General features: G+C 38.4%; 1 protein-coding gene and 3 long non-coding RNA genes across 9 annotated transcripts; 1 reads left to right on the top strand and 3 right to left on the bottom strand.

Annotated features, from left to right (window-relative positions):
• Positions 1 to 90,995: 90,995 nt before the first annotated feature.
• LOC135298089 (uncharacterized) lies at positions 90,996 to 93,508 on the bottom strand. The gene is made up of 3 exons (XR_010360063.1): positions 93,279 to 93,508; positions 92,909 to 93,026; positions 90,996 to 91,007 (listed from the first exon to the last, which is right to left on the bottom strand). It is a non-coding gene; the product is annotated as an uncharacterized LOC135298089 (long non-coding RNA).
• Positions 93,422 to 100,721, top strand: LOC135298088 (uncharacterized). 4 transcript variants are annotated; one of them, XR_010360060.1, is made up of 4 exons: positions 93,422 to 93,640; positions 96,488 to 96,566; positions 96,643 to 96,696; positions 98,909 to 99,158. It is a non-coding gene; the product is annotated as an uncharacterized LOC135298088 (long non-coding RNA). The 4 variants fall into 4 exon arrangements; XR_010360061.1 differs by lacking the exon at positions 98,909 to 99,158 and adding an exon at positions 100,571 to 100,721 and having other exon boundaries at positions 96,488 to 96,696; XR_010360059.1 differs by having other exon boundaries at positions 96,488 to 96,696.
• Positions 100,722 to 109,481: 8,760 nt separating this feature from the next.
• Positions 109,482 to 118,788, bottom strand: GJA1 (gap junction protein alpha 1). Of its 3 annotated transcripts, none has more exons than XM_064413038.1 (2): positions 118,672 to 118,788; positions 109,482 to 112,563 (listed from the first exon to the last, which is right to left on the bottom strand). In XM_064413038.1, the coding sequence occupies exon 2, from the start codon at positions 112,545 to 112,547 to the stop codon at positions 111,402 to 111,404; it is 1,146 nt and encodes a 381-aa protein (XP_064269108.1). In that variant the 5' UTR covers positions 112,548 to 112,563; positions 118,672 to 118,788; the 3' UTR covers positions 109,482 to 111,401. The 3 variants fall into 3 exon arrangements, with proteins under 3 accessions (XP_064269108.1, XP_064269110.1, XP_064269109.1); XM_064413040.1 differs by having other exon boundaries at positions 109,482 to 112,559; positions 118,503 to 118,787; XM_064413039.1 differs by having other exon boundaries at positions 118,503 to 118,786.
• Positions 118,789 to 138,784: 19,996 nt separating this feature from the next.
• On the bottom strand, positions 138,785 to 141,279 carry LOC135298087 (uncharacterized). The gene is made up of 3 exons (XR_010360058.1): positions 141,103 to 141,279; positions 140,926 to 141,012; positions 138,785 to 139,038 (listed from the first exon to the last, which is right to left on the bottom strand). It is a non-coding gene; the product is annotated as an uncharacterized LOC135298087 (long non-coding RNA).
• Between the last annotated feature and the right edge of the window lie 2,900 nt (positions 141,280 to 144,179).

Here is a 144,179-nt window from a genome sequence, read left to right as displayed (position 1 = left end):
TTGTTGATACAGAAAATAGGACTGGAAATATTGCAAAAACACACTCAGTCTGGTATGGAAGCAACTTCCAAGAAGCTATTTTTGAGCAATTTCCACTTCTTGTCTTGCCCTTAAACAGGAAGCAGTAAAAATCATAACAGTAACTATGTTTAAGTTCTCAAGCTTTCTAAAACATTGCAAGCAAGTTTCTGACAGCATAGGTCCTTATTAAAGTCAAATAAAATTTACCCTCCTCATTTTGTGCTTTCCTGACTGAGAATACCTGTACACTCTCAGGTATTTTTAGCAGAAGGACTTTTAGAAGCCCAAGACATTTTTGTCAGTGGCAATCCTTTGCAGTAAAGAATTTCTATTAGTTCTTCACAGTTGTAGAATTTGGCTAAGAAGTCAGTGTCTAATGGTTATATCAACATACAACTACATGAATCACATTGTTGTTATTGTCCTGAAGCAGCAAATAATTGTAGAGCAAATTAATCTCCTCATTTGCAAGTGCTTAGGATTTTAATTCAGCTTGGATGCTCAGAGCAGTTGAAGGAACTCTGCACTGTCCTTCAAATAAACATTTAGTCCTAACGAATGCCTGTAGCATTGTGGATGTTACATGTTTTTCTTATCTGTCCTTGGCTGATAATAAAGGAACAGACCTCTAGAAAGCATAATTGTTGTTATGGAGAAGGGGAAGAAAAAAAAGCTGCCACTTTCCTTTAGTCAGATAAAAAAAATTAAAAAGCATCTTGCTTCTAAAATTGTTATTAGCAGGAGAAAAAGTAAGAAAAGATACTTTTTCACCTTTTGCATCTCTCCTACCACTCAACATGTTCTGCTTGTTTTACTGGAGAAAGCTAATTGTGTTTAGAACAATAGCTGATGAAGCACATAGGAAGCTGAGCTACATGTTCACTGCCCTTGTGCCTGCTCAGGATGTCCACCACGTGCAGGCAGCCTCACAAGCCTTCCCAATAGAGGGCATTTCTGTCCCTGACCTTTGCAGATGTTATGCTGGGCTATTTTTGTTGGTGATGTTAATTTAGGATATAAATCGGAAAGGAACTTGTTACCCTGAACTTGTTACAGTGATGGTACTTGTTACAGTACAATCTTTGTGGAAGTCTTATCTGTGGTCCATATCTCAAAGCCATAAAAAAGAATGTGACTGATATGCATGGGAATTAAATTAGACCCTTAAAAAATTAAAATTTACAGCAATCTCCTCTTTTTATTTTGCCCTTCATTCTTTTCTCTCTTCTCATGCAAGTGAATTAGGACTCTTTAAATGTTTTTTCCTTATTACCGCTTTACTGAGTTCAAAGATATGTGCTGATTTGTGTTTTATTTAGCATTATTTATATAAAAGTTTCTTTATTAAGAAATACTGTACAAAATATGATTATATGCTAGATAAATGAGTTAAAACAGCCAATGCTGGCATAGTTTTACAAACAAAGATACATATGTCTTGTTGAGAAGGATCTCAGAAAGTTTGGCTGAGAAAGGGCCCTAAGAATAGAAGTAATCCCTGACCCTTTCTCTGCTTTTAAATATTTACTCCAAGACATTGTGGGTAGATTACAATGATGAAAATATATCTGTCTCACAGGGTTATTACCTTGGTTGATTGAAGAATATGCAAAGTGTATGAATAGGAAAACATATGAATATGAAAGTAATGTTCATTGTCCTCTCTTTGCTGTGAGGAGTTACTGATACCTGCAAGTTCATGCACACATATATGTTTGTATCCCTCTATACGTATACATACATGCACACAATTGTTTGTTTCATGATGTTAAGATGCTCTAATTGCCCAGGAAAGGAGACAGATGTGCTCACTTTTCATGACAGAAGTCTAGATGGTGGGGCAGAGAGGGGATGGGAGCAGTGCTCTTTGGCATCTGCTTTCTACACAGCTGGACAAGAGGATTGCTCAGTACTGTGGCACTGTAACACATATCAGAAACAGTAAAAATCTATTGTGAGGACCACTGGAATTTGAGAGATCAGCACAGAGAAGTGAGAAAATTTCAGACAGTTCAGATCTGAAGTAAGCCTTTAATTACCAAAGCTTTTTAGAAGTTTAGAACCAGCCTGGAACTAGTCTTATTTTTCTGGAGAAATGAATGCATACAAATGCTAGACTGGAAAATAGTTTCTCCACTTCTGTAAAGGGATATGATCTGTGTCTTTTCCAACATCTCTGTCACACTATCAGCCCTTTCTTAAGGAAAACCAGCCACTGGAAAGCTGCCAAATCTCGAATGAACTAGCCCAAAAGAAGCAGTGGTAAATTAAATGGCAAAAATATTTTGCTGTTACAGATTTTCATTTTGACCTTCACCCACTGTTTAATTTTTCCTCCTTGTTTCTTCCTCAGTAAAGGTAAGGAAGTAATCTTTTAATCATATTCTGGATGAACTCAAAATAAAACCCCTGACTCTTATAGCATGCTATTTGTTACTCAGTAATGTAAACATTGCTAGCTTCTTTTCTTAGGTTTGTTTATCCTTTCTGAAGGAAAGGTAACAGAGCTGGAAACAGCAGTAATGGTCTCAATAATACTCTATAAAGAGATAATATAATCTGCTACATTTTCAAGGCATTAATTTGTATATACATTTAAAACTGATGTTTACTTCCTAAGTGTTTTTGTCTGGTAGGAATTCACATTTAATGTGTTACCTACCAGGAACATGAAATCTATATCAGCATCACTACTGTGCTCGTCATAATCCCTCTTCTTATAAATAAGGTATATATTTAAATGAATGACTGTGCATTTCTCTGTGCTAAACTGCTTATTGTACAACTGAACCTACTCCATCAAGTTAGTTTGATTGCTAAATACCACTGGTAGGAAGAAATGTGAACTCTCTAGTATCATCCAGAGTAACATTCATCTCGTCAAACTTAGCCTAATTAAAAACTATCCATCCACACTGCATTAACCTCCTAGACTCAAGTGGTAGAAACAAGCTTAACAGTAAATCTTGTTTAGGACTGATGGAATAAATTACAATATGTGAATGCCTGGGTTTTTTATCATTATATGAGAAGGCAGATGACGTGATTTGCTTGGACTTCATTTCTGACTTAAAAGGGATAAAATGGATCAGATAACCTGAATTTTAAAAATTCTACCCTTATGCATTACAATTTTTCTGACAGCTTGTCTTCCTGTACTATGCCATGAACTTCTTCTCCTCTCTCTCTCCTCCCCTGCAGGTAATAATACTGATGGAGCAGTAATTTTAGATATTTTAACAAGATCAGTGATACTGCATTGCAATGCCAAGACCAATATTCATGTGGAGATGCTATGTTTTTTCTTCTGGTAACATGCTCTCTCAGTTTCTCTTTGTGGTTTCTTGGAATATATTTTGGGGTTTTTTTCTTCTCTATTTTTACAAAATGTAAAGTGAAGTTTATGTTTATGAACAGAATCTTGGAAACCAGAGATATTTATTTCAGAAGTCCAGTAAGGGCACCAAGAGGACAAACGAACATTTTCCTGAGAGTAACAATGAAGAATCCCACACTCTTGGCAGAGTGAGCAGTTCTGGTTTTTGCTGTGGTCGGCCTTGAGGTGGATCACCAATGAGGTGGATCTTTGAGAGCTTTCTCCAGCCCAAATTCAGCAGGTTCTGTCTGTATTTCTCTCATAAATTTCAACAGCTATCAGAAGACGGAAAAGATGTTTAATCAGAGGTGGTCTGGGACAGATATGAAGATATTACCAAAAGTAAAGAGGCTTGCTTTCCCACATAATTTTTGCATCCTGAAGGTTTCAACCAAAAATCTCAGGTTACACAAAATCTAGGCCAAAATCTTTCCACTCACAGCTAGGCAAACCTCATTGATTTCCTAGCCAAAACCTGATGCTGTACAACCAAAACCATCAGGCTCTAGCAGCAGAGAAAAGAGGAAGACTGTGTATTTATCCACAGACCACTGATTTCCTAGTTTTATACTCCAAGATTATAAGAAACTAACAATACTGTCCAAGCCCCTTTGGTTGTGAATGCATTATCAACTGCAAATCATATATATATTTTAAATATTTTGTATGGAAGCACAACTTAAAACTTTTTAAATGCTACACCCAAATAGCATCTGTAGAAGCAATAATGAATTTGATCAAGGCTTTGGTATTTTTTTCAAGGAAAACTGATGCTTTGCCTAACGTAATTGGTTGGTATCCTCTCACAAAATTCCAAGTTTCTCCTAATGGAACTTTTTTAGTCATTTAATTGCAGAAACAAACTTTTAACAGAGGGAGTTAGGATGCTGTAACAGTATAGTAGGACCTATGAGGCAGCCTCCCAGCTCCAGAAGTAGTACTAATTATGCAGAGCTACCTCACTTTTACAGTCAGTTGTGTGAAATATCTCTTACTGAAAGGAATTAGACTTCTGCACTGGGACACTCAGCAGTCACAGCCAGGAACTGGGATGCTTCAACAAGCCAGTAGGAAGTGCCTAGATTTGAGATTTCCTCTCCAGACTGAGTACATGCTTCAATGCCATAGTTAATCAGGATTAATAAAGATTTGGCCTTCACAGTCTGAGGTTTGTCTGTCTTCAGTTTATCTATCTCAGCTACAGTTTTCCATCAAAATTCTGCACTGTATCACTGTTGGAAAAATCTAATGTATTCTATAGAGCAGAAAGTGTCTTCCCTATCTGCAAACACAGGGACTAGAAATACTGTCTTTCTAATTCCAATTTGTGCTGACTGACCCTGGAGATATGAACAGTGTTTTCACACAGAAAATCTCATAGAATTTACTCTTTTGGTATCTCATACTGGGGATGCAAGCCTCCTAAAGCTAAGAAGCAGGCAGGGACCAGAGATGAAAGTGCTGGAGGTGTTTTCCACTTACCACCTATCATCCCTGCCATCTTCTTGAGTGTAAGTAGCTGTAGAGGTAGTCAGCCTAGAAGAGAGAGAGATGTTCCTGATCCATTCATCCATCATTTTAGGATTACATATATTATGGGTTGAAAGGCACCTTAAAGATCATCTTTTTCCAACCCTCCTGTCATGGGTAGACCAGGTGGCTCAGAGCTCCAACTAAACTGACTTTGAACACTTCTGGGGTGGGGTCTCTACAGCTTCTCTGGGCAACCTGCTCCAGTGCCTCACTACCTTTTATAGGAAAGAATTTCTCTCTAATTTCTAACCTAAATCTACTCTCTTTGAGTTTAAAACCATCAACCCGTGTCCTACCACTACAGTGCCTTGTAAAAAGTCCCTCTCCCTCTCTCTTGTAAGTCCCCTTCAGATAATGGAAGGCTGCCACAAGGTCTTTCCTGAACCTTCTCTTCTCCAAACAACCCCCACGCTGTCATCCTGTCTTTACAGGACAGTGTTCCAGTCCTCTGATCATGTTTGTTTCCCTTCTCTGGACCCCTTCCAGCAGATCCATGTCCTTTTATGTTGGAGGCCCATGAGCTGGATGCAGTATTCCAGGTGGGGTCTTACAAAGCAGAGTAGAGTGGAAGAATCACCTCGACATGCTCTCCATACAGATTTGGATGGCCCCTAGGACGCTGGCTTTCTGTACTGCCAATGCTCCTTGCCAGCTCATGTTGAACTTCCCATCAAGTAATACCCCCAAGTCCTTCTCTCCAGGGCTCATCTCAATCCATTCTCCACTCAGCCTGTTTGATATCTGGGTTTGCCCTCACACAGGTGCAGCACCTTCATTCAGTAGACGGGGCATTAGGTAGAGATTTTTCTTCCCTGGAGAAACATTTCCCTGAAATACTAGACAAGATCATTTTAAATCTCTTTGCTGGATCTTGGGTTTCACACTAAGGGCATTTAGGCACAAAATTCACGTGCTGAACTCTGAAGCAGATGCTGTCTGTGTACACCAAAACATCTTGTTGCCCATGGCTGTGGTGCACTCAGCTTAGTGACTGAGCTGCTCCTTCCCAATCCTATGTTCCTAGAATAGCTTGTCAGCATAGGAGCAGTATTCCTTTTTTTCATACCTTTTTTGTGGTGCTCAAGGGTTTTTCACAGTACACACTCTTTGCATCATCTCTGAGAAGATGCTTAAGTCATTGCTGGTGCCTGGATCATTACCAAAATGTAAATAAAAAGATGATCCTGACATTTCCTGGAAATCTCTTCTCAACGTCTGGGTACACAAGTAACACTCAATCCATTTTATATCACAGCACGGCCTGATTTGTACAAGCCTGGACAAGCCCAGTTGTTGTCATGTCACCTGAATCTTTGAACACACCTGAGGTCTTCACCCCCACACCAGCCCACCCCCAAGAAAAGTGTTGCACATCATTAAAGGCTTAGCGAAAATAATGCTCTGGCGTGTGCCCGGCCTTATCTCGTGGACATCAGAAGATGAAAGCAGAGGAACTCCCCTGACACCAGGCAACCTTCCCTGTGTGGGAGGATGCCAGTGGCCAAGGTGGCTCGGCACACACTCAGCGACAGGAAGAAAACTCAGCAAGTGCAGCTCTCCAGGCCCAGCCAAGCACGGAGAACATGAGCCATGAATTAAGATACCAGCCAGTGCTGCCTCCCTTTGATGTCATGCAAGACCGGAGACATCAGCCTCAGGTATGCAAACATAAAAGTCAAATGCTATCAATCATAAGGGAGCAGCTGCCTCAGCAAACCAGATAAGGTGTGGGTTTCCATTTAACAAAAACAAATAATATCTGAGAGAAAAGAAATAGCTGCAGAAATACCCAAGTCACAGATGATCTCACTACGAAAGATAGGAGAGAAAACACAGAAAAATGTCAGATATGTATTTGATCAAGATTAGTTGTTATAACAAAGGTGTATGTAGAAAAATGAAGGGTATTTGTTTTTTTTTTTTCTTGCCTTTCTCTAAGTTTCTCTCAGACTTTATTCATCACAGTGAGAAACACACTTTCTGAAAAGCTCCACACAATTTCTCTGCACATGTAGATTTCATTTTTATTATCGCTTCAGATGGTGATACAAGACATAACTTGTCTGAATGCCTCTGTTATAAGCATTAAGACCTAGATCATATCAGTACCCAGGGTTGGGGAAATATGGATCCCTCACATTTGGTGACTGTCTTGGGGCCTCCTGGATCTGCAGTGTAGATGTGGAAATTTTCACACATGGTACAAATGGTAAAGTGAGCTAAGGAGCAGAGGCTGGAAGCAGGTTGGAAACCCTGACATTTCCAAATCCATCTGCCTCAGCTGGCAGAACTACTACTCCAGCATTATGGCACACTTTAAACAAGAGATGTCACAGAGCCAGCATTAGTTCAGCTGACTTCTTTTCTTTACCCAGGCAGCACCTGATCCAGGAAAGCTCTTCATTTCAGGCCTACCTATTACAACTAAATGGTCTATGGGAGTACCCATAATTCATCAAGTACTCTAAGTCTGTAAAAATACTTCTGTGAGTGACAGTTCCACTGGACAAATGTTTACACCAGTGTGTTTTTCTGAATGTAGACTGTGATATGTTTGTGGAGGACAGTGACTTCAGTGTGCTGGCAGGTCAAGCCCTGAGAGCAAGTCCATAGGGCTGCTCATCTCAGTGGGGGAGTCAAGATCAGTCAGAATGAAAAAAAAGTATAACCTCTCCTCTGTCTATTTATTGTCTTCTCAGAAGCATGAGATTGTAATTAAGGTTTTACATTAGTGCTGAATTACTCTGAGCAGCTAATGCTTCCAGCCAGGCAATAAGTGAAATAAACATCATGTAGGTGATACACAGCATATGTATATGTGACACTAAAAAGAGCAGCATGTTTTTAGAAAAGAATCTTCACTAGAAGAATTACTCTTTTCTCTGTGTAAATTTTTATAGACTACCTGCATAGAAATCTGAAAACAGGTGACAAGATATTTCATGATATATATAAGAGCTGTCAGCTGAGATTGAATGTTCCTGCATTCAATATTGTTCATTAATTTCTTTCCTGTTTCACACCATCTTGCCTTGTTGTAAGACCACAGAGAAAAGCCAGACAGAGGCTGAAACTGCAACCAGAATTCTGCAGCATTCAGATCACTTTTACGGCTGTTTCAAATCACAGCAGCCCATCTACCCAGTGACACAGACCACAGAGAACATGAGAGTCTGCCTTTTTTCTCTTCACTTGTGCCCCATTGACAACTCAGTTGAATGCAAGGCTTTGTGCTTCCTTTCAAAGCCCTAAGCAGGACTGGCTTCAATTACCAAGTGCATTTCATGCTGTGTGACTCCCACATCACTTACATCCTGTTGGAAGGAGGGACTTGTCATCTTCAAGTAAATATTGCCGGTGCAGGAAACAAAGCTTCCTGAAGGACAACCCATGACCCTGGAGCTCACTCCTAGAAAGGCACAGGAGCAGCTCTACCACAGCAAAAGGCAGCAAGATCATTCCCTTCATCCCACTGCTGTGGCAAGGAATTGAGGAAAGAAGCAACCTCCCAAATAAATAGATAAGAAATGCACAGAAACTTGGGGAGTCGTATGTTTTCCTAATAGGTATATGGAGTAAGTGGTTAATATAGCTTGTTCTTAGTTGGCAGGACACAGTCACACACCAAAAAAATAAAAAGCAGGGTTTTGTTGGGTCTGAGACTTGTTCAGCATTTCATAATACCACACAAATTATGTGTTAACAGTTCCTGGGTGGTCAGGAGCATGGGACTTCAGTTTTTGCCTGCCTAGCTCCTGCACTTTGGATGATAGTTTTTTCTTTTTCCCTTAATCCTTAGTAGTAACATAGACTATATAGTATTCAGATGCTATAAAATACTGATTTTAGTTTTACTGTGTAATCTAGGTGATTTCCTTTTGAATTTTCCTTTGTACTTTATAAAACTGTAATTCTTTAAAAACATTTTTTTCATCTTTTTTTCATTATGGGTGGTCATCTGAATATACTGATGAACTACCCTAATAGATCATTAAGGATATTTATGCTTTTGAAACTGGCTGAAAGCCCTTTATTTAACAAATAAAATAGGACAATATTTATGGTGTTGTACACTGTTTTAATACTCCTCATTATATTTCTTATTCTAAAAAGTAAGGCTATTTGTGTACTTTAAAAAAAGTCTCTTTTAAACTCCACTCTTTTAAGAGAAAAATTTGTTGTGCACATGTATGAAAATACCTCAAAACAGCAGAGATTTTATGCCTGTAGAACAACACAATCCTACAGCTGTTTCCTTTTCAGGATACAGTGGAACAGGTACTTCACACAGATCCCTTAACTGTGAGCAGCAGAGAAGAGCATGGGATACTATAAAAGCTGAATGGAGAGTGATGCCCTCTTCACCCATTAATTGCTGGTGTAAGTGTGATTGTTTTCCCCAATTTATGTGGCACGCATCTAGGAAAACACATCACTTGATTTTTTAATTATTAATGGAAAAATGAACTACTTCTATGTTTTTGTTTGCATTAAATATGCAGTAAATTATGAGCCATACAATTCCATTTTAAGGATTCTCTTTTTCGTGAAAATACAAATAATTCAAAAGAAAAAGCTTACTTTTTTCCTTCCACTCCTCTAAAATTGATAATATCTTCTGGTCCCCTTTACTGAGGACATACTAAACATATATGACACTGAACAGCTTCGGAATGGAATGCAAACTATACAAACTCATAGAATATCTGAAGCTGTAAGGCACCCATAAGCATCACTGAGTGTAACATAGTTGCATTTTGCCCAAGCATAAAGAAAATTTACTACGTAGTTAAACTTGTTTGCATGTTTAAGTACTAGGCATGACTTACATTTTAGTTTAGGAGGGTAGCTGCTGCAACTGGTGACACCAAACAACACAAAATTCTCCTTATCTTTAACCTCTCTTTGGAAAACTGGTCTTTTTTTTGGTTGAAATATCTGGGACTCATTACTAAAGATTGTACAGAAAAGTCTCAATCCAGCTTCCTTTAACCACACACAAAAGCAAATGGTTTTGTTAAATAGCCAATTGTCATTTCAGAATGAATTATTGTTTAAGATGCATTATGCAATTTTTTTTTTAATGTTGTGCCATTTGGTCTCAGATCTGTGAGGAGGCTCTTGTGCTTTCTATGGAATCAATTAACCCTAAAAGCCAACCACAGTTCTAAGCTCGTGCTTTAAGGGAAAACACTAGACTTCTTCTTTAGTCACTTCTAAAGTAATGTGTGGCTTGAAATATGCAACTTTGCAAGCCAGCTGGCCAGGATAGTATGATTTCCTCCATTCCTCCATCTTCATTGCTATATGAGATATCTGGATACCTGGAGCACAGTACATGACAATAAATAATAGATGTAGGTGTGGAATACAGCAAGGAGAGCCTTGACTTTCTGTCTCTTTGCACAATCAGACAGAAAACAAGAGTGTATGCAAAGAACCACACAAAACTGAAACTGAAAAACTCCAGCCCAATGGAAAAAAAATAAAAAAGATAAGTGGCTTAAAAGATTCAGTCTCACAAATATACTCCATCAAGGCCACCAAATGAAATTCTAGCTAAGGGTGGTAGCTAAATAGACAGAAAGACATAAATTACACACCCATACCTGTATATGCATACACACAGACACACACACATCCCTGTATCAGATTATATGTTTGAACTAAACTGTTCCTGATTTTAGAGTTCTCTTTTGTCCTCCCTTAAAACTCTCAAATTTTTTTAGCATGGGTATGTTTTCTCTCCTAGCAAAGGGCATGTAAGAGGAACCTGTGTAATTTTTTTTCTTTTAAATTCAACCACTGAATTTCCACAAGTTCTTATAAAATACAACAACAACAAAAAAGTTAAAAATCATCTTTGCCTCACCACTCATCTCCCATGCTTTTTCCCGTAAACCCAGGAGAAAACTATTAGAGTTTTATTCTTTTCTTAAGAGGGATGATATATGTGGTTGCCTTCAGAACAAAGGTGAAATACATTCCAAACAAGTGTCCATCCTAGCCAATGGCTTGCTAGCAGTCTGATGCTTTCCGTGCTGGGCAGCATATATGGTCTTTCCAGCCTAATTGCCATGATGACAGATTCAAAGTAGAAAAGAAATGTGGTCATTCAAGCAGATGGTTCATGCCACTAAGCCAAAGCCAAAAAACTCCTGCACAAGCCAACAGACCAGTGACTTTTAATCTTGGGGTTCAAGGACACTAAAATTCTATAGCCCTCTTCACATCTGGAGGAAATGAGTCTGGTGTGGAGAGGAAAGCACCCCATTGTCCACACGTCACATCTTGCTCAGCTGATGGGCTGGCAGCTATTGAGGACTGTGGCAATCTCCCTGCAACTCTTCCCTCTGTGTGTTTGCAGAAAGGTTCACCCTCAGAGAGTGTCTACTTTTTGTACTTCACCCACATTGAATAAATGCTCACTGTAGACCATTTGGGATTTGCAGAGTATTTAAATCAAGTTATGGTCTATTTGTTTTAGTCATAGGGAGTTTTTTCCTCTCATTTATTTTGAAAAATTTTAAATATATAACATTTAAATATATGAGAATATTTGTCTTCTAGATCTCTTGTGTGTCTTGCATCCAAGAGTTCATCCTCCTTAAACAGAAGTAAAGATAGCAGAGTGAGAGAAGCATTTCATTTCAGAGGATAAAATTAACTGTAACATCATAAACAAAAAAACAGGGTGAAACATCGCAAGAAAAAGATGCTGAGGATGGATTCACTTGAATCTGACAAAGGTCAGTATAGGTAGGACCGAAATCACTCATGTCCTGGATATGTCAGCTGCAGATCACAATTAAAAATTAATTTGGCTCTGAATTTACAAGGAAATGGAAGCTGGGAGTTAGGAATGCAGCATGTGACTGCTCCAATTACCTGAAAATAAATCCTTTGTGGTTTTTTAGTACTCATCATGCTTTTTCATCTTATCTTAGTGTTTTGGGTTTGCTTTTTGTTGTGTTTTTTTTTTGTTTTCTGTTGTTGGTGATTTTTTTTGTTGTTGGTGGTGATTTTTTTTGTTGTTGTTGTAGATCATGAATATGTGTTTTTTCAGAATATTTTATGGCTCCCATACCACTGCTTTATTGAGTTTTATTTAATTTATGTGAAAATAGTATTTAATTTATAAATGTTCTGGTTGATCAAATCTTTCCATACAGTGTTGTATGCAGTTCAGTGGCAGAACAGATAAGCGAATGGAGGTGTCATGCCTTTGAATCCACTCGTCTGTTCACTACTCTGGTGGAAAGAAAGTGGATGGTAACATCTTATTTGTGGGATCACAAAACTCTTCCCAGTTCTTTCACCTTGTTTTAGGTCTCATCACGGGACAGCATACCCAAATCCATAAACTGTTAATGCAGAGTCAAGCAAGGAAGGAGTTAATATCTGTGATAAGAAGAGTCAGCCCCAACTGTCCCTGGAGCCACCTGGTACCTATTAAGGAGTAGTTATGGGAGACAGGTGAGAGATAATGTAGGAAAGTTTTATAGTGTAGGAGAGAATGAGCTAGAGACAGCATTGGGCTAGTTGTCAGTGCAGTAAGCAGAGCCAGGTGTTTGAAGTCATGGAGAGAGATTTATGAGCTCCTTCAGTAGACAAAAACCTCCTTTCTTCTTCCATCTGTAAGTAATGAGATACTGGTAGGGCCTAAACCAACTAGGAGCTGTTGTGCAGAAAATACTAAAATAGTATGTAGGTGCCTAGATATTTGCTTAAACCTGAAGAAAGGGTCATGGGTTAATATGCACTCTGTGTAGTTCCTGCTGTACCAGGATTTATCTCATGCCCCGTCCCCATTCGTTGTTTGCCTTTTGAGGGTTACACTTTAAAAAAGGATTTCAGGAATACCCTTGAGTTTCAAGAGGTATGACAATTTGTAGGAGACAGATCTGACCAAACAGACTACTCGTAAAGAAACACATTATTTTTGTAAAATATTTCTTGCCTTAAAAAGACAAGATATTTTTCAGTTATTAGAGCAAGCTGTGTGTTATTAATCATTATTCCCATTCCTAAGCTCTCTGCTGCTCTCCTCTCTGCCTCCTATTTCCCAATTCAAAATCTATTGTGAAAAGTATATAAATCATAGTGGATAACTACCTTCCGTATAAAAAAAAATTACAATTTAGTTGTTATTTCCTCTCCCAAATAATGTAAGCTTTTTATTTATAACACAGGTTGAACAAAAGACAGCTGCATTATTTCTTAAAGGTCTTACTGAATGGCAACGAAGCATATGAAATTTAAGTTGTGGGGAAAGGTGCTGGGTGCCAGCTTCTGCCAGGTTTCCCCTGGAGGATCCATGGTAGCTGTAGTTTGAGAGCTGCGGTGTGAGAACAGAGCATTTGTACATACTCAGCTCTAACCTGCAGGATCCTCTTCCCTGAGCCAGCCTTTGTTACTGAAAATTTGGCAGGAAGTGGCCAGCTCAGGATGAAGGTCCTTTTAGACTCCTGAATTTTATCTGCTTGCCTTAGAAGGTAAAAACACAGGGCATTGTGGTGAATGCATTAAACTTAAATTATAAGCCATACCCTTGCAGTTCCTTTCTGCATTCTCCTATCTTGGTCTTAGGGAATTTTCTTTGGGGTAATGATTAATTTGTAAACTCCAAAACTGATGTGTTTTTCTCTACTCGTTAATGCTGCAGTATAACATTGTTGTCAGATGCTGCTTTCTTTAGTGGTCATTTGGCAACAGTGACTGCCCAAACCACAAAACACAATAGTGGACGTGCTGGAACACTTATCTTTTCCCATGATCCTTTGTCAACCCATTAAATTCATACATCTTAGTGCCAGCAAAACTAGAATAATTTGGGGAATGGATTTTGCAACACAATTTTGAGGAAGAGGGAGGGGCAGGGCTCAGAAGGTTAAATCTGTTCTATGCAAGTGCCCTGGCTCTTTTTCACTGCACAGCCAAAATATGAGGTTCTTCTGACAAGTGATTTTGATTTGAATTTTTTTACTGCTGGGTGTTTCAGAGGAGATCTGCTCAAGCACTCTAGGGACCCCATTCCTTCCCCTTCTCTGTGCAGTTTTCCTGCAGCTTGGCAAACCTTTTATGTTGGGGGTTGGCTGAGATGATTTGGACTCTAATTAACTAAACTAGTAGTAAATTAATTCAATGAAATATTGGCAGTAGTTCTGCATAATACTGGTTTAACAACTCGCTGTTAACTTAGGTGTTTTCCGAAGTAGAAAGTCTTAAGGGAGCAGATGTTTACCTTTAGTATGCTTCCAAAATCCTCCGGATACCAGAGCTCAGCTCTTTTTCAGTGGTTTGGAAACACAACAGTGCATAAGCTGGCCTGATGGGCTGACTATCAGTGACAAGGCTGAATGATGTGCTTTCAGGAAATCCGAATACTCTATGCCTTGACAACTCCATGCTGGCTACCACTACCTATTTCAGCAGATTTCTTCCCCTGTCCTGCACAGAGCCCAAGGACTCAGCAAAGCTGAGTGCCCTGCAAAGCTTCCTGTTTACAGCCATGCATCCTCCGAAAACAGAGTGCTCTCTGCTTCCCACATCCCAGAAGCCATAGACGGATCCTGTAACATCCTGTGCCTTTCCATCGTCACAGCACTACTTTTTCTGAGAACTGCCGGGAGAAGTTGCTCACAGGATTGTTAACAATTGGTCATCACCTTTTGGATGTGTCAGACAGCTGAGTACTCCGGACCCACTGGGCTTTGCAGACAAGGAAACAATATCAACAAAGCATTTGCCCTTTGTTCCCTCTTTATATTGAGTTCAGTGTGTATCACAACGGATAACATGCTTCCTATATGGAGAAAAACCAGTGCCTTTTTATTTGAAGCTGAATGTTGTATGGCTTAAAGTGCACAGGCTGAGCTGGAATATAAAGGTAGCTCAGTACTGAATAGTCCTGGCAGCTTCACAGCTTAACTCCTCCATTTGTCTCCTCATGGTTACAGCCAAGGTATGTTCATTGTCTGGCTCCCACCTGCAATGTTGTCTCCTCAAGGAGAAATATGTCCAGTCTCCAGCTCCTTCCAAAGAGGAGCTCAGATTAAGACCTCGTTCGTCTTATTTCTTCCTCTGCCCTACAATGCACCCCTGTTGTCCTCAGTGGTTACTTAATAGCACTCAAGAGAGAATGACCAGGAATGATAAATTGGAACATGAAGAGTGAAATCCTCCCTAGTGCAGAAACATAAATTGAGTTCATGGATGCATTTGTTTGCTGAGGACTGCCTACACAGGCATATTTTGGGCCATTGAAAAAAGAAAAAAAAAATCATTAATTAAGCCTGATCTCTTTTTTTCTTTTTAAGAAGTAGGTTATCTTCAGACTGTGGAGCTCAGACCTAACCTCAGCCTCGCACCCAGTTTTAGTAAGAAGAAACCTGGTGCCATGAGCCTGTGCCACCTCCTGCAGCATTCCATTCATGGGGATGATTGGGAACTGCTGTGGTCCAGCCTATAGAAGAATGCTGGGGTGCCAATGCCTCTGTGTGTGTGTCATACAAATCTCACGAATAAAGGTCAGAATTTTTCCTCAGTGTGCAAATCTAGATTTGCCATGTAGTATTAAGATGGCATGAAGTTTGGAATATGTACTGCTTCTGTTTAAAGACTTCCTCTAATTAAGCCTTTCCAAACATATTTGGGATTATGGATCACTCACAACCTTTCTATTGTTCTCAAAGTCAAAACAGCAGTAGCCACAACCATGCACAACACATTATTAAAAGAAAAGGACTACTTTAAACTAAGTTCTATAATTGCATGCTAGTGAGTAAAAGGTATACTTTAAAAATTCTTTCCAACATGTGAAATGATACAATAGAGGGAAGAACTTTACATCAAAAAAGTTGCCATAAGCCTCAAAGACTATCCCTACTGGAGAAAAAAAATATTCCTTTATATATATATATATATATATATAAAATATATATATATATTATATATATATATATTATATATATATATATATTTTATATATATATATAAAGAGGTTGAATGACCTCTAAAATTAGAGCTGAAAACAAATTCTTCAATATGGAGTTTAATGGAACTGCAAGTTAGCTGAAAACCTGGTTTTCTTATTCCTCAAGTAAAGTCAGTAATGAAATCAAATAGTAAACAGATCTTCCTTCATACACTGTCAAAAACAGGCAATGAACACAGAATTTGCATGAAATAGGGCTTTGGGAGAAGCTGTTGCCAAAACTCATTTACTGTACACTTTTCTTATTTTTTTCCCTATCAAACTGGAAAACACATATGATCTCACTGGAGAATTATTTACACACATGCATAATGTCAAACAAAAAGAAACCCAAAGGAGCAATGCAACAAGCTGGCCCATGCCTCAGAATTTTAATGCATCTTTCTTCACTTAGTGTACGTTGTAGTAACTTTGTAGGAACAAAACCAGAAACTTTGCTCTTTAAAACCTCATTTAGTTGATTGTTGAAGTGCAGGCACACTATCACAGAACCATAGCATAGCTGAAGCTGGAAGGGACCTTTGAAGAGCATCTAGTGTAAGCCTCTGCCATATACAGGAGCATCTTCAGCTAGACCAGGTTCCAAGTTGCTCAGGGCCTAAACTGACCATCACTGGGCAACCTTTTCCAGTGTTTTACTACCCTCAATGGAAAAACTTCTTGCTTACATGTAGTCTAAATCTACCTTCCCTTAGTTTAAAACTATTTCCCCCCATCATATCACAACAGACCCTGCTACAAAGTTTTTCCCCCATCTTTCTACTAAGTCTCTTTTAAGTACTGAAAGGCCACAATAAATTCTCCCAGGAGTCTTCTTCAGGCTGAACAACTCTTTCAGCCTGTTTTCATAGCAGAACTGTTCCAACCCTATGATAATCCTCCTCTGGCCTTTCTTCACAACCTGAAGTAGAATGAGTACTCCAAATGGGGTCTCACCAGAGACAAGTAGAGGGGGAGAATCACCTTCGTTTTTGATCACACTTCTTTTGATGCAATCCAGCATAAGGTTGTCCTTCTGGGCTGCAAGAGTTCATTGCTGCTTCATGACTAGCACCAAGTCCTTCTCGGCAGGTTTGCTCTCCATCCATTCACCCCCAGTCTGCATTGATATAATGTGTTGCCCTGACCCAGCTGCAGGACCCTGTACTTGGCCTTGTTGAAATTCATGAGGTTCCCATGGATCCACTGCTCAAACAATCCAGGTCCTTCTGGATGGCATTCCACCCCTTTGACATGTCAGCTGCCCCACTCAGCTTGGTTCATTTGAAAACTTACTGAGGGTGTACTTGATCCTTTCATCTATGTCATTGATGGAAATATTGAACAGCAGTGATCCCAAAACGGATCCCCGAAGGAAACCTCTTGTCACCAGCATGCCTCAGGACATTGAGCCATTGACCATGACACTCTGGGTGAAAGTGTCCAAACTGTCCAACCTATTCCTCATCCACCAATTCCTCATCCACCAGCAGTCCATCCATCAAATACATATCTCTCCAATTTAGAGAATAGGATGTTGTGGGGGACCAGAAATCCATGTATATGACATCCATAACTATCAAGCTGCTATCAAGGAATAGATTTAGTGTCACATTGCTTGGTTGATGTTGGGTCTTTGATATTACCACTGGTGAGGCAGAGCTTATTTTCCAAGAATAATTTTGGATGGGAATGTTTCTTTTTGCTTGGAGTGAACTTTGGATCCCAGGTGAATATTCTGCTTCACAATGGCATATTTGACAAACTGTGTGGCTGAGGTCTATATATATTTATTCCTGTGAGAACTGCTATGTGATTTCCTTTAATTGGGTGGAATTGTCTTGTTGCTAGATCACAGTAACAGCAAAGGTGACTCAAGTTCCCTGTGAATTTTTCTGTGACAGAGTACCCTAGGTAATTCAGGAAAAGTCCAGCCCAACCGCATCCCACAGCTATTGTGTGATTGTCACTGAGTCAACAAAAGGGTTGACCCTGAGTGGAAATTGCACGAGGCCAAGATAAACTTATCAGTCTCAATAACCTTCACACTTTTTTTCTTCCTTCCTTCTATTTCAACTCATGCTAGTTTCACTCTGTGATAGCACAGATGCCTTGAGAGCCACTGTGACCTTCCTTTCCCTTTCTAATCTCATTAGTATATTCCTTCCTCTATCCAAAACTTTATGGACTACATGAAGCTTGCTATAACAAGCCCTCAGAGTGGCATCACTGCATTTTGGCTTTATAAAAGATGACATAGATATTTGCAGGACTACAAGATGGTGCAGAATGGTGCCTTGGTAAGGCTTGTTACCTCTCAAAAACAAAAGCTTGATAGACACCTACAGCCTCACTCATAGTGCCATGGGTCAGACTCTAGGTTAGGGCTGATTACTTCACATTTGTCACTCCAGATCTCAGGTACTCTCCTTTGAATTAAAAAAGATATCTTTGGTGCTTTAACAGCTGCTCTACCCATTTCTGTGATCCTCTCTTGTCTTGTGAGTCCTCAGGCCACTTCAAAGCCTTAACTATTAGACAGCAATTATTTCCAGGCTTCGGTCACTACCTTATTTGCAGTGAGGACAAAAGGCCAAACTAACATTTCATAAGAACCATGGCAATTTTCACAGCTCAACCTGGGGTTAGGGCTCTAAGCAAACTTAGCTGTATTTACTTATGTTCTAGTATGACTACACTGCACCCAGCTGGGTGCTGGTCTTTCTAAGTCACATCAGTACCAATTGCCTGACTCCTTCACTGATGTTATGAACACTTCAATACATAAATTCAACATCAGCCATAAAATTATTTGGGTTTGAATTATCCAAGGACTTCATGGATGGTCTGTTAGCACATACCACTGATTGTTCACTGTATTCATTATGTAAAAAAACCCAAACACCCTGAAATGGAGCAATGAGTTTTGTAGTTTTCAGTAACAAAAATTATGTTCAAGAAGCCCTTTTAACAAACATAAATAAAAGGTATGTAGAAATGAACTCACACATGACTCTACCCACCCTTTTCCCTTTCAGCTGACAGTTCAAGCTCCACACCAGGAAGCAGGCATGTGCCCAGGGCTAACTGGGCAACACTATTTGTGCTCTGCAAGGTTATTTAAGCACTGCCCTTGGAAGAGGTGCTGTCTTTAGGGAATGGCTGTTGGACTAAGGTCATGTCTGCACATCTCTGCTATTTGCCTATGTGTCACTTTTATTTAAAGAATACAGAAATAAAGGCAAACAGATTTACATTTCCTCTATCTCTGCTAAGAAATTTGTTCTGTTTTAGATTCTGTTCATGAACTTTCTGACTGCTACATTCATCATAATTTTATGTTAACCTATAGAAAAACACCATGTTTTGTTGAAATTTCTGCACATCAAATATACAACATTCATGATATTTAGAACCAAGTGATTAAATAGGCAACAATCTCTAGAATGTAGATAACCCCAATATTTCTTAAGAATTTACCTGTTTCTTACAGGGTAATTGTTGGACTCAAAGATCTTAGAAGTCTTTTCTGATGTTCATGATTCTATGGTTCTAATGTAGTCCTTTCTCTCACACCACAATATAGATCATGGAAATTAATTTCCAGAAACTTTTCTTTCTTTCCTGTCTTAGAAACACTGTTACCATCTACATTGATTTTTATTCACTTCTCCATAGATAACAGTGAGATCTACACTTAAATATAAATATCATAAATGTATTTTAAAGTATTTTTGCTCTTCAGTTAAGACTGCTTTACTGCATAGTCACTAGGCAGGACAGGATCTGAACTGTTTTGGGTTTGTTTGGGTTTTGTTTGTTTGTTTTTGATTTTTTGTGATTTCCAGCAGCTTCCTAATTTCTCTCAAGACAAATGCAATATTTATAAGTCTTGTGTTTTACTGGAGTAAGCAACATCATTGACAAGTAGCAGGGCAACCTATTGTCCCTGCTACTTGTCAATGCACTCTGGTAATTTATTATTTCTCTCTATTTCTGTATCTGAGGCAAGTTTAGCTGAGGATTGTGTTAGATGGCTCATAAAAATTCCATTACAGCAGCTCTCAAGGTGAGGGAGTCACTGTGAGACATTTGTCATACAGACTGCCTAAAGACCAGAGACTGTGACTAGGGAGACACAAAAATGTCCTGAGTGTGAAAGCAGGTGAATCAAAAATCTTGCCCTGAACTTCTCCTGCCATGCAAGCAAATATCAGCCAGACTAATGAGATAGGAGCAGTGTGAGCTGCAGGAGGAGTAACTGCAGCTGTGCTGGTGCTCTCCAACAGCCTGGCAGATGGGAGGAATTCATCCAGATTAGTTTACTCATTAATTTCCTCTGTATTTCATTGTAATTCCCATTGTAACAGGAAGTGCTCCATAGCTATCACAAAGAAATCTTGATTTAGCATATTTAAGAACAGGGAATGGAAGTGAAAATCAAGGAGTTGGAATGTCCAGGTAGAACGGATGCACACAATTTGTCTCTGTCATCTGTACTGTGAGCTCGCTCATGCAAAGTATAGCCATCCATGAAGGGCTCAACCCATGAAGAACACCATCCATCAGAGCTCCAGACTCCAGTATAACAAAGTTTGTCTTGGAGAACCTGGTTTCTTTCTTGATTAGAGTGACATGAACAGAAGCTTAACCTTGCTCAAAGAGACATGTACTTTTCAAACTTTTCTTCCCTGTTGCCTGTTCTGAGTAACCAGCAAATGGTGAAAAAAAAAATAAGATAGGTAAATTCAGAAATTAGAGCTGATTATATTACTTTCTCAATCTCTGCTGAAATTCTGGAAATTAAATGCTCCTAGAAGTGCAAAGACTGCATTGAAGTTTTGTTGTTCTCCAGGTTGTTTTTCCCTGAATATGTGAATGGAGATTGTGTAAAAATTGATGGAGTTATATTCATCTAACAGCTAATCCCTCATGCTATTGACAGTATTTATAAAAATAAATAAAATAAATATAATAATAACAAATATATAAAATAAATAAAAATAAAATTAAAAATTTCAATTTTTAATAATTATTGGATTCTATTAATGTCTCATAAATTGTGATAGCTATTGTTTTTGCATGACATGCCCAGATTACTGAGGGAAAATTTCCAGCATATATTTATATTAATCTTTTTTTCCCAATTTGTTATCAAATATATCATACAGAAAAATATTTGAAATCTGACCCAGTTTCTTTAACAATTTAAACCAACCCCAGTGCGAGATGTGAATAAGGGGATGGACAGCTGAGAAGCTGGCAAATCAAACTACATTGATTTCAGGACATTATGATAACCTTGTATGATTCAACATTGAAAAGGCAACATAAACCTACCCAGCAGTGATGTTTTCCCCAAAAAATTATGATGAGCAATTTTATCTGTGTTCTGAATCTCTGCCTTTTAACTTGCTTGTTTTTACAGAGCTACTGTGTTGTGACTTGTTGTGACTTGTCTATGCCTCCAACTCAATCCCTCTGCCCATAACTCCATGGTGTGGATACTGGATACAATGTGGAAAAAAAAAAAAAAATGTACTATTGTGAGATTTTAGAGCCAAGATCTCCTCAGCTGAAAGTTAATTTGCCTCTTTCTTACTTTCTTACTCTGGTTTAATGCTATTGAGACAGGGCGACAAATTCTGCTGTGGAAGAGAGATGTACAACATGAAGTACTAAATCCTGTACTGTTAAATACTTTTAAGATTGATTTCCTCCCCACTGAAGTCACTGGGTGGTTTTCCACTGAATTCAATAGCTTTTGGATTAAGCCAAAATGAAGGAATGAAACAGTAGGACACTACAGCACATACAAAGAGCAGGACAGTACATTAAATGCATGTGTTTTCTCATCACAATTGGTATTTCAGGCTGTTTAATCACTGCCTCTCCCCATGTAATAACAAAAGATTTCTGGGCCTAGAAAAGATAAATTATTTCAGTGTTTTTTCTTCTATTGATTTTTTTTTAGGTGTATCCAAATAGCACATGCCAAAAAAGTGACACAGTTACTATGTTTATGTAAATTCAGAGAAGTTGTAAAAAAAATTTCCTTGGTACTTTAGAAAATAGTTACCTAACTTTTCCAAAATATTTAAGTACTTACAATAGGCATTACATTCTCATAGGAATTTTCATGCCAGCAGGAATGCATATATTCAAACCCAAGCAAACATCAGAAGAATTTGCCTTGATGGTAGTTCATATGTCTTGATATCCACTAACATTAGTTATCTGCACATTTAAGTTTTGTTAAATGTACAAACAATGTGACACTCCACCCTTGTTGCAACATCAACTTGCAATGTCCAGCATTTTTGTACTCCAAGAACTTACTGTCTTTAAGAGAAGGGGTCTGGAGTATCTGCATAGTAGGAGGGAAAAATGGAAAGGGAAAAAAGTAATTACAATATTTTGTAGACAATGAGTTAGCTTTATCAATGCATAGATTTTATTTATTTATTTAAATTTACTGAAACAAAGTCAAGCCCTGAAAAGTTAAAAGCTAATCATGGCATATTTTTCATAAATTCAGCCTTGTTGCATATGTACTACATAAAATATGTTTTACATGGATGATCAAATACCACTCTTGTTTAATAAGACTTCCTTCCACTGGAGAGGATGGATGGTGCTCCAGGGATGAGTGAGCTGTGAAGTGACAAACTGAAGTGATGCCTTCTGTCAACTCCCAATATCCAATGATTTAACCATTCATTCAAAGGAAAGGAACTAAATCTTCTTGGGTGCATGTGAAATGAGAAAGAACTTCTTGGATATGATAGCATAAAAATGTGCTCCAGAGCAGAGGACATTGAAAGAAATTAACATAACTGAAAAAGTTTGGAGAGAAAAGAGAGGAAAGATAAGATGCATCTCTGCAGAGTTAGTGCTGGGCTCCTGAGGCCTTTAGTTTGTTGTGAGTAGATGTGATATATTCTGCCTCATTTCACTCCTAGAGGAAATTACAAATCCTTAAAAACCTCAAAACAGTTATGAAGCATCAAATATTGAAAATCTGAGAAAACTTGATGCTTTCTGGGATATTTCCAGATCCCACTTAATGCGTGACTCATGATAGCAATTATCCTCTCCATGCTAGGGGTACAGTAACTAATTAAGTAGGCTCATGAAAGCACCTTCAGAATCTGGAAGGAAAGCATAACTGATGTGATTATATTCCTGACAGGTTCCTCTGTCCAAAGCAAGCTTAAAAGCTTAAAACTGCTCAAGTCCAGAGTTCAAATGAATAGAAATCAAGTGTCTGGGACTGGAAGTAGTTTAATGCAGTTTAATGTACCATTCACTTTAAAAGATATTGTTCTTTGGAGGAGTCATTCTTTATATTTTATGATGTTTGGAGGCAGAACTGCCTAATGACTATAACTAAAAGCTGTCTGGGTTATAAGTACAATTGAACTATTTAAATATGATTTATTATGGGGGAAGACTGATGGCTACCTTGATTCACAGCCTGCCAAGTAAGTTCGAGGTACTGAACCTCCTGGAAACCAAATAAACTGCACAGCCTGAGTGAACCCGAAGGACAACACTAACAAGAGCCTTGCTGGCACCCTCTCTTGAACTCTGAGTTCCTGACACAGGATGATCAAAGCTCCCATGCACCTGATAGTAATTCAGCTGCTTTGGTATCACACATTTACATCCTTCCTATGTTGTATTTTTTGTGTGTGTGTGTTTTTGGTTTGGTTTGGTTTTGTTGTTTTCTTGTTTCTTTTTTTTCTTACAGTCTAGTAAACAAGATTTTTAAAAATGACAAAAGAAAGAATAAAAAAGATGAAAAGAAGAAAAACAGAAGTCAGAAAAGCATCTAAGCTTTCCCAGAGAAAAGATTGCTAAAATTAATTTATTTGACATTGAATCAGTTATGGACTAGAATTTGCCGAGTAAGGAGCTTGCATGTATGTCTGAAAGAGCTGCTCAGTCACACCTTTCCCTGTTGAGCTTCTCTGGATGTGGTGCTGCAAGGAATGTATTTTTCACATTGTGAGAAGACAGAAACTCACTACTCCATTCTGGATGGATCTAGTGATTAAAGTCCTCCTTCTTCCCAAAGACATTTGCTGACATTTCATTTGCTGACGTATAAATGGGTAAGGGCAAGAAGCTCTCTTGCTTAGAAAGCACAGATGATGTCCAAACACTTCCTAAAAAAATGTGTGATTCAATGTTTTTCTTAGTTGAAAATCCAGTTAATATTTAAATAAAATTGTGTACATCTATGTTTGAGTGCAAATGTATAAACCTCATGTTACATATGTATATGTGTGTGTGAGCAAACACAAAATGTTTAATTGTTTAGAGTTTTTCAATATTTTTTTCTTCTACTGCACAACTTTTTTTGTCATTTAAATTTAAGCACTTAAAGGAGGAAGACTATTTTTCATGTTCTCAACACAAAACACAGACTAGGTTGTCAGTAGTATTAGAGAAGGTAATATTCATTCCCAACTTCCACACACACTAACACTCACAATGTAATTACTTACTTTTAAAAAATGGAAGAGCACTACAACTCATCTGAGCCCTTTCAGAAGCAGAAAACAACATTCCTTCTCAGTGTTCAGATCACAGGATCACACTGTCACGTGCAGTTTTTGTGGCTGATTATACCCGGATGACTTCACAGACTTCTGCCAAAGACATTAAGCTTTTTTAATGCTACTATTAAAGTTTTCCCTCTACAGCTAGGTTTCAAAGACTTAAGATTTTGAAATAATTCCATTACAGGTCTCTGACATGACACCTTCCACTCTGATGCACACTTCTGAGAATTAATTATAGAAATAAATGAATCTTGCATGAGACAACATGTCTCAAGAGACTCAATACTATAAAAATATGTTTTAGCTATTTATGTTAATTGATTTTTAGCCAATCCTTAAACATGTCTGCAATTGCTACTGTCTTCTGCTGAAAATTATAGCCCTCCTTCTGGCTCAACTATTTAGACTTTCAGAAGTCTGACACTAATTTCTCTGTCCAATTATTTTGTTCTATGGCAGTTTGCTGTAAATTACTGACATTCTAAAGCACGAAGGCATGTTCACCTGCTCAAAATGCTACATCAGCTGAAAATATGCAGTGTTTTTCTTTTCAGTAAAATTATCACCTTTAGGGTAACAGCTAAGCATTCCTTTTATGTCTTGTTTAAAGTTATAATTCTTCTTTTATTCATTTTTTACTGCATGCTATTGTCCTTCATTTTAACAAAGAATTTTAAATATAATTAACTGCACCATAAGAAAATTATATAGCATAGCTGCACTCGGAAACAGACGAGTTTGTCTCTTGTAGCAGAGCAAAAGTGTATTTCAAATTAAAGGAGGAGTTGCCTACTATTATGGTCTTAAGTGCACACTTCATTTATTTTATGGAAAAGAAAATATCAGCCATCTGAAGTAAAGGGGCAATGATTTTAATGTGTGAGTTTTGGTAATGGAGGCTGAGCTACTTAATGCTATTGAGCGTATTTAGCTACAAAATTGCAATTAAATTAATAGGAACTGTGCAGCTAAGACTTGTGCTTTGTCATAGTATCAACTGTAGGATCCTAAAAAACTGGAAAAGCTACTGTTGGCTTTAAAACTGGATTAGCTTGTCCACTTACCTCAAGCCTTGTTAGACAAAGGGCAAACCTTGATGTAATTATTGTGTTTTCCATTTGGTAACAAAATATGTAAATAATTTTGTATTAGTAAAAAGGTTTTGTTCTTACAAATCTTTCCTGTCACTACAGCTGTGGTATTGATGAATTAACATGGCGGGTGAGGGGACAATCATTGTTTTACTGCCCTTAGAATCAGAAGCAATATTCCAACAGGAATATGAAAATAAAACTATCAGAACAGAAAAAAAGACAATGGAGAGTTTGTTGAAGAGAGCTTTGACTCACAGTACAGTGGGTTCTAACAATGATAATTAAGACTGATAGCTACAGAGCAGTAATATCTCCAAAAGCTCTGTTCTGTCTTCTGTCCTTGTTATCTTAGTTTTGAACATTTTGTCTTTATTCTTCTATTGCAAGCAGAAAATCCATTGCAGGCAGGGGAGACATTACCCTAATAACTCCAGTTATTTTTTGTGAGCCTCAAAGTGAGACCAGAAGAAAAACATCCAGACAAAATAATAGGAATTTATCAAATTTGTCTCGATATTTTCAGCCTTCCCCACATTGCTTCTGGAACATGCTCACACAAAATAGGCACTTATGAAATGGGGCCAGGACTTCTCTCAGACTCACAAAGGTTCTACTTATTTTTTATGTGAGTCAGTTCCCAGCAGATGTACCATAAACACTTCCACCCCACAGAAAGCAGGGGGAGGTGAACAAGGGCCACCAAGCAAGAAGTTGTAGGGAAGAATTCATATGAATTCTTTTGTTTCCCTATGGCTTGGTGCAAGCAAACTGTGCTCTGAGGAGTAATGCTGCAATTTATTCACTGAGTCACTCAATGCCAGAAATTTTGCCTTTGTTATTTGTAAGGTAGGCAATGTAAATGCAATTTTCCTTGTGATGAAAATGAAATATTTGAGGAAAGTATATTTGACATTTCAGAGCACTTTAGCTTACAAAAGGAAACTGAGATCTGAAGTGCTATTATTATGAAACATCTTTAAAATATTGTGAATAACATAATTTAAAACCTGATTCCAGTAAACTTAAGAAAATGGATACCACTACTTTTCTGTAGATAAATGTTTATTGGGAGCTATATAGCTCCCTATGCACTATGCTGCTGTGTATAATCTTACCACACCAGAAGGGCAAGAGGGAACTGCTGGGGCTCCCCTGGCTGCAGAGAGACTCTGGAATTCCATGAAGCACAGGGACCTAGCCAAGGCACCTCGCTAATGCTGTGGTTCCTCGGCTCAGCTGAGAAAAAAAAGAGAGACTGAGGTGCACTCTGGAGGGAAAGAACTAGAACATAAACTAATTGTTAAATTTTATTTAATAAAGGGAACAAAAAGAGGTGCTACCAGGACCAACAGAGCTGCTAAACCTATTCTATATAACTGCCTTCACAGAGCAAAAAACTTCCTTAACTGGCATCATGTCAACTACTGCCATTTCCAAACTTCAGTTTCAAGAATTTGGAAACACATATCTTTTAAGTGGTCAAACAATTCATACAGTGTCCAAAATAAAAATTTTAAATGTCACAATGAATAAAATTAGTAAGGAGTTAAATCAGTTAAATCACCACCAACAAAATGAAATTACTGGTGATGAGATGTTCTCTATGACTTATTGCCCTTCTTTGTCTAGAATATGTGCAGAAGCAAGTCATTCATGGACAGAGTTGTTCGATACAAACATTCCCTTTCATGGCTCCATATTTTGTAGATAAATGATTTTTTTTAAAACAACTGTAAGCCTTTAATATCACAGAGACTCATGCTTTGGAAAGGGCCTTTCATTTAAAAAATATTAGAAAACAGAAAATAAAATGTTCTTAATTTCTACCTCCTTGCCAAGTTATCATTCCCTCCTGAGTAGGAAAGTTCATTTATCTAGAGATCATGAAATATAAAAAAAATGTTTTCTTTTAAGTCTTCAGGATTTTATCTGCCTCTCTAAACCACACACCCTGCTGTCTTTGTCAAAGGGTCCAAACAAAGAGATTTTCAAATTGCTGGAGCAGGTACCAAGGGAAAATTAAAATATTTTATAATCCAAAAATGTCTATTTTTGTTAACATATTGTGGACCAGATACATCATGTCAATTTTTAAAATAAATTCTCAGACCACCCACCAGTACCAGTAAATATATAGCTATACACGTACATGTATGTACATGAAGGTACAGAGTATAAACCAGAACTGTCTGGAGAAATATTCGTGTTATTTCTACAAAAAGAACAATCAGTCAATTAAAAGATTTGTATAAAACAAAGAAGAATCAAATCTGAATTTCTTTATAACAATCCAACAATTGGGCAATTATTTTTAAATTGTACACAATTAATTCTCTTTGCTACAACTCAGGTGCGCAGATTACAGACAAACAAAACTTGAAAGTAGAAACTCATTTTGACTGTAAACACACAGAGTTTTCCTGAATCCTTTCATGTCTTCTTTTCCTAATTTTTTTCCCCACATTTCATTTACCTGTTTTGAGATCTTTCTGTGAACAGTTCTGAACATCTTCCCAGAAAGAGCTGCCATATTAGTCTTCCAAGGCAAAGTTCTCCCTTTCAGTTTCTTTAGGAAGCAATTTGCCATCTCTTGGGCTGTCACCATAAAGGCAAATAGGTATGTTCTATTTCATAATATGAAAATACGGAGAGGTAAATTTATTCTGTCCTTTGAACAAAAAAATCTCCAGTTTCTAACCTGTAGTTGACGGATCTTCATCTCCTGCCTTCAGCTCTCTCTTTGGTGAGCACATATTAGATCCTAGGATCTTGAAGAAATTGATCACTGAGATTTATGAGGATTATGTCAGGTAACTCACACCTATCTCTACTCTTTAGAAAGTCATAACTTTCCTTTATAAAAAGTTATAGATGGTATAAGGTATAAAGGCATAAAAAGCTAGAAATGGACTGGATTTTTACAAGGAACAATGCATAACAGGATGCTAAGAAATAAATATGAATAGTTTTCTCTATAAAGCTGCTGTCACATAGACTTGTGACAGCAAGTCTATACATGGACTTGTGTATTTGTCTTCCATCACTCCCTGAACAAGCTTTGCACTGATACTTCAGCAAGTGGTTGAAGTGGGGGGAGTAAAAAATTTCCATAAGGAGTAGTAGGGGAAACTCTCAGCTGTGAACTTCACTTGGTGCACAGTTTTGAATCTTCCTGATTTTTTTTTCTCCTAGTGTGAATCTAAAAAATCTTTTCGTGTACTCTTAAGATATTTCTTCATGGAAAGTAAGATTCCTCTCACCTAGCTGTAGTCATCTGAAACACAGGTCTCCAGTCTGAGAGAATCCTTGAGGGTTGTATTACAGACTGCAAGAAAGAAGTCCCAATTTGCAAGTCAGGTATGATAATGTCTGAAGCAGTTCTCCAGACATGCTCATCTTCCTGCACTGACTCCAGAGGGAGCTTACATCATTTATTCAGACCAGATGTATAACCTTCATGTGGCTGACATCAGGCCAGCCCCAGCCTGCAAGGTGGTATCCCAGATGAGGAATGACAGGGCAGAAATCACCTTAAACCATTCCTCCCACACTAGCCTGCTTTCACTGTACTCCTTTTGAGAGACACGTCCCTCCTGCATGTTTTAGGAATCAGGGTGTATTTCAGTGAGGAGGACAGAAGCACTCTCCCTCCTTTGTTCAGTCAAAGTGCCATAAAGTTCCAGCACTAACTTTCCACAGTTAAGTTTTAAGGAACAAGCTGCAGAATGATCATCAGACAGTTCTGCAGGACAGACCAGTTTGGCATCAAACAGAAGATGGTGAAATTGTATGAGGAAAATTTTTCTTTCAAATTAAATAGATACTTGTAAACTCACATGCCACTTTTGCAGTCTAGACTGTTGTGCCTGCCATGCACAAATGAAATAAAAGTTATAAAAATATTTATCCTTATTCTGTTAACAACTTTTAAGGAAAAAAAATTAAGATGGTCTATAGAATAGTGTGCAAAGACTGTGCTTGCTATAGGCTCTTAACACCATCCAAATAAATTTATGAAACATCACACAAAAGCCAATGAAAATAATGTTTGGAGCACTCAAACGCTCCTAAATTTAGATGTCTGTTATTTTATGTCTCTACTAGTTATCCTATCCTTATTTTAATCCTCCACCCATATCAGTTCTATTTTCATCTAAGCTAACCATGTTGCTATTCTTATAACTCTATCATTCTCCCCAATAAAATTGCTGTTTTTCTACTAGACAGTCTGTTGAATATTGATATAGAATTAAGAGCTTACAAGTTTTAAAATACATTACAATTACTTGGAGTTTTCTATGATTACACATGTTTCAAAGTGCTAGGCAGATGTACACATTAAGCAATTGTGAAATATTTGCAATTATTTCAGGTATCCCAGATTCATGTCAATTAAAGTAGTTGAGAACTACATATTATTAGCTCTTCACTGATGTGATGGAGTATATTTATTCTACTATTTAAGCTGCATGAGTTCATTAAAAGGTGCAGAACCAAAACAGAGGAAAAAATTCTTATCTTTTTAAACTAGCTTTGATTCTGAGTGGTTGCATCAACATAAGTGTCTTTTTTCTTTCACTGCATGTTTAGAGACACCTCTCCTATGATGATAAAAGACAAACATCAGGACTTTGCTTTATGCTGAGCTACCTATTTCAACATCACATTAGTGGGATAATTTGCAGTAGACATGTTGACTAATATACAGGTTTATGCCTGCTAGACGTGACAAACTGCAGGTAGGAAAACTGGGATGTGTCTTTAAAGGACACAGAACTGTTTTGCCCTCCTTTTGTGCATTTTGAATGCAAGTCCTAGAATACTTAAAGAATTAAAAAACACCTATTATATCTGTGCAATGATTGTTCAAATAACTAGTACACTGATTATAGTTGGTTTATTGAACTATTCATCCAAGTCATTTGCTGGAGGGCAGTGTAGGAAGGGCTGAAAAAAAAGAAGTTCATGAAGGATTTTCTCCTGTGCATGGTGTGAGCCCTCCTTGCAGCATCTCCAACTCTGCTCTGAAAATGTACAAATACTCTTCTGTTGGTCATGCTGCTAGAGGAAGCCCATTAAGATAAAGCTGTACTCCTGTAGTACAACATGTAACACAGGATTGTGCAGCTTATCTTTCTGGTTGCAGCTATGCGTTCTAGTAAAATAAAACCTAGGTTTCCAAAAGTATCTAAAATCCCACACACTTATTTAAAGAATTTATTGGACTGTTGCAGAAGAAATAAAGGTGATGTAAAGTATCTACGTCTGATCTCAGGAATCTTTTATAGAAAACTGCTTTGTTTTACTCACTTGGCACTGGTCTGAAGAAAGTTGATACAACAGTCAATGAACAGACCCCAAGAAACTAAATCACATTCAAATTTTTTCTTTACATTTTTACCAATCAAGTCTCCGTTTTCAGTATTTAGACAATTCTAATAAAATTGTGTGGTTGAATATTATTAGAAGGGAAACCTGTACCTTTATATACCTACTAGCTGCAGGAAAATCTGTTGCATTGCAGTTTCTGTTCCACTTTCCTTACCAGAAGGAGAACCTGCTGAGCAACTTCCATTTCTCCCATTCCTCTGCAATAGAAGGCAATAGTGACATCAAAAAGTCCGGTCCCTCTTGCCCATGACTGTCCATGACTGCAGGACATCATACTGTGCAGAATCCTAGCACTTCACTAAGAGTAATGGTTAACTTCTAATATTGACAATGGAGAAAATTTCTCTAAAAACCAGTAAGAATCCATCACAGACACATGAAGGATATACATGGTACAGCACAATGAAAGAAGAATTTGACAGAATACTGTACTATGGTATGAAGTTTTTGTTGAGCTGGTCAGAAAGTCTTTTCAGAACAGAGAATTAAATTCCCAGATGTCTGTATTTTCATGGAAATGGTTTAATTTTAAAGGATAAAGCAAAGTTTCTGAAAACTGAAACAAGATAATTTAACTTAAGTGAATTCAGGTAGTTAATATAACATCAAAATGCTTCTTCTTAGTTAAAAATGGCAAAATTAATTTGTTCAGTATTTCTGAATCAAAATGTTTTATAATTTCTGTCAAGCACAGTGTGCTTTGACCTTTTGTTCCAATTTGGAAAGTAAACAGGTGCTGAAATGAATAAATGTGACAGAAACTCCACTTGCGTTCAGCTACATTTAGTTGCATGTGCAGCACAGTTAAATTCTGGAGGGTCTTCTGCAGCATCCTGAATTACAGAAAAAGAACCAGAAGAAAATTTGGGAGCATTCTGTATTTTCAGTTATTGCTGTCTATTATATTACTAATAGAAATGGCCTTTTTGTATATCAGAACCAAACATATACTAAATTCACAGCTATATATTGACATACATTTCAGCTGAACTGTTTAAGTCTTTATTTGAAAATGACAATAAAAATAACAAAAGAGAAAGTATTTTAAAACTGCAGCACATTTACTTTAAAATTTCCTAACCCATTTTTTTTCTCCATTCTTCATGTCTCTTCCATTTCCTGGTATGTGAAGGGTTTTATTTAATTGTTTTAAAGAGAATGTAGCACATAATATCTGTCTCCAAAGCAATTATCATAAAGCAGAGAGATATGGGGGCATTTTTTTGTTTGTTTGTTTTCTGTTTTTGTTTTTTGGTTTGGTTTTTTATTGTTGTTTCTTTGAGAGTCCAGTGCAGAGATGGGCTTAAGCCACAGACTTGTCACTGGGTTTGACATAAACTTGAAGGAAAAGGTGCTGCTGACAGAAAAAAATGCAGTTTATGAAAGCTCCATAGCACTTTGCTCCCATCTCTGCCACCAGAACTACAGCAGAAATACTGCATGGCACAAAGTGAGTCCAGAGGCTGGTAAAAGGAGTTTCTGGCACTCAGCAGAACAGGTTTTGTCTGTGGGAAGCCAATATTGGTTTTGAAAACAATATTTGGAGGTGGTGTACATTTCTCAGAAAGCTCTGCAGGTGGCCCTAGCGCTGAGCTTTCAAAAGTACAAAGCTTTCAGGCTTCATCACACAGATCTTCTGCATACTTGAAACTTTTCTTAGAGTGGATGCAAAGTGCCTAAATACAAAATCATAGTAGTAGTATTAGTAATAATAATAGTAATAATAAATCATAATAGCACTATTAACAAAGGCGGTGAACACTCTACCTTATGTGATCCCTAAAAGGGAAGCTCAAAACCTAAAGAGTAGAAATAGTTTTTTATTGGTTTCTCCTTTCTGCAGCATTCATGAGTCACAGGTCTGTCAAGAGGGAAAAAAAAAGCCTTAGACCTGCCTTCTTTTAATAGTTTAGCTGAAGAAGAAAGATGATGCAAGCTGTCTCATTCCCTGCTGACCGAGCTTCTTACTCCGGACACGACAGAACTTGACTGCAAAGACAAGAATCCTTGTAAGTGGCAGAATAGGAAAGGGGTATCCCTGGAGGCTGCTCTGTCTTTCATTGCCAGCCTCTATAATTATACACTGCCTTTCAAAGCAACTTGTGAAAGCTGCCTTTGCAGCCTGCTTCTCTTTCCCAGGCCCTGGGGAAAGTGCATCATAGCCATTCCCTGCCAAATCCAAACACCTTACGATCAAGCATTTCTAAATATGGCACTGCAGTGAAGCTGCTGGGGGAAAGAAAAAAAAAAAGGTGAAACTTTTTTCCATGCATGTCCCACCTGGAAAGCTTCTAAGGTTCAGAATAGTACTGCAGAGTGAGAAGCTAAAAGTCTTCATAGTAAACGATAGTCCTAATTGTCGATATTTTTCTTACTCATATTTTTCTTATTTATCACCAGTCAAAACCAACTGTGTTTGCTTGTATTTCTTAAAATCTTTCAAAATCTTAAACCTCTTCAAAAAATGGAAATCCTCTCCATCTAGCCCATGTCCAAGATGCTGTCAAAACCATGAGGAAAAAAAAATTTTTGTGCTATTACTAATACATGCACATTACAGCATGGATAAAAAAGGATAGATGCTTGTCCTCCTGCATGCTTATGGGAAGGGAAAAATAGCTCTTTTTCTCTCCACAGCCTCATGTGGTAAGAAGCCAGGTCATTCCATCTCATGATATTACATTCCTTGGGAACATTCTCGTACAATACTGCATCGCTTCCCTGATGCTAAGTGATAAAGATTGCAACTCCTTGCCTTGGTCTGGTGAACATTTGGGTGAAAAGATTCAGTTTCTTAAGAGAGTAAAAGCACACTGGCCTAGATATGGACTGCAGGGGCTGCCTCTGGACAGGGAAAAGCAAACACAGATGTGTCCTTCAGCTGCTCTTTTCTCAGCTGATTCAGGTTCCTGAGGCCAAACTTGTTGTGTTATCCTTTCCAGTGACTGTGCACTTTGGAAGGATAAAGAACTATTTTAAGTTCTCATTTATATGGTATGCTATAAAATAAGGCCCAAGATGGATGAACAGGGTCTCTGTTTTTTAACAACAGTGACTTAGAGATCTGCACATCAGCCATCTCTCCTGTAAAGTCAGACAGATTTACAGTGCTTGGAAATGTTTGCCAACAAAGATGTTATTGTAACTCCAGTGCCTGTTCAGGGAAGTTTATGAGGTAGAGTTAGAAACTGTTCATATTGTCTTCCTGCACTTGATGTATAGGAGAGACAAGATGCCAGATACATTGCTGAGTTAAAAACAAAGCTACTGCAATGTTAGGATTATATCTAACATCAAGTACCTCATGTTCTGGTCTGCTGCCTCCACCCTTCACCTAGAAAGTTTGCCTTGTTTAACTCTCCTTGCACGGCTGTGGACAATTCAGTTACCTCTTCTGTGCTTTTACTTGCACAGCTGATAAATAGGGGCAGTGTTCATTATCTGGCACAAATTATTGCATCTGTTCAGTTCTCTGTGAGAGAGTTGCCTGGTCTTTCATAGGATTGGTTGTAGTTTACAATGCTGGTAGCCAACTATTCTCCCTCAGAAGCAATCAAAGGATGACCCATCACTGTATTATGGGCCAGTTCTGTAAGCAGGCCTAACTCCACTGGGAACTAACAGAAACTAAAATTTTGTTGGTGTGTTGTTGTCCTTTCCAAAATATTTAAGTGCTGTTTAGTTTGGGTTTTTCTTCATATTGATTGCTCGGATTGTCATTTTGTTTTTCTAAACACCTGTCAACTATTAACACAGTTACTTAAGACAGGCCATAAATCTTTATCCAAAGGCAGTTCCATTTACACAAGATAGTTCTGCTTCTTCTGCTTGTAATTCTTGGACCATATAAGAATTTTATGTGTGTTTATGTGTCTAAAATGCCTCTTAACAAAATCTCTCTCATATGACTATCAAACTGAATATTAGCTGTATTTTAAATTAGTGAAATTTTAAAGAAATTTTTGCAACAATTTATTTTTTCTCTTGGAGGAAATTAAGTAAGCCCCATAATAAATAGCCTGCTCAAGGAAGAATACCCTGCCTCTTGGCTTCTACACTTTGCAGTGATTGTGTTGAGCCTATGCTCCAGAACCAATGCTTTCCTGTGAATACATCACTGACATTAGCTGCACATTCCTTGGATAGCAGCAAAGTATTTGGCTGTCTAGACACAGCCAAATAAGAGCACAAAGCTTACTTTCAGCAAATCACTAACAACTTCTGTTGGCCAACAATGGGCAGAAAGGTTTTCTGATCCATTTAGTTGTGGTGCATGGGAGTAAGTCCAGGCTCTACGCAAACTAAACCACTGCAACACATGCTACTCCATCATTTCCATTCTAGGAAGAAAAAATACAATCCACAGAGGCTATGAAGAAATGTGAGAACATGGCCAGAGTGGTTGCTGCTGAACCTTTCCTGTTGGCAAGGTCGGTTTTTAAGCAGCTAGGTGTAACTTGATGTTGGAGGGATATAGCCCAAGCAGGTGGTACCTGGCCAATCACTCAGATGTTGGAATGGTTCTGTTTCTCTCACATTTCTGTCGAGCTCCATGTTTGGAATGTTACTTTGTCAAGGCTGAAAATTTAGCATTGAATATTTTTTCTGCTTGTGTGAAAGAAGATTTTGTCTCTGTGATCCATTTGGATTTAGAAGTGGTTCTGAGAGGAGTTGGGTTTTTTCTTAATTCCTTAGTTATATGGAATATCTTCCCCAAAAATTGACTTATTTTGAAATATTTTCCCAGAAAACTGACTTTTTAAAAGTACCCAAGAGTCAGATTTAACCATATACTCTATTAGAAACAATGAGAAAACTATACATTTCAAGATAGCAGAGAAAAAATTGGCACTCATTCAATGTTTGGAGAGATTTTTCAGGCATGAATAAAAAGTGGATTTACTGGAGTATTTCTTCCTGTAAGTCTATTTTGGTTTCATTTGTTCATTAAAACAATGAGAGTTTTGCTTAATCAAAGATTCAAAATCATGTGAGTAATTTTTCAGTGCTATGAACAAATATTGTTAGACCAACTAGACATAACAATCTTGGTATAACAGAAACTGATAATTTAATCCATTCTGAATAACACAATAATATAGATTACAATAGTACATGACATTACTGTCAGCTAGAGAAGCTGATCTTGTGAAATGTCTGATCTTTCCAGCTGTTCTGCAATTTTTTTTTTTTATTTTAATGATCTTCATACCAAGAAAATTGAGATTACCAGTAGTGATATTGCAAACAACACCCATCTCATTAATTCTCTATTGGCATTAAACTCACTGTATCATTCCGATTATATTACAACCCATGACAAAGGCCTAAGAGCTTGGATCCTTGCAGTTATATCAAAAAATGGATGCAAGATTCTTTGTGAGTTTGGTACCAGCAGGACATATAATGCTTCAGCCCACTCAAAGATTTTAAGCCTTTGAAGGTTTGTGAGGAAATGACAGACAAAAAATTAGTTATATGAAAGTATATCAAACAAGCAAGAACCAGAGGCAGCATTATGCACTGAATGACTGCATCCGTTCTGTCTCATGGACCTTCTCCTGCTTCTTCTTCTGGGAATAACCAAAAACTGGTGTTGCTTTGTTGCTGCTTTGCTTTTGCAATGTGCCATGCTGCAGAGTGTCCTAGAGTGGGGGGAAAAAAGAGGTGGCAAAATGGGTTGGAAATATTTTCTTCACCCAAACCTTTTAGAACTTTTCTTAGTTCTATAAATTATTTAACAGAAGGTCCTCTGGGTTTACACATGCTGCAGATGTCAGCTGTCTCCAGACAATATAAATCAGCCAGGGAAAAGCTTTTCTTTCAAATATTGTATGACCATTTCAGGATACTGATAAAGGATCTTTGATGCAGCCACAAGTATTCAAATGACCTTTCCTATCCTTCAAAATCGAGGATTGGATCAGACACAGCTAAATATTTCCTGTATGTAAATAAAAATTGATATGACAGTTAGCTTTCAGAAAACTGATTTTGCAAAGTGTTCTAAGCACATTCAAGGCCTTTCCTCCCATTTTTAAAAGCAAATATTTATGTAGAAGTAGGGGGTTATCCAGAAGTAATAATGCCAATGTCACCACTAAGGACATGCTCGTTACACTACTGCAGCCTCAACTGGCCTTGCAAGGAGCAAAGTTCACGGTCATCAACAAGGAATGTTCCAGAAAGTTGTCATATTTAGCACAAAATAGCACACTCATCAATCATCCCTGTGAAGCAAATAAGATTTTGACAAATGGTATGTTTGTATTAAGTGCCTGAAACTATTGCTATTTTAGGAGGTCTTGCTCTATTGTCAAAGCGGAAGAGCTAAAGTTCTTTCACTTCATCATGTAGTGAAACCACCTATTGAATCAGGACACTGCAGTCTTGCTGAAAACCAGCCTAAATACTTCAGATGTGTCTAGCCTCCTTGTTCTGCTGTAGGGCTTTGCACACAATAACCTCACTAGCAAAGCACTGAGTAGGGTCCCTCAGTACACTTCAGCTGAACTGAAGGCACAGTCCTGTCCTTCAAAGCCTGTGCAGAGCGTGATGGCTGGCAGCATGATGAGACCTTTTCCCTCAAACCCCCAAATTTGCACAGCCACATCCCTCAGCTGTTTGTCTTGCCATCATGCTTTCTTTTTTTCCACTCTCTTTACTCTTTGGTATGCTAGGCAGACATTTTATTTTCCCAAACAGTCTTATGTTGTTTCATTACAAAGTCTTTATTTTAGTCTGTGCTGGCACAATGTCCTTCAGCAGCGCTTGTGGATAGATACCTTGAGAGGCAGAAGATCTGAGGAGGAGGATGACAGCAGTGAATATTTTGTCTCCAGATAGCCTCCGTCTCTCAGCTGTCAGAGACAGAGATGTAAATGAAAGGCAGCCTGAGTGTGATAAAACAGTGTACAGTCAGTGGGCTTTGTCTTCTTAATATGCTTTCTCTTGTGAAATTAGGCAGTATATTTTAGTCTTTTATATTTCCCCCTTCAGAGATTGTTAGTGTGTCAAAACCAACAAATACAGATTGAATGCTAATAGTAGGTAAGACACATATCTGTTTCCTGTGCTTTGTAATTGTTGTGTCATTTTGAAATTTGTTGCAAACACTGTTTAATCTTGGATGGTACTATTATTCAAATTTTATGGTTCTTTCATCAAACTCCTATGACTGTACTCTGACTAAATATGATGATTCTTATCCCAGATCTCCAGTAGTATCAGTGTGATGATCTTCAGCACTCCATGATCTAAGCAGCAAATGTTATCTTTGAGCTCCTTATCAGACAGTTTTCCCTATCTCTTACTCATCACTCATCATGCAAATTAAATCATAGGTTACCCTCAGCCAAGTACCACCCACTAGTCCCACATCCTGACTGTCCTTATTCAGGACAGTACTGACTGGATCTTATTCCACAGCACCAGTCTTTTTGTCTTGTCATGTTTCACATTCACTCTGCAAGTCCATGGAATATTTGAAGATATGTACACTTAGAGAAATCCCAAGAACTCCTCTATTTCAATTAGCATGGGAAGTACATCGGTCCAAGTGAAATTACTCATATTTTGTTGTCTTGAGTTTCTTACATTTTTTTGAGCAGCTGGAGGATATCCTTCCTCTTCCACACTGCTTTATTCTTTCTTCATTATAGATGTCCAAATACCTGCTTCCTTCTCTGCTTCTTCAGTCACAAATTTGATTGAAGCATTTCACTGCTGGTAGAGCAGCTTTTTCCTTTCCTACCTTATGTCCATCTTTCACATCCTCATGTGTATCCTTGCATTCACCTCTTTGGCCTTTCTGTTTTCAAAGGGCTGTAACAGACCTTTTTTCTTTGGCTTTGTCACTGAAGAAATGCTAATGCTGTAGACCCCAATGCGTCACAGAGGAGCTTTCCCCTAAGCTTCAGCTATCCTATTGTTTTGTCTGACCAAGTCTATTCAGAAGATAATAACATTTAATGAGTTCCTCTCTCTCTCTCCTTCCCACAGGCAGACTTGTAGACGCCGCTTTAGCTTTTTAGTGTTAAGAGTAGAAAGCAGTCACTACAAAGGCATGCCTACATTGCAGGCAGAGCTGGATTGCACCACATCTGCAGACACACTTGGGTTACCTATTCTGCCAGCCCCAGGACTCTGCGTGCTCACCAGTGCCCTTACCCTGCGCTAAGCTGCAGCCACCCGCAACTCCATTTCCTTTCCCAGCTGGGTTCCCACAAGTGTATTTCCACAGGTGTATATCCAGCAGACCTCCCATTGAATTGTAAGTAGTTTGAAAGGCAGGTACCCAAATCACACAAATAAATCATAAAACCCATCTGGAAACCGTGTAGGATTTGAGGAAGTGTCTATTCAGACTCCTGACAATGTAGGCTTATGCAGTGTGTGGTAAGAGATACTATGTTACAGGAAAGAATTTTCTGAAAAAAAGAAGCTTTTAACTATCTTATTCTAGTAGTATCATCCCAACAAAAGCATTAAAATGGCCTTAGCAGGCTTATAGCTATATTCCTTCAAGAACTATCGATATCAAAGCAGTATAAACAGGTTTATACTGAGCAGCAAAAGGGGATTCCTTCTGGGATGCTCCTGTCACACACAAACACCCCTGGGCTCCTCTGTACTTACAGCCTTGTTTTAAAGTGCTCTCATGTCACAATTAACACCTGTAAAATGTAATGAGCTATCTATTTTCAGTAAGATCTGTCTGAGTCTTCCATGTTACACCATCTGCTTCTTTGCACCATGGACATAAATATTCTGGCAAAGAGGCAAATGTCCTGGCTGGACTCTTGACTCTCCTCTCTCAGGAGAAACCCCATTTTCAGCTCATGTCATAAGTTTCTCACCTCAGCTGCTGAATGGTGAGCAGCTGCCTTCCCCTGTTTTTGCTTTCCTCTGCTTCTACACCTGGACAAGATTCCCGAAGGAGCACTTCCTCCCTGGTTGCAGAGACAAGAGGGTTTTTCCAAACAGCTGTTCCCCCTGCATGAGTCTTCCCCATCCTGAAACCTTGCTCTGCAGGGGTGAGGGGGATGCGCTACAGCGTGCCATTCTGCTTACTATATTTCCTAATGGACTTTCAATTATGCAGAGGTTTTCAAAATCCCTTTGCTTTCTATGTGAGTAGTCACTGTTGCATTTCATACTGCAACTATCTGCTTTGTCTGAAGCAGTATTTGTGGATTAGTAAGATTCATAATTTGAAAATTATATGTATGAAGAATATGAGAACATGAAAGCAGTGGTGTTTTCTGGCAACTGTGAGGATGTTCTGCAGCTGCAAGTTGCACTTTGGGAAAATCTGTCCTGAATTTTGAAGGCTGGATGTTAACTTAGCCAAATCTTCCTTCTGCAGCCTGGATCCAACTGCACTGAGTGCCAATTGGTTATTTCTTTCATGTCAACCAAATACATTTTATATATATTTTCTTACATATCAGACTTGCATGGCAATTTTAACAAAAATTTTTAAAGTATCAGAGATTATTTTAGTTCAAAGTCTTGGCTGATGAATTATCCAAAGTAAAAACTATTATGTGTTTATTGTTGACACTGTTCATAATATTAATATCGAGCTGCTAAAGTTGCTGTCTTGCTGAACACCAGCTCTTCTGTTGCATTTTATGATCCCAAATTTCCTTGCTAATAAACTATGACTCCTTAATGTATTAAGCACATTAGCTGCAATCTTGGCAAACACTACTCCATCTGTCCTTTGAGTAGGGTGCAAAATAGGCTGACAATGCACAGAGAGTGCCTAAAGCAACTTGTTCTGCAATGAACTCAGATGTATGAGCGTGACTCAGTGCCTGTTGCTGCCTTTAAAAATAATTGTCCAAAACAGCTGACTCAAGCAGCCCATAAAACTCTGCCCATACAAAGAGCTCACCTACGCCATTTGATGACTTGTTTTGGCTGGTTTGTGCCATTGTCATACTATTCCTGCCCATAGGACACCATCCAATCCCCACTGAGAGCACTGAAACCTTTGCAGTTGGCTTCAGCGGTGTGTGGAGCCTGTGATTATCCCCCTACAGATATTAGTCCCTAAGAACAGTCCTCCTCCCACCATTGTTTTCATTAGTGGCTGGGCACCTCCCACTGCATTTTAGGGGATGGAGTTCCCAACTCTCCACTCACTGGACTACGAGTCTCTGGAGCAATAACTTAATGGATGGGTGGGTTGAAAGCTGCGAGGGATGCTTAAGGGGAGTGTCAAGGGACACTGTCACATGAAAGTGAAACCTTCTTGACTGCATAGCTCTTCAGCCACATTCAGCTTGGACTATCTCTCCTTCTGTTAAACAAAAAGTGATAAGCATAATTTAAAAAACATCTTCTGGGACAATTTAATATCTGAAAAAGGATAAAATCAGGGAACAAGTTTGATGCTGAAACAAGAGACATCTGCTCATGCCAAGCAATGATGAGCTCTGTGCTGCTGTGTGTCAGGTCAGATCCATGAAAAGGACAGATATGATTCTTCATGGGATGTGTGTCACAGCCTCAGGGTGAAATGGCTCACACAACTGACTCCATGTTCCTGTGAACATGTCTCTTCCATGCTGATCAGATAGGAAAGCTCATGAATTTTGTTCATGGAAGGAGAATTAGCAAGCAGGGCAATAAATATCAGAGAAAAAAAAAAAAACTCTTGTATGAAAGAGAAACACAAAAGGAAGGATGTTCTGGTAGGCATTTGGGAGAAAAAGAAAAGACATTGAAACACATGGAAATTATTTGTGGATATGTATATTATCTCACCATAATTTCAGTCACCAGCTGCTGCTCTGGTCTACCCACTGTAACCTCTTCTGCTGTCTTCATTTTCTCTTACTCTAGTTTCTCTCTTCAGTTCACACAAATAAGTTTTTATTGATAACAGGTTTTCTTTTAAATTAAATTATTAACCATATTTTTCAATTTATTAATCTCTCTAATATTTATATCACCATCTCCTTTTCGTGTCTAGGATTTACAAGTTTAAAGTCTTCATCCCTCTGCAAATTTTTCAGCCATTATCTTCATGTACTGTCCTCAGCATTTCCTGACCTTCCATAACTTTCTTATTATTCTATTAAATAGAAGTGTCCTCTCCTGTAAGCCTTATATCAACTTTTCCAAGATTTGCTTATATTACTCCCATTTTAAATGTGTCCAGAGATAGTGTAAAGGAGAGCAGAAATGTTGCATGAAAGGAACATCTAGGAAAATAACTGAAAAATATACATTGTATTAATTAAAATTGAGGAGCTGATAAATACAAATTTTCTTTTCAAAATATTCTTTCATATTAATCTTAATGCTGTAATTTAAAAATACATTCTTACAGTACAAAAATATTAATGTTTGAAACGGTCTCATTTCTGAAAAGATAGCATGTATTGGATGTTTCAAAAGGTGCTATATTTTCTTTAGAATTTCTCTTCATTAATGGTACAAAAATTGAAAAGGGCTAATTTGGATTACAGGGAACAAAAGCTTTGAAATCATAGTACAAACTACAAAAGTCCTTCCTCTGTACAGCTTTAAATAAAATAATTTACAATTTATGGTACATGTGAAAATGCTTTCAAAACTCCAGGAGAAAAGAATTATATGGGCATGTTGGAGACAATTATGTTTCACAACCCATTGGGATGGATGGCTAATGTATTACAAGAATAATCTGATTTTCTTACAGGTACAAGCAGGTTAGATGTGCAACTCAAAAGTTTTCTGAAGAATTCCAGCCAATTTCCAATTGCAAATGTAGAAAAATCTCATTATTCGAATTTTTTTTCCAACTCAAAGCAATCATATTCTAAATCTTTCTTAGGATGCCAAGTCTATTCACTCTCAAAAATTCTTTAGCACTGTGTACTAACATCAAAGGATAATACAAAATTATATGTAACATCTGCCTTGAAAAACATGTCAGTATTGCATTTTAAATACAAAAATATAACTTGATTCTACTGTGGGTGTTACTAAAATCTTCTACATAAGGACAAAATTGTACCTTATTTTAAGCTGTATTCCCCACCCATTTCAGTAACCACTGAAAATAGGCTTGTGTGAATTCTTTAACAAACCATTTTTTCCCTAAGTAAAGCTAGAGTTACAGAATCAGGTCATATTTCAGTAAAAGAAATGTTCTGACATTACTCATGGGCCACATTTTTAAGGCAAACAGAGAGGGTATTATCTCTTCCATGATACATTTGAGTAGCCACTTCTAAAAGTTTCCAGCTTTGAAATCTGAGGAATTTCCAGCCAAGGAGAGCAAATACATTGTCCTCCTGCTCCTTCTGTCATCTATAGCTGTGCAGTAGTAAGAATAAAATCTTCTCACAGGAACTACTGAATACTTGAAATTGAACTTCCTGAAATAATTGCATGGGTTTCAATGTGATAGGTGCAAGAAATAAAGAATCAGAATTTACCAAATACAGACTGAATCCTGCTACAATTTACGGAAATGTTTTAAGTTCAATTTTTTCCTACTAAATTTCTCTCTATCAGATGTGCCAAGGAGTTCACTTACCCCAGATATGCTTTTATCTGATTCAATGACAATATTGTGAGCTAGTATATTTAGCCCAGGCAAAAGCATATATTCCTACTTTAAAAAAACCCACACAAAACGCAAAACAAAAATCCCCCCACCAGATTCACCAAAAGCAACTCATGCGTTTGAAATAAGTGGTTGCACATTCTATGAGCTTAATATACGGACAGCAGAGAAAAAAAATCTAAATCCAACAGCAACAATAAATTAAACAGATGAGAAAGTCACATATTAATCTCATTACTGGAAAAGAATAATGAAACAGCGAAGCATCAGATATAAGGCTTTCCTTTATCCTGTAAAAAGTGATACCAGATAAAAGGTGGGGTAATGCAGGCAGTTTTGAACAAACTGCATCCAGATGTGCACATGGGCCTGATCCAAGCTGCCCTAGACTGACAGGAAGACACTCGCTGATTTCAGGGCTGCTCAGAGCTGGCTTTCAGAAGATTGGTTTCTCAGCCAAGTGCCACATCACCAGGTCATTCCTGCACAGCTGCTCTTCTGACAAACTGTCCTCAGATTCTGATGTGGTGCTTCTGGTCAGTGGTGTCACAGCACTCCTGGGAAGGGACAGAAAAGGAGACAGAACACAAATAAATACCCATTCAGATGAAGCTTCCTTAGAGACAGAGAATGAGAAAGAGAGGGAGAGAGAGCACAACTGGGAGAGATCAGATGGAGGTTTTTGCCAGGTTCTGTGAGAAAATTATATCAGGCATTTATGCAGTCTAAAACAGTAACAGCCAAATTTCTCTCAACCTTGAAAGAACCCACTAAGGGCTCTGAAGTGGAGTACAAGGAAGGGCAGTCTGTCTGGTTTGCCTGCTGCATGTTCTGAACCAAAACCACAGCACTTCAGTACTGCTACAGAATCAACATAAGCATCTCTTGCATTACCTTGGAAGGGACCATGAGCTGTCTTTCCAAATATTTCTTAAAAAGATGTATACCTTCACTGATCTGGAGAGAAAATATCTGTGCCAACAAATGGAACACATGGGTTTCTGCTCAGGCTTTCAGCTTCTGTTGAAATCTAAATATGAAGCTAACCACAAAGTTTTGGCCAACTCTGTTTTGGTGTTAAATAGCGAAACGCTATCAAAATTTACAGAGCTGAACCCCAAAATACAGTATATAATTTTTCACAGTGGTTCTATACTTTATATTCTTGCAGTCACCCTGAAATTTCTACACTAATGTGTCATTTTCTGATTTTCCAGCACAAATAATTATGCAGGCATTTTACTTAAGGATAGACATTTTATTCTCAGTGGCAGAAGACCAATATGCCCAGAAGAAAGTCTACTGCCCAGTAGAGGGTGCTACTTGATTTTTAGGAATAAAACCTATCAATAAACTTTAAGAATAATATTTCCATGTGATTATGCAAATCATGGGGCGCATAAAGTCCTTCTGACAGCAGCACTAGAGAAACAGAAAGGTGGCATATCTTTTGGTAATGTGCTTGTTTCAGATGGTAGCATAAAGTGCTGAGGAGTGATCTAAATAAAACTTTGGTTTAATGCTCTGACATCAGTCTAAATGGCACTACTGCTCAGAAATAAGCATTGTGTACACAACCCATGCTCTTGGTTCACTGGAGTGGATTTCTCATTTTATATTCTCTCAATACTAAAGTTGGCAGCAAGTTTTTACTCCTGGACCGACTTTTTTAGCTCGTTGCCTTTTACCAGACCAAACCAACTGGAATTTCAGAAGTTTGTTATTCTGGCAAAGTAGAAATTTAATAGAAACTTTGAGGTAAATTCAACAAGATGTTTGGGAGACAGGAGGGCTCAAAAAAGGAAATGGTTTCACGTCTTGAAAGTTTTCCTAACTTTTTTTTGGCTCATAGAAGCTACAAAATGTCTTGGCCAAGGGACTTGAAATTTTGTTTTAATCTTTTGTAGATGGTGATTTGTCTTTCCTTTGGCTTCTTTTGGGGTGCTTCAGGGGGCAATTATTTAATCATTAAAAGACATTTATGCAAACATTTAGGGTTCCTAAATCCACATGACAGCTTGTATAGGGCTTATGAGATCTACAGTAGGGAAACAGAGCTTTCCCAGACTGCGCAGACTGCTCCACAGGTAATTCTTGTGATCAGGGCAGGGCAAACTTCCTTTCAGAACAGGCTTTATTAGGTTTCTGCTCCCCTGTGAGAAGACCTGAAGGGTTCCACCCAGAGCACCATCAGGTCTCCTGAGATGTGCTGGAGGCAAAAGCCATTCGCATAAAGGTGTTTTGCTTCCTTTTTGTCTCTCCATCTGCTTAGAGCTCTCCTTCTTGCCTCTGTTATCTGACCATACATCTCTTGGCAGAATTTGAGGGGGAAGATATTCTCCACCACAAATCTAAACTGGTTCTCTAAGTTCTGCCCCTCCCAGTGTATGGCCAGAGGCAGACCTGTATGTAAAGCTTTACCCCAATGACATCCAGGAAAAAATCCATTTTTGTGTTCTCACTGAGTGGTAAAATGTCCTGTACCAGCCCTGAAGATCATGTCTTTAGGTGTAGTTCACAGTTTTTCAATAATGAGCAAAACTTTCCATGATGAGGATTAAAGGAGATTTGAACATTCACAGTTTGTGATTTGTTACTCTGAATTGGCCCAAAGTCTAAGGACTGAAGCAATTTACTGGCATCATTTTTCATACAATACTATTAAGTAAAATATGAGGTTCCCTAATGATTTATGAACAGAATATGGTCAGAATTAACACCGTGGTGAAGATTCTGTTCCATTTTTTGAGATATTTGTGCTGCTCCCAGCTTCTTGGTTTTACCATAAATTATATAATTTTCAATCCAAAAAATACAGACATAAGGAGGTAGGATCAAAAAACGTAAGTCAGAAAGAATCTGTGGAAGTTTGGGAAACATGAAACCAAGCTGTCAGAAAGGAATGAGGGAGGTATGCAAAAAGTATAAATGAATTAATATTACACCTGCAGGCAGAATTATCCTCCAAAGTATAGAATATTTTCTGAAAGTAACTTAGTGTTATTAAAATGTTGACTAGAATGTGTAAAGCTAGTCCTGAGACAGCCACTGCATTACGTGTGAGATGTCCTCCTGTCACCAAACTCTCTTTTTCCCCATTCCATCTTTTCTCCTGTCTCCCTATCCCAAAGTAACCCAAATTTTAATGTAGAATTTATTTTATAAAGGGAAAATAAATTAAGGAAGTCTGGTATATTTGCAGGTACTGGTCCTGAGTTTTATGTATCAATTAGAGACCTAGTAGTGCCACAGAACTAAAACATTGCAACCTTAAAGATGATATAATGAATTTGCATTGGCTGAAATAATGACGTCCTGGTGAGTTCAAAGAGATATGGGCTTGGGTGGGAGCAATGACAGAGAACTGGCATCTATCTCAAAAGCATAGGAGAAATGAAATAAAGAAATAATATCTAAAAACTATAGAGAAAAGGCCTTACAAAAAGGTTGTGTCTGGAGGGCAAAGGGCAAATGAGAACAAAATTATTTTCAATGAAAATCCTCATTACATTTAACAAAATGAATATGATTTATAAGTATGCAGCCTATTTACAAAGACTTTATAAGCTTCACTTTGCTAACCTCTTCCATAGAAGGAAAGTCTGCACTGGATGATTTTCAACTTATCTATTTCTTCCCTTTCACCAAGCAAAAGGATTGAGAAAACGCCGATAAACAGAAGACCAGAAATGGAAAAGAGAACAGAAAAGATCTGTGCTAGGACACCTCAGGGACAATCCTGAACATTGTCGCTCTTTAAACGCTTTCTAAGAAAGACATTTTTCATCCTGCAAATAATTATGAGGAGCAGTCATCCATCACCTAAAGGAAATTTCTTCATTAAAATCCATTTGTCTTGTAATTTCTCTGTTCGCAAATATGCCTTGGCTTTTTTTTTTTTTTTTTCATGAAACAAGTCCATCACCTTTCACATACTTGAAAGAGAAAATCCAACAAGGACTGCTTCAGGTTCATTATTTGGCTCAGTTATTTGCCAGATGTTAAGTGAGGCTGTGTTTTGGCTAGCCTGTATGCTCTAATGTAATATTAAACCAACTAAAACATTAAATGGGGTCCAAGTGCAGACCTGCAGTTAAGAGAAGCATTTAATGAAAAAGGAGAATGCCTGAAATTTAATCTTCAGTCTTGAGATAATCTGAATTATTGAGGCTAACAACATAAATTAAAATCAATATACTGTTAAAAATATGACAAAAATCTGCTGGTTTTCAATCCAAATAATCTCCGCCAACACTCACCCTATTTTACCTTCAGGATAACATTGTAATGTCTACAAGGGCTAGTTGTAAGGGACACTGACCTCTGCTTCCAATTCTCCTCCTGAGAATTGCAGGCTATCTATCTGTAGACCTGGTTTCTATGTGTCTCATTGTATAATCATATCAAGAAATTTATTCCACGAAACATCCTTAAGTGGCAACCTTCTTGTTTCTGGCTGGCAGTTCACGACGGTATCTGGACTATTAATTTATCTACAAAGGCCAATTGGCAGGTTAGCTGCTGGTATGGTTACAGAGTGATTGAAAACTGCATAAAATGAAAAGTATTTGGTAATTGATTTTTTTTTCTCTATACGCCAGAAGATTATTTTTGAGGGTTGTTAACGTTTATCATTTTAACCCCAAAGTCTGCTTGCAAGATTAATTGTTCTCTTCCATTGTTATCATTGCTATAACAATTAAAATGTAAATTACAAGCTTTTATTACTTTATTTATTCACCTGGTATATAAAATAGACATCACAAAACACTAGGCATGACATATGTATTAAAACATTATAACACCCATGAGAAAGCTAAATTTAAAAATCTAATTGATAGTGTTACCTGGTGAGAGATATCTCTGACATAAATTCTGCTCTTTTTGGATGATGTGCTTTTAGTATCATCCCCCAGCTAACATTAAAGCAGTAAGATAATTTTGTGGGAATTTTTTTTCTTTTACTGTTTGCAACACTGGGTCCCTATAGTTCCACAAAAGACCTGTTTTGATCTGGTGTTTTTTTGGAAGGCCTTTCTTGACTTGAATGAGTTTCATATCAGGCCTCAGTTCTGTACCAGATAAAACTGTCCAAGCAGGATTTTTCTGCCATCCATCATAGGCCAATCAGCAGGATCCAGGAGGTTATCTGAATCTTGAGATGCGCAAGTAATTGTGAAAATTACTTCTGGCGTGTATAGGAAGGATAAAATATTATGCATTTAGGTGTTTGGGAACTCTAACTCTCTCAACTATGCCTCAAATAGTAATTTTTTAGTTTCTTGGAGTCACTCTGGGATTATATACATTCTCCACTTGCAATCCATCATTCATGACCAGTCACCCACTTTTAAATAGCACAGCTATATTCTACTAATTCTGGTATAAAATTGAAATCACATCACAGCAGGACGACATAAATTTCTATCTTCATTTCTATCTTACTCTACATAGGTATTGACAATAATAAATAGACATATGAATAGGGTGGTAACCAGGAGTTCATACACATGCATAAATAGCTATGAAAGAAACACAAAATAAAGATCCATGAATGAGAAAGTAGATAAAGAAATACTTCTTGGTATATATGAAAAAATAGGTAGAACTTATATAAGCTTAATTTCACCTGCCTGTATTTTTCTTCAACCATATATTTATGAATGATTGTACTGATTGTCAGGACTTACGGAGAGGAATAAAACAGTGTAAGCTAATATCTATTTGAAACAATACTGAAACTCTTCTTAATGCTTTGAAACAATACTGAACCTCTTCTTAGTGCAAAGTAACAGGAATGTAATGATGTTGAGACAGGCATTTCATTTAAAATGTGCTTTCAGCAGTTTGAAATTCAGGAAAGGAAAAGCTTCGACCTGTCTGGGTTTGTACCATTTTGCCTGAGCACCTCCACAGCTAATGAGTGAAGCAAAGCCTTGTGAAAGTTGTGGTTGATATAGATGTTCACAGCAGAAATAAAATACACAAAAGTTATTACTTACATTTCAAAGCAGACATAACAAACAAGCTTATTAATTATCACAAACATGTATATCATAATATACCTTTAAATGTAATCATATTCAGTCTTTTGATACAAACTTTTCTAATTTGGCAGCTAACTGCTTGGAAATCAAGCAATAGTAGCTAGAAATTACTCTAGGTTTAAGCAAACATTGTTCACAGTTTAATCCTCCATTTGCTGTGGTTATCTCTTATTTGCCTTCCACAGGAAAATGCAGATTGCTCTGTCATTAGTAGCTGTTCTCCCGCTGCCTCCTCTCCCCTTCCCTCCAGTTACTTCCACTTCAGTGGTGCCAGGCTTGGGGAAACAGACCATCCTAAACTTCCTTGAAGCAGCAATGTGAGAAGCCTTTCAAAACTTATGCTCTAAATGGGAAATTTTTATCTTAATATAAAAATTATTCAGCAAAGAAGGATTTGATTTCCATTTATGCTTTTTCTTGACTTAAATGTAGAGATGTATGCAGAAGACATTAAAAGACTTTTCCTATATCCCCAAGGCCACAGAGATACAAGAGTTTGCTGTCTAGACTCCTCATTACTTTTCCTCTCTCGGTTTTCAATGGAGTCCCTGCCAGCAATGGGCTGGGAGCAAATCACACCCCTGAATTTTGCCAGGGTACACTTCCTTGCCTCTCAAGAGAGCCTCACTCCTGCTAAATCTCCCTCCCTGTTTGAATCTGTACTCCTAGGATCTCGGCTTTCAACTCAGACAAAACCAAAACAAAACCACACAAAAAAACCCCAAAAAACCAAAAACCCAAACCAAAACAAAAAACCCAAAAAAAAAAAAAGAAAAGAAAAACCAAAAAAACACCCTGTCCTTCTGAATTCCCTACAAAATGGGAACCTCCTACTCTAGACTAGTAAGCTCTTTGTGGGAGCAGTAACTGTGTTTAACCTTGTGGGGCTTGACCAAAATTCAGGTGTCACAGTCCCTGGATATACTCTAATCATTAGGCCATTGTTCAAGAGGTATCAAACAGTTTCTTCAGGGAAGGTACCTACAGCTAGTAGGCATCAGAAGAGCCAAATCCAACCCAGAAAAGCTACATGAAAATTAAGTATGCTTTGTTGATAATTCTCAGATGTTGCTAAGTGGGAAATAGTCATTTAGCCATCTCAGGCGGGCAGCCTTTCTACTAAACATACACACTTTCAGTAAGCTGCTTGTGTTGGGGAGCTTTCCTCAGAAAGTAACGTGCTATCTCAACTATTTTGATGCATAAGATCATGAGAGTGGTCTGACTGGGTCACACCTCAGTCCTGTTATCAGAAAAGTCGAGTAGTGGATGCCTGGGGAAGTTTGGAAGTGATGCCACTGAAGAATATTCATCCATCATTCAATCATTTGTGCCTTATTGACTTCTCTGGTTATTGGATATACAGTAATTCTCACTGTATTTTTCTTACATGAATTTGTCTAATTGCCTTCTGAAATCATGTAAACCTTCAGCATCTGAAACAAGCTGTAATAAGGAGATTCAGAGCTCAACTATATATTGACACAGATGGTTTAGGGAAAGCTTATTTGAACCTCTCTGGAACTGAATTACACTCTGGGAACTTAAATACTGTTTACCCTCTTGGTCCCTTAAGCTGGTAGTTTTATTCAACCACCTGGGTGAATAGAACCTGAAAGTAAATAACTGCCAGTACCACTGAAAAATTTGCCATCATTATATTCAAGGTGTTTTTCTGGGGTGACATTGTGGTGCTCTGTTAGGACTGAACTGTTAATATGGGGCTTCTTATTAGGCCTGTTCACCTCTGCCTTTCACAGATTATTTGTTCCTTCATAGCATTTTCCTCTGCTACCACTTGCACTGTTTTCTTTCTTTTTTTTCATGAAGAGAAATATCATGCATTAATAAAAAGCACAACAGGAAGAATGGTAAATTTGCATATTAAAAAATCCAATCAGACTAAGGTAAGGTTTTAGGACATGAAAATCAAGTTTCCCTTCCTATGGAGAAATAAAAATTCAGATCTTGGAGAAGAAACAGTGAGGAAAGATACGAAATATCACGATATCTTTTGATAGAGGAATAGATGCAGAATTATTGCTGGTAGCAGTTTATATCTTTAATTCATAGTGAACAACGTGAAAACAAAATATGGGGAAGAAAATCTGATTTATGTTGCAAATATTTTGGTTTTGCTTTTTTTATCTGTGTGCAAACCATCTATTTGTTTGACACAGGTCATTTTCTTGTCATTGTACATGCCATTCCCACTGTGGTATTACAGATACGCAAAACAGATAAACAGAAGAAGCAAATAAATAGTCTTCAGTATGATTAATGCAATTTATAATTAACATGGACAGGGGAAAGATTCTAAGACGAGACTTAGAAAAATTACAAGTCCTGATGTTCAACTTGTTTCTAAATTTGTCTGTGAACCACTGATAAAATAGAATGAGAAAAGTCTTTATAAAGTAAATGATATATTATTACACAAAATAATAGGAACATGCAGTGCTGTAAGTATGAATTAGGTATCCTGTGGTTGACTTCTGCATCATATAAACATACTAGTCAGTCCAAAACTGAAAACAGAGCCAGGAATTCAGTAATCAGTGCCCCTGTCCAGCTATTAGTGACTTCCAAAATTCCTTGGAATAAAGGACCCATACGGAACTACTCTTGTAAGTAAAGCAAACTGGCAGAGCAGCATATGTATGATGAGTAATAATATATTTGCCAGAAATAGAGAGTATAACTGCAAAAAGTACCATTAATTGTCACTGAATTAAATTAGATTTTTCTATTGTATTTGCTGGCATTGAATCCTGATGGAAAAGGAAGATTTCTTAATATAACATATAAAATAATACATACAAGTACCTGATTGTTAATCATGCTACCAGTACACTGCACCTGTTGAGTGAAGGCCTAAAAGAGAATTTCTAGGATTGTATTTGGAAATGTTTGGGATGGGAAATTTGCTTCTAGAACATTATGGAATTTCAAAGATGCTTCAGTGCTGACAATTCCCCTTACATAGTGTAGACACATGCTTAGGGAGATGATTGTCCTGCTTACTAATTTCGTGCGGTTTTCAAGAGCAGATTTTTGCATTCTTCACTACAACATTAATCCATAAGGATTAATATCATCAATATAATTTATTTCCAAATTGATGTTGATCCAGAAATAACTTCATTCTGATTAAGTACCACTCTCTTCATTTACTCAGCTGGTCCCTTTCTGTATTAAGTTCTGTAACTTTAAGTTAAAGTCATGAATATATTTTCCAACTTTATTAATACCATCTAAGTCAAATCAAGCCCATAAAATGAGAAGTTCTCAGTTCTCTTGTTTATTACTTTGGATCATAGCACTGGCAGATAATTTCAGACGTTTCTCTTTTTTGTGCTCCTTAGTGCCTTGGTTAAGACTCCTCTCAAGACTGACATTTCATTAAAAGTATGTCTCATTCTTACCCATTTTTGCTGTAAATTTAACAATCTTTTGATCAATGCAAAGGGCCAGTGAGACAGAGACCATTCACCTGTGTATTTACTTCTCTGCTTAGGAGGTGGAACATATTGCCTTCCACAAATGATGGCTTCTGCAAAACAAACATTTCTCTTTACCATACTTGTCTTACTGGTGCATCTGCCTTTTCCCTCCTCTTACTACCAGGGAAAGGCAGCAATGGGAGGTGCACACCAGCCACAAGGAGACATGATGAAGTTTATTACTAGGATTTCTAGTAGTGCTACCGACCAAGGACAACCCAAAGAATCTGTGGCTGTCTAGAGAGTTCCTTCATCGTTTGAGTCAGCTCATGGATCTTTCCTGCTCCTGGAGAATCCAATTGTTAGGCTGCCCAACCTTCAACTCCCAGGCAAAAAATTGTTTTTAGAAGTTTAGAAGAGACCATGACCCTCTCTGAGTACTAATGCATTATGATACTTGGGGTCAGTGTCAAGCATTTCACACTTTTGTAGTACTGATATGTTATTAAAAGATAATATGTAGCTCCAAAGCTTCCACTTAATGTATGTTGCTATTTTGTATATATTTTAAAGACTATTCCAAAAACCAGTCATATGAATATAATGACTAGTTGACCTCCCAATAAATTTGGGTTGCTGTGAGGCAAAAAGTGGAGCATAATTTTAGAATAGAGATTTTTTTTTCATTTGTAAATGCTTAGAAAATTATGGAAATTTGCAAATTAATTAAATTTGTGAAACATACAGAGCTCTGAGTTTACAGTCATTACTCACGGGTACAGCATCCAGACCTTTGGAAAAAAGCATGTTTGGTGTTTAATAACTCATTTTTTAAGTGTTATTAGGAAATGTAGTAGGCACAAACAGAAATTAATCTACTTATTGATATATATTACATAGACAAAGTTTTTGGTCACAATAATATAACTTATTTTATGACAGAAGTAAAAATAACACTTATTCACTTTCAATATTTTGCTAAATTATCTAAATCTGCATTTGATGAATATGGCTAACCAGACTGACATACATTTAGTAACCCTGACCTAAAAAAAAAAGAAAAAAAGAAAAAAATTAAATACTGTTTTGCTGCTATCATAAAATTCTAGTGAAATACTTCTGCTCACCAGTAGGCATGTAATGAAAAAATGTACTCCTGAAATGCTAAACCTAACATTTTCTTGTTAGCAAGCATAAATATTTTTAATGTAAAATCGGATCCCTTAATAAATTTGAATTTATGTAAAATCTGCAAAATGCTTTTGTAAGTAAGAACTAGTCCTGACAAAAAGCTTCTGTGGCTAGGCTTACTTGGATGTCCATTGTTTCCTTGATCAGGAGGAAGATCAGTCCAGGAAAGAGCCCCTGGCACCTTCAATGTAAAGTAGAAAGTAAGGGAACCGATAAATTCAAGAAATATTTGTTTTTAAAATTATGGTTTATTTGTGTGTCTCAGCCAGTCACAGGTTGTTTCAGGATGATTAGTAACAGTATTTTCCCGTGTGTTGGAGTAGACAATGATTTTGCATTTTTTATTCAATGCACAGTCAACCTTGTCAAAGCAAGGAGATTAACCTCAGAAAAACACAGGCACAACTTCTGGGAAAACTTATTGTAGGGGTCTCTTAAGACTTTTGTTTCTTGCATTAGATATTGAAGGAAAAGAATTCAGCTGTAGCATGTCAGTCTTACACTGTAATGGGGACATGATTTAGTGGCAGAGTTGTTAGTGTTAGGTTAGTGGATGTACTCAGAGATCTCAGAGGTCTTTTCCAACTTAAAAAAATTATGTGACCCTAATATCTTCTAGGATGTCTTTATCTCAGCAGCAGCACTATTTCCTTGAATAAAGTCTTCTCCAGTTTCTGATGGATGAAGATTCAGGTGCGTGTTTCAATTGCTTTCAAATCCGGCTCTTAAGAAAAAATTGGGACAAAATAATTGAATTATGCACTGTCTTTTAGCATCAAAAATCTACAGGCAGAAGTGAGTTTTGTCTGCCTCTACTTCAAGAATACCACCACTTAGTCCATTATATGCTGGTAAGCAATTGTGTGAACTCAAGTAAAAGTCAGGCTGAACCTGAGTGGATAAACCTCACTGAGCAGAAAATACATTGTCTGAGAACTAAGGCTGCCCTACATATGTTTGCATAGCTTCTGTACATGTATAGTTATCTTCGGCCTATTGGGAATATCACTTTCCCAATGCCTTTCTGAGGAAAGGCAAACTAGAGGATATGGAGAGCTGTACCATCCGATGGGGAATGTGGTATAAATAACACTGGAGCAGCCAATCTGCTCAGCAAAGTCACTTGGTGCCTGAGTGCTGCAAAGCCAGCTCTCCTCTTTCAGGGTGCCAGTGGCTCCTGCTCAAGAACTCTGGGGCTTTTGAAGCAGGTTCCCCACTCTGGGACTGGCATGAATGTGAGTGGAGTCTACTCATGTCTGTCCTTTTGTAGTGACATAAAACCCCCCCAGAGTCAAAGTCCCTAAGAGCCACAGTCCACTCCCAAAGAGACACTAGAGTAGCTTCAGGTTTTCTTTACACTGTCTCAGCCATGCAGCACACCTAAAGCCTACACAGCAAGACATGCAGTTGAGGGTGATGAGTGGGAAACCAGAATACCAAATTCTGTGTGATACCCACCAGGCAGATAGAGGATCTGGAAAAACTGGCTTTCATCTAATTGCTTCAAATCTGTTTCTACATCTGCATCTGCATTCACTTCCTTAATATCTTCTCACACTCCATTCCCATCTTAAAGTTCAAGGTGTTTGATCTGGATATTAAACAGTCTGGGAAATCATTGCAAAAAGAATTTGTGAAAGTAATCAGGCAAGTATTTAGAAAAAAATGGCTCTGTTTTTACCCTCTTTTTTACAAGCAAATTATTTTACTGTCAGACATTTTCAAACAGAAAAGTTAAAGCACAAACTAGAAGCAGTCATTAACAGTGTGCAGAATATAAGTTCCAAAACAGAAACTTGGATCTAAGTGTAGACCCCAGCCAGTCAGAATGGAAGTGCTCTGTATGATCTATTTCTTCCACCTTACATAATCAAAACAACTCAATTTTCTCTTTTTAAATACATAAGAATAAGAACACACTAATTGCAGAAATCTGAAGGCCAAGAATTATTCAGGATAATTATATGGTAGAGTTTCTAAAATCTATGTATTTGAGAAAGTGTGCACTTGTACATTTCAAACTGGAAAAGTACAGGTGTTAAAAAAACCCATGGTGCTGCAGAAATAATCTCTTAGGTTTATACATTAGATTATATTCTCTTTTGAAGAAAGGCAAGTAGAAACACTCAATAGAATATGCATTCATTGAGCATTCTGGAAAATTGATTCAAATCCTTGTTGCTCCTCAAGTAGGTTATAGGCTTGATGCCAAGTGCCTTATTTTCTAGGTAAATAAAATATATTAAAGTGTGTATTCATTTTCATTTTGACAATAAATTCCACACCAGCTAAACCCCCACTAGTAAATTTTGGTGGGGTTTTTTTTGGTTGGTTGGTTGGGTTTTTTTGTGGGTTTTTTTTTTGTTTGGTTGGTTGGTTTTGAGTTTTGGGGTTTTTTTAGTTTTTTTTAATTGTTTTTTGTTTTGTTTTGGTTTTTTTTTAATTATTTTTGGTGGAGAAAGACTTTGTTAAAAGTTCCCAGCTAGTTCTAATTGTAAGTTTGTTTCTGGACAGGAAAAATGAAAGAGAGGAAATATAGCCATATTTGTTGGGCGAATCACATGGTATATACATCCTTCTATTGGAAAAAAAAACCAGATGTGGAATGACAGGCAGAGATATCCAAAAAATCTGTCTTTGAGTTGGCAGCAGGGTATTTATGTTATAGTTCTGGCTCTGTCACTGACTGATTCAGGTTATACTTTCCAATTCTTTGCCTTTTTGAATTCCTTATGTGTCTTGTCCATTTAACTTACAAAAGCTTTGGCAAAAGAGCATTCCTTAAGGTCTGTTGCTGTTCTATAGAACCTGGGACACCTCATGCTATCAATACTGACATATTAGCAACAGAAAGCTGAGGGGAGCTCCCAGCCTAGTTCTGAGTAGGCAAAAGTAGGAAGAAATGCTGTAGCAGTGGGAATATGATCTTCTTAGGACATGCTTTGAAGAGCTAATTGTAAGAAAACCAGGCTGAACTTCTTTCAGCACAACTCTCCGCCTCTTATTTTAAGTGCAACCCTCCTATTCATTTCCATTGTTCAGGGAGTTCTCTGTCCCTTTGCAATAGTTTAGAGCCTTGAAAGAAAAAGGATGGGCTTTTCTCATCCTCAGGAACTTTTCTAGTTAGGTACTGATACTGTTACTGTTTACAACCAAAATAAATTCTTTGATGTCACAGAGGAATACCAGCATAAGCTAAGACCACTGAGATAAAATCAGCCTCCAGTGTAAAACATCAAACCTTTGAAACACTAGTAGTTGACAAGACAGTTGTTGCCGGTACATTTTTTCCACTTGGCTGTATGGACTTTGGGCATTAGGTCAAATTTGCCTTTCAAAACACCGAGTCTGGTAGATGTGATGTTAGTATCAAAGAAAGCTGACTCTAGCACTGTGCCCAAAGCATTTATCAATGAACGTGTTGTAAATATTGCTAAGTGCATAATTTAGTATCAAAGTTAAAATTATACATGGCATCTTTATAAAACTAGAAACAATTGTTCTGCAGTCATGTATTAAGAGGTATGCATGCGTTTTATGAAACATTTCATATAGAAAAGGTTTCTACCTTTTCTCAACAACCTTAACAAAGCTGTTGGATTATGACACCTAGTTTTAATTCTTCCTCTTTTTTTCATTTAATTTTTATCCATTTAGGAAGATCTTTTTCTAATTTAAGTTACCTTGACTTATGCTTGATTTTGCTAAATTACTTTTCCCAAATGCTCACAAGGCGAGTCTTTTGAATTAATGGATAAAACCAAACTCACCCCCATTCTGCAGCTACATTAGTATGCTACATGCAATTATTTATGATTCATCCAAAATAGCTTCCCACAGCCCCATAAATCTTATAGAGTCAGAACATTGTGGCATCATCTCTGCTGACAGATTTTACTCTTTTGCCAGGCATAATTCACCTAGCATTTGAGAACTGTTCCTACTCAGCAAGGAGTTACACTGCAAATTCAGAGAACTGTGTCCAGCAAGACAGAAGGAAAGGAGGATTTATTTCTACCAGGATGAAGCACCTACATCCAAAACTGCAGTTGTCTGAATTCCTGCTTGTTTTTTGCCACACCCTGGAAGCGCCTAAGCTCCGGAGGCACCAACTTTTCACATTAAAATTCTTCAGACTCCTGAAATTCTGCTGTGGGCATGTCCAGAAATGCCTCTCATGTCATGGCACCCAGTTAACTCACACTCTGGCACCGTCAGATCCAATGAACTCAGATTTCCTGCACCTGCACCCATCTTGCCCAAGGGGTAGAGCCAATGAACATTCCCAAAGTACAGAGAACTGCTTCTCTGCAAAGCACAGTGGCAGCTGTTTCTGCTCTCCTTTGCCGCATTCAAGAGCTCTGTGGTCAGGGCTTTTACCCTAGATGTGGGAAAGCTGGGGTTTACACCCTCTTGTGCCCGAGGAAATCAAAACCCACACCCTTGCCACAAGGCCGGGGCTGTTCTGGGTGAAAGTGCTCCCCACCCTGCCCTTTGAAGCTCTTCCATCCTATAGGAGCACACTATAGCTTCACAACGGCTGTGGAAAGCATGAGCGAGCATGAACCTTTGAGGAGTTATGGCCCTCGTGGGAGGAGGCAAAGGAGGTTTCGATGCCCTTTCCTTCCCCTAAGGAGTTTCTGTGTGCTGTGTCCTAGGTCAAATGTATAACTGGTCTTCTTGGAGGACATATGGGAAGGGGTTTCTCCAGTGCTTTTCCATGGAATGGTAAGGAGTGTGGCAGCAGTGAGTTTAACCCAGTGCCTATGGTCACCTCTCCTCAGTGGACACTGCCACTGGAGCTTCTGAGCGCCACTGCCACTCCTCCTGGCTGGCTCTCACAAGGGCCTCATGAAAGCTGGAATTCCTCAATAGCTCCTCTCCCAAGAGAAGCAAAAGAGCACCACCAGCAAACAACAATCAGTAGTCCAGTGCAGCATTTCTAGTACATACAACACCCATCATGCTCCAGGTCCCAATTGGCCTGCAGTCCCACACATAGCTGCAGCACACCCTTGGAGACCACCAGGCACTCCATATCCCTGCAGCAGCATGGACACTGCTTGTCCTCATTTCCCATGGCCCAGGATCCCTGCCCTTTGCAGCTTAGTGAAGCTATTGTCTGTTTGACAAATTGCTTGAGGAGAGTCTTGAACTGGATTTCTTCTTTCAGGGGTTTGAAGAACAAGTTGCATATTTCTTTGTAATATGCCTCTGTCTTTGTGACAGCTCTTCCAGCCCAGGGCTGGCCAGTTCTGCTAGCAACCATTGTTTCCCAGGAAAATTTTCATGAAGTGGTAGCAGCCTCTGGGACCCCAGCTCACAATGAGCTTTTTGTTTGGCCTTGACTGATGGAAGTCTCCAGTGACTCTCCAGTTTCTAGCAGTGAAAACATATGTGACACTCAAGTGCCCTTCAGTTTGTGTCTATTTTCACGGGATAACTTGTATTCCTTGGCCCATAAAGCCAAACCACCACCTCACTTCATAACTTGTGAGTTGTTTGGCTCCCCAAGCACATTGTTCAAAGATTAATTCTTGATCTTTAATGTGCTTCTTTGACTTCCTCAGGCATATTTCCAGTGAAAGTAAAACTTGCTATGTCAATGACTGCATATCCATTGCAATCCACAGTGCATTTTGCCTCTTTTTTCTACTGTCAAACCCTTCATGGGGATACAGGTTTAACAAGGGAACTGGGGTCTGAGCACTCACAAGTTGTCTGCCAGTTGATTTCTGTAGAGAAATATGTGACACACAATATACATATAGCATTGCAAACATCCTCTTCAGAAGCACATTTGGGATGTGCCATAGCAATGGAAAATTTCATTAAAATAAGTTAACTGACAGAAACAGGTAGGAAAGAAGTCTTCATACTGTCCCCAGTCAGAAAATTATTTTTTGCAGGGCTAGTGACAGAGCTGGGGTTGGTACTTGAGAGGGCAGGCACTGCACGAACAGGTTTACGAGTGCGTCCTGGGCAGCTAACCAAGTGAGGACAAGGGCTGGATCTGGCTGGAGGCAATCATTCATAGCTACCTCAGGAGCTGTTCTGGGTAATGCTAGAGATCCATACCCACCCCGTAAATAACTATGTAACACAGTTTGTAGAATTCATTTTTATTTGGTCATTTATAAGGGATATGTTAATTTAATTTTAACCCTTTTCATTATGAAGAAGCTGCAATGCTGTCTCTCCAATTTCAGTATTCTCTGAGTACAATAGTCATGCATGTTTTGTTTTTCCTGTGATTTGAAAAATTCATGTTCATGACTTTTTTTTTTCTGTTACAGAAGTTGACTACACTATAACCACTTCCAAATACTTCCCCTGACAAGGATAAATCAGCCTGTGCTGAGCTTAGGGCCGCTATGGCCATGTTGCTGCCAATATCAAAGCCTGTTTAAAAGTAGCTGAGGGACTTTAGTGCTGCTCTACAGACACAGATGATTCACATGTCATGACCAAAGTTTTATGTTAGCCTCCTCCATGTGACTGAACTGAAATTTTTCTATATGCCTAATGCTGCATAATCAACTATTGTTGAATTAAGACTATGTTCTGCATATCTTCTCCTGAGCTGGCAGGTGCTGCTGGCATGGGCTTCTGGCATGTACAGTGAATTGCTGTTTAGTCCTCCTCCAGTAATCCTTTGCACTTCTAGAGCATTTCAGGTCAGATAGGGCTTCTATCAGCCCGAGCAGTCTGCAGCTCTTCTTGCTTTACTCCTAGTGCCCTGTGTAGTTGAGTAACCTCTCAGAGCTGAGGACCATGACCAGCCTGTTTCCAGATGTCCAGCCCTGCAAAGCACTGACCTTGCAGGACCCATTAAGGGGTCCTGAAAAAACCCAGGCCTGTGGCTGGAATGAAGCATAAAGTTTTTGCAACTGTGCTCCTTTATTCACTACTCAGCTGTGCTTTTGTTATTTTTATGCACCAAACACCTGCACACTTCAAGTTAGAGGGCCTTGCTGATACCTAGAGATAATAATAAAAGCAGTAAATGGCTTTTGCAGCTGAAAGAGAAATCCCCCCACAAAGAAAGTGCCGAAGAGCCCATTGTTTTCAACTGTTTCTACTGCCTAGAAAACATTTTTTGACATCATATTCTGGTCTGCTTAGAAAGCAGTGTGCCTAGCAGGTTAAGGGAGGAATTTTCCCTCTCTACTCTGCTTGTGTGATCCTACCTGGAGTACTCCATGCAGTTCTAGGGCTTCCAACATAAAAAGGATATGGAGAAAGGACATGAAGATGATCAGAGGGTTGGAACACCTCTCCAATGGAGACAGGTTGAGAGGGTTGGGGATGTTCAGTCTGCAGAAAAGAAGGCTCTGGAGAAATTTTATTGCAGCCTTTCAATACTTTAGGAGGGCTTATAAGAAACCTGGAGAGAGACATTTTACCAAGGCTATACTTAGAAGACAAAAGTTAGGGTTAAGCAGGAAGAGGGAAATTTACAACGAACATAAGGAAGAAATTCTACACTATAAGGGTGGTGAGACATTGAAGCAGGCAGCCCAGAGAAGCTGTGGATGCCCCATCCCTGAAAGTGCTCAAGATCTGGTTGGACAGGATTTTGAGCAACCTGGTCTGGTGAAAGATGTCCCTGCCCATGGCTGGTTGGAACTAGAAGATCTTTAAAGATCCCTTCCAGTCCAAACTATTACGTGATTCCAAGTTTCTTTTATTCTATGAAGAAAATGAGCCAGCTGCACTGACAGGAAAGTGAGGCTTCATAAGGCTTTAAACTAGGTTTGTTGTTATTCTATTTGTTTGACATTAAGTAGCTCTTATAAAACTGACTCATAATCCATCTTTGGTAGAGACAGATTAAAATCACTGCCCCCTTTCTTCATATGAGATTACAGACCAATTTATTTCTGTAACACCCTTTATAATCTCACACCTTGAGAAATGGAATTTGACGATTAAGGTTGGAAAAGACCTCTCAGATCATCAAGTGCAACATGTGGAAGCTTTGTGTAGAACTAAATAGAAGGGCTGCATGAATGTTAGATCATACAGAGATGAGATATCGTGTGCCTTTAATTTTGGGAAACACTGTATTTGCATGAGAAAGAACACACCAGCAATGACATCTAAAAAAAAAAAAAAACCCAAAAAAAACCCCAAAAACCAAAACCAAAACCAAAACAAAACAAAAAAAACACCCAAAAAACCAAAATAAACCCAAAACTTCAGCCAAGGAATGACCATTTTTCTTGTCAAAATAATTCAATTTTCATGAAATTTCCATCATTACTCTATCTGGTCTTTTCAACAGAGCTGTTTTCCCTTCAGAACACTGTAGAACATGTGTTACCTGAAATGACAGCACATATTTTGGTGCAGGAACTTAAGCAAGGAAAAACCAACAAACCTATTAAGGTGAGATGGCTTAAATCAGTTTAGAATACAGACTACCAGTGGTATAAAAGTACTCTTGGTAATAGATAAAGTGGCAAAAATGTGGCCTTGTTTTACGAATGAATTAATCTGTGATAACTATTAATGAAGGCAGAAGGATCTTCAGACACAGGTAAAAACATACATCAGCTTTAGAGTATGATGTAAGTTTTGCACAACAACCTGTCCTGGTGTGATTGATTTTTGACTTTTTTAGTACAGCAGACTCAGACCTTGTATGCATGCTGCACATAAAAGATGAAGCATTTTGTGCATACTTTCACAAAATATATATTTGCAAGAGAAGACTAAATTTGTGAATTGTCCCTGTTTTACCCTGCAAGAATGCACAAGTGTTTTAAAAAGAAAGTCTATTTAAATGTCGTCTTTAATCCCAGCTTCTTTCCCAGGGCACACATAAAGGTTAGCTCCAGGAAAGCACAGGATGCCAACTTAGGTCCTGGAGGGAAATCTTTACCACCACATATCTTCAGAAGAGAGTCAAGTACTTCCTAATGAAATCCAGAACTATCGACATGCTAAGCTTGGACCTACCTGAGATCAGTAGGCTCAGCAGGCAGCTGCTGAATCCTATTTCATAGGGAGCACCAAGGGCAGGATAAGGGAGCTGCAGGAAGCCATCTCTGTCACTGCTGCTCTCCCAGCCTGGAGAAAGCCAGGAGATGAAACTCCTTCAAAAAAACAAAGAGTTCTTTTTGCAACTATCTTCAAGAAAAAACTTATCACACTGATTTCTTACTTGTTGGGGTTTTTGTGGCTGGGTTTTTGGTTTTTTTTTTTTTTATTTTTTTTTTTTTGGTGGGGGGAGAGGTTGGGGGCTGTTTTGTTTTTTTTTCCCAAGTATACAATCCGAAAGGTAAAAGAAAGTAATTAATTTCCCTTCTTAGCCTGAGGGGCTCAAATCCACGACCCTCAGAAGAGCAGCCTGCATATCAGCCTATGAGATAGGAATAAAACTTTCCACCCACCTTCCCCAATGAAAATGAGCTGCAGCACAGCAAAAAATTCAGGAGGCACTAACTTGGAGCTGCTTGTTCCTGTCAAGACTGGGACAGCTCTGGACATGTATGGAGAAAGTCTGTGCTCTGCTTTGTAGAAGTACAGCCCCAGGGGCTCAAGAGAGGGTGAAATTAAAAGTGGTGTTTAAAGGGGGAAAGTTCATCCAGGATTTTGCTGCTGGAAGGATCACAACTCCATATTTTCATGCTAGTTCTGGATGGTGCTTCCACAGTTCTCTGGCACCTGAGCTCTGAGATGCACAGCCTTGCACTGTGGCACAGTGTAAGCAGAAAGAATCTGCCCACTCTACTCTTTGCCCCTCTGCCCAGTCTTTGCCTTTGTGACCTGTCTTTGAGAAAGGGTTCCCCCTTACTATCTCTCTTCTACCTTTGGACCATGTTGTATTTTCATGGTGATACTATAATGTGAATAATAAAGTAAAATTCAGGCCCTGCTGGTGCTGGTGAGGTCAGTGAAGCTGAATCTATTTGCAGCAGCTGAGAAACTGCACAAATATATTTGTTTTCCCTCTTTGCTTGGGAAAACTGAACCCTTCATTTTCTGTTGCATGAGAAGGCACCACATAATGATTATTTTGGTGGATCATTTCCCATCCATTCTCGGTTGCTCTTTTTTTCTGAGTTTATACTGAAGTCTGGACAAAGTCTTTTTAAGATGCTATATTTTTCTGTGAACGGCATCCTCACAAAAAGAAGGAAAAAAACCCCACGACTTTTTATTTAACAGAAGATTTATCAGGTATATCTTGAAAAGGAAGAGGAAATGGACTCCAGGACCATCAAAGTGGTGTGTCTGCGTAAACTTACATAGGATATTTCATCAGGGATTGATAGATTTTTATTTTTAACCTGATATCTAAATGAAACTACAATAAATACAAGATGATGAACTTTTTTTGGCTGTCTGTCTCTCTGATAAACAGAGGCATATGTATTGAAATAAATTAGTTTCTAGCTTTGGTTTGTGTGTCAGAAAGGCTGTATTACTTCTACTGCACACAGTATATTAGAAGTCTAATTAGTCTTTGCCCAGCACAATGATTCAGAAATCTATCCCTGCTCATAAAGTACTTAAGTGAGTGCTTCTACAAACCTAAATAAATTCTGCCTTAGTTTTCAAGCAAGAGGCTATATTTCCCAGAAAATGATGTGGTAAGATCTCATACCTAGTTTATACTTCTTTAGAACAGCTGTAAATCATGTCACAGTAAAATATCAGATCCAGCAACCCAGAGGCCTGAACAGTCTGCCCTATTTACATAGACTGGGTGATAGTGCTGACATTTTAATCACTCCTAAAATTTGTCTTAGCAGATATCCTAATGCTCATTATTTTTGCAGTCACTTATGGCTACTGTGTATCCTAGAATTCGAAATCCACCTCCTAAACAGCCCAGGCACACAAAATTTCAGTTCTCTACTCCTCTTTCCTTCATCCCCTTTCTTTCATCCCCTGAACATTTAATGCATTTACAAGAATGAAATGTTTGGAGCATACCAGAAGCTTAACAAGAAGCATTAATAATGCAGAAGCTCCTAAAATCTTTCATAAATGGACCTTTCCCTATGAAATTAATTTCAATCAATGTTTGTGATGAAAATTTACATATAGGTAACCTGCATTCTCCAAGCATCCCTTTCAATATTTAAGCTAACACAGGATTTAACAAATATGTTTAAACATTGAAATCTACTGTTGGCTGCCAGACACATAAAGCTCTATTACACTGCAAACACAAAATGCCCTTTTGCACTTTTTTGTGCCTGTCATGCCATCTAAAAAAAAAGGCCACTAACTGAAGGAGGTATTGCAGAACAACAGGAAAATTACCAAGTTTAAACAACTGAGAAAAAGAAATATTACAACAATTTTTTGCCCATAAAATCAGTCTCCCAGGAGATTTACTTGTATTTTAATTGCTAACAGGAATGTTTGAATACAACAAAAGTTTCTGGATTGAACAGGAGTAATTGATGAAGAGTTTGATGTTGGGATATTGAAGTAAACTCTACCTTGATTTTACTATTGACTGGTTCTACAGGGAGAGTTTGACCACAGCTGTGCCCTTCAGAATCATTGTACAGATCAGGGCTGTTATGTGAAATATTGTTCTGAGATGAAAGGTAGGTAATGTGAGTCATATGATGGGAAAAACACCTCAGAAAAAAATAAATTATGTGAAGCTCCCCTGGAATTCTGAATGCACCAAAGTTGTGTCAGATGATCCAGGGAGAGCTTTTTTGGTCAAAATACTACAGAGCATACAAAGTTTTATGACGTATTTTCTCCACTCATATGTTTATCTGATGGGTCCAGTTCTAAACTTAAAAACATGAACTTTCTTCTGGCTTTATTTTTATGTATTTATTTTACACTTAAAACTGATCCCAGTCTCTTCAACTTCTTGTTCTATAGGGGCTCTTGTCAAATCTCCACATCCACATAGCTCCCCTGTTGTGTGCAGGGTAGGATTGTGACATTTGTAAACTATAATCAAATGTGATTTTTTTTAAACTTAAAACAATGTACTGTTTTTAAACAGGACATTTTCATGAAGCTATGAATAACTCTGCCTCACACAGATTTTGAAAGAAAATGTATCATTATCTCCATCAAAGGTCAACCACAGATTATAACCCTCTTTTTGCTTGTTATGAAGAATGCCTTTTCTGTGGGCAATGATAAGATGTAGCAAGATATGTGTGAGAACAGAATCTTAAGCAGAATACATCATTTGTGTCCAAGGTCTTTCCATTGTTTTGTGATGTGTTAGTTAGCCAATACTGAAAAACTACACTTCAAATTTGTTCATTTCTACTCTTTTCTTTTCAGAGGTGTCTAGGGGGGCATTATGCATTAATTAAAGTTGATGGATGCTGATCCTTCATTTCTGTGACTCCCGAGACACTCAGAATCACCAAGAGAAGGCTGTTACAAGAAGTAGTGATTGAAAAACAGTCCAAGACAAGAAAATCTGAGAACCAACCACATCAATTTGGGGTGTGCAGCACCGAGTTTTAGAGCAGGATTGCTGAAACACATGTAGGTTTAGAATCCAAATATAACTTGTAGCATTGATTGAGAAAGAGAACCATTTCTAGGCTGGACACATTCTGCAGAACAGAACCAAAACCACATGGCAAAAATTTGGAACGTGTTGTGATTTGCTCCCATTGTAGCAAAGTACAGTGGAAACCTCCAAGGAACAGTCAGGCCAGACTGGCACAGGGTGAGCTGGAGGAGACATTGTCTGAAGTGCTCTGTGACCAGACCTTAGCTCATTGCACCTAATGGCCAAGTGTTGCCTCAGACAGCCTAACTCCCACTTTCTATTTTGTAACTTCTTCCTGCAGGGCCGTGAGATGAAGTTTACCTCCAGCAGCCATATGGCAGCACAGGCAACTGTGGAGCTATGGAACAAGTGAGTGCAGGAATATCTTGGTTGGATCAGCAGAAGGAGAGGTCCACAAACATGTGCCTTACGTTTCAGACCACACAGGAGAGACTCACTCTCTAGCTGGGATGCAGAGGGGAGTGTACAGTTCTTAGACAGGCAGAGCTCACCAGAACAATACGAGAAATCCCACAAAAAATAAAAAAATAATAATTTTTCACTAGGTTAGCACCAAAAGCTGCATTGTGCAGCAGCCACTTAGCATTTTAGACAAAAGCTAGGGTCTTGCTGAAGAACATGGCTTGGCAGAGACTTTGATTTCCTGGCTTGAAAATACAAGCTTAATTTGCCCTCTTTGCTTCTTTTCTCCTGCTTCATTATATTACGCAATTCCAGTACTATTATTTATTGATTGATTGCCCTGTAAGAAAGGATCCCAGGACAGCGAGGAAAACACCTCTTAGCATTGAGCTTTTCTTTGGGTGTACAGGGATATTTGGAGAGGGAAGGGTGGCACTGTAGAGTGCCTCCACCCACACTGACATTAGTAAGACTGATGGTGCTTCTCCTACTAGGAAGAAATGCATCTGTTAAAAAGGGGGAAAAAAACCATAACTTATAATTGGCTGGAGAGAGGCTGAGCCAGTAACAGTGCCATGCTGTGATTGATTTGTTTGTTCTATTGCAGCCTGTGCAATATCAATGAGTTGAGAACATCCAGATGAAGGGAGGAAGATTAAGTAATAGTGATTGGATTTCCCCACACCTTTTTTTTTTCTCTCTCTTCCCAAAGAAACATTTTCTTTGGAATAAGACGTATTTGTCAAATTATATAAAGGGTATACATCTTCCTAGCGAAGTGGATGTTCTTGTGGTTAAAGCATGACACTGGTAATAGGGGTTTTCTGTTCAGTTCTCAGAGATTTGTCACAACAGGCCACTTTCAGCTCTGTTATCATAGCAACTCCCACTAGCTTCAAGGAGAGTTGTATCTGTTTAAGCCAGGTGTGCTCTTTCTGTTTGGGAATGACACAGATACTAATCAGTGACTTTCACAAGTGTGTCTACTAAGATAATGTTTACTCACATCTCTAAGCATTCTCAGCTGCTGCTGGAACACCTAACATTTTTATCATTTACCATTAAATTATAACCAGCAGCCCAAAAGACCCAGATATTTAATTGTTCTGTTTTATTAGAGGTTCATACTTATGATTCATTACAAGCATGCATTTGTCCCATGTGTCTGGGTTCCTTCTCCACAAAAGCTAGCAGGGCACTAGGGAGATTTTTTCCCTCTAGCCTTGAAAAAAGAAGGATTATATGTGTTCACAGGTAATGAACAATTTTGGGGAATTACAGACAGCTCAACTCATCTTTCTGTCTTCGTGCTGAATTAGGCCTGCCTGGCTGTGGATCACCATCATAAGCAGCAGCTCAGGTTTTTCAATCCATGCATTCATCAAAGCTTAGTTTAAAGAAGTTGAATTTGTGAAATTATTACATTTCATCTTAATCACCTTCAGAGTGCAAAAAAGTCTCAGTCCCTCACATTTCCCTCATAATATTCTTTCTTTTATGACTATAGTGCATTGATCTGTTGGTATGTATTCATGTGAAAGTGAAAGGTGTTCAGTCTGAGGGTAAGAGTGCCAATAAAGCCCTGGATTCCACTTTTTTTGGGCATCAAGATAGCCTGCTACCCCAAGCTATTCCTGAGCTGATGGTATGCAGCTTTTAGGCTTTACTCTCTCAATACTCTGCCACTTTTACAAAAGTTTCAGAGAACTGACTCAAGCTCACTCTGCACCAGGTAATCCATTAATGGGGGACAAAATGGATTGAAGTTAGTGCTCATTTTGAGATGCTTTTATTGTCATTCTCCAGCCTTCACTCAAACTGCTTGATTTTGTGGAGAATACAGATTACCATCTGAAGGCAGCTTTGCTAACATTTTCCATTACATGACGCTGCGGAGAAAATTGCAAACCCCATGAAACAGAAAAAAAAAAAAACAAAGCCATCCTACAAATCTGTGTTCAAGGACTTTGATTTGTTTACTCCAGTCTTCAAAGCATTATCTTGCTAGGAAAGTGAAAATTCAATAATATGGACAAGGTCGTGGGAAATATAAGTCTTATTTTGGAGGCACTCACTCAACACAATCATTTAAGTACTACTCTTATTCAGCAAAACACTTGTGTTTACCTATTCTTATCACCCTTTTAAGCAAGCAGGCTGGCAAAAAACATCCAAGCCACAGAAAATTCCACTGAAGTTAGCAGCCATGCATGAGTATTCTGAACTAAGCTGAACTCAGAAATGGACATTTTAATCCCATAGCAATTTTTTGAACTTACCATTAAAAATTTGTATGTATGCATTCACCTAAAAGAGATTCAGCCATCCTTATACTGCACAGAACAAGAAAACAGACTATATTAACAAGAAATTCTAATTTTCTTAGTGCACTGAGTGCTGAGACCAAGTTCCTGCCTGGAGCAGGTCATATTGTTGGAGTATTTCTGAGTTTCTGGCCAAACACAGGTAATCTTAGAGCTACCAAGCCTTCCCTGAGATGGCAGGTTTGGCTGCTCTCTGGTCAACAGCTCTGATGTCGCCTTAGGAATCATGACAGCTGGGCTATACAACCTATCAGCACATCCTCTATCTATAAGTGCAGGAAGGAGGGTTTTGGAAAAGCAGATGTCAATAACAAATCAGCCTCCCATATCTTACATGTAGCCTAGTCTCCAATTAATCACTCCAGATGAAAACTTCATGAAGCACACATCTGCAAGAAATAATTCAAGAAATAAAATAGAAACAGGTAAAGCACTTCAAATTAATCCCACAAAAAATACATAGATCAATGTTCACAGAAACTGATAACAGCCTCTTCTTTAGACAGATCCCATTAAATCTTTGCAGACTGCTTCCTTAAGAGCACTAAACCCTCTGCAAATAGAACTCATTTGGAAAGCAGTTAACCAGTTTATCTACTGCTTAAAATACATTAAGCAAAGAGTGACAATGACAGCATTGTATACTGATTGAAAATGCAGCCTTGTCTACACACTGCAATCAATTTTCTTTGGCAACAAGGAACCCACCTTTCCCAGTCCTTTCCATGCCCACCCAAGGTGGGGGGAGGCATGGATGGCTGCTTGTGCTGCTCTTAGCTTCTTATTGCATGTGTCAGATTGCCCCTGCAACTCCACAGACTCTTCATTCCAGAAAAAAATCCAGACAGACAATCTACTGAAAAATAGTGAGTTTTGTGCTTTTTAATACTTTTGCCTTATTTTGAATTTAATTTTTAACATCTCTCTCTGAATATAGAACACAACACTAAGTGTATAAATATAAGAATCCTTATTTGTTTTTCCTCATCATGACTGGTGTCAGTGATGAAGTAACACACAACATCATTAGTCCTAAGTCCCAGTGTACTCTAGGTGAAAATCTGCAGTATCATCCTCCTGCTCTTTGCACAAGTCCCACTTGCTACAAGTGCAATGTCACAGCAATGCAGCAGTCTTGCCACTGCAAGTACTTGCATAACAGATGCTCATTAAAAGGAGGCTGAAGGACATCACTATAGAAACAGTTAATTAGGGAACATCAGCCTCAGTTTAGGATAACCATTCTGGCCAGACACTTATAAACACTTAGATACCAAAACCACTGGTGGAGTAGGCAAATTTATCGACTTTGCTTGTCATTTTCATTACTTTTTCACTCTAGAGATTCTTATCCTAATGTAAGCTCAGCAATTTCCAAATATAAAAAAGTACTTAAAACACTGGAAAGACAATACCAGATCCTGGTCCAAGCTAATCTGCCAGTTCAAGAGAAATGGTGCCACACATAACGCAGCATAAAGTAAGTAAAGTTACAAAAAGTCCTGCAGCTGCACAAGTTTGAATTAGATCATCATAAATCCAGTGTGTGACCCCATGAGGCCACCTCACAGTGCTTCCAGCAAAGCAGTCATGTTCAAGTGCTTTGACTAGTTTAATTGCTCTGCCCAAAAGGCTTTATGTAATGCCTTAGACAACAGCATAACAGACTGATCAAAAGCAGAGTAGCTTTCTAGTCCTCACCATGAACTTTCATATCATGGGTGAATTATGTCATTCATAGCACACCAGGAGAGTTCCAGCACATGATAGCAACTCTCCTAACTCCAGATCAAGTACTATGAGGAAACATAAAATTTGAGAAGGTATATTAAACTCCAGGCAGCACACAAACACTTGCAGATACACAAAACAGTTTGTTATCATTTGCATTTGGTTGTTCAGTACAATGCTTTGCTCTGAATTTATGTTATCACTCTGCAACACCATCACAACAGAGCAGCTCAGCTGGTCCATGAAAAATTCATTCCACAGAAAAATTCAGTTCAGCTATCACATTAATTCACTCCAGCTGAAGATCTCTGTGAAACTGAATTGCTTCAGTGGGGCCATTAAGTTTAACCTGTGTCTTTCACAATATCTGTAATCACAATTGTGCCCATTTTACATTTCCATGGTCCAAATAAAGAGTTGGTATTATGCAAAAAGTCTCCCAAACTGGGCTTTGAATTTCATAGCAATAACATGCTCTCCAAAAATGTCTATTTAATTTTCTAGCAAACATTTTCCAGCAATCTGAAAAGATTCATGCCCATCCTCTATGCTGTCTCAATGTATTTTGTCTTTTATCAGATGAAAAGTTTGTTTCCTCCAGTGTTGAAAGGAGGTGAAATAAAACCGATAGTAATGCAAAAATACAAAGGTCATCAATAGAGGATAGATAAGTTTGATAAAATGTACAAACCAGACTATTAGTTTATAACCATAAACAATATTATAAGAAAGGGTTTTTTTAATAAAAAGGCTCTTAGTAATTTTTGCATGAGTTTTTTGTTTTGGTTGAATTATGAAATTAACATTCAAAATAAAATGTTATGTTAAAATATTGTGTATTGTAATCTGTTAGCATTGAGATTTTATTCTTAAGATTTATTGTTGTCATTTAAATATATGCATATTGCTGTAAGAGAGCAGAGCCATAGGAATTCCAAACAAATTATATTTCTGAGTAAAGGGTTCTTTGCTCTAGTTTATATATCTCTAGCTTTTAATGTAAATATACTGCAATAAAAATCATAAGAAAACTTGGCATTCAAACTTTCCTTAAGTAGTTGAAAAATTCTTAGCTTGAAATTGTCATTTATCTGCCATTTCTGAAAGGCTATTATATCCATAATGTAAACCACAACTTTAAAAATAAAGGCTTTAAACATTTATAACAGAATATGCAATCTCTCTTTACATTAATCATAGCATTCATGTGTGTGTTTTATGCCATAGTTCGTTTCAGCTTTGCTTATATTTATTTTATCTTAATTGTTTCCATTATTTGTTAAAATTACTCCACTGTACTTGCTGTTCTTTTTAATATTTCTTCAGTATTGTGTGGCGTGGTTGCTTTGAGGCATTTTAAATGCAGGGTCTTCCTTCTAAAAGAACATTTCCTCTTAAAGGAAACTCCTAAAATCTGCAGTTCTAATAAGCTTTACGTTTTCAGTCCACAGTTTTCTTCTATTCTGATCATTTCAAGAAATAAAAATAGCAGGCAGCAAGCAGATATTTTCTTTTAATGTTTTACCAACTGGTTTTAAGTGACTCCATCGTTCATGCTCACACAAGTCACTGGCCACAGCAGGGGGGAGGAAGTGGAAAAGGTGTTTTTGAAATATATATGCTTTTGTGTGGGAGAGAAGTGAGATAAGGAGCACCAAACACCTTCCATGAGGCAACCGCCCGTCGGTCCAGTTGTGACTTCAGCAGTGCCTGGCCTGGCCGAGTTCAGAGCTATGAAGGTATTCTTGACATATTGACAGTCTCAGCTGCTGTAGTGCAGATAGAGTGCTATTTGCTCCCTAACATTTGTTTGACCTTTCTGGAGGCTCTGAACAAACCAAGTCTTCCACACCTTTTCCTCCCCACCTCTGTAGTCTGCTTTCATTAACTCCTCCACCCCAACCTTCAAGCCCAACATTATCCTTCCCACCAAATTCAGAGGCAAATTATTCAGTTATTTTAAGGGCCAAACCTATGTCCTCTGCCCTGGCTTACTAATAACTGCCACATGTTTAATGAGAAGCCTCTTCTTTCCTAGTTCTTTTTATACCTGAAAAAAAAAAATTGCTATTGTTCTGGTTTTCTTTGCAAATTTGTACTTCACTTAGGATCTAGCAGCATCCACTTTTCCACTACCCAATGTTTGACATTTTTCAGCCTTTAAAGCATCAGATTTTTTTGCTGATAAAACGTGGGGGTTATTTCACCCATCTGAAGATCTATGTTTGAATCAGGTCAGGAACATTATAAGATTTTTCAAGTGGACTAGTGAATTGACATGGTTCTTGTTTCATCTGACATAAAGAAATTTCATACGGCACCCACACTGAAGTCTTTGAACTCTTCAAAATTCTGCTTATACCTTTGAGGAATCCACAGCTTCACAAAATTTGGCTTATTAGAGGCTTCCATACATGAATCAAATGATCAAACATTTTCATGTAAACTGCCACATCACATAAATTGCTACTTGTTTGTCTTATTTCTTACCTTTATTCTTTTAATTTTATGAATTTTTTCCTGTCATGCCACAAATGAAAAGTGTCCAATCAGGCAGTAATGAGTCTTTTCTTGACAATTTTTTGCAGCTCAAATCTTATCTATAGTTCCTTTTAATGAGTAACCTTCTTTAAAAATGGTCTAAAGATGGTTTTTTAATTGCTTTCTGTCATTATAAAAACCCTCATTATCTTCAAGTCCTTTACAATTTTGGGGTTTTTTTACATTAGGTAAAATATAAAACTTTCATGCCCTGTTTAAATCTCTGACTCTTTTGCTGCTGCTTCTTCAAAGCTTTTTCCCCCTTTTTTTTCATTATCCTGAGTATGAAATCTTCTATCTTCCCAGTGCTTCTGCACCAAACCACCATCCCAAGCAGTGCCATTTTTAGCTCACACTCACATCTGAGGATTTCCTGTACAGTTCAAATTGCTGTTTGAAACTTTATCCAGAACTGCAAATATATATTGAAACCACCATCAGTGCATTTGTTTTCCAGTAATTTTATTGGCAGTAAAACTAGATCATTAGAATACTTAGGGAAAATGGTCTGGAAAAGGATAGAAGACAAGTTGCCTCATTTAATGAGCACATTGTGGCTTTCTAAAAAATAATTTATAAAGGGGATTACTAATCTTATTTTCTTAAAGCAGCCTTCTTTCAAACCAAGAGATTGGACCTGGGGCTTTGGAGTTCTCAAAACTAAGTCCAAGAAGCAACAAAATACATAAGTGCCTGACTAATCTTTATAGTTGAGGAAAACATTGAGGATATATTTTGCAGTGCTTTTCCAACAATGAATTATGAATTTTTCCAAGTTTAACAATTCTACCTATATTTGAGAAAAAGCAAAAGCAGAAGAAAAAAAATTTGGTTTATTTTGCTTTATTTTCCTCAAGAAATCGTTCATATGCTTCAAAAATTTTCTACAGGATGGTAAGATGATCAAGAAGATAGAAGAGTCCAAATTCTAACCCAAGTCATTTGAGTTTAGTCTCCTTCATTAATCAAACTGGCCTTCAGACAGTGAAACTTGAATTAGGGATTTTGGGATTGGCGAAACACCAAGAAGTTCTGCAGTTTCTTAACTCCAAAGCAGTCCTTAGGATTTCCCATGAAGTCCAACCTTTTATATGGTAACGATAATTCTCATTTTCTGTCCTAACCACAAACTTTGAGTGTGACTCACCAGTGTGGTCTTTCCTGACTTCTGGTTAGGTTGGGTTTTTTCATCTTTGTGCCATAGTGGTAAAATGCCAACTGCACTTTATGCTTGGTCCTCCTTTTCATTTGCCACTGCCTGTACATGTAGTTATATTTTAATAAATGAAAAGAGTTCTTACTAAGAACCCTTATTAACAGCTTGCATGCTGTGTGGCACATAGCAGGTACACCTTGCCTGAAGATTCTTCATTCCAGATGAAGACCTGGGACTTCAAAGTGGGTTGTCATACAGCAGTCATCTGGCAGAACAAGCAGAGCAATGAGATCTCCAGTCTTGCTGCAGGCACAAATGCTGCTGTGCAGCTCATTCCGGGGTGGATGCAATTTCTTTCCAAGCACAGTAGGCTGCAGTAAATATGCTGAAGGTTGCCAGGAGTCCATCCAACAGGGAAATCACTGTGACACCAAGTTGCCAGATATGTAGCTCTAGCACTTCTGCCACTCACTAAAAAAAGCAACAGGCTTCTGGAAATCCATAAAGATGATAACTACAGCTGGCTATTTGACAGAGCAATGTTCCCCATGGTGAGAAGTGCTATGGCTAGTTCTGCCAAATATTTTCCATTTCCTGAAACTATTGCTTCTGTTTTGTTCTCTGTGAATTTCAACCAGTTGACCTTTATGAATTTGCTAATTTCAGCCAGGTGTTCAGGCCTCTATTATCAGCACTGGGAGTGGAAAAAGATGCATGGCTGAGGGTACCTGCATGCTGCATGACCTTCTAGAGGATTATGGTTTTTTTCTCCGGGCTATTCAAATAGATTGAACAAGATAAGCAACAGTAAGAGATGTATTAGATTCATTCAAGTTACAGAATCATGTGTTTGAGTAAATGTGCTCTCTGTAGATGAAGAAAAATATGGGAAATCCAGAAATCTCTGTGTTCTTGCTCCAGGTACGAGGTTTTTGCAACCATTAGAGGTCACCACAGACTCCACTGAGCTTCTCTGTGAAAGATGTGGACAATTAATCTGAGCATTCATCTGCTCTTCAAATTTGACAGTAGTGACTGGCTATATTATTTACAGGGCTGAAAAATGTTGGTAATATAATTTGGAATGATAAAATGACCAAGCAGGATAAAAACTATGGATCAAGGATCGTCTGTTGAGGAAGACAAATTAATCAGCAAAGAAAAGGAAAAACAGAAAGTCTTATGCAGTTCTTAAAAGGCACAGATTTTGTGCCTTTTTTTTTTCTGATAATGAAATGAGAGCTGGATCTGTCAGTGTTAAAATAAAATGAAGAAATTCCTAATGATCAGTAGTTTGGGAGTAACTCTGTTGATCTTGTTAAAAACCATGTATGTTGCAATGGAAGGCAGAAACTTTGAGAAGTTAATGAAGACTGAATGACTTATCTGTGAGTTCCAACCATTGGCCAAGACCTCATTGTGCTGTACACAAATAAATGATTCCTTACCTGATAAATTTCTATCCTAAAAGGCCATTGGGAGAGGGAAAGGGTGAGTAGGGGAGAGAGGAGATTGATATGGACAGACAGTAGTAAAGAGAGAAGAAGAAACTATTAAAAAGCATTTTCAACAGTGCCAACACACCAGCAGTCAACTTGCTGGGGCAGCAAAATTGGATTTTGCCTACTCTGCTGAGAAACCTTGAGCTGGGAATGAGCAAGTACATGTCTGAAAATCTAGGATGTGGGTGATGAAAGCTGGCCAAGAGAGAGAACAGAACTGGCTGCTTGGAATATGGCAGCAAGCCATTAGACAACCTAAGAAGAGCAAGGGGTAGTTCATTTGATGTGGTGGTTAAGGAGGAGCCAGTGGAAGAGCAGACTGGGCCATAGGAACAGGAAAATAAGCACTGCAAAAGCCTCTTGGAATGATAGGAGAAGGGCAGCATTGCTTTAGCCAAAGGACAGGAAGTTAATATTGTAGTAAAAAGCTTCATGGTGGATTAATAAAGGTCCCAGAGGATAACTCAGAATTGGCAAGTTATAGGTGTTACAATGAAGAGTTTAGACATAGCTTGGATTTGTAGAACTAAAGTAGATAGTGTGAATAAATCTTAGAGTACAATGAGACTGACAGGCAAGAGGGCGATGTGTGAGGCACTGTACAGACATCAGGTAAACTCTGACCTGAAAAGTTTGCAATCTCAAACACAAGGCAGGTGTTTAAGACAAGCAGTAAAAGCATTGGGATGAAATGTGCTTGTAATGCTTAGTGGAGCTGTAGCAACCACCACAAGTCACAATTTACATAAGAAGTTATTGCACAGCAGGTTCCTTTTATGCATTACAGCACTGATGTATTTCAAAGTGACATTTGAAGTAAGATGAGTTGAGACACTGGCATGTCCAGACATGTGGAAAGCAGCTAAGTCTTTGCTTCTGTACTAGTACCTATTTCTGGAGCCAGCAAAGGAGTGAAGGGAACTGAATCTTCTTGTTATACATCTGGTTTTGGGTTTTACAGTATTTCTTGACTACCTAGATACTAAATAGTCAGCTAAATATTTACTCACATTATCACAGCCAGACTAATGTCAATATTTTCCTTTTAAACTGTTATCAGTATATTGCATATTCCTAAATGTGAGAATGTTTTTTCACATTACACAAAATGGGAGTGTGAGCAATAAACTCCAAGTCAAATAGTGATAGCAACACACACGTTGCTATGAATTTTGGAGAGTAGTCTGAGCGAGGAGAGGACATTTAAATAATAGAAACTGGGTAAATAAATATCTCTTAAAGATCAGAGAAATACTAAACCTCTTTGTCACAAATTGAAATGCAGAGGGAATTTATTTTCATGTTAGAAAGCCGAATGACAGAAAACATGAGCACAGTGTCAGACAAATGTTGTCTCTCCTTTCAGGTATCCTCACTCCCTTGGACCATGCTGGAGAGACACCTCACCCCGCACAAATCTGTCCTGTGCACTGGATTCTGCAAGCTTTGTTGGAGACCTACTTACTCTACAATATCACTGCCCTCCAACTTACAGCTTTTCCCCAACAGGGCAGCAAAATGTTTTGCTGCAAATTAAATAATCACCTCTTTGTCTGCCTGTTGTGGACATGGTGAACAGTTAGCTCTGTACACAGAAAAGCTTCTGGCACATTGTTCTCATCTTCTCTTTCTAGACTAAACAGTACCAGTTCTCTTGACCTTTCTTCATGCAGTGTGCTTTCCATACTACTTATTATTCTTCTTCTGCTCTGAACTCTCTCCAGTTTGTTTCTGTATATCTAGCTATAAGTTTAGAGTGTGGTGCCCAAAAGAGGACAAAGCACTCACTCCCCAGCGCCAGCAGAATAAAACAGAACATAAGACGGTCTTACTATGTTGTTCTGCAGTGAGATTCATCTTTCCTCAGCCATACAATGCAGCTTTCTCCTACTTAGCTTAGGGGCTGTATAGTCTTCAGGTTTCTTTATTGTCCTGCATAGCATATAAACATCTCCCATCTTGTATTCATGCAGTTGATATGTGTGGCAAACTACATTTGTTATTTTTTCTGAATTTGTACCACTTGCATCAGATCATCTCTCCAGGCTCCAACACAGTCCTCTGAAGTGCTGGCACTTCCCGTCTGCTGGTGTAACTTGAAGATCCACTTCTTCATATTTCAAGCCATTCATGAAAATAATTATTAGAACTAGACTAACAAGTGACATCTATCCACATGTCATGCTATGGTGAATTCATCTACAGTGCATTTTTCCAGTTTCTTTGTTAGAAAAGTGTGTAAGACTGTGTGGAAAGCTTTCTCAAAATCAAAATCTAACAAGTCTACTCCTCATTCTTATCTCCTTGGACAATTAATCTGTCAAAGAAAAATGAGATGGATTTGTTTCTGATAAATCCATGCAACATTTTTATCACTATAAAAATGTTCAAAATGTCGGCAAAATAATTATACACTGTAGTATTGCAGGATTTATTTGGAACAGCAAAATTATTTTTCTAGGCATTTATAATTTATTAGGCTCCCATTTTTATGGATGGAAATTACAGTATATATTCTCTCACCCTAGTGTCTTCCATGGTATTCCATATTTTGTTTAAACTACTCATTGCTGGTTCAGTGATTGCTTTTGTAGCTGATTAAATATTCCAAGGTGCATATGCCTGTCTGTTCTTGTTAATAAATTGTTTGTGTTCAATGATTATCTGGTTTCATAGACCTTACTGGAAGAAAGGTGTCCACATCACACAGAGAACTGAAATCTCCAAGAAATTGAAGGAATACAGTGACATGAGAAATAATATGTTTTTTCCAGCCGTTGCCATTGGTTCCCTAGAAGAGTGCTAAAGATATTTACTCAGCCATTACATGGAAACTTCCAGCTGCAAGTGGAGTAAGGATTTCTGTTTGAAAGGTTGAGTAGTCATTTTAGTCATGTTAGGACCACTGTTAACAAATATGTAGGGGAATTTTAAGGGGTAAATGATAACCAGTAGTTACTAATTTGACAAGAAAATCTTTCTTTATTTGCTTACCTTCTTTGGATTTTCTTTGATCACTGTTTAACATAAAGTATCATCTAAAGCTGTGATTGAAGTTTATCTTGCTAGTTTGTTTAAGGATTAGCAATATTTCCTCTCTTTATTCGTTATTCCACCTCTATCATTGTAATGTATTACCATTTATCCCATGTAGATCAAAAAGAGCCAAGTCTTTAATAAATGCTATGCATTCACACTGGTCCCTCTTGGAGTAACAGAAAGCATTGCTTTGGGTTGAATGTTCCTGCTCACTTGTCTTAAAGGTTATTTAATTAAAACAAGAGCAAAAGAAGAATGTCCCTGCTCTAGCCAAATGCCATCCTAAAAATAGAACTAAAATCCTCACTTTGATGTGACAATGCTGAGATCCAGCTCACAAGTTAGTGAAAATCTTTGTGTTGAGCACAGAGGGAACCCAGCTATCTCAGTGAAAAGACATTTGTTGCATCATTCCTCAGCACCTCCTGCTGGCTAAGAACATGGAGAGACTTTTATTGGTATGAGGGCTAACTGAGCATAGCTGGCCTATAAAATAATGAGCACGAAAGGGAGTGATACTTTGCCACCATGCAAAAGGCTAGGGGTCTCTGTAGTGTGGTCAATAGTGATGGTAAACAGAAAAAAAACAGGTTTGTACAGGACAAAAGAAAAACCAGGGACTTGAGCAAGGAAAAAAATTATTTTTCTCAGCCTCATTATTCATAATTATATTGAAAGTAATACTGCAGAAAGTAATAGTTTTTTATATTGAAAGTAATACTGTAGAGACAATCAGAATTGCATCAGAGTGAAAGATATTAGAGTGGAATAAGGATCAGCCACAAGATAGCATCAGTAAAAATGGTGTGCTCTAAAACACAGAAGTGTTGCAAGGGAATGATGTGCATGAGAGTTCTTTTGCATTTATATTTTCATTTCAAGCATATGGTGGGGTAAGGGGAATTGCTGTGGAGGACTTAAAAACTAGGTTTACTGTAACCCCAAAGTGTAGCTTAGTATCTGAGCATGTGTACACTGTGTGTATCAAAATAAACTACTGGTGTTAACCTTCTGCATCTATTCAAAATGAAAATTTCAGGGAAATTTGCCAGGTATAAAAAAATAAACATTGCTGGTTAATGTCCATGGACCAGAATGAGCTCAGCATGAATAGATTTTATTTACATAAGTGCAGAAGCAGGTTCCATTTGCTATTAGATCTTCTAAGGTAAACTTTCTTATATAAACTATGGAATATCCCACTAAAATAGTACAGTGAAATAAAGCCAAAATTTGGGATTAAAACACAAAGGCTACATTTATTCTCTGAAATGCACACAAAACCTCATACTTTTGCTGCTCTCTTCATCCAAGGATCACAAAGGCAACCATCAGTTATAATAATGTCTATGCTTTCATTATATACCGTGGCACAATAGGAATGAACCTGCAGAGCAAAACAGTTAATACCAGAGACTTAATATCCCTTATGTTAATATTTTGAAGGTTTCAGTCTGGACTAGCTTATTCCATTCCTATTGATTGAACAGCATCAGATGTGGAGCTGGAGTGTATCCTCCAGCTGAGCACAAGGAAGGACCCAAGAAGCATATGGGGAGACGTGCTCCAAGATGAATCAAAGTGTGGTAATCAGAGCAGATGAAGAAGTCCACTTCAAAAGCTTCATCCAAAATAAAGCAGCTGTAGAGACACACCCAGGGAATTAAGCCCTACCCAGCAGCCCCAACATATGAGGCAGATTTAATTAACCCTGTTCCACAGGTGGCAGATGGAGGTACAGCAGATTTACAAGAAAAGGAAGTGGCAAAACCATGACAAAGCTGAAGAATTTGCTGTCCAGAGACATTGGGCACAGTGGGGCACTATGTCTGCTGCTAATGGACAGGACACAGTACTGGAGCAGTGAATTAATGCAGATAATTCTTATCAAAAACCCCAAAGTGCAAACAGAAATTAGAGGATCTGGCTTGATTTAATGACCAGCAATTAATCTCGTTCATCCATAGGCCAGTGATAAGGATTGGCTGTGATGCCTAGCAACTTAGAAATGGACCGTGAGACACAGATTTAAGTGAGAAACATGAAGGCAAAATAAACCACAGCCCCTGACATGACATTGTCAGATGTAGCACATTCCCTTGCTCACTGGATGAAGAAAATGTCACCCCACTGGCATACCATGCACCTCCATCGTGGTTTCTTCAGGAATTCAACACCAGAGCATCTCAGGGAACTCACAGAAGGCAATTATTAGGACTCCATTGCTATCAGTTAAGTGACTTCACTACCACATAAATGTGAATGTTATTTCAACCATTAGTAATAGCTAATAATGTCTTATTTTGTATGATGCATTCTGAGGTTATCATACAAAGCAGAGCTTGCCACGGCTATTTTTGTATGTTTTTCTGCTATTTAACATCTGATTAAACAGCTATCCAGACTGGCTATGATATCAGCTAGATATTTAATTATTATGTGGCTGTGCTGGAAAGTGATGCCAGAAAATATAGATACCCCAGATGTGCTAGTGTTGGTTTTGGGCTTAGCCCACATATTTCACCGGTGAAGAAGTTTCATAAGTATGTTAAAGATATCATTCTGGAGACCTCTAAACCAACTAGTTACCACAAAATCACAGGGCACAGAAAATGATCCAATTCATTGTTAAACTCGTGAGAAGGAAAGCAATCTAAGTTTAAAAAGGCCTTAGATATTGTTTTGATTTGCAGCAGAAGGCAGCAGTAAGGACTTGTTATGAGATAGGGCCTCAACCATAATGGCTTCAAACAAGTCATTCAGTAGCTGTAAAAATATCTGTAAATTAAGAACCATGCCTTTATCTCCTCTTCAAGAACACGAATGTACAGCAGCTAGAGGATTCCTATAAAGTTTCCATAAAGGACCTTTTTCTTATTTCACCTAAGTGATTTTCTAATAAAGAAGTCTTGGATACTGCAGCTGCTTTTTTTTTTTTTTTTTGTAAGTGTATATTTTAAATTATTTGGTCATTATATTGAAACAGTTGGATATGAGAAGTATTTTTTGGCAAATATTTTGTAACTGCGTTTCAAAATACTGGCATCTAATCCTTGTCAAAAAGTTGAGTCTGTTGCTGAGCTACGCAAAAAAAACTGGTTCAGGTTCCTCTCTCTCCATCTTCATTTATGATTGCTGAACTCTTCAACAGGGACAGGAGATGAAATTGTTTCAAAAGTTGCATCAGCTCTGCTCAAAGGGTCAAGCAGAGTGTCCTGCCACCACAGCTAGATGTGCTGCAATTCTCTTTGGGAATTCTTTTCCTTCCCTTCATCTCTACAGCCAAGCTCCAGAGCATGATGCTGTCAAGTCAGAAGTAGGCAAGGCAAAAAACCATGAAGATGTACCAAGATGCTGCATTTGCAGGAGTGTAAATAAGTCTTTTCCTGTCTGATATTTCTCAAATTTTCATCCATACCTCCTAGCACATTCCTTAGGGAGACACTTCCTTTGAAAGATTTTAGTAGAGCACCTAATGGAACTACAATAAAATCTGATGAAATGGTAGTTCTTACAACTAGAAGAAGGTAAGTTGCTGAAGAGGCAGAATGTTGCCACAAAGACTAAGAACACATCTTACGGTGTTTTAGGGGATGGAAATGAAGTTGTTTTAAGGTTTCCATAGAAAAGCTTCCAACAGTGCTATTTCCCTTTTACTCTGTTCAAAGTTCATGTAAATTGGTAAATATGGCTGAAAGAAGTTGAGATTATGGAAGCCAGAAATGCTTGTCATCTTCAGACTCCCAATTCTCTTTCCTCCTCTGGTAATTGCACAACCTATTCAAGAGTCAACTTGTCATCATAAATAGTGGCAGGCTGCATGCAGTTATACTGTGTCTTTGTGAATAAAATTTCTCATTCCAGCAAAGTTTAAATTCAGAAGGTTTTCGCTAATTAGATAATTTTCCCTCGTTGTAGCTAACAAGATCATAAAGCTGCTCTTTTAGTGCATTTTTTCCTGTTGCTTTAATTTTTTTTTTATCCTGGAGAATTAAACAGCTGATTCATACTTTATTTGCTTATGGAGAGAGTTCTGTTGTTGCTTTTAAGGACTTTAAAATCACTTAAGCTCTAAGCTCTTAAACAACAATCTCAAGCTAAGATTTTGCAAATGCAGCCTACACATGACTAAAAAAAAAAAAAAAAAAAAGGTAGATTTAATTTTTTTGAGTTACAAAACCTTAAGAACAAAATGTTTGCTTCTCCTAATTCCCTGTCTGTTAATACTTCTGGACAGTCAGATTTTCATGAGGTTTGCATCAACCTCAACACAGGAGTTTAGGATATTTCCTTCTATATAGACTTAGTTGTTTTCTGCTTAGAATCAATGTTTGGAATTTGCCTTACCTACAGATTCCCAAAGAATATCACATTGTTTTCTTTAAGGTTTAATATCTCTTAATACCAATTGGCTGTAGTCAGGCTTGCATAGCATCGCTGCCCATTGCTAGGATACAGTAAATGTTTTTAAAAGTGAAAGACCTCCCCTTTTTCCTATTGCTATCTAGAAAATATAACCAGATTTTACCCTCTGATATAGGAGTGCAACTCCCCATGGAATAAATGGAGTCCTGCATGTGTAGAAGGACAGAATTTGGCCTCAAAGATTTATGGAGCTATAAAACTACAAGTAGATAACTTTGATTATGCTTTCTGGGACTAAGGGCTGAATCCACGTCACTAACAGAAGTTTCATCTTAAAATGGCATTAGTGTCTCTTGGACTATGATTTTGGGCTATTATTGCACTCTTTTAAGTCTTTGGATTCATTTGACTTTCAGCCTGACCTGTTCCCTTCCCTCTTCTTTCCTATCATCTGGTTTCATGGGTGGGGTAATATGGGAGAGAAGTCAGGAGTGGAAATGCAGCACCAGGTAACTCACCATCTCCTGGAAGCTGCAATAGACATTCTCCCACTGTCCAGCAGGAGGGAGGTGTTGGGAGTGGAACTGTGTGGTTTAGAACAACACCAGAGATGGTGACCTAGAAACATTACATAGGAGGGAAACAACACAGACTGTGAGCTGCAACAGTAAATTACTCAGGCTTTGCGCAAGTGGGTGAATAATTATTTTTCTGACTTGTCATGGTGTCCCAGAATATTCTTACCTTTTTCTTTCACTACTCAAAATAATTTTCTTGTTTCCTAGGCACCTACTGAAGAGCCCACCATCAGACTTTTGCAAAGTGTGTAGCATAGTGCATGTATTGAGGCCTCCCTTTTATTTACAGTCTGGTTTTTCCACTCTCAAAACAGAATTATCCCAAAATAAACACCAGACAATGAGAATCAAAAGCATGTGTAATAGCCGTGCCATTTCGTAACTACTTGCTACATCTTTGTTTGGCATACTGGACTTTGTTTAGCAGAAACATGGTAGTATCACAAGGTCAGAGTCTCCCACAACTTAATCCATTGCTAAAAAACCTGGAATTTGTATAACACAGACTTCTGTACAAAAGAGTTTCAACCAAAGTTAAAAATAAATCCCCTCAAAATGATGAACAAAGTGTAACTAATTATAAAGAGAGGGAAAAAAACCTGAAAAAAACCCCCTCCTCAATTAGTTCACATTTTTTTCTTTTTTTACCAAATAGCCATATATGCAAGACTTGGTTGCTTTGTTCTCTTGAATAGGTGCAACATCATCACAGCTGTGATCGTGCTGGATCTCATAAACTAAGCAGGACTAATCCTGCTCAGCAAAGTTACTCAATGGGGAGTTTTCCAAGACAAGCACAAGGGCTTGCAGGGCTTGCAAGCAGTGTTTTAATAAGAGCGGAAGTAGTATTCCTCTCAGATTCATGGACTCATGCTGGATCTTAGGAAGAGTTGTGCTACTAGGGAAATTACTTCAGCTAGCATGTAAGACAAGGGGTGGTGAAAGACATTGCTCTGTAATCATAGGTGCAAGCATACAGGTATATATGGATCACCTGGAAAAGTGTTCAGTGCACCCAAAGGGCCTCCAACAATTCTTCCATTTTGGTCATGTGCACTGAATTGAAGTGCATGAAATGACATCTCTCTTTTAAATTTGACTGTGGCCCAGGGCCATCCAGGAGCTTTTGCATCCTCTAGATTTATAAAATTGCTTTTATGCACTTATAGTCCTTTACACATGCATGAAATGGCTTGTGGCCGAAAGTACAGAAAGACGGTATAAGTAGCATGAATATGTTTTCTTAAATAACCCTGTGAAAGCTTTTCTGACCTCTGCTTCTTCTTTACAGAGAGATACTGGCATTGGAAGACCAAGACTTGTTCTAATGGGAATTACAAGTACCATGACAGCGTGACTTTAAATCTAGTCAAGTAAACAAAAGTGTTTGGGGATCATTCTCTATTCTTAAGAATAAATGTGAACTCATGATTTTCACACCGTTTTTTTGGCCTCTTCTGCCTTCCTGCCAACCTCGGGCATGGCAGCTTCAGCCATTCAATAGTCAGTAGCAGGTGGTTGGCCAAACTTCTTCCCAAGCTGTGTCTAGGACACATCTGAGAAGCAAGGCCAAATCCATGCCAGAATGTAGGTTAAAAACTAAACAATATGGATAGTTATGGGAGAGTAAGCAAGCTTGTGTCTTTTATATTACAGTAAGGATGCAACCTCTGGTCCCTGAAAAACATGTAGGTGGCATTGTGACCTGCCATATGTCCTTGGCTATTAAAATACTACTGATAGTCAAATAAGATATATTATTATTAGTGCATTAATAACAATGAGCAAGCTATCTGTCTTTTTAATTAGCTTACTACACACCCAGAACAAAGGTTGAATTTGTAGCAATTGCCATATGCAATAGCAACAGACTCTAACTTGAACTGAAGTGCCCTTCTTATCTCTCAGTGATGTGACTGAATCAGTACCTAGTAAGGAAAAACCTAAGAGTTTGAGCTAATCCGTTTAGGTCTTTTATTCCATCACTACACCATGAAGTGGTTGCAATTAGATTTTCATTTTTTTGGTAGGTGTTTTGTTGGATGGGTGGGGATTTGTTGATTTTCTTTGGGGGGTGGGGGGAAAGGTGTTGCTTTGCTTTCTTTTGTCTTGGCTGCTGTATTCAAAGAGCACTGGGAAGTACCTGAGGTGGGTCTGTATAACACATCTCCCACAGAATAATTCCTTTGGTCTTTTCCCAATGAGAGTTATGCTGAGATCTGTCCCCCTCAGAGAATGAGACACAAGACTTTTCCTCAAAGCCCCAGTCAGAAGGTGTGCACTTCCTGCCTGGGCAAGCAACCAGTTGTGTGTGTGTGTCCACTCCTGGCTGGGCCCAGAAGATGTATGTAGGCTGGCCTGCTGTCTGCAGCTGAAAGCTTTAGACTGCTTTTAAAGACCTCAAGCAAGCTGAACAGGTTATGTATGCTCCCCAGTGAAACTGGTTTGGTGTAAATAATTACTACTGCTGGTGAGGAGGGAGAGAAAGCCAGGCATTTGCAATAGGAAGAGGGTTTGTGTTAGGCAGGAGAAAGACAGGCATGGTTTGATTTTAACAAAATGGAGCCTTTTTGGCTTATCCACTCATTTGTGCTGATGACATTTGATCCAGAAAGAATGAAACTGAGCTAGCACTAAGGTATATCAAATACATGAGCTCAAACTTCTGTTTTCACTACACAAGGCTTTTGCAGCTCCAGTAGTTTTAAGTGTTATATGAAACCATTGCAAGTAGTATCTCCTGGCAATCGAATACCTGAAAGATCTTCTTTTTCATGACACCAACCAGGTCAACTCACACAAAGCGTTAAGTGAACATACTCTACTCAACAGCATAGTTAACTTCATCCTTGTTCAGTCTTGGTCATACAGCAAGGCTTGGTTGCTTTTTAGACCAAATTCACTAGATTTACTTAGAGTTATACTTAGAAAATTGGAAGGTGTATTCCCCTGTACTACAGGATATTTCTCTAACGAGCATACAAAAATCTCTGTCTAACACAGAGGTCCCAGAGTAACAGCCATAATAAAACTCTCTACAAACAGCTCTGAATGGGGAGATGGAAAGTTCAGATTAAGAGAACATGTACATTTGCATTACAATAACACTCCCTATTGAACCATTTTAAAGCATTGATAACTTGATTCTGCTTTCATTGAAGCAAATGGCAAAACTCCCACTGAGGTCAAAGGGAGGCTTGATCTGACCCTAATTCATGAATGGGCAGATTTCGGTACTCTAACTTAGACTGAATAAACTGCTCAGTCTGTACAATTCCACTAAGTACTTTTGAAATAAAGTACTACTTAATCTCAGTCTGTGTTGTGAAGCCCATAACACTCCTTTGAGGTTCATCAGTCAAATTTATGGATCTATTCATAGCAAAGGAAATTTATTAGTAGTGCATACCATCTAGCTACTCTTTAAGTAGCTATGAAACATTTCTGATAATATATTCACAATTTTGATGTTTTTATGACCTTATGGCTTTTATGGCCTTTTTATGACTCTCCACTATTTCATTTGTGAGCTTAGTCAACCAAACCACATGCACAGTTTTCTTTGCTGAGTGGATGCTAACATTTTAAACATAGCTCGCAAGTAACCGTAAGGAAGAAGTTTTTGGTATGACTGTACATAACAGTGGCTAAAATTTGTGTAACTACCTTCCTGAATAGCTGAGAATTGGTCAAATACTCTGAGCAAGCCAAAGAAAAAGACGCTATAAGCAGAATTCAAGGTTGTTTGTTTAGTTTTGTCATCCTCCCCCCCTCCCCCCCCCCCCAGTAAAGTAACAGTACTGCATTATCCTCTTAGGTAGTGTAGAGGAGCATATTTTGAAGAAAAAAAGGCAAATAAATTCACTCTTGAGTATCAGTGAAGACCCCTAGGAATTGAACACAAAACACATTTGCCTGGAGAAAAGAAGGCTCAGGGGAGACCTTATCACTCTCTACAACTACGTACCTGAAAGGAGGTTGTAGTAAAGTGGTGGTTGTACTGAAGTTAGGGTTCTCCCAGGTGATCGGACAAGAGCACAGGGACTCAGTTTGCACCAGTGGAGGTTTAAGTTGAATGTTAGGAAAAATTTCTTTGTGGAAAAGGTTGTTCAGCCCTGGAAGAAGCTGCCAAAAGAAGAGGTGCAGTCACCATCCCTGAAAGTGTATAAAAGATTTGTAGGTGGGGAGTTTGGGACACGCTTTAGTGGTGGCCTTGGCAGTGCTGACTTGATGATCATAAAGGTTTTCTCCAACTTCAATAATTCTGAAATTCTGCTCTCTTCTGATTGTCTGTTAGAAGCTTCTCCATATATTAATTTACATATTTACCTACATTGTGCATGCTGCAAAGAGTGTTAAATAAATTTTCAGTGCTGGGGTAGTTTGTTGTAAGAAAGGTAAGATCTCCTGTCTCTGAACTGTATGTATGTCCCTTTCTGGTACCAAAGAGATTACACAGCAGTGGCCACATCAAAGTTTCAAAAAATCCAAACATTCTTTTAGGATGTCATAACCGTTGGTCACAGAAAGAGTGGAAATGATGATTGACATTGGATGTAATCACTCAGCATGTGTGATGTTACTAAAGGATGCATATTCACTACCACAGCTCCTTGGTACAATCATACATTTCTAAACTAGATTTTCATATAGGCTTCCAACAAGATAACTATTTTTTAAATTTTTATTTTCAATATGAAAATTTTCATAACACCAATGTCCAAAATCACTTAGAAAAAGGTTTGGATTTATTGTCATAAGAAATGACAGGAATGATAGAAATCTCATCCGATAGATCAGTTTTATAATGAAAGAAATAAGGTTGAGATAACCCAAGGAAACCTTAGAGAAAAACAGACTTTCAAATGTCATCTATTACTCATATTAAAAAAAGATTATCAATAATCTTATCATTACAAATGTAGGTCTATAATAAAATTGCAAACTCAAGAGACTAGAATAAACTAGAACTTTTTCCCTAACTGCTGTCAATATTTGGACAGTGAAGTAACTTTCTGGTTACAGCTCAGCAGGACTTAGATTACTTTCTGCAAATATTGATAATAAACAGAATCAGCAGGACCTGGAAAATAATCTGCTTTGACACTTCTTTCACAATCAATTTATTTTAATAAAAACACTGAGATTTGTTCAAACTTGGAAACAAATACAAAATTTGTTCAGGTTTAAACAGTGAATGCCAGGTTTTATTTTTATCATCAGTACTGTAGTCATCAGAACTGCACAAGACAGCATGACAAATACAACAAAATCAATCAAATTTAATGCCAAAATCACTTCAATTTTGCAGTTATGCTAAGAGTCTTTTTTCCCCCATCTGCTTAATTTTTTTAACTGTAATAGTAAAAACCTCCAGTTTTGTCTTCATTGGATAAAGAGCTACTGAGATTAAATTGAAAAATTCTGCTATGTTCATTTGATGGCTATAATCTTTTAAAGCCTGTTCAAAACTCTCAATAGTCTTTTGTCACTATGAGACACGAAATAACACCACATGGACACGCTGTTGTTCTCAAGGTAAAAAATGGGCAGTTTATTTTTTGACTCCAACATTTATAGATTTCCAAAAGTGACAGTGGATTGGAGGGTGAAAGTGCCACCTCTCCAATGACACTGGACAAACCAATAGTCCATCAAATTTCTCCTCTTCTGTAAAAGAATGCAAAACAATAAGTTATTTACAGAAAGTGTGTGAGAAAGTTCATTACAAGAATGTAAACATCAGAAGGCTTAGAAAATCTTAAAAAATCAGGGCGACAGTCTTTGATCTGCTCATGATAATCTTTGGTTGATCATAGTGACTGGGAATGGTCCCTAAAGACTGGAGTAAAGCAAGTGCTCTTCTCACCTTCAAGAAGGAGCCAGGGACCTACAGGCAGGTCAGCCTTGCCTCAGTCCCTGGGAACATGATGGAGCAGCTGGTCCTGGAGACCACTGCTAAGCATGTGAAGGACAAGAAGGTGATGAGGAATTGTCAACTTGGATTAACAAATGGCAAGTCATGCTCAAACCACCTGATAGCCTTTTGTGATGAGATGACTGCCGTGGAAGACCAGGGTAGAGCAGTGGCTATTTTCTGCCTTGACATCAGAAATGCTTTTTCCACTTTCTCCCATAGGATTCTCCTACAGAATCTGATGAAACATGGGCTAACTGAGCAGACAGTGAGAGGAAAATTTCATAAACTGCCAGACCCAGAGGGTGGTGATCACTGGCATGAAGTCCAGTTGGAGGTTGGTAGCTAGTGGCGTACTCCAGGGGCCATGGTTGGTTCTGATCCTATTTGACATCTTTATTAATTCCCTGGATGATGCAGCAGAGTGCAAGCTTTCAGATATCACAAAACTGAGGGAAATGGCTGATGAATAAGAGGGTCATACTGTCACCAAGAGAGACCTCAAAAGACTGGGAAAATAGGCTGATAGGAACTTCCTAGTTATTAAGGGTCTAGAGCATCTCTCCTATAAGGAAAGGCTGGAGGAGCTGGGAATTATGGAGAAGGCTCACAGGGTTCTTAACAACACATACATAAATACCTGAAAGGAAGGTACAGAGAGGATGGAGATGAGTCTTTTCAGTGGTTCCCAGTCACAGGATCAGAGGCAAAGGGCCCACACTGAAACACAGGACATTACCCCTGAACATCAGAAAACAATTTTTTCACTGTGAGGGTGACCAAGCACCAACACAAGTTGCCCAAGAGAGGTTGTGAAGTTGCTATTACAATCTAAACCAGTGACACACGTTAGTTCATCTGTGATAACAATCACAAGGTAAAATCCCAGGCCACATCTCCATGAAATTGAAAATCCAGTTTTAGGGTTTTTCATACTTGCCACATGGTCCAAAGCACTCATTTGATATCAATTCACGGTACCAGATCAACTGTGTTAAAAAAATAATGACCAGTCAACTTCATACCAGTTCATTTACCACGTTGCCCTTCCTGTGGTACTCCACAGCCTTCTTGCCCTGCCTTAATCCTTTGTATCCAAAAGTCATTGTTCCTAGATGGTGCAGTGTCATCACATGTAAAAGTGCAAACTGCCTGTCTCTAATGCATGAGAAAATTACTGAAATTTCCAATTTCAAAGGAAACACCTTTCCTTTTACTATGGACAATGGTTGTAAATACCTTATACCTAAGGAATTCAACTTTTTGAGTAGGAATAGTTATATAGGAATGTACAATTTGTATCAAAACATATTAGATAAACATACTTGACATCAGAAAAAGGGGCAGATATTGATGAAAGGTCACCTGTTACTTGTTTTCCGCTAAGTAATATTTGGCAGATAAACAGTAGACTTTGGGCCTTTCTTCAGGGTTAGAACAATCATATTTTGGAAATCCTGGGCAAGCAGAACAAAACCTTTACAAATAGCAAATGTAGATGGGGAAATCTGGGTGACATTAAATGCAACATGGCATTAAAATGATGAATAAAACTAAACACAGACTATCCCTATACGTGGAAGTCAGACCATCAACCATGTTTAGTTCTGCTGAGAGGACCTCAAACACTATAGCAGAAGAAACCTTTCATTGAAGTATTATCATAAGAAAGATGCTTTCAAGACTGTATGCTTCAGTACATTTCCAATGGATTGTGGAACCACTCCTAGGAAATCTTTGTGAAGGTGGCACCTGCAATTCTTGTTATAAAAAATAACACCTAACAAATATGGTACTTAAAAATAATGTCTTAGTGACCTTAGATCAGGCTCAAAAAGCAGAGAATATATTCTAGCTATTCTGTCCGTGTTCGGGTTCCTCATTTCTAAATGCAAATAAATACAGTTTGTTTCACAGTAGTCTGACAAAGATAAGTACTAATTAGTTTTTTAAACTCTCTAATATCACCACAAATACCACAGCAAAGTCTGTGAGGAAATTTATGATTCTAATTTAAGGAGGGAATGCAGTAAATGAGGCATCCAGCCACCCAGCCACACATTGAACAAGGAGACTGCAGCTGAACATTGTTTAGTATGTCATGTGAGTGCAGCGCATCAGGTACACTGAATCAGGCAAGGATCCTCTTAAAACAGTATATGAACATATAATCAAAGACCAAATGATCGTGTGTAAGATAAGTAATTCAGCCTTATATCCTGGCATTAGTATTGACAATCTTACTCATCTACCTCTTTTAACCTAGGTTTTGTTTTTAACCACTGATGCCACCACTCTTCTCCTCCAGAAAGTTCTTATTCCAAGAGACTACACCGCAGTTCAAGAACTGACAACAAAAGGTAGAATGACTGGTTGAGCCTTAGCCTATACACTGACAGAGCTCAAAAAGGTTTTAACGAAGTTATCGTAGGTGTTTCTAGGAGTAGTAGAAAGGACTAGGCCAAGTTGTTTAACCCCATGTTTTATCCCTATCATACACTCTGTAGGTAACTTGGAAAAAAGTGGGGAGATGGTATGAAAGGTTTCAAACCTTCACCTGAAGGACTCAGGTAGGTGAAAGAGAAGGTTGGGACTGGTTTGGGGACCATTCATTCATCTACCACTCAGACGATAATGAAAGCCTTCTGGTACTCCTCCCCATATATTTTGGGAGAGAATGGCATCTGCTTTATTGGGTCAGGTTTCACTCAGTATATATTGGGAGGAATTAATTCCTACCTGTAACAAGAGGAAAAGTCAAGGGATAATAATTTGCAGTCATTTATCACACATGACCAACAGAAGTTGCAGCAGTCTCCAAACGCCTTGCCCTATGTCCCACCTTTCCCTCCTTGCGCCACTCTGACTCCCCACAGATGGGAATCTTCCAGTTACACCACACCACGCCTTACTCTTGTCATGTTCAATAAGAAGCAGCCTTTGGCCTTCTTAGTTTATAGCAAGGAGAACTCTGCTGTGAAGGATACTTACTAGGCTTCTTCCTATGTGATGATTTTCCATGTTGAAATATAATAGTGTACCATCAATTCACATAATCACAAAACCACGGAATCATGGAATCACAGCATCACAGAATGGCTGGGGCTGGAGCGGACCTTTGGTGAGCATCTAGTTCAATTCCTTGCTAAAGCAGCCTTACCTAGAGCAGGTTTCACAAGATCATGTCCTGGTGGTTTTTTAATATCTCCAGAGAAGGTGACTTCACAATCTTTCTGGACAGCCTGTTCCAGGGCTCTGTCACCCTTGCATTCTGTTCGAAGCTGCTTCATATCTTGCAAATCCAAGCCAAGTCAACAGCAGCCACAAGGAATAGTCTTGGAATGATAAGCAAAGTAAGGAAAACTGGACTTTCCTTTAGAAGAGCAGGACTGTTGGACAAATAGGTATTTCAAAAAATGTTTGCCAGCCTTTAAAAAAAGTTCACCTGAACACACATTTCTATCTTATTCTGTGCCTAAAATTATTGTGCTGTTCTATAACAGCTGTCCCTGCTAAACACCATGATTACGTGTCTCTGTAGAAGGTTTTATTTCAGTGTGAGATTTTCTAGATCATAAACTTTATAACTTAACATACAACTATAAAAAAATCGGAATGGCCACATATATTATCTTCCAAAGACTTGATCCAACAAAGACCTTTAAACACTTTACTAGTCTCATCATCCAAATGCCAACCTAAGTTCAGAACACTTACCAACATTGTGAAAAATGTTCATGTCTTTAACAGACATGAAAATGAAATGAAAAATAGAAGTATACCATTGTTAGTAATACTAAGATGAACAGTCAAAGTCAATTAGCCTGTCTCGTCCTAGAGACTGACACTCCTCCACCTGAGGGGTCTCTGTTGCTCTCTGCCCTTGGGTCAAGTAATGGTATTTTCAAAAAAATCACTGCAGATGCCTTACTATCTCCTTCATCCCTCTCACTATAGCCATCAAACACCCTGCCCTTCTATCAGGTTCAGTGTGAGTGGACTTGATTTATCACAGAATAGACAGTGTAACTTTACATATTGGGGCCAATAACAATGTCTCTACTTATTATAAAATAACTTTGAAGCAAATATGAATATTTTCCTACACTTTATATATTTAATAGGCTGTTTGGTCAAGATGAAAATCAGTCAAAGTCTGATTAATAATGGTACAATATTGAAAAGAGAGGGGAAAAAAAAGGCAAAATCCAAAGTGAAACATTTCACCACCCCTACAGCTTTAAATGTTGATATTCATTCTTACATGGTATTACATGTCCTCTAGAAAATACTGTATTTAATTTCCATGCCACTACAGCTAAAATATAGAGATACAAGTGAAAAATAAAATCTTGTAAAGAACTTTTTTCAATATTAATGTATATAACAAACTTGAGGTACAGAAACAGAGCAATTAGTCACAATTGCTGCCCCAAAAATCTTCAACACCTGCCAGTCACCTGAGAAGCATGGTGTGATCAGGTTTTTTTGTCCTGTGCGTGACAGAGGATTTATTGTTTCTTTGATCTGCTCCAGTCTGCAGGGAAAAGTGTGATTAAGGTATTACCTTTAGTGAACAGCTCTCCAAGCCACACGGCTGACCCTGGAAAAGTGTTCTCAGAGACAGGAAGAAACAGTAGACTGTTGTGAATTTTTGGCTTTGTTATTTCTTTTCTTTTTTTTTTTTTTCAAAAGTAAAGCATTGTAAACAGTTAGTTGGCTGAATGGACTGTCTGCCAAAGGAGACACATGTAATTTATTATGCAACATGGGGACTACAATCTTTTTTCAGTGAACACACTGAATATATCATGTATTATATAAATATCCATATGATAAATAAGAATGTTAAATTTATCTATTCTTTCACTTGCTCCAGCTCATAACCATGGCTGTGTCCTGTGACTTGGGGAGCCAAAATCCATTTCTACTGTTCACCATGGGAGAAAAAAAGAGGAGAGTATTTTTAAGGAGTCCAGGTCACTTAGTTTATAGTAAGCACATGCTGTACTCCAGAACACACACTAAATGCTCTCTATACTATCACCTGGTCCTCTAATAACAGAAGCAGGATTTGAAAACAGAAAAAAGAAAAGAAAACAAAACAAAAAACTATATCCAATACACACATAAATTATATAAAAACCTTCATGCACATGTATACATAGGCATTATAAATAGATGCATTTGCATATTCATGCACACTCTTATGACGCAAAGAATGATCAGATGCAGATTCAGTCAAACACACACTCAGTAACTTTTTTAAATAGACGTATATAACTGATTTACCTCATTAATATGTTAAATTAAATGTTAAATTATATATTTTCCATATGGTCTTCCACAAACTCCCTTACAGGTTATGCTACTGATGCAACATCATCCCTTTCCATCTACTTATCTCTTACAATTTAGAGTTCTATTTGTGGGCATTGCTGATAAAGAGTTGTATGAAAGATGTACCATGAATAATCTGTGGTAATGATTGTTGCTTGACTTAAAATAAAAAGTAGCAGCCTTTTAAGGTCAACATCAGTTTCATGTTTGGATTGTTTCTACTATTTGGAAAGGTTTGACATGTTTTAAATTACTAAGTAACGTGAAAATACATTACCGGCACAAGACTGTTGTCTATGTAAATATTTTATGAGCAGAGTCACCCATCATTGGTTAATAAGGTAACAAAGATTCAAAGCTATTTATGTTGACTCATATTGTTAAATGAGGAATTTGAAAACAAGAAAATGTGACAAAGTTGATGAGGATCTAAGATACTGACTTACAGACAGACTGTTTGTGTCTTGTATGACATGAACAGCTCTTTTAAATTACTTATTGAAAAGACATGTAACATTGTCTATGTGAAATATATTAAATGCGTAACACAATGAGTCACTTAATGAATCTAAGATAAATAGTCATGGTTCTTGGGTTTGCAGAGATGAAAAAAAGACATCCTGATAGGTTTTACTTCCACTGATTCTCCCATGTGTCCTTAACATCAAATAGAGTAGGCAGCCTGTTCATCATAGATGCTCTCACCACAGGGTTACCACTCTAACTGGTGTAGCTCATGAGCTCAGCCTGCAACAGCCATCCCCTTGGTACTCCCCAGTCTGCCTTCATTCATGGGCAGCATAAGGGCTACCATGATGGACTGCTCAGTTTGGACTCATTTGTTGTCTGCTCTGGTGCAGGTGGTCTTCCTCGCTGGTCTCGTCTGATCTTCATTGTGCAAGACCAAGAAAATGCAGCTCACACCATCCCACTGCCACTGCGAGAGAGTCCTACAGTTAATATGGGATAAGTGATGTTGTTCAGGGACTGAAATATGATGACCTCTCTTCCTCAGAGCCCATCAGAGATGCAGCATGACGCCTTCCTCTGCATGTCTGCATCAAGCAAGGTGAATGTTGTACCAGCCTTTCTTCAGGGCCATGCCTCAGAAGTGTGTCACTCTTTTGCAAGGGACTTGGGGATAACAAAACACATACAGGCACCTCAGCTGATTTCACAGGGGTGCCCAACAACAAACTCCTGTGTGTCACTTCTGTGCAGGACAGTCTTTCAAGTTTATTGTAAGGTAAACATTTCCATCAGCTGATCACAAATTTCACCAGACCCATGAAGGCTTCAGTCTTAAGGATCACCTGAGCACTCTGGCCAAACAAATGCATTCTTTTCCTTAAATACTAGACCATATGTCCCAATTAATATGCATTTGAAGTGTTGTAACTCAGCTTCAGTTCTAGGGAGGTCCTCAGGCAGGATTTTTTTTTTTTTTAATTGGTCTCTTGCAGTTTTATTGTGTTTCATGGCTATTTGGACAAAAAAAATCCTACGTTTAACATATATTGTACATACCAAAGTGGGGTGAGAACTGTTCAAGAAGGTTCCTGTTCTTTTACTACTGGTAGCCCATCTCTGAGTGTCCTCACTCCTGTATAGCTGGTACAAAACTGATTTGCCAATACTTGCTTGAACCTCAAGTAATTTATCCAGCATTCCTTACAGCCACAAAAATCAACTTTTCATGTGTGTTGGCATTTTCAAGACGTTATCACACAAATCCAGCAGTTAGAACTTTATCTTTGGGGGCCCCTTCTAGCAAGCTCCATTGTTTATCCACACCTAGATACAGTGCTATTAGAAGAACAGGAACAGGTGAAGGATGTTCATGGTGAATTGGAAAGAAGATGACTGTAAAGTTCTGTTTCCACTCTAGAAGACATATCTAAAAAAGAGCTGTGGAGGGCCAAAAGTTTGACGTAAAAAAAAAAATTGTTGTGAAAGTGTGTGTGAGACTGTAAAAAATGTGTATTTTCCAGAGAGGTTATGGTATGCTCTGTACAGTGTCTCTGTTGACCTGTTCCTAGGAAGATAAATCACACAGGAGTGAGATGTCTGGGTGTGCTAGGTAGTGACTATGTGTCACTGCACAGGCCAGGTCAGAGCTGCCAAAGCAGAGAAACAATTTTTATTAAAGTTTAAGCAGTCAGTCTAAACTAAAGATAGGCAACCTCACACCCTCACTTCACATGTGACTATTGCACCTGGACAAGACTGCAGGAGTAAACACCCCCTGCAGCCATTGAAGATGAAGGCTGAAGATGAAAACATAATAATCCAAACAAAAGCCCCAAGACTTAGTTTCACAGCTTGGTGCTGTTAAACCTCCCATGGGAATGATCTGTTTCTGGGCTGCTAAAAAAAACTCCAAAAAATGAAGTTTATGATGTGTGAAATAATGTACATGGACAACACTCCCTTCCTCCAGCTCCTCAAAATAACCCCCATGTTCCCCATGTAAACCAAACTGATCTTCCTCTCTGAGGCCACAGCCCAGTGAAGCCTCATCCCTCCCACCCCTTGTCCCCCCGCTTTAATTTACGCAATAAATTATATGCAACTCATGATATTTGGAAGCCACATCCTGCTGTAGGCAGGGCTGGCTGTACTTCCTAACACAATATTTGGGGATGACTCTGCTTCCAGAAAGTGGAGTCGATGCGCTGGACGTGGTTTAATTGGTGCCAGCTTTGTCCTATTAACAAGTGTCATCTTTCTTTGCTAGATGCACAAATGGTGATGTTCTGCAGGTTATAGCACCCTTATGCACTAAAGCTTTTTGTATATATTGCTGCCTGATCAGACAGGAAATACTGTATGGTACCAGGGGATAAATCACATGAGCGAAGTTGCTAGCATGCATATGCAAAACTAGGGCTCCAGATGCAAAATACATCTTTTTCTAATCCCTGAGCTATTCTCTGTGCATATGTCCTATATATACATCACGTGCTTACTACTTTTTATTACTTTTAAAACTTAAAAATAAAATGGGCTTAAATTTATTTTGAGGATTGGCACCAACCCAGGACAATTCCTGTTTTAACTGAAACAGTTTGCCCACTGCTAATTTTAACACAAGTGATTTATTTTACTAACATGGATGCAAATGGGAAGCACACTCTCCCTTCCTACCAGGAAGCCTTGGAAGCCTGGCACAAAGACTCAGAAACAGCAATGCCACAGATTTGTAAAGATGATCTCTTTGGTGTGAAAAGGTGTTTTTGAGAGATGCCAAATTTTCATACCTGTTATTGCTATTCGTGCAGGACGGAGGGACCTAAAAACTTCATACTGCCAGAAACTGACAGAGACACTGAGTCTAATTATCCCAAGTTCTTCATTCCCTTTCACTTCAGTGAAAATACAGAGAACCTGCCTTGATTACAGTGGATGGTGAGAGTAAGCAATGCACATTCAACAAGGAGCTTAAGAGGGGAAAAGTGAGGGGAAATTGCTATGTATAGACATCACAGCCATTGAAAGACCTTTAACCTGTTTATCTTCCCTTAATAAAGTTTTTGCAATGTGTGAAAGAATGACTTGGTTATTCATCACCAAGCTTCGGCACATGACCCAGCTTTTTCTACCATTCAAGGAATGTAATTTAAACTAGATTTAGAATCCTCTGCATGGCCAAGAGTGATGCTTGCTGGAATGTTCAGCTTATGTGGAATTGTTTGGTTCAGTTTAAATAAATAAATAGCATTAAAACCTAATCATGGAAAATGTAGCTGTTAAAAATAGACTGAGGTAGCACTAACTCAAAGCGCTGAGAAAAGGTATGTGCAGGAGGGACTCTGAGAGCCGATTCATCAAGTGCAAGAGCAACCAGACGGCCAGCGCTGGCGAGCTTTCAGGCACGTAAGCATCACCACCAACTCTCCCCACCCTGCAGCAGGAGTTCCCAGCAGGAGTTAGACCTGTTTCCTTCTCTTTGCACTTCAGCCACCTGCTTTCCCTCCAATCCGATTCTCCACGGAGATTCAAGATTCTCATCGAGCTACCTGTGGTGAGCCTGGCACCCAACATGAAAACCGCTGTGCGCAATATTTCTCCACCTGTGAAGCAGCTGTTTAAAAATGAAGCAATACTAGAAAGGATTCTATTTTTTAGTTTTGTTTGTAGCTTTTGATGCTGAGTTTTGTTTGTCTCTGCCACAATAAAACCTCAGCAAGCAAAAGACACCATGAATCCAGGTGGCAAAGGCAGTTTCTCTCAAGTTGTTTCACCTTGTGTCATCAGACTTAAACACGAAACTGTTATCATTATTGATTAAGACATGTAAGTTAATCAGAGCTTAATAAAGTTAAATTTAATTTAAAAAATAGCAAGACATTTTATATATTGGGTTCCATGATCGTTTCTGTTTTGAGTATTAGTGAAGTTTTACAAATGGAAAAGAATATTCCATCTGGTACAACTTATTTTGGATTTTCCAAGATGCACCATGAGAGCAGACAAGACCTGGCCATGGTGTATCACGAAGCCTTTAAAGCAGCCTGGAAGCCAACCAGGAGAGCTTATTCCAGACAGCAACTACTGCAAAGGTCTAGTGATGCTTTTCTTAATGACTGCGATGCTTTTTCGCTACAACTGTCATGGCAGCATTCCACTGAATTCCACTTTCATTTTTGCTCCTGAAAAACTAAATGCCTATGGAAACACAAAACTTTCTGACTAGCCGTACTCGAGCATAACAGGGCTTTTTGGTAGTTGAATTTCTGTCTCTATGCTTTGGACAGACAAATGATGGTGTTGTCACTAAGGGTGGCAGGCAAGGTGCTCAGCTGACTACCTCACCTGCACTCCACAGAGAACAGAACAGCTCATGCATCTGCTCCTAATCACTGGGTTACAGTGAGATTTGGTTTATTATTACTGGTTAGAACAGGCTTTATAGTGCTGATACACACATGAAATCTCTGCAGGAACTGACTGATCGGTGGACCACATCTTCCTGCCCTGAGGACCTGCTGGACAGACCAGGGTAATGACTGTATCTGTTCTCCAACGGTGAGCCCTTCCTATGTCTCAGATGAGTCTCTGATGTTCTGTATAACACTAGTAATCTCCTTTTCCCCAAACCTTCCAATTTATCTATACAGGGCAGACAAAGGAAGGGAGTACAATTGACATTTTTCAGAAAGGAAATCTAAGAGTAAAGGTCACTCAGTCATAGACTGGAGACTTCCTGAGTCTTCTTCCACTGAATTGTGGTCACTGCTATTGCCTCAGATAAGTCCCAATTCATATGTTAAATATCATATGTGACATCAGACCACTACAACAGATTTTATAAATTTAATTTAAAAATTTAGAAAATACGTATCAGTTTTAAGTTTTGTTAGAAGTGAATGAAGGAAGTAAAAAAATATTTAAGAAATATGTATGTTCATGATGAATGTTGCCTGCAAAAAGCTAGATACTTCCAGTTCATTCACTTGTAAATTTATTAAAGAGCCCAGGAACACACAGGTGCAAAAACAATCATTTCTGACACTCTGGTTCTAAAAAAACTGCAAAATTAATCCTCCTCCTTTGCCCAAAACATCTAACCATCAGCAGATCAACTACTCAGTTTGCATGCTTCTGCAAATGCTCTATTTGCATTTGATAGGGAATGAATGCCTGAAAAGCTCACTGTTTGAAAAGCTTGCCAGCATATGGCCCAGAGCAATGGAAAATAAGGCAAGATGTGGCAGAAATCCGGTAGGATCCAAAAGCACAATTAAAACTTAAGAGGAGAAACAGTGTGGACGAAAATGCTGGGCAGTTCTGCTGTGCACAGCAACCTGGTGCTCTCCCCTGAGATTCCCTGTCCTTGAGGCAGCACCAGCCTGGGCCAGTGCCTCCTGGTGACTCAGAGCAGCAGGGTGTGACAGCTCCAGAAGCGTGGCAGCCGCACTGCTGTGGCGCTCAGACCAGCTTAGTAACATCACCTTCTCTGATGGACACGCTGAATCAGCCACAGTGTCACTGGGATGTGGAAATATTGCCCCAAGCCCCAGGGCTGGCTGTGCCTCTGAATAGATGTACTGTGCTCAGACATGCAGAGTATACCTGACCACTGAGTAGAGGTAAAAAAAAAAAAGGGAGCAATGTCAGATAAATAATTAAAAAGTAGGCCCACACGAAGCTTCAACAAGGAATGACATGTGAAAGGTGAAAGCACAGCTGTACATATGGCTTTGAAAATGAGAAGTCTGTGTCTGAAAAAAAAAAAAAAAAAAAAAGAGGATGAGTTTCCTTTTCATACCCTTGAAGTGGACATTTTTCCTCAGTGTGGCTGTGTATTGCCCGGCAGCATTGTGAAGCAAACCACATTTCTCTGCTGAGATATGTATTCATCATATGTCTCAAAAGTGCAGTCAGGCCCAGAGAAACTCCATGAATTCCTGGAGACTCTTAAGCTCCGAGTTTCTCACCTCCAACACTTTCCACACTGTAATCTCAAATTCAAAGTTCCACTATTGTTGCATATGGGAAGATCACAGAACATCTACTTTAGTACAACTCTTTCTTTTGAAACATCCGTTTTCCGGCTGTCACCTTTTTCCTACACCACCTCTCATGTAGCTGTGCCTTGTCACTCCCTTTCCTTCCTCCTGCTCAGAGACCTGCAGCTCCACCATTGTAAAAATAGCTGGTGTGGAAGACTAACTTCTCTTGCTGCAGAAATGAAACAGCTGTGATTGCTTGAAATCTGGAAGAACTACCCAAATCATTCATCTCACTGCTTGCTCTTCCCCAGCCCTTTTCCTTGTTTTGCTGCTTTTCCAAAACATTTTTTCTTGTTTGAGCATAGGTGATGTTATAGTTATTATATAGTGGGCAATGTGGATGAAGCTATACTGATGCACCACGGGAAAGAGAAAAGGCAGCTTTAGTAGGTACCTCTCATACTCTTGAGGTCATGTGCTTTCTTTTCCTTAAGAAGTCCAAGAGTAGCTAAAAATAAGCGGAATGTAACATGCACAGAGAATACATTTCAATTAAAACTAATGGAATAAGCAGTAAAAATAAAAGCAAAGAGTCTGAGTCCAAACCATCATTCATCAGTAAAACCCTCATTCTGACATATGGTTATGTTTATGGTTTTGTATTATATTTAAATATAATAGAGAAGAACACCAATTCTTAAAAAAAGAAACAGTGATCTTTAAATGGAGCAAAAATCAAGACATGTGAGAGCACATATTCATTTACTGCATGGGAAGCAGAGCTGCTTCTGCCTGTCTAGTAACTCTGCCTGACCACAACTTTTGAAAACTAGTCTCAAGATTATTCTTCATTTGACCATTAATATATAAAATGATGCAAAATTGTGTCCTTTTGTCCTATGGAATCTTCCATAAGAAAAGTATATTTGGAATGGGCAAATAAAGAACAGTAGGTTTTGTGCTGAAAAAATAAATGCTAGGCAGTGAACAAGTGTGAGGCAAATAAAAATTAGTAATGTTCTGAGATACTCCAAGCGTCCTTTATACAAAAATGTTCTGTTCCTCTGCATTATTTTTCTCACCAGTTTGAATGGACTCTTGCTGCTTTTTTTTTTCTTCTCTTCTCTTAATGGTGTAGTTTTGAAAAGGTTGTTTACAAATTTATGTTGGGATGATAATCTCCAGAAAATGCCAAGTTGATTTAAAGAGCAAACCCCTGGACATTGGCAAGGACCTGTTGTAAGCTCACAGGAAATACTTGAAAAAATACTATGATATTAAAATTGCATTTGTCAATTGCCAATGGCAAACTCTAGATAAATTGTTCCCTTGGAGTCTCATTGAAATTTGTAACATCTATTTAATGTTATATTTATTGTGTCTGCATCCCTTCTGGATTCATCAAGTCAAAACTTTTTAAATTAAAAAAATTGATATATTCTAGTTACATGAATATGAAGAGTCCATGCAATGAGATAATCTACCTGTGATCTTCTGCCAACTTGACTGAGACACAGTTCAAGGTAAAATGTGTTTAGAATATGTTTAGATATCTGAAGTAGTAGATTACCAGCAAAGAAAACATTCCTGTTTCCTTATCATAGGGAGACTGTCTTCCTGCTGGTTGTGGATCCTCCTCCTGTGTGAAGTGTTAAAATATACTTGTTCAGCATTTTCAATTTCTTTTAGTAGTGATATGGAGGTTATGTATGGTCTCTGTGACTGTCCAGATTCTCTCTTTGACTCTCACAATGTGTAGTACTGGGGTTCATGCAGTATTGTCAGTGATGACTCCATAACAAACTAATTATACAGGGTTCTCAAAGTGCTTTGAAGATGAAAGGCACTGTATCAGTGCAACTCCAGGTATGATTATTATTATTGTTTATATAGCATACATAACCATTAGTGGGAGCCTAGATTTGAGTCCCTTTAGGACTAAGGTGGGAGGAAGATTTGGACAAATTCCATGTCCTGACACTTTCACTGCACCTGGTTAAGGTATATAACTAGAATTCTGAGTTGCTCTGACATCTTCCTTAATTGTAAAATAGTATGAAAAACAAAGTGATTGAAGCAAATTTGGGCTCCTATGAGGCCAGATACAAAATTACTTCATAAGCTGTCAGGCAAAACTTGTAGTAGATAGCATTCATTCTAAATAAATGAAATAGGAGATACAACAGCTTGTTAATTAATAGATATTTAATAGACCAGGTCCTTCTAAGGTATTTGAGTGGTTCCCAGCACATGACACAAGGAAAAAGATAATCATATGGAAAGCTTTTTTAGTACAAAACACTAAATACCGGTGGCATAAGTGATGCAGAAAAGAAGTGGGTGGTGGGAGAAGACGGCTGTATGGGAGGACTGAAGAAGACAACAGAGATTAAGAGGATAGTACAGCACACAGTTGAAGCCTCTGTCAGAATGCAGGAATCCTTTCACACCTTTGCAGATTGACTTTTCAGGACAAGGATGATTGACCAGCTTGCCCTGATTCTATAGGAAATCCTTTGGGAAACAATCCAGACCCACTTTCTCCACTCACACACCCTTTGCCATCACCAATTACCCTACCATTGAGAGACTGAGCACTACAGTCCATTCAAAGTCCACAAGCTGGAAAAACCAAAATGGAACCAGAAGAAATTCCTCAGAGATTATCCTAGACCTCAGAAAGTTACACAGGCTCATGGACTCACGGTTGGATCCTCTGTATGCTCCAAAGAAAAAACCCTACAGGAACTTGAATAAAAGAAGGAACTAAGTAAAGCTCAGAGAAGGATTTTCATCTCACATCACTCAACAGAAACTCCTTGTCCTCAACAGAAGTATGCTAGGTCAGGCCAGGTAGGATTCTTGCCTGAGTAATACTTTGCCTCCACACGCAAAACCCAGGTGGCAATCTTACAGCTGGCTATATATTCAGCTTTGAAACAACTATGATGAGTCTCCCAAATATATGGCAGAGCACTCCCAGTGAAACACTTTGAAGTAGTGATGCATAGATAATTTTGAATATTCCCCTTTGAATAGGGAAATTCAAAGTGTAAGCAGAGACTGTGTTTTGAAGAAGCCTTCCTGTGGAGGGTGTCCTATTATATGTAAATACTACTGAGAATAGCATGCAAATATGGTCATTAGGGAAGGTCTGAATTTTTCCAGAGCAACTTCAATTTTGGGCCAAGGTACTTCAGCCTTCAAAGGCAACAAACTCTGTGACTCAGCAGAAGGTGAGACTGAAAAGGCCTGTTTCAGCAAGAACGAGTGGTTTTCAGATGCTAAAGTATCCAGAGGATTTTCTAATGCCTTAAACTATTTCCCATGTTGCTCTCCTATTGAGTTAGTTGCAGACATGCAAAAAAGAAATAGTACCTATTCCCTGATTTCAGTGTTTTGTTATCAACTTGTTTTCCAGTATGGAACTTACACTATGGATGGAAAAAGAAGGAGAGGGAAGAGGATGAAAAGACCCCTACCCAAGCTAAGCTCCCAGAGAAACTGCTCAGTTGCTTGGGATATGAATAAACTTTCTAACAAGGATAAGAAGAGACAAAGTTAAAATTTCACCCCCCAACTGCCTAGCCCAGAAGAGTTAAATGCATATTATATATTACCCCACACTCCCTTATGTAAACCTGCAAAAATTTGACATGGACATCATGTAAATGTATTTCATTACATTAACAGAATTTATGTCTCTTTGTAAAAAAAATGCAAACCTTTAGACTACTTTTCATAAATTTGCCTCTAGACCAAGTTACAGTAAAAAGACAGTGTGAGGAAATAGTATGATTACACATGTTTAAGTAGTCACATCCAAGATTTCATAGCTTATACTCATCAGCTTTCCCCCTGCAGTTATATAAATGAAAATTAAATGTCATTATATATCTTTCTTGGTCCAATCTGTTTATGTTTGATGTTGAAAAGAATTTTAGCATTGATTTAAATGACTGAAATCCTGGAACTCATGTGAGCTTTTTCTGTCAGTTCTAATGGGAAGCATGTCACTGTGGTCTAGGCTTGTTTCAAGGAGCAATTTAAATGTCTGAACATTTTCCCTTTTATACTGGTCTAAGCCCACATGTCTCATTTTGTTGAGCAAATTTCCTCAACACAGCAGCAGAGACCTTTTTAAGTGATGGGAGAGGCCACAATCCCCAAAAAGCCATTACTTCTCACCAGTGACTCCCCTGACAGTGTATCACTAACCCAGTACAGGCTGTCCCAGATTCTCTGCCTCCAGCACTTAGGAGTTAAGGCAAAACAATCTGTGTAAAAACATGTCTGCCTTTGTCCAAGGTGCTTTTGCATTGTGAATGCCAGAAAGCTAGGAAGCTGGATGCAGCATTTTGGCTGCCAGGCAGAAAGAGTGAGCACAGCCATTTCAGAGGAGGCTGGTTTTACCACATTACTGACCAGCTGGATCTATTTAAACTGTTTATATTCATGGTATCCATTGATAATGCTCAACATGTTTACATCCACATCATCTTTATTACTTCACAGGGTCTTTGGTAGAGCTCCAGGTTAGGAAGTATTTAAGATAAGTTTAAGACAAGCATTCTTTTTTTTTTTTTTTTGTGTCTCTCAAAATACCTTTTAAATAGGGACAGGAACAAATAAGCTCTTCCTGTTTCAATCTAGTGATGTGCTAGCATCATGTAATTTACATCTGACACACTTTTCCAGGACTGGCAGAGTCTGGGTGTGAATATATCCTTGGGCACAGTCAAAAGCACATGATTTAAGACAGGGAAAGGCAGTCATCATCTTTGCAGAGCTGATTTTGCAGCCCCATGTTTCTGGAGCAATTATGCTAGAATAAGTTAAAATAAAATGGAGGACACTCAAATAGTTTCATGCATCTGAGGCAGATAATACATCTAGGTAGTGATTTCTCAGACATGACTTATCTTTCTGACCTTATTATCTATGTTGACAGTAGAAATAAAAGTAATGTAATGAGTAGCTCTGTATCATCAAAGGACTGTATTTTTGCCAGAGAAATCCTCTAAGTGCCATCCATTCCACCTCTGTCATCTGAGCTCTATGGCAGATCTAATGCAAATGGCTGGACAATGGCTGGAGAAACATGACTTCTCATGAGCAGCATGAGAAGTCAAGACATCTTCAAGGAGATTGTGTTAAATCTGACTATTTGAATAATACAGCACATTAAATGTTGGGTTCAGTAGAACACTCAATCCAGCTAGATTTGGATTAGGAGTAAATAGAAAGGAAAATTTCTACAGGAGGAAGATAAATCCTATTTTCTGCCCTAGTTTGTTTAAATTCTTGAAAAGAGAGCAGTGGTAATCATGGAGGAATTACAAGAAGGATTAAAAGTAGTGTTCTGTCTCAGCAGAATAAAAATAGACACCATCAAAACTAGAGGAGCTTTTGATCTGAATATATTCAGAACTCTGGATTAACCAGTCAAGATAACTTCAGAACTCCAACATCTGACTTGAAAAACTCTACTCCTTACATCACTATTTTTTTCCCTCTGTTTTAATCAATACCAAGCTGTAGAGAAAGTCTGAGGGAAAGGCGGCATGGTGGTAGTGCACTGTTGAGCCAGAGTTTTGCTGCTGAGTAGCACAGGAGTGCTCCAGACAGATGTGGAGATGTGGTTCTGGACAAATGACACAAGTGCATTCCTTAAAAATGATGGATTTCAGTGGCTGAGGAAGGTACGCTCACATAATTTGTTCCGGTTCTCAAACTCCACTTTAGTTTCCACTTTAAATATGGAAACAGAATTTCTAAATTAGGAAATACAGTGTGTGCTCACAGTATTTAAAACATCTTGAAATTACATGATATACATATAGATTTTAGGCTGTCTGTAACTTTTCCTTCTAACTTTACTCTTTAAAAACATTTCAAATTGCTGGGATAGGGTGGAAGACTTAAGATGATTTGCCTTTTTTGCAAAATACTGCTGCACAAAACACAAACACAATTTAAAAATAATTAACAGGGTGTGAATTTAGGCTTTATGTTTTTAATTACCTTCAGAGATTGTATTTTTGCATATTTTCCAGTTTGAAATCAATATCTAACATGTCCTTCTACAAAGGCTGAGAAGTGTGTGCTAGCATTGTATCACAGCTTATTTTGTGTCACCTGCAGACAAAGCAAATACTGCTGCAGGGATGCACTGGGAGAAAGAGCATAAAGAACTAGATGAATGGCATACAAAATTATGATGACTTTGAAGTGTATAATAAATGCTGTTCCCAGAAATAAATCTAGATGGGAAAAGTAGCCTCTGGGATGTCTTTACGCTACACATGCACACACCTGCACTACCACAAAAAAAATCACTCAGAGAGCCTTGGCATTGAAATTATTTCAGTTGTCCAAGATGCCCCATGGGACATACCTGACATTCAGCCTGTCTAGGAGACACTGCATTTTATCTCAGGGTGAGCCCTTCTCTGAATGTTGTGGTGTCCACCTTTCCAAGGACATGACTGTTACAAAATGCTTGGAATGCCCTTCCATTTGTGCAGACGAACTAGGACAAGCCAGCTTAAATATGACTCATTGTTATAATTTAAGGAAAACTTCAAGGAGTAATTCCTCATGCTGGTACTTCTGTAGTATCTCTCAGAGCTATAAATCCACTACCACTGCCTTGCTCTTTCACCCATCTTTACTAATAAGAAGGGGAAGAATTTGGACTTAAAATAACAAGCAAATTTGAAAGTAAAACCTTTTATGATAATCACATGACCATTATATTTTCATTTTTTAAATAAAAGAAAGAGTTGAACCACCTTACATCTAGAGTCCAATCCTGAAAAGCCAAGCACTGTATGACTTTATTAGTAATGGGGACATAAAAGGTGAAGCAGGAGAAGCAATATGCAAAATCCTAGCCTTATCAAAATCAGTACCTTTCTCCTAATGAGCTTGAAAAAATGAGTTTTTAATTTCAGAAATTGAAACTGCCTGTCACTTGAGCAATCTGATGACATGGGGAAATGTAAACAAGATGCAATGATTTCATAATGTTAAATCTAAGCCATATATAAAAATTGCTTGAGAAATTATGTGACAATCTTTTAGGACTGTAATTTTTATAATAGTTTGCAAATAAATATACATTTTCTGACTCTTAGCAAGATTTGTTCATGCTGAACATTACTTTGTTTCAGGAGTGGCAGAGACAATGCTTGTTTTTGAAGTTGTTGTGAGGGTGTCTGAATGTGGCCCTGTGGAATTTCAGTTCAAAGCAAATCCAGATGGATTAAATAAAGGATGGTTCTGAAATGCAGTGACTGGGGAAAAATGAATAAGGGAGGAATGAGCTTGGATTAAAAGCCTGAAACTAAAGATATCTATGGACATATGAAACAGTAAAAGACAATTAACAAATGTATTTATACTAAATTAAAACTTTATTGACTAATGTTCTCCAGACAACATGATCTGACAAACTATGGTTGCATACATGCAATGAAGTTGAAGACAACAGTAGTTTAACATGGAATGTCAAACAAATTATTATAATGTATTGAATGAAACAATTTATCTGTGTTGCTGCAAAATGAAACCAAGTTATGTATTTCCTTGGTCAATCTGTGTTCAGCTAAGAGTCTATGCATTTGAAGAAACTGGTAGATTTCTTTAGCATATATTTCAAATAAATTAGCTAGAATTGTACTCTTTAAAAATCCTTTCAACTTCACTTGCATTTCAAACATAATCTAACTGTAAACACTAAAGTTGCTAGAGCCATCTAGAAAGACCTAACTGTCAAACTCAGTGAACATTGCAGTTCAGTAAATATGAATATTTAGAACAAGAAAAATACCAGTTACTGCAAAAGCCATTTAGGCATATTTTATTATTAATCCAGCACAAAGCACTTCTAAGTTTCTCACATAAAAGACTAAAGCTTGCTTACAGTACTACATCTTCTATCATTCAAGCATCATTATTACCTATCAGGGAGATTGGCTAGATGACCTAATGGGTCTTTTCCACCCCTAACTTCTACAAAAGAAAATCATTCATGCCAGCAAGAACATGGTTCGCTACATCTTGGGCTTGATCCTGCAGATTTGTTGAGGCAAAACTCCCAACAACTTGAAGGAGAGATTTTCCAGAGCAAGACATCCAGGATTAGGCCCTTTAGATTTTTTTATTTTTATTTTTAAAAGAGCATCCATTTAGGATACATGGAAAATATTTTATAGAATTAAAAAAAATATAACAACGTGTGCTTCACTTACATTGAAGGAACCAGAGAATGTAAACACCATAGTGGCCCAGATCTTCACAACATCCATGAGAAAGTGTCAACTGCAAGTAACCTGTGTGCGTTTATTTCTCAGCCTATGCTTCTGAGGGTGTTTTGTGTATACCTTTACCTCCATATCCACACACATACGTACACCCTTGGTACGTATGAAGGTGTGATAAAATTCACTAAAGGCAGTTGCTTGCTTGTCTTGATGCTTAAATTTGCAAGTGGCAGCAAACTGTGTTTTATATAATACTAAAGAGACTACATAAGTAGCAGGACACAAGTATTGCTGTGGGCAAGACTGTGTCGTTGCCGGTTCCACGTATGTGGAGCCATCCCATTTACGCACATCACAAAATACACCTGCATGAAGGGCTGGAAGAGCAGGTGACCAAAGAATTTCTTGGTGGGCCATGCCTGAAATTTGAATTGAACGACTCAAAGACTGTAAATTGTCCTCACAGGAGGCTTCCAACAACCTGGAGGACCATGTAGGAAATTTTACCTTCAAAGTGCACTTTCTAAGAATGGAATGTTCTTGACAGGGAAATGATCAGAGGCAATCCTGGACTTTTTTGCATGCTGAATAGGAAAAATGTTTTCATCTTCTTCAGGTAGCACTTCACCCTGACAAATGTGAGTTCAGTTATTATTGGGTTTTAGTATTACAGAAGAATCTTTAGAAACAAACATGATAGTACACACATACACATACACTCGGATATTTACAGCCTTTCTAGAAAAACAGCCCTTTATCTTAGTACTACCTATTTTTTTCCTTTTTTTTTTTAGTATTTAAATTCTTTAAACCAGCTACATTAAATACCAATGTGTAGTGTACCACCCCACACCAACCCCACACCCCCCAAAGAACCAGCAAGTATTTTAAAAGTTTGTTTGCTTGTTTGTTTTGCTTTTTTTTTCTTTTATGATTGTTAAAATCTCCTGCTTGAGACTGTTAAGTACCACCTCCACTGGAACAAGATCAGCACTGACGGCATCTTCCAACGCACGTCGTTTCGTAGTTGAGCAAGTACTGCATCAAGAAGCTTAGATCTCCAGGTCGTCAGGTCGAGGCCTGCTGCTGGCTCGGCTGCTGGCTCTGCTGGGAGGCCTCTGGTCCACAATGGTGAGGGGCTGCAGCTCATGTCCTGACGCCAGTTTTTTCGTGTTCTGGTGCTCATCGGAGAAGTCGAAGGGCTGGGCGTGCGAGTTGGAGATGGTGCTGCCAGCCTGCCCCATTCTGTTCTGCTCCGCGCTGTAGTTGGCCCAGTTTTGCTCGCTGGCTTGCTTATTGTAGTTGCGACAGGAGGAGTTGTTCCTGTCTCCAGTGACAAGCTTGTACCCCGGGGGAGACATGGGAGACAAGGGGGCGGTGGGGGACGAGCAGCCATTGTAATAAGCATATTTGGGAGAGCCACAGTCCTTGGAAGGGCTCATGGCACCGCTGTGGGAGTAGGGGTCGGTTTTCCCTTTCACACGATCCTTGACACCCTTGAAGAACACGTAAAAAAGCTCAATGATGTTCAAGGCAAGAGACACCAAGGACACCACCAGCATGAAGAGGATGAAGATGGTTTTCTCAGTTGGACGGGAGAGGAAACAGTCCACTCTGTGTGGGCATGGGTCTCGCTCACAGGTGTAGATGGCATTCAGGCTAAACCCGTAAATGTACCACTGTATGAGCAAGAAAGCCACCTCGAAGACAGATTTAAACAGGATGCTGATGATATAAGTACGGAGCAGTCCCCCACGCATCTTCACTTTGCCATGCTCTTCAATCCCATACTTGAATTTCTTAATTTCTATTTGCTTGAGATGCATATCCACATTAACACCATCATTTGCCACTACTTTAAGCTCTTCTTCTCTTTTGTTCAGTTTCTCTTCTTTCCTCATTACATAGAACACATGTGCCAGGTACAAAAGGGTCGGTACAGACACAAATATGATCTGCAGAACCCAAAAGCGTACATGGGAGATAGGAAAGGACTTGTCATAGCAGACGTTCTCACAACCAGGCTGTTGAGTGTTACACCGGAATGCAGACTGTTCATCTCCCCAAGCAGATTCAACTGCTGTTCCCAATAGCAAGATTCGGAAAATGAAGAGGACAGACAGCCACACTTTCCCTCCTGCAGTAGAGTAGGCTTGAACTTTGTCAAGAAGTTTTCCCAAGGCACTCCAATCACCCATCTTCACAGGATGCTGGCTAAACAAGGACACAAAGGAAAAAAACAGCAAGGGTTAAGTCAGAGCTTTAATACCTTTGACACACTAAATCACTGATCAATGCTAATAGAGCAGTGGTGTCAGTTATGTTGCAATTAATGTATTTTACACAATCTGAAGAGAAACTGGAGTTTTAGTAAGTCTGCAGGTGAAGTGGGAAGTCAGGAAAACTGAAAAGAGAAAGTAACACAATGTCTCAGAACACAGTAGAAAAAGTTCCTAATTTCACTCCAGTTTTCAGGAAGCCCATGATAACCCACAGCGATCAGTGTGGTTGGCTCAGCTTCCTTGATGGCAGCCTCAGTTCTATGACCTACACCTGCCTTAGGTGAAAAACAGATGTGACATACAGCTGAAGCAGGGTGTGGAATAAGTAGTAGCACTACCTAAATAGGATTATATGAAAGATTTCTCAGTTTCAGTGAAGATTGATCATTCAATGTAATTTTTATGTTCACTTTTTCAGGTACTAAAAAAGCAAACCACAGTATAGCCTAAATACGATAGGTTAGCTTAGGTTAATATTGGGGTCACATTCCTAAAATTCTACCTTTGCAAAACACATACTGTTTTTCCTACAAGCAATATTAAACTGAGCTTCTGCCTGTAACTTCATACTATGCAATACATTTAAGGGTATAGTTCCTAATGATGCCAAGTTTATACTCTACTAAACTTCAGAAAAAGCATTTGCTGTCTAAATTAAGCTCATACATTAGTATTTGCATCATGAAGATCAAAGAAAGCATTCTTTACCTATAGTTTTATGAAGGAACAAAAAATTGTAAATACATGAAACACAGCATGTTACCATATTGGAGGAACTGGTTTCCTTTTTATCTGTGATTTGCTTAATTCATTGGAGTTTCAGGTTTGTATTTGCATCTTTGTGTATTTAAATTCCTTCTTTGTTTTGAAAGGAAAAGATTTAGGAAGAAAAAAAAAGGTAAATATGCTCTGTTTGTAAGGCGACTCCTGGCTTGTAATTTGCATTCCAAGTGTTGAACACTGCAAGTTTAAAGTGCCTTTCCTGACTTGAGTTTTAAAGTGCTCGTTTCTGGGACACAGGCAGCTTTTCTGGATATGTGGAAACACACAGAATGGCATAAAAGAAATGAAATCATTTGCTTGATGTTCTAGATTCCTAGGAAAAACAAATTTCACTATAGATTTTTATCAGCTGGAGAATGGTAATCTTATTAAAACATGTTTTAACTTGCCCGACATGAAAAAGCATGAAATCATATGAAATCAGGAACTTAAAACGAAAAATAATCATGAAGTTTCCCTTTTAATGTGAATGCTGCAGGGCACAGATATTTGTTCCATGGATGCTGAGTAATCCCTTCCTGGTATTAACAGTTTTGATAATGTCCAAATTATTTCCTCCCCACTGCATCATGGATATATTCCCTAGTGAAGGTCATTTATAGAATATGGGCTTTTTGGATAATTCATAAAATGGGAAATTTTAGCACCAAGGAGACTTGCTTTCAAGAAGTGGTGAGTCACTGGGAACACAATATCATAAATCTGGCAGACTCAAACATAACAATAGATGCCAAATAAAAACACACCATTCCTGCCACCGAGTCTGAGAGAGAGTAATGGAAGACGAGTGTTTAAAGTACTCGCTCTGATAGCTCTGAGATGTCAATTATCTTTGAACCCCTGAAAAATATCCCAGGGCCATTTCCTCCATCTGCCTTAACAGCTGGCTCTGGAGCAGCCACTGCAGCCTGTTGACCCTTCCTCATGTAATTAGCTCTTCTCATGAATAAAGCCCCATCAAAGGATCAGGCCTGCTTCAAACTTTTAAAACTGGAAGCTTCTGCTGGGAGGAGCAAACAGAGCATGTTTGTCTCTGACACATCCCCTCAGCCATCCTCAGCTTTCATCCTTCCCAGAAAAACTGAGTTTGTCTTTTTGGGCTGGAGCGGCAGAGAAGGAGTGTGGAGGTCCCTGGAAAGTCTGGAATGAAATGTGACCACGTTCCTCCTCAGGCAGAGATTGTTAAAACAGAGAACAGCCTGTAACTATACAACACGTGAAGTTTGTTTTCAAGGCAAGTTATTTGCTCCATGTCCTAGTGCAAGGGGACAGAAGGAGCCTTTTTCAAGAAACAGCTTCTTGATTTAATTAGTCAGCTTTCCAGTGACTAGAAACTATTGGGTTAACAGACTTTCCTCAGACTCGACGTACTTTTTTTACTGTCTAAATGTTATTTCAGATTGAAAGCCTGATTAAGAAAACAGAGGATATGTTATTTCTAGGCAGTTATGTGTTGTTTGTTTTCTAATTACACTCCTCTCTGGTTCATTAATGCAATATGATTTACTTCAGTTTTGACCTACTTAATCCCACACCTGCAGTATTTGGAGAATTTACTCCCTATTTTTTTAATTTGCTTCAGCATGCAAAATTGCTAAGTTTCATTTGTGTCCGCTGGCAATATAAACTCCAGGAGGAAACATTCCATGCTTGAATTACTCATACATAGTTCTGAAAAGCAACTTTTTTAAAAAGAGATCAGTTACATGCTAGCCTTTGCCAGTGATAAAAAAAACCACATCAATTCAAAACATTGTACTGTTAATCAGATAACCTTGTGGTGGCACAAATATATTATTCCTTTTCTTAAGTGGATTCCATTGCTTTATGAAACACAGTACTTTGCTTTGTTGTAGAGAAAATTCATTCATCGGATCTAACTTGTTTACTTTCAGGGCACTGAAAGACCAGTTTTATTAACCGATTACAAATCTGTTTATCAGGTACAAAAAGAGGTTTTGTATCAAACAGGTACTTAAGTATTCTAGCTTTGTAATTAGCTTGAAATGGTTGGCAGACAACCTTTAAAAATAGCTCTTTAGCTTTCTGTCTTTAGCTTGTTTTAACACTTCCAAATAACTTAAAGGAGTCCACTGAATGACACAGGCTGGCCTATTCAATTCATACAAGTTCATTACTTCAGGAGTTTAAGGATACGGCTGATGATGAGTACGTGCATTTCATGAGTTCCTCCTGATTAATACTTCAGAGGATCATAACCTTCTCTGAGGCAGACTACTGCTAGCATTAAAATCCAGCAGTCTTTAAAAGATGGATTTCTTCCAGGTCCTACTGTGTGTGGGTAAAGGCAGGGAAAAAAAATCCGTAGAACAGCAGGAGATCTGACAGCATTCATCTGCACGGGTTTAGGATGACCACTTATATAAGACATTTGATTTGTAAGCCACAATTAAGAAATTCTAGAACTATTTTTTATGGATGGCATTCATCATGTCATCTGGTTCATATTTTCCAAGAAGAATAATGCAAACTCAGTGCTGTTGTAATGTCCTAGGTCTGACTACAGTGTTAGAAGGTCACATGCCAGTGGATGGAAGAGCAGCAAGAGTTAGAGTGGGTTCTAAAGTGGCATTGTGCAGCTGAAGTAATTGGGAAATAGGCCAAAGCTTTGGTTTTCAACATTTTCTAATTTTTTATTTGTGCTCGCACACACCTAGACAACCCTGAACATAAATCAGCTTGAGCATTTCCCAAAAGTAACATGCATCACAAAGAAGCTGAGATGTACAACTCATTGGGTTTGGACCTGCTGGAACAATGAAGGCTAGTTTCAAAAATCTTATAAAAATAAGCAAATGCCTTGCAGACATTCCCTTGGGAAGGTGTAGCTCATATATAGGTCTGCAGATGAGCTTCAGTTCATTTCAGCCACAGGACAAAGGTTGCGCACAAAATGGTTGCAGTAACTAGAATTTAAAGTGTCACAACACTTTAAATGTTTTTTCCTTTGTCTGCCAGTACTGCTGGTGGTCAGTCACTACCAGATGTACCTCATAGCCTCTGCCTTTCCCATCTTGTACCCTCCACACCTAATTTAATTTTAAAGCGTATTTGCAAAGGCAACTGTAAGCACTTTCTTAGATGTTCCCTAGTTGTACAAGTCAGGTCTATCCTCTGTGTTAATGCTCAGATTCATCCCTCTCCTGACTCACTTTGGAATTAAGGGAAGGAACGCTGAATTCCCTGAGGGGGCCTCAGGTCCTCTGATGCTCCTGCTTGAGAATCTTGAAATATGGATGTCTAAGTACATAAATGGCACAAACAACAGTCCAAGTGCCTCTACAGGAGACAAATTCAGTGAGTAACATGGGAAGGAGATACCAGAGATTGGGGAGCAAGACAGCAATGTATCTAATGAAACAGATGCATTGCTCAATGTCCTCTAACCTTCCCCATACCCACAGGAATCCTTGGCCCTGGTTCATTGCAGAGACAAATAAAACTAATCTCTTGGGCTTGCATAATATGAGAGCTGAGATAACTTTAGAGTGTTAAATCTGTCTGCGCTCCTGTGTGTATAAGCGTTCAGCTTTATGTTGCAAATCAAATCCCTTGTGTCCATCCCTCTCTTCCCTCTCCTGATCCCAGCCTGCCCTTGCCTTTCTGCCATTCGAGTGCTCGTTAGGTATCGTGGGTCAGCGCCAGTGTTTGGCTTTGAAGTTTCTGAAGGAAACACTTCAGTAAACATCCCAAAGACTAGAGGCTTAAATTCTGCCGCGTAGTGTGCTGTCCAGATGTTAAAAATGGCAGGATGAAAGCTTCACGCACGTCCCCTAACTTGCTCCCCATGCGCACACAAACACGCGCGCATACACAGGGACGGACGTCAGGCAAAAGGTGTCCATATCCCATTTTTGTGCTCATTACCAGGGTTTTCATCAAAAGTATCACATACAAACATGAAATCCTCAGAGGAAATATGCTGCTCCATGAGGCTTGCTGGTTATCTCAAGGCAAAATATGAGGACACATATAAGCACACAATATCCTTGTTCATGTGTTACTCGATAAGATAGACTCTCTGCTTCGTCTGTCTTTCAGCTGAAGGCTCTTTTTTCTCCTTCCTCGTGCTGCTTTTTAACTACTGCTATGAGGAATCACTCCAAGTCTCCCAACATGAAAAGGTTTTTGGTTCTCCAAGAGATGCTGCTCAAGTATTTTTCCCTCTGCATTTAGACAATTAAGTCTTTGAGGTATTATACAGGGAATGTGTCATATGCGGATTATGTACAGTCCTTCCTAGACAATTTTCATTTATATCTACCCAAGACTTTCACAGACATTGCCAGCGTGGTAAGGCATATCATGATATCCCACATTCCTTCTCTAAAATCCCTCACTGAGGTTGCTAAAACAGAGTAACTATATACAAACCAGGTTAAAAATCCATAACCCGTGTCTGGATTTTATCACATCTATTTTAAAAGAAAAAGGGAAAAAAACTTATCAGGAAGACCACGTGAAAGTCACCACTTCAGTAGCTGCAGCACTTTAACAAGCCATCTAATTAAGAAGCTTACTCTGCTCAAACTATCAGGCATCAATCAGGATTTCCATATGAAAGCAAAACGTGTGGGGAAGGAATGGGACGCATCCAAGTTAAGGTCTCCCTGTTACTAACTTCTGATGCAATTTCGGTAGAGCAGAGGAGAGCGCACCTCGGCTTTTTCTTAAAGGAGCTGAGATAGCCCGAGAGCAGTGGAGGGGAGAGATCGCTTGTGGCAGCAACAAGTCTGCTCAGCCCGGCACTCGCAACTTCGCCGCAGTTCCTCCTTCGGCTGAACAAGGCTACGAGTTGTAAAAGTGTAGCACTTCTAGAAATGCAGAGAAATGTGACAAAAGAAAGCAAAGAATTCTTCCAAGCTGGAATTTACCGCTTTAAGAGAGAATCTACGCTGTTTAGAGATGTGTGTTTTTAAACAAGTTCAACCCTCAACGCAATAACGCAGAATTCTTAGGGTGGAGAGGAAAAAAAAAAAAAAGAAAAAAGAAAATAAGTATTTTCAGAAAAAAAAAAAAAGGAAAAAGGATCCATAAAATGATGAAAAAATAAAACTTTAAACTTACCCTTGCTGATCAGCAGTGAAAATGGATCAGAGCACTTCTTTGGAGGGTTAAACTAAAATGGAAGAGCACGTTCAGGCACTCAGACCTGTCTATTTAAAGTTTAAAAGTCTACTGCTGTTTTGTATTTTTCATCCTTCCTTCCCCACTAATGAAAGAAAAGTGCTGATACCTCGTAAAAGTTTTTTCAAGTTGGAACACTGGGAGAGCTTTTAAGAAGTTTTCAAGCCTCTGACTGTGCGAGAGGAGGGGAGAGGGAGGGGAGGCAGCCCGGGAGGAGGGGCGCTCTGCGGGCGGAGAGCTCGGAGCTGGGGGAGGAGGAGGGAGAAGGTTGAAGGCACAGCAAAAAAAACAGCCCGCGGAAAGACAGAGCATGGCACTACATCTTGCTGATGTAACAAAACAAAGACACGGGCAGTCAGCAGCCGCCCCACAGCCCCCGGTCACTGGGGCACCTGGGTGCCACGGTGACCGGATCTGGGCTCGCCGGGGACAGATGCAACAAGTTGGCTCTGTGGTGTGCCAGGAGTTTCACTGCAGGGAAAGGCAGAAATGCAGTGAAAGGCATTAATGAGTAACCAACGTGGACATTCTGGATGAGGGGGCTGCATCTCCTAGCCACCACTCAGGAAAGGAAGCCCTCCAAAGCCCTCTCTACTTTTCTGTTGTGAACACAGCCTTGTTTACCGAGGTCAATTTCCTTTACGTGCACACATGAAAGTACACACCAAAAGCAGCGTGTTTGTTTCCACGGAAGATATGCATCACATATTTTTTTACTATTATTTGTGTGTGCATGTGTGCGTGTGTCTGTCCCACGGGAGAAATGAAGAAATGATCTCACATTCCAGGATACTCTTTCCAGGAAACTTCAGAAAATAAAGCATAGTATAGAGAATCAGGCTTCAATAGTGAGAAATGTTCTTGATAATTTTTGAACACATTCTACAGAATAAAAGCGTGCTTCAAAACTGATCTATGCAATTGGAACAAAAGTAATTTGGCTGTGCTTCTGCCTAGACCCTGGTAAATGCTCCTTGAAAAATGCCTTGTCTGTAGAACAGAGATTAATTTGTTTCTTTATTTTAAGCTCCTCACACATGGAGTTCAAAAGTCATTAGGAATTGGTCTTGTCCTTGCTCATGTCATGGAGTATTAGCTGCTCCATGGGGCCTAAGAGCTTCTCTAGAAGTGTCCTGGTCAGATGGTTCTCCATGAAGTTTCACACTTTGGGTTGTACCAGGCTCACTTGGGTTTCAACTCATGTTATTCTCAACAATAACATTTCTGGGCTCAGTAGCATGGATAAGCATTTTTTGCTCTTTGAAGGGAAGAAGTTCAGCAATGGGTATGGAGCTATTCCTAGATAAATGTCCTCTTTACAGTTCATTTTTGAAATAATGAGTTACATTCTGCCACACAACCTAGATATTACTGCTTATGTTTCACAGCTCTTCCCTACTGTTTTTCACCTAGATCTCTCTATAGAAGAGACAATATCTTTGTAGAAATATACTCAGCAGGGAGTTTTGAAGCAAGGAGCTAAACACACCCATCCTGGTTCTTGCTCTGGAGCAGTTAATAGCAGCCCACACTGCCTCCTGTTTGACAAAATGGGATAGTACACTACAGTGCACACCTCCCCTTCTTCCAGCTGCAGACAAAGACAACCGGTTTGCTCAGTTTCCTCTTTTTCCTTTGATAGTGGCTGTTAGTTTGTTAGTTTTGACTTCTTTTTTTTCCCTCCTCTTGTTTTTACAGTTGTCCAAGCCATATGGCAGAAAGAAACTTCAGGTTTTCTGAAGGTAGTTTTCAGGTTGCCTTTTCTCATCACATTAGGGAGAATTGTAACTTTGTGCCTCACAGACTGTGGGCCCTTCTTCTTGAAAACATAAATTGTAATATACAAACCATAGTGTTTCACTGTCTTCATGACTGCGGTATAGACAGTGAGCAGAGAGCATGTAGGGCTCCTGCTAGTGTCTGTAAAACAGTGGTTATTCTGGAGCAAAGTACAAAACTCTGTCAATGTGACTATGTGTGTTAATGTTGAGACATTGAGGACATTTTGGATGTCGTGTATGTTGGTCCTGAAAAAAATTGCCCCTTAGGAAAGCAGAATTATGCCAAGAATAAACCCTTGAATTATAACATGCAAGAATACAAAGCTATCATTCCCTTTTGAAGCTGGCAAGATTGCAAGATCACAAGATCACAGGGTCCAGCTTGCCTGGTCTTGCATTTTCCCTTTTTCTTCCAGTATAGGCTTTGCAATTTTTCAAACATTATGGTTTTGAAGGAAGGAAGAAGAAGTATTTCTCCACTTAAATTAAAACTCCCAGCATTTGTGAGAAGCCCAGCAATCTTAAAGCCCAGTTTGGAAACCTAAAATGTGTACATTAGTAACAAGGGGAGAATGGTTTTGCAGCCATGTTAAGCATAGGACTTGGTTTTGCTATGGCATTATCTACATGCAAAAGGGAAAGGTTTACAAATCTCCACTGAGATACTGTGTAGAATTAGGAAGGACTATTATCTGTCCTGATAAGAATTACTTGAAAATGTCTCTTAGAGTTTGGAAATATGTATTCATGATCACATTTTAAAGACTATTACCAGAACATATCCAGCTTCAGGTGATGCAATGATCTACCATTTCACAAGGTTACAAGAAAACCTCACACTCATTTGCTTGCAAGGGGAACAATTGTTTCAGATGGAACAAATGTCCTCACACACAACCCTTCTTCATCTGAAACTGTGTTCAACAGGAAAGCACAAGGGTGTCAGATCTGAGATGTTTTCAAATATGTTCATAATTATGGACTAAGAGAGGGGTAAGAAAATCACAGTTAGGTTTGAAGTCTCACATTGTAGAAGACAGATTTTTTTCACATTAAAAAAAAAGAAATATTTTGAGGCATTGAACTGTCTGGGAACTCTCTTGCAATCCATTGATGTTTTGCCTTTTGGAGCAAACAGCACTGTCTTTGTAGTGCAAGGATTCCAGAACCTGTTTGCCTTTGTTTTGGCAGCTGCAGCACAATCTGTAAGGGCACTGTTGCACCTCAACCCAGGTGCAGTGCTGGAGCACAGGCTCTGCCAAGTGCCCCTCTGAGGCTGAACCTCAGGATGACTTCCATAGTGCTTCTGTCCACTCTCTGCTGAATCCTCACCTAAACAGTGAAATAGCTCAGAGCCCACACTGCCCACTGCTGCTGCTGTTCTATGCAGACTTACCAAAGGGAACTGAAATTTGGATTATTTAGTACTTCCAGTTTTGGCACATATTCGTGGTTAATACAGAACTCACTCCACTGTTTTCTTTGTAGTTAATACCTTATCACAAGTGAAACATTTCATTAAAAACCCCTTTTTTTCCTCATATTTCTTCCAAATAGTCCCTCAATAATTTTTGAGCAACCTGATTCACTAGAAAAGCCGACATGAATGTTTCATTTGGAAGGCTCTATCCAGTCCTTTGACCATCACCAAATCCCCCATGGATAGCAGTGGGGTTCATGATCTACTTCCAATTAAGCATGTCTCTGGTTTGTGGGGCTCTTAAAATGAATCATATGGCTTCACTTGTTTTCAATTTGCCTGCAAAATTCACTTCCCAGTACTTCCATGCACAGCACTGTCCTCATCCTGTGCTTTTTGGTAGAGGAATCCACAGACCAAGTAACATGAGCTGAATATACAGTAAATAGAGGTTAATATACACAGGCAGGGCAGATTTTCTTGCTTTCAAGGTAGCTGTGCGGTCACTCACGTTCCTGGATGGTGCATAAGCTTTGGCAGTTTTCACTGATATCCCTTCTCACACATTTGGCTTTGAAGACAAACTTGTGAATAATGCGTGGCCCTGCTTCACGCCCTATGGAGGTAAAGCTTTTCAGAACATCCAAGGAACAATAATGTGGTATTTCATGATTACCTAAGCACATAAATGTGCAGACTAATGCCTTTTTTTTTTTTTTAACCCAGTGGGATTTTTTTTTTGCTTGTTTAAGGGATTTACGTCACGTAGAAATACAACTCAGCTTTGAAGTAGCTGGCCACAGTGCTTGCACGTTCTTCCAGCTGGGGTGACTGGGTTGGAGCTCACTGATGCACCCAGCACACCCTTGAGTCTAAGAAGCACAGCCATATCCACCCTCTGCCCCAAGTTTCAAAGGGTCATTGCTTGTTCAAAACAGACAGTTAAAGGCAATTCTCATCCTTCAGGGCGGTATCTGATCCCACTTGGTTGGCACAGCACATAGCCTATAAGAATATTCTCTTACAATAATTTTAAGGATAGTAATAATAAAAGGAGGATAATCACAAGACTGCCTGTTAGTGAGTTCACCTTCCATTCCTTGTTGAAACTGGTCTCTCAGATTAATTTAATTCAAAGCTAGATATTCCCCAGGGGAAAAAGAGTCTTATTCAGCAGAAGATATATTCGGCTCTTACTGTCTGCAGAAGATAAGAATTGCTATTGGAAAAGAGACCCTGCTGGAAAAAGCAGCAGACTGAAGAACTTAAATGAAAGCAGCAAGTTCTCTATGACAGACGCCATTGCATCAGAGCCCACCCTAAGGAATGGTCACCATTCTCTGGAACTACATTGCACTGTTGTACAGTCATCTGTCTACAATCTCAGAGTGTTTTATAAATATTATCACAGAATAAGTTACGTTATAGTAGCTTCTTTTATGGACTTGGAAAGTTTGTCATGGAGAATATGAGCAGCTCTTCTGAGTCACAGACAGCTCATGGCTCAACCAGAATGAGAAACAACATTTCTTAAAGTCAGGGTCCATCCTTTAAGACCCAACTTATTCTGATTTGTTCTCTAGTTGCATTTTGGAATATCAGCTAGCAGGACAAACAACTAAGTGTGAGTTTCTTTTTAAAATTTATGAGTATCACCGAGAAGGAAAATAAAGTGCTCAAAACTTAGGGTGATGGTTTCCTTTCTGTTCTTTGTGCTTGCAACTTCATACCACTAAGGTCTTATCACAACTTCATGGAGATACTCAGCTTGCTCACTTTCACATGCTACATTTAGAAATATGAATTCACTCCTGTGTCAGTGATGAAGGCGAGAAGGACAATACAGGAAGGTTCAGATGCTCTTCAGCTGTGCCAAGAAACTTCTAAACCTCATTAAAGACAGCTTAAACACCATAAAAGTGGGTCTGAATCCCAAGATTGTAACTGATTCCAATCAATATGTCCTCTGAACTAGAGGCCCCTCCAGAAAGACATTAGAAAAGTATTCAAACAAAGACTGAAGTATAAGTTCACAGATCCTTATGAATTTGGCTCCACCTTCTGTACACAGTGAAAATAAACATGAATTATATTGGATCTTGAATGCAAGGTAATATCTTTCTGTTTATTTTATTTTTAATTTCACATTAAAAATTCCAGCAGTGAGATGGTTTTACAGTATTTTGTGAGCTTCTCTCTGTTGATGGTGGTGAGGATTCAAAGTCCTTCACTCCCAAAGGACGGGAGATAAATATGGCCATTTCATGTTTTCAAACTACAGAGTAACAGTGTGATGATTGTCTTTCACAAAACTGTCTTTAAATTCTTCAGGAGGTCTGGAAATGATGGAATTTATTAACAATGAAATAAAATAAAATTTCAGGATATCCATTGGCATTGTATCCTACTTAGTCTTATGGGTAATCTCACAGAAGGTAATAAATTTGCGCACATAAAGTATTATCCAGCAATATAAATAAAGGTTGTACAACCAAACTACAAAATAATAATCTTTGCAAATGAAAGAAAACCAGAGTAGTTAAGTCCCCAAAATTACTACGTAGCTGAAAATACTTCTGTAACTTTATTGATGAAAAAAATCTTTATTATGAAAAAAAAATTGCTGTGCAATAATCATTGGGCTTTGGATGTTTAGAATAAGTGAGCTGTTTTGACGTAATTCTAATACTTTTTATCCAGGATTTAGAAACAGCAACTGCCTTTCTATGGAAGTCTTAGAAATCTTGTAGAGATTGATGAGTTTTCCACATGTGTTTGAACTGAGGGACAGAAAATTTCGCTACTTTCAGAGGAGCAAAGAGGAAATGGGTGAGCTTTCTTCCCCTCAAGAAACCATGCCTTTTCAATCCTGTTCTCAGAATATCCTCGAGTTTTATTTAATTTTGATTTTTGGTCTTTTTTAAATAATTCCAGATTCACTCATCATTTGAGTGAATTTATTAGTGTGAGGTACTGTGCTTTAGTAAGAGAACAATATTTTTACATTTAGCTAGTCAATATCATTGGTTACAGCGAATTAAACTGAGCTGCTTCAATATTTAAATGAGCATTGAAATCTAACTAAATGGACTTTTTATCTAGAATATCAAAATGAACATTTTTTATTGCTAGTCTAAACATTGATATTTAGAAAAAAAGTCCCTTTTTTATCAATTCCTACATAGAAAAAACTAGAATCAGTATTTTACAGGCTCTCCTATTATGTCATGCATTAAAATAAAGTGTGTTAATTATAATTGTAGCAGTACATTATAATTGTAACTGTTGGGTTATTTTTTTTTATTTTTACAAGATTCAAGAATGTTTTTGGGAAGCCTTTACCAGTAGATACAATTATGTTTAGATTGACATATGGCTTCATTCACATTTCACTGAGTGACTCTGCCCACTCACATGCAGACAGATTATGCTGGTCATTTATTTTAAAGTCTTCTTCTCACACGACTGCCAAGGAAACAAAGAGGTTTATCTTTCCTCTCACTTTAAGATGGTTTTTGCCTGCAAAAAAGAGAAATTTAATGTCATCTAAGAGAATGGGCCTGAAGCACATTATTTAAAAAAATTCTGAAAATCAGAGGCAGAGGGAGTGAGATGTTCCTGGCTGAAAGGGAAAGGTGCACTCACTGGGCTTCTTGATAGCACCACAGGGGAGTTTGAGGACATGAACATTTCAAGGTTTCCCACTCACTTCCCCTACACCACTCTGTTGCCATTTGCTGTACAGCTGCTTATATGTTGGGCAGAATCACTTGAGGAGCATAATTGCCTCTTTCTTTTGGAAGCCTGCAGAATTAATGGTGCTGAGGATATGAAAAGGTCTTCAAAGAACTAAAGGTCAAGAAATTCTACATAAAAGCAAAGTAAAAACTAGTAATAGGGTTTACTGCTGGTAAAAACACAAATTGATTTAAAATATACTACAAATTAAGAGGTTCCCATAAGAACAGCTTTGGGAAAACAACTGGAAAATTAATCTACTGGAATTAGCAGTTTCTGTTATAGATTTTCCCAGAAGGACAGGTTCCAGTATAATCCATGACTCATTTTTTTAGGCAGTAAAGAACATCAGGTCCAGAAATCTGCTTTGAATTTAAATGTGTGTACATTCATTAATTTAATTTCTCAAAGACTTTTAGATTAACTGAACTGAAAAAGAAATGTAGTCAAGTTACACTTGATCATCAGTATCAGTAATATAAGTTACACTTGATCATCAGTATCAGTAATTTAATGACATATACAAATGATGCATAAAGAACATAAAAAATCCTGACTTCACAGTTTAGGCTGGGAACTGCTCATTAGTTATTGCCAGCACTGTTCAGCAGACATGAAGATAGGTGCATAAGGGAAAACATCACATAACACATAACAATAGCTTTCAGCTATTAAACTTCAAGACAAAGTACATTGTTTCAAAAGAATGCTAAAAGCATGTTCAATAATGTAAGAAAAATTAGTTGTAATGTACTGAGCATTAAACTAAGGGTTTCCTTTTACGTATCAAATTTGAATAGTAAAACCTTGAAATAAACAACTCTCAATTACCTGCCCTAAAACTGACACTGGTGTGTTATTCAAAAATGTTGTTCTTGCACACTTGATCACAATAAAACTCAAAATGGGTACTAATAATCTCAGAATCTTCCATATGTGCAGCATATTTTTAGAAGATGGAAGGTACAAATTAAATCAGTGTTCTCACAAAAAAGGTTATATCTAGCAAATTCTGTCTAAAATCTAAGTAAGAAATGGTAGACAATGCCTGTAAGATGTTATCTCTTATGAAAAAAAAAAGTCTTTATATAATAGCATATTAATGGTGACCTAGTGTTGTCAGCAATGAGGATGAGAATGAATTCAGAATTTATGTCCTAGTACAGATATGGAGAGCTGAGGCACAAAAGTCCTAATTTCTGTCCAGCTGCCTTTCTTCAGTGATTACCAAGCTCTGGAAAAGCACAGATTCCTGCAAAGCGCAGGAAGCATCAGTGGTGATCAACAGGCCCAGAACCACCCCACATGGTGCTGCCCAGAGCCCCCTCCTGCCCTTGCTCTGACCAGAAACCTCAAAACACCAGAGGTGCTCCCACCTCCCTGCCCAGAAAGGCCCCATTTTGCCCCATTTTATCTGAAGCAGCCCAGGTTGAGCTGCCATATGGGACTCCTCACGCCATCCTGTTCCTCCTGGATGAGGCTGCTTGTGATTCTGCTGCTGCTGAGATTTTTGCTAATTATTTAGTGATCAGAACACTTGCTCCCAAAGTGGTAAACTTACTTGCAAGCCCTGCTGAGACTGTAAAGTTCAAAACAGTGTCTTTAGCTTTCAAAGCCACTGCTTAAACTATTAAAACCAAGGACAATTGAAGGAAAACCAGAGCATCTTTTATTGCTATTGAGAAAGCTGCACTATTTTGCAAAAATATGGCACTAGGGCTGTTGTTTAGCAGTGGGTTTGCCTGTGCTAGATTTATGGCTGAACTCCATAAAGGTGTCTTCCAACCTTAGTAATTCTATGAGGTTGGAACTAGATGATTTTTATGGTCCCTTCCAACCCAAACCATGCTATGATTACACGAAAAATAATTGAAAAGTTCAATAAGATGAGAAATAATTGAGAAAAAAATTAGGTTTTTTTTCTTAGCATCTTTTTCAAAAATAGTCCTAAAAATGGGATAAGATCTCATAACAGTGTTAAAGAAAGTAAATTTATTTATGTCAAATTCAGATGATCACAGCACAAGTGGATACAATCTACATGAGCCTGAGAGCCCCTTGGGCCACCCACTGCACACTATTCTGTGGAAATTGTGAGTGACTACTACATTTTGGATTAACTTCTTTATTTGGATGAACTTCTTGGCTCACTGTTTATACTCCTCTGAGTAAATTCTTTCTCTTAAACCTGGAAAGCAGTCATGGGTATGAAGCCAGTTAAGCTGATATCTGTAGAAGATACTGCTGAAAAAGTTTACTGATTAAGGAAGATCCAGCTGATTAGCCAAGTGAGCCAGAAAAGAAGGGTTAATCTTGGGTACAGGACAGGGAAACACACCATAAACTGCAAGTTAAATGCTAAAACAGAAATAAAATCTCTTTGGATTACTTCATGAATGACTATATAAAACACAGATCCATTTATGAATTCTTGTAGAGTCAAGTGATACTGATGCACTTGCACAAATTTTTTGCTTTTCATGGCACATAAATAGCTCTTTGTTACTTATTCAGCCTTTGTTCCCTCAATACCATTTGATTTCAAGAAGGAATTCTACAAACAGGGTCTCTACCAGCCTTTGAAATGGAAATGTAGAAATCTCAGTGTGAAATTGTAAAAGTCCTTGATATGCAATCTGCTTGACCAGCAGACTGCATCTGAGAAGTGCCTGTGTTGGGAACCCTAGTGCCATATATACTGCCATAAAACAGCTCACTTCTACCACTACTCTCGGCTGTAACAACTCACCATGAGTTTTAAAATAAGTATTTTGCTTTGATGGTATAGATATGCGTAGATTTATTGTGAGACAGCCATATGGGAATTAAGGACTTATTGCACATAATTATTCTGAATATTCATGAAATCTAGGTAAACACGTTGAGGCAATAATATGTACCTAAAATGTGTGAAACATCTTTTGACTCCTCTATGAACTCCTGAGAGTAGGACTGATAGGGAAAAGCATATTAGTTCTTTTGTCCTATAAATTGCCCTGAGGAAGGTTTGTTCCCATAAAACTATGAGTGCTTGCCAGTATTTTCAACTTAGGGGTGAAAAAAAGCAACAAAAGTATGAACAAAGAATTATAACATCATTGCCTCTTTTTTTCTTTGAAGATACTAAGGATATTCAGGAAAGAAGCACAGCGAAGATCTTTGCAGACCAAATTCGTAAAAGGGATCCTTACAGCACAGCACTGGTCAGTATGGGCACACTGATCACCACCACAAACACAACCTATTCAAAGTCCTGTTTTAGCTTAGAAAGGTGTTTTCCTTACACAGACTAAGGCACCAAGCATCTTCATGCTCTCAAGACCAGCATGCCCCTCAGCAGCCACAGCAGGAAGCAATTAATGACTTCTCAGAAAATGAGGTGCCTCCAGAGATGGCAATTGCTGCCTTGGAGCTTCCAGGCTATTACAGCAGGAAAGGCCTAAAGCATAACTCAGCATCAAAAACAGTGTGTGTCTTTATATCAAAAATCTTTGACTTAATTCCAAATGTTACACTGAGACGTAATCTTTCTTTCTGTCCCTGTTAATTACCAGTTTTACGACAAGCTCACATTTCTAAGCAGCTCTGCAGACCAAGGTTGCAGAGAGATATTAGACACAATTTTCACATTGTGCCAAGAAGAATAACTGTTGCTGGGCAAAAAGCCCGAAGGACTTTTTTGACATCCCAATTCTAACCAGGGTTTGAAATTTTGGTGGCTAAAAGGAAGTATAATCTGCCAAATAGCAAATTAGCCTCGAAGACATTGAAGGAGATAACATGAATTTTTATTTTGCCCCTATTCATATTTGCCCTACATCTAAATATAAAAGAAGCTCTATACTTAGGGAAAAAATATACATAAAACCACAACGTAAGGACCAAAATAAAGACTTTTTTAAAAATTAAAAAGGTTTTAAAAATTTCTTTGTTATGATACGAAACAGTTTAAAGATAGACATATTGGTTTATGAGAGACTGAGGTTTTGAACGAGAAGGAGGCAGGAGTTTGGCCGGGGGGACCCGGGGGACAGGCGGGACGTCCGCGCTTCCAGCAGGTCCCGCCAGGGGGCGGTGCGAGACAGGGAGCGCGGCTGGCACAGGGATGGCCGGGAATGGGGCAGGGCAGGGGTCAAAGGAAGGCTGGACACCGTTGGATTGTGGGGTTTTGTTTAAGGGTTCCCACCTGAAAGTAATGAGTGAAATACATTTTAAAGTCTTTTATATCATGGTCTATAATATAAACTTGTCATAATGTTTTCAGGCTTTGACAAACTGATCAACAATATTCTGTTTGGTTTTGTTTTTCCTGTAAAAGCTAAGTTGAGAGAATGCTTGATTGGCTATCTATCAGCTTGTATTATCTGCAAAGTCAATCCTCTTTCAACAGAGAGAGTACATTTCAAAAAGTTAGTCCTTGTTTTTAATTCCTGTATCAGGATTTTTACATGTCACAGAATTACAGAATTATTCAGCCGAGTCGGAAGGGACCTTCAAGGACCACCAAGTCCCACTCCTGGCCCTGCACAGGACACCCCAAGAGTGGCACCATGTGCCTCAGAGCATTGCCCAAACACTTGTTGGACTCTGCCAGAATTGGTGCTGTGACCACTTCCCTGGGGAGGCTGTTCCAGTGCCCAACCATCTTCTGGGTAAACAACCATTTTCTAACATCCAATCTAAACCTGCCCTGACACAACTTGAATCCATTGTTTTCGGTCCTGTCACTGGTCACCACAGAGAAGAGATCAGTGCCTGCCCTTCCTCTTTCCCTAATGAGGAAATTGTAACTGCAGTGAGGTCTCCACTCAGTCTCCTCTTGTCCAGGCTGAACAGATCAAGTGACCTCAGCTCCTCATACATAAAAAAGAGATGAAACCATTAGGCAGCATCCCTCAAGGATGCTGTCTAATGGTTTCATCTCTTTTTTATGTTGTGGCACCCAAAACTGCCCCCAGCACTTGAAGTGAGGCCACCCCTGTGCAGAGCAGAGCAGGACAATCCCCTGCCTTGCCTGGCTGGTGATGCTGTGCCTGATGCCCCCCAGGACACATTTACCATTTACATGGTGTAGTGATTTGGCTAAAAACCCCAGGGTTTTCAAGGTCTATTAGTACAGCTAATTAATTGTCATTAATTGTTTTCTTGGTTCTTTTCTGTCATTCATATTGCTCTATTTAAATTTTCTGGTTCTTCTGGGAACAACATCTTGCATACTTTTGTCAATAAACCTACAACACAGGCATTTTTCATTAAAAGTGTCAGTCAGTTGCACAGAAAGTGAGTGATTACTTGTAATTGATTTGGTCCGTTCCTTCTGGAAAATATGACAGAATAATTGTTTTAACAACAATTTCAATTTCAGAGACCGTATGTCAAGCCTTAGTGTTTTTCTCTGGAGATTATGTTTACCTGCAGAAAAAAAAAGAGTATTTAGATCACTTGAGATCTAATTATCTCTAGAAACATTGAATTCCTTTACAATAAGTTAATTAAAAAAAAGTCAACTGGTAATGATACTTCCCATCTGATGTCCATTCTAGAAAGGGCACTGAATGCATTTGGGAGGAAAAAAATCCAAACCAGTTCTAACATAAATAACCATAGGTAATATGTGGAGTCACTGGTGGATGTAAGCAGCAGGAGTTTAAGCACTTTCTTATTGCTCTTTATAGGATAATCAAAACACAGGAGGCCTTCCACTTGTATTGTAGATACAAGTTAATGTTGCAGTAAATAAATTAACAAAAAGTCAAGAATTCCATAAAAAAGTTAGAGACTTCCATTAGTCTTAAGTTGCTGTAGCAGTCATGCAATAGTAAATTACAACCATAGGAAATATAATATCTAATTAATTTAGACAATTCATTTAGATATTTACATCATATTTCCAGGCACAGTTTGATAATTACAAAAGTATCAATTGCTCAACACTATCCATTTAAATATTTACATTAATGTGTTTTAGGAATGTCTTGGTAATGCTCCTGTAACACATAATTCCAACTCTTTATTTCCAGCGTGGGTTATTTGTAAATTACAGTTTGTGGCTGCTATATTGACTCCTTAAACCCACAGAAGACCTTCCAGAACGTGTACTCCCCTTGTTCACCCCTACAAAAATGATATGTACACTCCCATATTAATTTGTTTCTAATATTTGATTTTCAGAAAATAATTGCTGATAATAAGGCTTATCCTGAATGACTGTCCCGAAGGAAATGTAGAATACAGCATAGGATAGTAGACAAAACAGTGCAATTTAAACTCCAAGCCAGTGATACAAACAGAAATGAAGGATAGTGGTAAAGTTTGAGATTTTCTTGTTTGCCTGATTATTTGGTTTTGTGCAGAGAAGGTGAGAAAATACAGTAAGTGAAAATAAAAGGTAGAAAGATGCTCTTGAACGAAGGAAAATATTTTCCAGCTTCCAGGGAATGGAAACTTTGTTCTCAGTCTTTGTAAGGCCTAAGTGGTTTGTAAATAACATGGATATGAACACTCAAAAGACAACAATTTTGAAACAGCAAAACCATAGGTGAGAGGACATAATTAAGGCTATTTCCAGCTCCAAATCATCTGATTTTGCATTTCAACAACTGGGATCTTCTCCTTCATTTTGTTGGGAGACTTGACACATAGTCATAGGAAAATGAACAATGTGTCCTCTTTGAAGACTTTGAAGATCAGTGTCAATGAAGTGAACACTATAAAGAGACATCACTAAAGCCATGGGTGATTTTTAAACATCAAACCACAGAAGATGAAACTATCTGAAAAAGAAACATAGAACACAGAGATGAAAACTCCTTATTGAAAGCCATGCACTACATGATGGATATGCACAAACTTATCCAATATTGCTACAGACATTTCTAGCAAACTGCTATCTCTTTAGAAAATACATTTTAGAATTTACAGTAGCTGGAAAGAACCCTCAACACGGAGCTGCTCTAAACAGTGGTGCACCTTTAAGAAGTGTGAGGGCTTTATGCAAGAAAATGTAGGTCTGTACAAATTATTAACGGTACAAAAGAGATAGTGATGTGATTAATGCTTCAATATGGGTTATATTTCTGTAAATGTAATCTGATTTGTTCTTGAAACAACCATATTGAGGCATTTGTTTTTCTGTGATCATTACACTGACATAGATTCTCAGTTGCCTTTTCAGTCTGGGTTTTTGTTTGTTTGCCTTTTTAACTTGTTTTTATTTAACTTGTTCTATTTGCTCTCATATTAAGGAGTGTACTCTGCTCAGTATTAAAAAAAATTTCTGGATCAACAAAGTTAATTATGTCAAAACCAGATTTAGTACTTAAATAACTTGGACTTTAAATTATGGCTCAAGGTGGAGCAAATAATGGATAAATGTAGGAAATGGGAATTATCTCAGTTTTAAGGGCTTCATTTGAAAGATAATCTCTAAAAGTATCTAATTTCTGTGAGATTTAATGTTTGGGTAGACTCAATAAGAAGTGTACCTCCATTATGAATTTGTGCAAAGTTAAGGAGTGCATGTATGCCATGCTGCACCATTAGTGGTTTTGCTAGATCTTACTCTAACTCATTTGTTTGCCTTTTTCACCAGGTTTTCGAAACAATTCCCTTTTTGTCAAGCAGGGTTACATTTGACACATACCACGACTGGCAATCTATTGAAGGAAGAGGCTGCTTTAAAAGACAGATCCAACTTTTCTCAGTGTAATACTGTGGTGGCACCTACTGTATCTGGGATGGATAGCCAGCCTTAAAACTCAAAATTAGAAAAATCAAAACATCTTGTAAGCAGGTGTAAACATTTATTTGTAGGTGAAAGGTGAATAAGATAACCATTTGGGGACTATGAGTACTAAATAGGAAATGACATTCCAGTCTGCAAGTCTCAGTGCGTCCTCCCAAAGCTGAAGGTCCACAAGACCTCCAGTTACCCCGATCTAATTTTTTCTGTAGGTTAGCCCTTTCCATGCTCCAGATTGTGAACCCGTAATTGCTTCCAAGGTTGAGCTTTTGCCCAGGTGTGTGCACTAGTGTGATTTGCCAAACGATCAAGAGGTTCATATCTTATTCTCTTATCTTAGTACCAACAGTTCAGAAATTTTTTTTCCATTTTCTGAGATGAAAACTCCCAATCTCATGGAGGCAGGGTTTTTCCTAGCAGTGATTCTCTATGTGGTTCTAGGATCTGGTTGCCTTACCCTCAACTTTTCCTCCAGGCATATGAATTCCTGTCAGGTGGTTTTCAAAATAGTTTGGCTATTGAAGGATTAGTATTCAGTATCTGTTACATAGTGTTCTTCCATCCAAAGCATAATTTGGCAAAATACTTGAATTTTCTTTCTGTCTTGAATTGTCTGGTTTATGCATGTTTTTAATTTTGGAGTTTAATTACTAAAATTCTCAAGATTTGAATTTGCTGAATTATTAAATAACACTTCAGGGCAAGGTAGTTTTTTCATCTTCTGGCCATTTAAAAGCATGATGGCAGTTTAATCAATGTTTTAAATAATTATTCATACTGAGACCCAAATAGCTAGCTATTAATGTGAACAGTTCTGTCATACTGAGGCAAGGATATTGATGGTTGTGTATTTGTCAGAATGCAGAACAGAATTTTATGGAACCATTTTTATACAAGGCGCTTTCCCCTTCAGCAGGATTTTAGTTGAAGCTTCGTTCTATTATTTATTTGCATAATGTAATGATCTGTTGCAGTGCAATTAAAAAGACAGATTGGACTGAAACTATATTTGGAAGAACAGGATATATCACTTTCTGCCTCTGTAAAAATTCTATTTAAATACCATTGAAATTGCCAGCACTTACCTTTCCACCTAAATTACTGTAGCCAACTAACATGCAATGTTTCCATACCTGTAAAATGTTCAGTATAATCAGGAAGGAGCAAGCTGTGCTTTAGGGTTTTCAGACTCTCCTTCAGATGTGGCTGAATGCACTCACAAATAAAATCTTTACCAATATCAAAGTAGCAGATTACAGAACTGAATAGTTTCAGATTTGTTAAAAGACAATGCAGCTATTCAATAATTAAGAATTGAATTCATTACTTTCTTGTTCTGAAAACAAATCTGTTATTTTAATGTTCGATGTGCTCAGTAGAGGCAAGCTGTGGTCTGTGTGTGTTTACATAAGAGAATGCAAGAGGAAGACTCACTAAGCACAGAAACATTAAAGCCCACATGTTCTCAACAGCTGCACAAGCTGGAAAATTGTCAGAAGCTGGGCAATATCAGTCTAAAAATGTCACCTGTTTGAGAGCCCACGGTGCAAGGTTTTAATGTCACAGTCAAATTGCTGCATATGCTGCTGTCTCAATGATTGTTGTGGAGATGTAGCCTGTTCCACAAGCACCCTTCATCTTTCAAATTATTTTAGTGAAATGAATAAGAACTTTCTGCCCAGGAGCTCCTGCATATTTTCAGTGGGATGACTTCCAAGACAAGAGACTGCTTTTCTGAGAAAGGCTGGCAGTAATTTTGATGGAGAATGAATTATTAGCAAAAAAGTGGGAAAATCTGAGAGATAAGATAATGTTTCTTTACAAAAAAAATAGTTTCTTTGTCTTATCATCACTAAGAGTATAAATTTCTATCTGGACACCAGGAATTTTAGTAAGGGGGAGCTGCACTGAAGGGGTTTGCCACCAAAGCACGATGATTTTGTATTGGAGATATCCATCTGCCTGTCTGATCCCTCCAGCCACCACTAACCCTTCCTGCTCATCCTACCTCTCCCAGCAGCTGCAGGAGATAGATTTATTCCTATGGAATACCTCATGTGGAGCACCCTTGACCCAGCTCAGGGACCTCAATGGAAGCAGTATGGTGCCCAGTTAGCAAGCACGAGTAGCTCACTGGTCCACAGTAACAACCAAATTTACCTCAGTAAAACATGGAAAGAAATCCATTTCTAACTTGTCACTACAATACTATAAAATTGTTTCTATTGACCCATTCGAAAGCTCTGTCTCCATTTGTCTTTGAAAGGCTTAGAACTAAGTTCTGTGTTCCCACTATGAAACTCACATCCTTTTGATGGGCTCTGAGCTGAGCTCTTCCTGGGGCTGGCTAGACAATTCTTCAAGGTGATTTGAGCTGTGAAGCTTTGAGATATGTTTCTGTAGTGGGAACCTGACAAGTTTCACATTTCTATTTTGTGCATTTTTATTTTAAAGTATAAGTACAGTCAGATGCTACTATGCCACATACCCATGTCTCTTTCTCCTGTCACTATGAAGAAGTATTTTCCTGATGTGAAAAACTAGATTTTTTTTTCTTCATTCCTGGGAAACAAAACTATGGGTTCTAACTTGAGTTTACCTGGGAAAATTCAAAATTTATAAGAATAGCAGATTCTAACAGAGATCTTACTTGGAGGAAAAAATCTGACAGCAGGGGTCTTTTTCTGTGTTAAAAACCATGTTAAAATAAGACATTGACAGGGCTAAATTGATCCACCCATCAGAAATCATAAGCCACTGCATTTTATTTATAAAATAAAGAGAAGGAATTTCTTGTCTTACATTTTCATTTGTTTAATTTCTGTGTTCACCACTCTGATTCCACATGCATTAAGTGCCTCAGAGTTAAAGGGGGTGAGTGTATTAGTGAAAAGCCAATAGACTGAACTAACAGGGTAGACTTCAGTAACAGGTTTGGTTTCATACACAGGATGTAGGAGCCTAAATAGAAATTAAGTAAATGTTAATGATAAAATCTAGTTGCGTGAATTGCACATGGTGAGACTGCCTACATTTACAGGTGACTAGGGCCATTTAGAATATTTATGGGTGCACTTAGAATATTTATGGGACTGTGAGAAAGAACAGAAATACAGGAGATGCCCAGCCCTTTGACAAGACTTTCCTTTAAGTTCAACTAAAGTTTGTTCCTATGTTAGTTGGCTTAAATACAGCTTCAGTTTAAGCTCACCTGAAAGTGAGCTTAAACTGAAGGGTTGATTCAGCAGGCTCAAATAGACATCTACTGCCATTTGGGATACCTTAGGGCACTTCAGACATGTGTGTGTGTCTGGCAGATGTGACAGGACAAACAGGATGTCTACATTGTTCTGGAGCATCTGGATACCACACACTAGGCCCAAGAATATCTCAAACTAAAAGCCATTTATAGAGAACTGAATTTGATGCTTATTGTCCCATAAAAGCTTTCAAAACAATTACCTACAATAATGTATTGTAATATAGCAAAAAGAAGGCCACACTTAACCCAGGAATTTCCAGGCAAATTGCTCTACAATAAAAACCGGATTTCGTTAACAGATGGGTCATTTTCCCATTGTTATTTTACGTTGTTCCAAATCATGTTCCCTTCAATAGTAGGGTACTTTACAGTTCTCATTACCAATGAAAACTCACAAATATAAAGTAAGATGGTTTTGCACTGCCTAGTTCTGCACAGCAGGGCGCTTTATACAGCCAACAGATCAACACTTGCCCACATGTCACTGCTATTCTGCCAGATAGGGGCAGAAACAACTTTATGAGATTCCTTTGAGTTCACTAAACAGAATATTTTAATCAACTGACATTTGTACTTTCAGTCTCAGCACTGATGATGTGGAAATTAATGACCCACACGCAGACAGAACTGAAGCAAAGGCTGGCAGTTGCTGCAAGAACCCCTGAACCCTGAAGCACTTCTGTCACTTGCAGTCTGTGAGGGAAAAGGGGTGAACAGTTGCATTCCAAAGGAGGCCAGCCAGAAAAGAACTTTAGCGTGAGGCCTGTGACTCCATGTCTTTAACATGGACCTCACCTTAGCTAATTCAGTTTGTGTTTCCTTTGGGCTCCCGTTTATGTGATTGGTACTTACAGAGATTTTGAATGTCATTTTAGCCAGATTCTCTCATCACTTAGAATATTATAAACAGAGCATGGCTTCCAATGGACTAACTTGGTGGTGTAAAATAAGCAAAAACAGGGAGAGAAATCAAATAATTCTAGATTGCCTGCATGCCTCCTATCCATTTACTACTATGCCATTTAATCCCCTCTGATTTTGTTTTGTTTATTCTTCTAGTTAGCATCCTCTCAGTTAAAGAATTCATTTTTGCCTTGTTTGTTATTCTTAGGCCCTTGGAATAATCTAAAATAACTGACTTCAGTATTGTATAAACTAACTGGTTTATAATCCAGTTCCACTGAATAATTTTCATTAATGTAAATACTTTAAACAAATTAAGTGTTCTTCCCTTATAAGGTTTGAGATTTAGAGTTCTAAATTACTTCAGATTTACCCAGCAGGATACTTAATAATAATAATACAAGAAGAAAGCAAATCATTGAGTTTTCAAAGTTAAAATAGGTAAACTAAAGAACTTGGAAGGTTGAGAAAGTCATGAGAAAATATTAATTTGAAAAAAATCAATACTAACAGTGTGACGCTTTTGAAGAGAGGTGCTAAGTGTATGCAAACATTTATAGGGCAAAATATCTACTATGGAGAAAGCTTTATAACAGCACCAAGCTGAAAAGCACAGGACAAAGTTTGTGAGTGTATGAAGACAAAGATTTCCTTACTGAAGGAATGCCAGGGACTCTGTACTCCTTCAGGAATTTCTTTTCTGTTATTTTTTATCTGAAAGATGACCATATGCTGTGATAATAAATTGGAGTGTAAAACTATATTGTTATATTCAAAATAGTAGCAGTGAGACTGGCTAAACAAAATGCAAATCTGATTATCTGAACTCTCACAAAGGTTGCCGTTTCTGCCACATAAAAAAAAAAAAAAGAAAAAAAAAGAAAAAAAAAAAGAAAGAAAACAAAACAAGACAAGCATGCACTAGAAAACTCTCCTGGAATATATTGTAGGGGAAAATTCCTTGACAGACTCTAGGACAGAGGGTATGACCTTAAGAGCCAACTTTCAAAGGGCTTTCAGCTTTGGCTGTAAATTGAGTATGTTGCCTGCAGGCACAAACAGGATCTATGCTTGCAGATAAGATTTTGCAGTGTTCTCAGATCACTGCTGGGTCAGTCACTTGCATGCAGTAGATCTGCAAGAGACCTTTAAGGACTCTTTTAAAGTTGCTATAACAAGTCATTTTCTTCTCTAATTCAAGCATTTCTGCAACAGGCCATGCTAATCTATGAACAGTTTATAGCATTAACATGTTCAGGAATGTTCCACCCTCTACATCCAGCAAGACACCGTTTCCATCAGCAAGAGCAGATGGCATTAAGCACTGAGTTTATTCCATCAGCAGGCTCACAGCTTTGCGCTACTGGGAAAGTAATGCCATTATGTATTTCTAATGCCAACTTTAATTTCATTGTGACTCTGTCTTCAACTTACCTCTTTCACTGTAGTTTCCCCAACCCTTTTTCTCTTTTTCTTCTGTTTTTTTCATGCTGGTCTTTCTCTCTCTTTCTGCAAAATTCCTAGCTCCTACTTCAGCCAGAAGTGTCTGCTCTGGGTCTACAAGAGGCTGCAGGTTTTACTGTGCTTTCTGGCATCCTTATACTGAGGGTTTATTTTCAAAAGTAGTTGAACTGGAAGAATGCAAACACTTTATTCAGCTTTCTTAAATAGAAATCTCAAATTTAAATTTCCTGCTGTTATGGATAAGCACTATAAGATAAACTGGCACAGTCACCATTAGCTGGAGAGGAAAGGGTGCATGGACAGAAGTTGGAATACTTTATTCACAGAGAATACTCTTTCTTGTGATGCCAAAGTGGCTCCTTTAATTAGATTTGGGCAGCTTCTTCCCTCACCTAGAACTGATGCAAGAAGGTAGCCTGAGATTTTCAGCAGTGGCTGGCAGCAATGTGTGCAAATGAGACACAAAGAAGCTGTGCAGAGCATGAATACACAGCACTTCCTAAAAAGCATGCCCCACCAAAGTTTCCTGAAATATACTTAATCACCCCAAAAATCAACTATCTTTTCTGAAAACTCTCATCACCATCTTTTAACATCCTCAAAGTGTGTCACTCTGAATAAGCACTTGAAAGGAGTTCTGAATGGCCATCCCCTTTCTCCTCCTAGTGGAACCTTCTTCCATACCCACTGAAGTTAGTCAAGTCACTTACACAGTGATCAAAATTAACACAAGAACCTCAGTGTGTTTTGTTGCATTAAAGGAGCTGCCACTATCACTTTAAATAACCAAATTCAGGTGGTGTTTTGTTTCAAGCCTCCAGCAACCACTGCAAAATTCACGTGACAGAAATAACCTCTCAATTCAAGCACACATCTAGCCTCTCTGATTTGCCCTTATGCTTGATGCAACCACTTCTTTCCTGCAACTCAACACATAGATTCTGTTTTCTTTGTATTCAGTCTTGTATTAAAATGCATTGAGAAATCGTTGTGTAGCAATAATTAATTTTTTGTTCTCTTGCCCTCAAAAGACATGCTCGGGGTGCAGTGAGGACTGAGTGCTCCTCAAGTGTTATAATTGCACTAAACAATGCCAAAACCTCAGAATTAAGAGGAAATCTTAGCTAGAAGCACAATCCAAAAATGAGGGAAGTGTAGAAAAGATCAAGTATCTGCATCGGAGCAGACCAAATCATAACTACAGTATCTGTACATTTTTTTTAATTGGCAAAGAAAAATAAGTTATTCAAGTGTCATTTTATTAAATATAATATATCCAAATATGCTGGTGTTTTTTAAAGCAAACACCCCATCAATTTTCTCATTTTTTTTTTTATCATTACAATATAAATTGTAATATGGGACAGAAATGTGTCATCAGTAGACAGAGGGGAAGAGGAGCTTGCCTTGACTTTTACTGAATCACACAGACACAGCACACAAAGGAAGGTGCATAGCCAGTGTTTAAAAAGTATGCAGCACTGGCCAAACACTGTGACTGGTGACACATTTGTGTCCTATATTACAACTTACATTGTAATGATACAAAAAAAAAAAAAAAAGGGACATGAAAAATTGATGGGGCTGTGTGTTTGCTTTAAAAGACACTAGCATATTTGGATATGTTATATTTAATAAAATGACACTTGAATAAATTATTTTTCTTTGCCAATTAAAAAAAATGTACAGATACTGTAGTTATGATTTGGTCTGCTGCAGGTACTTAATAGATCTTTTTTACACTTCCCTCATTTTTGAGGTCATACACTTGTATAGTGTGTGACTAGGAATATGAGGCTCTATGGTGCTGTGCTGAAGCAAAAGCCTGAAGCAATGGAAACAGCTATTTCTTCTTAGTATTTCTGCCACCATCATGTCATTATATTACTAGATAGACCTGCTGTTGCTCTTGATGATAATGTCCTACTCAGTACATGCATAATCAGAATGGGTCTAATAACTTCTATTTGTAGCTAGATCAGTGGCCACAGGCACTGGCATACAGACACATGATGTTTCCTGTACTGCACACTTTGTTAGGCAGAGCTTCTTACCAAAGAAGAAAACCCCAGCCCTGCTGGGTGGGCAGAGATTCTGTTCTGGTTTCCTGGGACCAGCTTCCTATTGCAGGCACCTTGCATCTACAGAGCACACAGGATTACGATTTAGATTAGAGAATGGTTTAATTTATCCTTTGAGTAAATAGTAAAGTTCCACAGTTTAAAACTCACATTGCTGACTCTTGGCTTTTCCCCATTGAAAAAAATAGCAAGGAAAGGAATTCACTGTGCTCAGACCCGACTGGACTGAAAAGAAGCTCAGCTAACACTGGAGCACCATCTCCTCAGATCCATTAGACTTGTTAAGTGCCATCTGAAGGTCTGCTTAGGAACACTGAGAGCAGAATTCTTTACAATTATCTGTTCCCATTGAAAATAACTGAAAAAGATTTTGCAGCATAGAGAAAAAAAAAGAAAAGTAGGGATACGAATGAAATTGACTTGTCTAGTAGTAATTCAGTAATTCTAAAGAATTGGAATTTCTCTCAAAATTATTTTCCATTGTCCCCCCCAAATCTGAATCAAACTATTAGCCAAATAACTGCTTTAGATTTAGTGTTTTGTCATGAAGATCTAGGACACTTTAGACTTTGTGAATTTTTGGCCCCTCCAACTTTGTACAGACTAATCCAGTCCAATAATTTTCAATATACTTTAAGTAACTCTTCTTGACCACACAGTAAGCTATATTTTCATGTAAAATTAGTTTCATTTTCCTGACTTTAATTAATTAATTAATAAAACCATTGTCCACATGTGGAGAGGGAAAAACAGTACAGTAAAGAAAAATGCCTGATCAGGAGAGATACATCTAAGATTCAACAAGCAGAGTATCACTTTTACAAAGCACATCCATCCACAATTCTTCAATTGACTGTAAAGAATTAATAAACTTTTTTAAAATGCAGTTTCAGCTTTTTAATAAGGAATTAGTCGGTGAGGCTCCTTGCCATTATGTTGCAACACTCTTGCTGCTTGGTGCCTGCAGACACATTTTTCTGTCCGATTTCATGCTTTTCTCTTCCTCACTTCAGCAGACCACCAGACCACAACCACAGGCACTATGGGGAAATGTTCCTATGATGTGGTTTCTGAAATTTGTCTCAGTTTTTTTTCCTTGGCAAAGGCTTATTAATTTCCTTGCTCTGCGCCAATCCTGTTCCCAGTAAACAATTAGCTGTGTGAATACATGTGAGTGCTGAATTTGGCTTTTTGTGTTCAGCTGGTTTCACAGTGACTTTTTCTGACTCAGTGCTCATTCTGGCAAATAAATTCAAATTCTAGTAAGTAGGATTGTCACTTAGCAAATATTTTTTATTAGTAAATGCATTTATTCCTCCTACTTTGATTTTGTTTTCTTTTTCCTCTGACATTTAGAATCAAATCCTCATTGTTAAGAACCCTTTAGAGTCTACATTAGATTAAATTTCCAGGTGTAAATAACATACTGTTCAACCTCAACAGAGCTCAGTTGTGCCTGGTGCCTACTGTAAGTCATTTAAAGAGTTACTTACAAGATAAGAACAGTCTTTCAAAAGGGAAAAAAAAAAGATTTCTAAACATATCCTTTACAGAATGCAGACACTGGCAGTTGTGCAAAGGCTGTATGATAAAAATGCTTGGGAGGACTTTGCTGCAGCCCTGCTGCAGAAGACTCAGTGCTGGGGTTGGACTGGAGTGCTCCTGTGATGTCAAAGAGAACAGGTCCCAGGGCAGATGCACTAGTGGCACTCCACTGCCACCAGCCTCCAGGTAAACACAATCCTCTAAGCACTTTCTGTCCTTTGAGCCCAACCATCCAACTGCTTTTTAACCATCTGTCCACCCATTCACAGTGTAATGACTCAACTTAGTTCCATGAAGTTTGAAGGAGACTCTGTTGGAAGCCTTGCTAAAGTCAAAGTAAATGGCACCCACTGCTGTCAGCTTGGTAAGGTATGATTGATCACTCCCTGGAAAATCCATGCTATCTGTTGCCAATCACTTTCTTCTTCACCTGCCCCAAAATGTTCTTCAAGAGGCCTTGCTCCATAGTCTTCCCTGGGATCAGCATTCTGGAGACTACTCTAACTGGTAGAAATTGTTCCAGCTCCCATGTAAGATAATTTGTATTGCACATCCTTCGCTACTATTAGACAGATTTGAAATCTTCAGAGTGGATACAACATTTAATTAATCATTGAACTTAAAATGAAGTTGGTGTCTTCAAAAGCTGCTTTCATTAAATTCTACTTCTTTCATAAGATCGTTTGTCCATGGCTTGACAGCATAATTTAAGGCTTAGTTTATAAAATCCCATCAAAGCTGCTGAAATCTATGAACATAGGTGAAGGCAGCTTTTTTTTTTCCAGGAGAAAAATGATAACCATAATTAAATATTTAAATTCAGTATAAAATGATGCCTTTATTTTCATTTATTATTAGAATGATAAATTTATTTTCACACTCTTAACTGTCTGTTGTTAAAGAAACCTGAGTTATGGTTTGAAAAGTTAAAGACAAAAGAAGTTAGAAAATACATTGCTTTGTGTATTAAACCTGCGTGTTTGGGGTACATGCCCAATCCTAGGATACGAGTGCCCACTATGATGTCCAAAAGCTGGTTTTGCAAGAAAAGTTCACTTGACATTTCCAAATTCCAACTCAGAAAATATATACGTTTTTAGCATATTGCTTCTTGCTTTTTCCTATTATTTTTATTCTGTGATTGTAAACTGATAGGCACTGTTCTTTCTCTGTTTAGACAGCACCTGGGCACTGCAGCCCCGGTGAGTGACTGAGGCTCCTGGCAATAGTGAAAGGGAAGGATCTGTAACACATATCTAGTTGCTAAGTTCTAAAACACTTCTAGGTTGTGTGTAAAGCCAAAACCTTATTTCCTTCCTTCCCTTTTCCACACAGATGTAGTTTAATATGATGAAACAGCTTCCAATCACACCTGGTTTGTCTGGGAGATAATTAACAAGAACTCAGCTTTTCTTCTCCCTGTTCCTGCTCTGCATATCATACTTCAGGGAAAAATTTGGGGGTACTGCAGCAGATTTGGAGATAGAGCCAATGCCAAAATACACAGTCTTAACTGTGTATTTTTGCATTGTGTATTGATTCCATTAGAAAGAATATCTGGTTTTTGCCTTGGCTTCTGAATCAGCCCAGCCACAGAGTTTCACAGTCTGTGAATATTTCTGCTTGCTATCATAGTCTTTTGTTGTCAATCATGAGCTAAAGAAGGCCAGTAGAGGTATGAG

Source organism: Passer domesticus, chromosome 3 (assembly GCF_036417665.1).
Source record: "Passer domesticus isolate bPasDom1 chromosome 3, bPasDom1.hap1, whole genome shotgun sequence".
Classification (NCBI taxonomy): Eukaryota; Metazoa; Chordata; class Aves; order Passeriformes; family Passeridae; genus Passer; species Passer domesticus.
The sequence above is the reverse complement of the archived record's forward strand: the minus strand, read 5'-3'. Positions and strand labels throughout refer to the sequence as shown.

Excerpts from the sequence above, each read along its gene's own strand:
- GJA1 (XM_064413038.1), bottom strand. The coding sequence starts at position 112,547 with ATGGGTGATTGGAGTGCCTTGGGAAAACTTCTTGACAAAGTTCAAGCC.